The sequence below is a fragment of the Labrus mixtus genome, chromosome 1 (assembly GCF_963584025.1).
Source record: "Labrus mixtus chromosome 1, fLabMix1.1, whole genome shotgun sequence".
Taxonomy (NCBI): domain Eukaryota; kingdom Metazoa; phylum Chordata; class Actinopteri; order Labriformes; family Labridae; genus Labrus; species Labrus mixtus.
The window spans coordinates 29922870-30044765 of NC_083612.1; the positions used below are offsets into that span (position 1 = coordinate 29922870).

At 39.2% G+C, this 121896-nt stretch overlaps 2 protein-coding genes and 1 long non-coding RNA gene across 8 annotated transcripts; 1 reads left to right on the forward strand and 2 right to left on the reverse strand.

The window, feature by feature from the left end:
• Window positions 1–46046: 46046 nt before the first annotated feature.
• ppfibp2a (PPFIA binding protein 2a) lies at window positions 46047–67037 on the reverse strand. 6 transcript variants are annotated; one of them, XM_061041477.1, is made up of 23 exons: window positions 66876–67037; window positions 65632–65879; window positions 62110–62196; window positions 60944–61057; window positions 59189–59320; window positions 57079–57366; window positions 55329–55421; window positions 54288–54399; window positions 53418–53479; window positions 52620–52698; window positions 52342–52466; window positions 51942–52009; window positions 51799–51859; window positions 51484–51622; window positions 48979–49120; window positions 48740–48868; window positions 48483–48633; window positions 48196–48307; window positions 48009–48097; window positions 47737–47859; window positions 47309–47434; window positions 46983–47171; window positions 46047–46880 (listed from the first exon to the last, which is right to left on the reverse strand). In XM_061041477.1, exons 1-23 carry the CDS (start codon window positions 67018–67020, stop codon window positions 46623–46625), a joined length of 3072 nt encoding a protein of 1023 aa, XP_060897460.1. In that variant the 5' UTR covers window positions 67021–67037; the 3' UTR covers window positions 46047–46622. The 6 variants fall into 6 exon arrangements, with proteins under 6 accessions (XP_060897460.1, XP_060897469.1, XP_060897478.1 ...); XM_061041486.1 differs by lacking the exon at window positions 57079–57366; XM_061041495.1 differs by lacking the exons at window positions 65632–65879; window positions 66876–67037 and adding an exon at window positions 64021–64555.
• A 9810-nt stretch (window positions 67038–76847) lies between these two features.
• On the reverse strand, window positions 76848–98552 carry syt9a (synaptotagmin IXa). The gene is made up of 7 exons (XM_061041531.1): window positions 97899–98552; window positions 89098–89593; window positions 87731–88286; window positions 80065–80185; window positions 79791–79962; window positions 79425–79554; window positions 76848–77464 (listed from the first exon to the last, which is right to left on the reverse strand). Exons 1-7 carry the CDS (start codon window positions 98044–98046, stop codon window positions 77396–77398), a joined length of 1692 nt encoding a protein of 563 aa, XP_060897514.1. The 5' UTR covers window positions 98047–98552; the 3' UTR covers window positions 76848–77395.
• Window positions 84194–118839, forward strand: LOC132977128 (uncharacterized). Its single transcript, XR_009673766.1, has 2 exons — window positions 84194–84464; window positions 118594–118839. It is a non-coding gene; the product is annotated as an uncharacterized LOC132977128 (long non-coding RNA).
• The last annotated feature ends 3057 nt before the right edge of the window (window positions 118840–121896 follow it).

Below are 121896 nucleotides of genomic sequence, written 5' to 3' on the forward strand. Positions count from 1 at the left end.
TTCTTGGGCGTCTTCAGGCCATATCAAATTCTTCGGTGTAAATTCAGCCTTTGGCCTGACACAAGCATTCACGCAGCGTCATGTAAGCTTTACTCCAAACAGGCATGCAGAGTAAAAGAAGCGTGAAAGTCTGCTGAAAACGTGACATATTACTGTCATTACCATTATTATCGTGCTGGACTACAGTTATAATGCCGTTACACTGGCTGACAAGCGGAGGATTTAAAGAGAGCTGTATTTCTCTGCCAGACTCTTAAACATCTCATTTTCCATTAACATGAGACCTAGAGCAGCATGTGTCACAGAGGGACATAAATCTCCTGTTTCCCTTCCCCCCCTGGCCCAGCTCAGTGTGCAGGAAGAGAATACAATCCAGTAGTAGCAGCTCACTGCCTCAAACTATAGTGTGCTGGACTAGTCATTTTAACCCTTGATTAATACACTTTCTCAACCTGCTCTCTCCGTTCCTTTTGATCCAAAATTACTTGCACCAAGCCACGCAAAAGCTTTTATACGACCAAAATCTCTGTCTGAAGGCCCAGCTGAATCCCAACCTTCCATCCAGAGCCGTAGCAAAGCAGTCATTAGTGACCATCCTTTGAAGAAGCATCACAAAAAACAGTGATAGATGACTCCTCTCAGTCGTCTCTCCAGTGGCAGAAAGTAGCATGCTGCTCCACCAAAGACCTCGCTGCCCGTCGTCAGATCTGCTCAAGAGATGACGTGCAATCAGCTAGGAAAGAGCCCATTTAAAGCACTATCCTGTGCTCTTAAGTGGAATCATGGACTGACAAATGGTCATCCAGGGCCTCTTTAATGGGTGTCTAGTTCTGTGCTCTCATGGGAACACCAAAGGGTAGGAGAAGAGATTTCTTGTGGTCTATTTAAGTTCTGGTCAAAGACCGACTTCCATGTTTCCAATTTTAAACGTGTCTAAAGAGACTCTCTGGAGAAGAGATAAAGACTGCTGAAGGAAAAAGATGGAGTCTGAGATCAGAGAGTTAGGCTAGACTTGAAGTCCTTTTATTTGAGCATCACCTGTTCCTTTCCTAGATGCTTTTGATGTACCATGTAAAGCCAGTAAACAGTTTGTTAACAGATAGAACTATCAAACTCACATGAGCTATCTTGCATTAGTTTATTTTTACAGGCGTCTTGTCCCGATCAAGCTTACTGACACACTAACCTATGAACACACACACACACATTATTTGGTCATTAAGCGTATTCTCATTAGTTGTGAATGGGTCTTGATTAGGGGCAAGTTCACACAATCCATCTGATGGCTATCCACAGGGACCAGGGGTGGATGGAGGGAGGCAGGAGAGCACCAGCCAGTCAATTAGATCGCCTTTAGAGTTGGATGGTTCTGCTGAGGGGGTCACATTTGGACACTTCTGCCTCCCATTGCACATTTCTTCCCTCCCACAGGCGCACATATCCTTAACTCTCAGAGCATAAGCACCTACACTTCAACAATCCACTGTGGCACATTCTGTACTGTGGCAGAAAACACACAGTGCACAAGGTCAGAGAAGTCAGGGCGTCATTAGCTGGCCTTGACAGTTGAATGTTCATATAAAGTGTACTTGTACAGGTAAGGCTAGAATGTACTGAAATGTTACAACATAACACCGTCTCAAAATGTGTTCTCTAAATTTGTTTGAGCTTGATCAGGAAAATATGCATCGAGCGGGATTAACAGACAAATAATTGTAAAGTTTTGATTATTTAAATGTTGGCCCTCTTTAAAATGTATACAAACAGTCATGAGTGTTTTGGGAGCTGCAAATAAAGTAATATTCAACATAAATCAGTTCTCCTTAAATACTCAAGTCTACACTCCCTCACAGTAATAACTGGCTGCTCAGAAACTATTGAGATGCTTTAAAGGAAAATGTTTTAAGTTTCATCAGTGTGTAACAAATACTTCATTTTTCTAAAGGAAGAAATCCATTTATGAATTCTACAGTCGTATTTTCCCACATGAATTAACTGCAAGAAAAAAGTGGGAAAACATTAATTCAGCATACAAAATAAACATTTAAATCTGCTGTAAATAGAAACCAGAGGCCAAACTTATATGAAGTGTTGGTTGAATGGAAACAAGACGGCGATTTAGCACAGTAGTCGAAAAAAAGAGTAAAAGGTTTGGAAAATGTGCATCTGACTCCGGCTTATCCTGAGGTGACACCAGACTCAAACTGCATTCTCATATGTCTGGACTGGACGTGAGGCTTGGGGCCCAGCCAGTACCCATCACCAGACACCGCCGCTGGGCATGGAGCTAAAGGCTCCACTCTCCACTCTGAGCGTCACAGACAGTCGTTAGCTGGGTACTCGTGGTGGCTGCCAATATCTGTGTGTCCAATGAAACCAATGGCATGGATTGGGTGAAAGAAAAATAGAGGGGTTAACAGAGAAGCAGTTTGGAATAAAGCAACTGAATTATTACAACTGCAGATGAACTACAGCTGTTGTAGTTGTTTGCTGTCAAGTCAGCTAACTGGGAAAAAAACTAAGATAACATGAAATACTGGTGAGTTATTTTTCAATTAGCAAGAAGATGTAAGATTGACAATTAACGGTGATTTACTTGCTATTTGGAGAAAAGCAATAAAAAGAAACTCACAATTCTTTTAGTTAGCGACATCATTGTATTGTAAGTAATCTAAAGTATATTTTGTGGAATCTGAATCTCAACAATTTGTTAAATAACACCTCTGTGAAATACTGAGCCTGCTTTTACAATACTCTTTGCTATATCTCTAATGTTTAATACAGCACTTTTTTAATGTATTTTTTTTTCTTTAGTGATCTACACTTTTTGTACTTATTGCTGTATTTTGTATTTATATTTCTTATTTTATTCATATTTAGATTTTCATTTCTATATTTCTCATGGCTATTTTTTGTCCGAGAGCAACTGTAATGTCTGAATGTCCCCCAAGGGATAAAAAAATATTTCAGTTTCTGGTTCTGAAGAGTGTGCATTCAGGCTGCTGTTAGTATGAATGGCAAGTGACCCTACCGGTTTTCTGACAGTTGACCAGTGTTCGGACTTAAATACATAGAGGAAAGGCAAAGTTGGAATGAGCAGAAAGTGAGACATGACAAGCATTGGACAGCTAAAATGAAATGAAGAAAGACAGAGTGGGTGAGTGTACTGAAAAATAGATGTAGACATAGCAGAGAAATGGAAGCAGAGAACGTCAGGGCGCTGGCTCGGCCATGTCCCGCTGAGAAATCTCCAAACCGCTGCGTCTCTAGAGGAAAATGTTTTCACCATTCTCTAAGTGCCCATTAACTGTCTATTCCCATTCCAGCCGTGCTCTGCACCGTGCTCCGGCACAGTGGGGAGCTGTGGCCGGAGCCGCCCACGGTATTCCATGGAGGCTTCGGCGGGCCGGGATGAGAGCTGAGGGAAACGGAGAGGGGTAGAAAGCTGTGCAGGCTTCCTGGTGTGTGAAGACATGTAGGTCAGTCTTTATGCACACAATGCACTGAGTGAAACTTTGAGATCTAGTAAACAGATGGTGTACCCAAGCTAATATTCCCCTCTGCTTTTGTGCTTTAAAAGTAGGATGTTAAAGCATTCATCATGAGTTTCTTACTTTTCCTTTTTCTTTCTCTCTCCCTTTACAAAGATAAAGGCAATAAAAGTCGCGTATTTGTGGGTGTTGGGGCAAGTTGCCCAAACTATTTACAAGTATTAGAGGCCTATTTACTTTCTGCCATTTCCATCAGAGATTTAAGCATCTGAGGATGAGACATTCAAACCAATTAGGGTGTGATAACTAATCAATGGCTGCATATTCTGTTAGCAGGAAGTAAACGATTGTGCCCATGGGAAAACAGTTCAAATTACACTGTTGTCAATGTTGACGGTGGATAGAGAAAGACAGAAGAAGCCAGCACAGGGATAGGCAGGATACAGAGATCCTTGCATGGCTGCTGTTATTCTGCTTTTTAAAAGACAATATTCCACTTATGTTGGATACAACTCAGAGCTTCATGAACACCAAGACTTTTCGATCAAAAATAAAGAAAAGAAAGACTGGAGAACATCTTTTTCAGTAGTTTGCTGGAAGGGTTGATTTGTACCTCCCAGGCTGAATTATGTGGTGCTTTGAGTGAATAACTGGTAGAAAGAGGCTGTTACTACAACAACCAGCGCAGCCAGAAGCAAACCACGAACAAGCACACCACAAGTGGAAACAGGAAGAACCACTGCAAACCCTGTGCCTTTATTTATGTATTTACTGTACCAAGCTCAAACCACAAGTATGGAGGAAAGTATGCAAACTGGTGCCAGTATAGGTCTATTTTTAAGTGCTATCCTTTACCATTAGTGTTGGCTCTCTTAGATTTATTCACATCTTGATATTTGCAAAACTAAGTACAATTTTTCAACTTATTTGGAAAGTCCTCTTGGTGCTTGATGAACACAAAAAAATTATAATTAAAATAAAACACTTATATATTTGAAAAGGAAACATTTATATATTCACATCTATAAACCTTTCCTTGAAAGCATAATAAGAGGTTATCCCACTGACGCCTCCTCCCTTTTGTCTTTTTTCTTCTCCTGTCGAATGTCATCTCTGAGTCAATCAATAGTTCAAGGAATCATTCAAAGCCATTCCTTATCAAAGCCTGCTGCTCTGGAGCACGGGCCAGGCCATCCTCGATGTGTAGATAGATTAGTGCTGTCTTCTTGGGCTCTCAATCAAACTGCTGAGACGGGGCAAGTCCAGTGTCAAACCAAATGGATCAAAGGGAGACATTTTGAAAAGAGAATGTTCAGGAAATTGGGAAATTAGCATTTGAAAGATTTAATTTGTAATCAACCGTTCTTCTTTATTGCAAGATTTTTATGTGAAATATACAAAAAGGCTGAAGTTGATAGTTAAATTGCAAGGTATAGCTAAATATAAAGTGTTTGAAAAACAACAAAGTATTAAAAATGTTGTGCCACACTTCGTAATTTTTTTATTTTTAAGCATTTTATACAAGGATGTGAGAGTGAGGAATGACATGCAGTAAAGTGCAGAGATTTTAGAGTCAAACCGCGGCTGCGGGCTTTGTGAACATACTGTATGTTTGTAATTGTTCATATATTCAATAGAATTCAAATTCATTAAGAAAGAAAGAAGTATTTAAAGTTTAACTTTTGTTGGAAGAGCCTAGATAAAAAAGAAAAAGAAAAGAAAAGAAACTGATTGATTACAGTCTTTATCCTTTGATCCAACCTAATCCAAGTCTTAGTGTGAGGATGTCGGGAGGAAAGCATCTGCATATCGAGAAGTTTTGGGCTCTAGGTGCTCCTTTTTGCTCTTAGTGATGCGTTGCATTAATCTCTTTTGCTGTCAGAGTTAATGAAATAGGGAGCTAGACGTGTGTGAGATCCTCAAAGAGCTTGTGTGTGTTTGTATATGTGTGCTTGTGCCTTCTGACTGCGTGTGTGCTTGGCCTTAAACCTCTGGTTCAGTCTCATGGTGGAGTTTGTGTGACGCCTCTGGAGGAACTGAGTGAAAAGGAGCATTGTGCTGAGGGAGTGTTCTCCTGGTGGGTAAAGCTTGTAAGCCCCTCTCCTCCACATGGGGCCTGCAGCCCGGGCTCTGAGCTGTGGTCTGGATGGCACCAGAGACCACTCCCCCTGAGACAACACCGGTTGGAGCCATGCCTGTTGCCCTGAGAGATAATGAGGGATGGAGGAAATATGTGATACAAATATGATGAAAAAGATAACGATATAAAAAGTTAAATAATTAGATGGCGAGAGACCAAAAGACAGACTACCACATGTGCAGGACAAAAAGTAGCGGTCAAAATCCAGGGATGCCGTCATTAATCAAAAATCTTAATATGAAACCAATTTCAAAATATTCCCAATGGCCATCGTCCTCTAATTACCCTTAGGTTAGGAAACTCAAATGTAGTTATAATGTACTACTGCTCTGTGCCATGTTGCAAGTTGCACAAACCTGGGGAGTAAGTAGAAATGATCATTTTACCAACTTTGTATTGATCACTACCAAAAACTATTGATTATGTAGCAGGTTACGCATTATGGATGGATATTTGTTCCAATATCAATAAATGTAGTAAGACTGTATCTGCCTCCGAAGTTTGTCTATAATCCAGGCAGTAATACCAAACAAGTTTGAGCGGGATTTGGTTGCTTTCATTAAATGTCCGTATGAAGTGCATCTCAGAACCATCGGTGATCATGAGAAGACAATGTTGTTTTTTCTTAGTCCCTATTGACACATTTCTGCATACAAGTCCAGATAAGGTCTCAGTCTTGTCTTTCAGCTCTTAATTCATTCTTTAGTCTGAGCCATTATATATGGTATATAATAGTGGAGATTAGCATTCAGTCTCTTCCTAGCTACTATTACAATGTCACACAATAAATGTTTCCATAATGTAGTGATATTCAAGAATTATTTAATGCCTGTCTGCAAACATTAAGCTAACTGATTGGTTTAGTAATTGTATGCCTCACAGTAGCTAACTGGTTAACTAACACATTGTTTTTTCTATGAAATAAGGCTTGATGTCCCTCCAAATGTTCTATGTTCAGTCTTTTTAGTTCCTCATCAATTGGGAAAGCTGGAAAACAAAGCTGGAAACAATTTTCCAGGCAGCACCTTTATACTCCATGTAACCTGGAACACTTGCCTTGCTGTAGCATGACAGCATTTGAGCCTCCCAACCTGAGCTAGTGTCTTGGGATATGACAACCAATTGAATATGGCCATTGCTGATCAATATTAAGGTTAAAGCATGACCCTCGTCTTTTCCATCATACTTTTAAACTACTCACACTGTCACAGCGAGGGGACATCTATTCTGTATGTAAGCTTCTTGTATGTAATGTGGCAATTTCTATTTGTAGCAGAACACCTATATCTGGAAACAATCTTATATAGCCATACATCTCCTTGTCACAACAGCAATCAAAATTGTATCTCATCACATGTCTCCTGCAGATAGCACTGGGACTGTCAGGGATGAGTTGGGGGAGGTAATGCGTTGATATGGCTCCCTGCTAAGGTCTGACATGGTACACATGAATGAGTGTGTATCTGTTTGTTCCTGTGTGAAAGTTTATTTTGCGTCGCTGTGTTTGCCAGGTCTGTGGTTTGTATGATGATAAATTCAGTGCAGGTGTCACCGTGGTTACGGTAGGTGAGGATTGATGGTCTTCAGAGGCTGGCGATCCATCACCATCGCATCGGGATTTCAGGAATCTGTTCCTGATCACACCCCATGGTAGGGGCCGTGTGGTAACGACCCCTCTCAGTGCGACACCACAGGAAATCGATACCAGGCACTCAAGGTCAATGTACTGTTGGAAAACTACTTAAGCCCTGACGGATGGAGGGCCATGAGATGAGCCATTGACAGCTCCACATCCTCCTTTTATACTTAAAAACATACATGCATAAAGAGACGAATACAAACGGTGTCCTTTTATAGTTGGAGTTTCCTCTGCTGTGTCCCTCATGCTGTCTCTGGTTCTCTCTAATATAAAATGATTTTTTGTCATTATAAATACAAAAACAAAGGTATTATCTGATGCCAATTTTGAAAGTGACACAAGGAGACACATACACAATCAAACAATCAGCTGTGCTTCAACAACATACGCCCTCCGCCTTTACTACCCTTGTCGAAAAAACAGCAGCTCTAGATACTTATGGATGCTCCGTTTGGGTCACTACTTTTATAGTCTGAGTTGTTGGTTAACTCATATCTGAACTTGCAACTCAGACTGTAAAATACAACCAATGGAAGTCTCAGCTCTTACCCCTCACTCCTGGTAGATTTTTATTTTGCTCTGCAAAGCTTGGTGTAAAGAAATCTGCGAGTGCTTTTCAATTCCCAACCATATACCCCTACAGTATGTACATGGATATGTCACTGTCTTTCAGTTTGCTTATGTGTTTGACAGCTATCTGTTATAGATACCGTGAATTAACAGACTCAAATTTAGGTGAATTGCTAGGTTCGTCTCTGCATTGGCAGTTGCCGTGAAGCCACAAACCCAGAATTGGTATTACCATCCTTTCTTTTTCCAACCGCCTCTTTAGGTTGGCCTCTTTTGCGTCACTTTTGCATTAGATTTCCAGCCACTGGCATAACACAAATCCTGAGCTATTTTGCACCAGCTTGGGCAATGACAGACCCATATACACTTCGGACATGATATCATTTTTTATGTATAACATTATTTTTACTGCATTATAACTCATAATTGTTTATGATTAAGAAAACAGCATCCAGTTGTTTGTACAAGTCTTGGGGAGTGGATTGGCTTTTTTCATCCAGGGGCCAACTTTATGTGGAGTTCAGTGCGTCAGAAAGCACCTGCCTTATTCAAGTGTCCTTGAGCCATACATCAAAGCTTATACTATCATATTTACTCCCAATGGATTGGATATTTTTTCCAGCCACACCACACTATTGGTTTTATAAACATTTTTCTGCCACACCCCAAATTGTTTCACTTTATCTGTAGATTCAAGACTATAATGAACAAATGATGCTTTGTAAGGTTGACATAGATTTGCAAAGTTTACATTACTTAAACCACAACTGTCTTAAATTAATGAATTGATTGTTTTTAATGTCTCTCAAACTATTGGATTTGGAGCAACACAGGAATAAAGTTTGTCTGAAGTATTTTTGTTAAAACACAGTCGTCTCTTTATTCACTTAGCGAGACATTCCACATGGCCACAAGGTACTTTTGCTGAGGTTACATGTAAGTAAAGACACCAAATTTCCACATCCTGTCTAGCAGTAACAACAAGCCTTCATTGGAAGACCTCAAGAAAAAGTCCGGGTTCATTGAGAAGCTGATAAATGCTCTGTCTTCCTCACACAGGAAAGCCACAAAGAGGCATTTCGGGTAAGAGATAAAATATTTGTCAGAGCACAACTTTGTGTGCTGTGGTACACGTTAGGGTCATATCTGATAAAGAGACTTTTGTGGTTTCAAGAATTAGTAGCGTCATTGCAGCAGTTCATTGTTAAAGAGAGCATACTGCTGATTTCCTGTCTTTCTGAAAGGAAGACCAGATGCTGAAAAGCATTGCATCATCATAATCAAGCAGATTTTATTCACTTCAATTGTCTTAATTTTTGACATGTTACAATGCATGTTACCCCATTCAATGCAAACACAGAAACATATCTTAACAGTTATTTGGGTGGCACTCTAAGTCTGCAGACTACACACACAAACATCACAAAGTGGTGCAAAGGTGATCACTCAAAGTCAAACAGATAGCAGTGAATACGATTTTTCTCAAGGGTGGGGTGGTATACATTGTACTGTTGAGGTGGTGTGTGGGGTAATCAGTCATTGTGGATTTATGTTACACCTTCAGTTATTTTTATAGAACAGTATGCATACACACACAGGAAATTAATGTCGACAGTTGTACTGTGAACTTCCCAAGAAGCCACACAACATAGAGAGTGAGTATTACCTGCATCTACATAATGGATTATGTGGGTCACCATCAAGGTGGTCTATTTTTCTTACTCCAGCTCATCTGTGAGCCTTATTCTTTTTATACCTACAAATAATTAGTGTATCTACACAGCACAACACATTTTTGCTAGCTGCACTCTCCCAGCTAACCTATTTAAAATCTGAAGTCAACCACACCAAGTGTAGCCAAATCAGAGTTTATCAAACAATTAGAATAAACTTCTTCCAGAACAATATTTTGTTGTTTCTGAGACTGCTAATATATAAGGGAAGTTTATTTTTCTTCCTGTTGGAAGCACGATTTGTGAGCAAAACCACACAGAATCCAGCACACAGTAGTGTCCCGGCAGAAGGAGAGTTGAGCTTTAGGCCTGCAGCTGCTCTGTAGGGGACTCAGGTCAGAAGAAAATGTACATAAAACACCCATTGGTGACCTGAAGGGATCAGACCAGGGTTAATGTGACCAGACCAGTGTCAAGGGTAAAAGCCTTCACAGATTGTATTACACATACTAGGGAGAAGTGACCACAACAAGAGAAAGTAGGAGGGTAAACAGTGTAGATTCAAAATGATATTGTATTACCAAAAAGTATGATGTTTGTTGACCCACTCATGTAACTGAAATACAAATTGAAAACGTTTTATTGCACTCTTTGTCGTAATAAACACATGTAGGGCCACATTACAGACTATTTTGTACCACGGCCTGTGTATAACACTTTACACCCCAAAATGCTAATTTCTTATACTTTACTGATAGATTCATAATACTTGACTTAGCATAAATAAGCTGTTTGGAAAATGTGTCTGACATTTCGAATGAGAATTAATTATTTATCACTGCAACAACTAAAGGCTGTCGCACAGTTCTTGGTAAAGATAGTGCAAAAGAGATCAGAGGCTGAGGTTGCCATGTTTTATGACCCCTTGAGGGCCCTGACAAACCTTACATTAGCCTTCATTCTGGGCTTGGGAGTCAGCTGCCTGTTAGAACATGAAAAATTAGCCAAGCCCTCAGACACTGGTCATTATGTGGTCGCCACTCGGCTTTTCCACCATCGCTGGGCCAAATGGGACATGGTGCCACGCCGAAAAGCCAAACTTCAAGGCTGGCTATTCATGATAGTACCTCCCATAGGAATGGTAATAGGAACACAGGGGACCATGCAATTAATGGAGGGAGTGTGGAGGTGAGGGGTATTTGACAAGAATGAAAGGAGAAAGAAAATGGAGAAGTAAAAAAAGCGGACAGAGGTAGACGAGACAGGGGATGTGTAACAGAGTAAAGAGGCATGAAGCAAGTTCATGTCTTATAGCCAGCTCAGTTTCTCACTCTGTGATCCACTGGCATGAGAAAATGAAGCCTCAGAAACTGACTTTGAGCAGTCAAAATAAATTGATTGACAACCAGAATATTTAATAACAATACTCAGATTACTAAGATTCATAAAATAATAATAATAATAATCATAAATGATTAAAGTTCTTAAATCCTCATGAATGGCATCATGTCAATATTAATGCTAACATTTAAATGCACAGTTGCACAGTTTGATACAGATGTAAAAGATTGAAGTCACTTTGATTGGAAATTGATATAAGTATATAGGCCTATGCATTTTTGGCAGTTTTTTTATGTGTCACTTTTGTGGACTATGTGTGCTATGTGTCACATTCATTTAAAATCAGACGCTGCACAAAAAATAGAAGTGCATTCAAACCCATATTGTTGGTAATCAAAGACATGTCCCAGAATGTGATCTCCCCTCTGGCACTTACTGTATAGGAAATAATAAATTTTCACTTTAATCCATTTTTTTTAAATGGTGGTGTTGTGTATACAAAGTTGAATTAATACATATTTTATAGTTATGAGCAGGGCTGAAGCAGGTTAAAAGATTGAAGTCACTAATATATTGAAATATATATGTTCATTTATGGCAGTTTTTTTATGTGTCCACTTTTTGGACTTTGGGTGCTATGTGTCACATTTATTTTAGGGCCTTGGGGGTTAAAGGACATTTGCTCCTATGATATTAACATGTTCTCAGTGCATCTACTTAAGAAAAAAGTCTCTTCAAATGAGTTCACAAGGTGCTAGAAGTAACTTCACTTGTGTTGATAGACCTGTGATATTAAGGGCATGATACAACTGTGTGTTTATGTGGATGTGCCCGGCATTAACCTTGGGAGTAAAAAAAAAAAGGCAAACCCTTAGGCACCAGATATGACAGTTCCTTGGGTAATCGCCTAAGGCTGGCTATGTCTCAGCCACGTTTGTTATGTTGGTGCCTTTAGAGATAAATAGTATGTCTTGCTGTGCTGTTTATTGTTCCAACAGGCTGCCCAAGAAATGTGTCCTTAGGTTTCAATCTTGTATACTATTATTTATCTGCTAACACTTATTCCCAGGTATTTGTGTGCTTTTTCAGTGTTTGTCATGCATACATTTTTGGGTTACCACCAGTGCATGGAAGTGAAAATAGGGTGGAGAAGACAGCAGGCTTTATTGATTGGAAGACTGTTTATTTTAAGTTACCTGTTTCTTGTCATTCCAATTTTGTAAGTGATTTCTCCAGTTAACCAACATAGCTAAGTGAATGCCAAACTTAAGGCTTCAAAAAGGCAATAATCCAGCCAATGGATGACTTCACTATGGATATGTCCATTTTCTATACAGTCTCTGGTGTGTGCTTATTGATACATTGGCCACTCAAAACACAAGTAATGCACAGAAGGTTACACACAAACACAAGCAAATTGGATTTTAACCTACTTTGAAACATTTCCCCTTCACTCTGATGGAATAAGTACGTACACTGAGGTTATCTAGGGGGAGCTGACCTGCTTTTAAAAGAAGAAATAAAGAAACATACTGTTCTTTCTACAGTGATTTAGAATGGTGTGTCAGTGTAAGAGCGGTCGCTTGTATGAGGCCATTGTTTCAGAGCTACAATAACAGACAGCCTTGTTATAGTTGTTTTGTGTAAAGCTCATCTTTCAATTCAACCTCACATGGCCTCTGATGATAATGTTCATACTACCCAGAAGCCTCAAGGGCTTCAGTGGGTGTTTCAGAAGAAGTAAACACTGAAATACACAAGAGACACAGAGGAAGGGTAGAATATTAAGTGAGTAAGAGGACATATAATGGGAAAAACAATAAGGAGGGTTTGATGGGGAGGCATGGAGACCGAGGGGCGTTGTTTGTTGGCCTGCTCTTGTTACTTTAACCACAATGCTCAAATTCCTCATCATTGTGGCTTTCCTGTCATGAGAGTGGTCAGAGGACATGGAAGAGACCTCCCACTCCATGGTGCCCATGCCAACCATAGCCAACACAGTATCACAACTTTACATGACAAAGTTATCAATGGTCATTTAGGTTGACCCAAACAGCCCATATATATCATATAATTAATACATGTATCCTGTGTTGGACTTTTTGGAAATGAATGTAACTGAAGCTTTCTGAAAGAATTCAAGTTTCATATTTGCATATTGATTTTAAGTAATTAATTACTTTTTAATATTAATTAATTAATTATCAACATTACTGTTATATGCTCTCTTGTTTATGCCATCATGGCCACTTTGAAGACACACCCAAATCAAAGTTTTAGTTAACGCTAGTCATTAAGCAATATTCAGAGAATTTAATGCATGCTGATTTTGAAAGTCACCTGACTAAATGTCCGGCTGTTCAACACTCCCACCTCGAATCCAGCTTTTGGAAGGTTAACTGTTGATCATATTTGTCCCATAGCTGTTTTTTTTTATAATATATCTCATGGACATTGTCTTTTTTTTTTTACAGGAGCTCTAGGTAACCAGATTTCTAGCCATGTAGAACTTATTTTTTTGAAGTAATTGATAGCTTGCCAAAAGCTAGCTAGCAACTTGCAAGCAGTTCAAAGTCGACTGGTGTCATGTATAGAAAAACATCTAAAAAGGGGGTACTATTTTCAACTGAATGGTAAGTCAACTTTGCTAGTTTCTGAGACAACTAAAGCTTTTCATATACTTTAATTTCATATTTAGTAACAAAGCAACTATGATAAATGCTTTCCTTCAGCTTATTGATGTCAAAAGGTATAGCAATGGGATGGAATATTCTAGAAGTATCTTAATACATAACCTCCCCACTTCCCCAGAAGACTAGAAAAGCTCAGGTCCATGTACCATTTACCAATGTATAGAGATTAACATCAACTCTCAAATAGAGAGAATATAAACTGAAGCTTCAGGTAAGATTTGAAGTCAGCTTGTCTGATCTGTCAAACTGCCCATACACACCCACATATTAAAACATTAAGCTCCCTATGAAGTTCTCCGGGTTGCAGTCATGCAGCAAGCAGTCCTCACCACCACCGTAATCTTTGTGGCTTGAGGCAGTGAGAGCTGGCAGAATACCACAGCACAGAAGCTCCTTCCTTAATGCTGTGCGACCCCACAGCTTCACACATCAGGGCCAATTTTATATCATTAAATAAAACCCTTTAAAGCCAACTTTTACTGCTCCACGTGACCTCACTACATGAAGGATCTCCTTTGTTTTTTTGTGTCTAATCACAGCCTCTTAAAGTTTTTAATGGCAGCCAGTAAAATATCGATAACTAATATCAGCTGGAGGCTGGGCTGGGCTCCTGGCAGGTAGCAGGAGCCTCCCTCTGAGCTGTGTCCGCCCTTGCTGGCATGTGTCCTATATTTGAAGGTGTACAGATGTGTGCAGGAACCAAATAATCTTGAAGAGATTAAACAGTGTGTGGTGGCCTTGTGTAACACACGTATTGTGAAAACCTCTGAAAACCCAAATCCAGAATGCAGTGTGGAGTCTGAGATGCATTGTGTTTAGTATTTCAAAGTATACGAAATTAATTTCAATCCAAAGCAGAATAGAACAAGCAAACTTTCTGTAAACGTTCCTGATAGTGGGTTTGAAGTGGGTATTGTAATACGTAGAAATATTTGACAAGAATGAATCAACAAAATTGAAAAAATAAATTTACACCATACAACTTTTTACACCCACTGTTAGCCTCGTCCGCAGGTCAGAGATTGGGTTCCGCAGGTAGAGTAAAGTGTAGACTGCAGCTGTCTTTCAGCTGCAAGAGTTAAGTTCAGGCCTCTAATGATCCTCTTTGTTGGCTGGTGTGGAGCTTTAAACAGGGGATCACAGCCCTGTAATCATATAGCAATAGCCAATGCTACATGGCATTCATAGCTTTGAGAACAAAAAGGGGGATAGCTGAAGGTGCATGCTTACTGTCCATTACTTACCTTTGAAGGACTTACAGAAATAGATTTTGATATGTTGGGGCTTTTTTGCTTCTTCACCTGGTTCTGAATCATTTGATTAATATACAATGTATGTGCTACACTGATTGTCACATGCAACACTGTTGGGCACTGTTTTGAGAAAAGGCAAATCAACAAATTGAGTGAGAAGTGAGAATGTGATCTAGGTTTTCTGATAGATCTTAATATTTATTTTCACAAATATTCTGTGGATGCTTAATGAGACAAAAGTCATATATACATTTTTACTATTTAAAGTCATTTTTGGGGGTGGGTGGGGGCGCTTTAGAGCTGATCTTTGTTTGAGAGTGTTTATTGGTGTTGACTGACAGATAAGGTAAACAGAAGTAAAGTCCATAGATCAGCAGTCTGCTCCTTGTCCTGCAGGGTCACTACCTGACAAAGTCTCTGTGCTGATTCTGGCAGCCCTGAGGCAGAATCTACCTCTGTACACTATACACGACACTGTCATGACAGCCATACACAGCATCTTTGTTGGCATTTAGCCCAAAGGCATACAAACAAGCACAGGTCAGTCCTCAGATAGAGTTACCCTCATTAAGTGTCAAAACTGCAATGAGCTGCAAAATGCAACCATGAGTGAATTCAATACAAGCATTAGCGTGGATGCAAATATGTGAAAACTGTCTGGTCAATATTTGCATTCTGGTTTCTGCAGAGTAAAACAAAAAAAATAGCTAACTGACACTCAAGTTAACTATACAAAGCAGTTCAACAAGAAAAAAAAGGATGGGAAAGAAGGGTGGTTGTGACATCAAAATGTGTTAAAAAGAAGAGACCTTGTACGGTGCAAAGAAAAGATAAAAAGACTATGTTTACTCTCTTTGTAGATTCCAGGGAGATCTCTCATTTATCTCTCTCCTTAAACACAGTGGTTCACCCTGCTGCTAAAAGCCCACCTCAGCAGTTTCTCTCCCTCTCCTTACCCTTTAATATTGATGATTCTCACAGGATAAAATAAGTTAAGTGGAGATATGGTAATCCCCCCTCTGCTTGCTGAACTCGTTTGTTTACTCTGGGGTGACTCCGGTGATGTAGCTTCGCCTTTCTAGTCACATATAATTTCACGTTTAGCAAATGCTCCCCTCTTTAATGTGCCCACTATCAAGGTCATGAATAGCTAAATTTTCAGCCTCTGGAATTAATTATTCAAAGATAAAAAAGCGAACGAGGGTTCTCCCTGAAACATGTTGGCAGCACTTATCTCTTTGTTGAGAATATATTTGGACCACTTTAGCCAAATACCAAATTATTTGGTTATACACATATACTCATGGATACTCATGACTTTTTATCATTTAATAAGAATTATAAAACAAAACAAAACAGGGCACATGCTGGAACCCTAAAAGAGTCAACCAAGGTGATGGAATTGATCACTTTCATGGGGTTTTGCTTCTGGCTGTGTGCATGTGAAAATCTGGAAAAAGGTTATATGGCTCGGAAGTTTGAAATCCAATACTCCTCTCCACTCGGCTGTTCAAATAACTGAACACTGAATATTTTGGGCTCAGTCACTGTCCAACCGAAGAACAAGATAATTCAACATGTTGGAGGAGTCTTCACCTGAGCATGAAATAAGTATAGACCCGATTTATTTCTTGGTAATAAGAGCAATTATTGCGCAGGAAATAGCCTGAGTCCTACTCAAGGTTATAGCAGTGACCGGCCAGGACACCCCTGTGGATCCTCTCTGTCCAAACATTGGAAATAGACTGTGAATTCCCATAGATTAAGGCCCAGCTTCATTGTATAGGCTGTTTGATAAGGGATTAAACTCAGTAAATCCGTTACTTCATATGGGACTCTGTGTGTGAGTTATCCTCTGCAGTTTAGAGCCGTTATTCTCTCCTATTACCACTTTTCTCTTATATTAAAGTTTTGACTCAGGTCTTGTATTTATACTCTTTATATATTGCCCTTGGTAGCAAGACATTGTACCACATAATAGGATTGACAGAGGTGAACATTTCTTGTTCCATGTGTTTGTCAGTACCAATATAAACAGAAATAATAGCCAACATAACATTAACATATTGAACACATTTAGTTGTTCATTAGAATATATTCAGAAATGCTAATATAAAAGCAACAAAGAAACAAAGAAACAAGGAAACACGAAAACACTGTTGACAAATGTTGAGTCATTCTCTATTTACAATGACATCTCCCAACCACTAGTCACAAGATGATGGTTCTCAAGTTGTAAACAGAATGAGCAGTCAAGTTAATGATATTAAGCCATTTAAGATCAAGGTGCAATACATCTTTAATCATTCAGGCATGGACCACGCTGTTGTAGCAATCAGGAAGACATTCCTTCCATTGATTTGTCATCAGTGTGTTAATACAGAACCTCGTGCTTCTGGGCAGTGTCTGCCTTCCCAAAGAAATGTACAAAACCAAGAGAAACTGAGATGGGTTGTTAACCTTTGGACACTGTGCGGGAGCAGATCTGGGCAAAAGAGGACAAACTAAAGAGCCTGTTCATTGATTCAACTGTTTTTAAATATAGTTCCAGTTTACCTGGTCTGTTTTAGGAATATGACTGGAAAGGGGTCATTATTTTATATGGGCTTACATTATCAAATTGGTCGGTAAACAAATTAGATGAATATCAGATAAGTCATTTTTATGTACGAGTTGTTTGACCCACATTGAGGTCAAGAGAAGAAAGAGATTTGTGATGTGCACTGGCAATGGTTTCCTCCCAGAACCATTGGTGCTATAAGAACACGAGGCAAATAATATTGACATATTTTGTATTTATACATGCGAGCACACATAAAGTAAAGACGGCAAAGGCTCTCATAGATAAACTCTTCCTCACAGCACGGCTTCTGCAAAGACAGACACCCCAGTAAGAACAATCCATTTCAGCTACAGCCAGCGTTTGCAATTAAGCTCCATCTTCACTGCTATGTTGTCAGAAGGTAACACACCGCCTTCTCTCTGAATGAATCACCTGTACAGTTTAATTACTGAGTCTCTTTCCCCGAGCCCACCCACCACCATCAGCCTTCCACATTATCAAAGAAGGGCAATTTCCCCCCCAGCAAACCCGTCTCTAATGCACGCTTGCTTTAAACAAGACTGATGATGGCCAATAAAAGTGTTAGAGTGAAGCTGTATAAATGCTCTGCTGCTGTTTTCACATCCAAACAGAAAGTAAGGTGGTGTCTGTGACAGCGTATGTCTTAACGTGTCTCCTCGTGATATAAGGTGAAGCTCTGAAGGCTGAATCAGCCCAGACAGAGGTGGTTATCCCCAACGTACCGGTTATCAAAATCAGATGTTCATCAACTTTGGAGAACTATTAAGTGCTGGATTTAATTTATTAAAGATGGTTCTTAATTTCTTCAAGTAAAACGTCAGAATCAACAGCTCTGCATCGTCTTTCTGAATATGCGTGTATGACTCAGCTTTAAAATCATTGGCTCGATTAGCATGGCACACATTCTGCTGTATTTCATCAAATGAAATGTTTTCGTCTTAATCTAAATTATTTTTCCTATTTGTATACGGACAACTTGCATTTAAATATACAATTCAGATAAATTTAAGATTTATAGTATCTAAGCAGGACATTCTGTATGTGGTAAAGAGAAGGATATAAATTCATTTTCTTTTACCAACCAAGACACATACTTTAAGCACTTTAACTCTGAAGGTCACTTTATCCTGGTTTGTTTTGAACAACATCGCACAGCCACTTTTTATGCTTATATGTGTCTCTGTCAACTAATGTACAGTTTATGTTGTTGTTCGGTCATTATGTTTTTTGTTTTTTACTGGCCATTGTGGTTTTATGTAAATGTGTAACCACCAACCTGCCAAGGGAATACAGATGGAAATTAGCCTATGGCTACAATCTGGCATAGCTACATGTTTATGTTCATTAATGTACACTGACCCTATTTTAAATCAATCAATATTTAGGCAAAACTGATTGATTAATGTCAGTTTTTCGTTTTTCAGGTAATGTAATCTAAGTAACCCTTTATTTGATAGAGATGAAGAATGAAGTAGCAGTTTTCAGTAGTATGTTTGCAGTGCCAAATCAGCAATATACAGAGTAAAGATGACAAATACTTATCGTAGAGTTATACAATGACGACTGAAAACCAAGCTGAGTGTTTTTTTTCCCATGAAGGTTGATTACAGTTGCTGGTTGTTACGCCAATCGTATCTCACTTTTTCAAATTAACTCAACAAAATGAGGTAAAGGATGAGTTTTCTCCGAAATGCAGATTAGCGCAAGCATTCCCTCAAGCTTTAAGTATCAATATGTGTATTGTATGGACCAGACAGCTGTGTATTGTGGCAGGGCATTCTTTAACTCCCTGCAGTGTAAGTGACAGAGCCATAGATTTCTTAAAGGAACCTGCTGCTTTTGTGAAGGATGACAGATACATGTTGTTCAGAGAATATGAGGAAGGGATGGCTAATAAGCTTTTTCCAGATCAATAAATGACTGTATGCTGCAAATTAAACTGTAAATCTCATCAGGGACGGTGAATAATTCTCATGTCATGCACAAGGTCTGACAAATGTGTTTGTCTGCTGGAGATGCACTGAAAGACATCGACTTACATTTGTTTACAATTGGCTAGAAACAATACAAAGGCAGTTAATTCTGAGGGATTTTAATTTGAATGAAAACATATAAAATGCATGGTTATGTGTGGCATCTCATAGCTTGAGCACGGAATTGAGATCCTAGCATGATGCTCAAACAGTGTCTGATGAACTGAAGGTTATCCTCTTTAATAATGGTGACACTAAGAGTCCTGTATCGACTTACATGCAAAGTTGTGTATAAAACTGTCAGAACATGTTTGAACAAGGAGAGAACATTGAGATCACTCTGCAGTGCCTGCAGAGGAGGCTGAAGACAGCACTCACATTGTGGTTTGACTTGTTATGTAAAGACTTAATTGCGGCCTTATGACTGGAAAAGAGACAAAAAGTGTTTTTGTTGGAGGTCCTATGCTGTTAGTAATCTGTATTACCTACAGACATTGTCTCATTGGTGGACATTTACATGCATGATTAGCTGGCCTGAAGGAATCCACACTTTACTCTTCCTAGAAATACAAATTATTTTCCTTTCAAGGATCTGCTGAAAGTGGATCCTCCGTTTACGGAAATTTGGAGTGCGGAGGTTTATTTAAGAAGTAGGTAATGTTCTCCAACCAGCTCTAACCACTGGTGCTCAATGCTGTCCTAGTTGGGAGTATCCCTCAGGGCTGTGGTCATTCGACCTCAGGAGAACTTTGCTGCCCTGTGGCTTTTCTCTGACCATGTATGTGGACCAAACCTGGCACTGATTGTACAAAACTGTTGCCTATTGGCGAGGCTGGACCAAGCTTAGTTAGCACACTTAGATGTGTCCTGTGTTGTCCCATTTTTTTTTTCTGTGGTGCTTGTGATGAAATTTCTTTGCTTTCCGCCTTGCGGTGCAAGTCCTTGGTCCAGAAGCCAAATCTCTGGTGGGTAGCCATAAGTCACGTCTGGGTTTAGCACATTGCTGAGGCTGGCTGAGGTTTGCAGTGGAACCACAGCCTAATTCACCCAGCACTGCAAGGAGACGGTCCGTCTGCAGCCCAGAGCCATGACCAACCAGTGGCTTTACTGTGGGGGCTGCACGCCAGAGATATTATCCTCATTCTCGTCTAACTGTATGACCCCCTCCCTTCTTTTGGCTCAAGTCTGTTTAGCTTTTTTCATGTTTCATGTCTGTTGAGTTTTGGGGCTTTACTTACATGTGTTTTCTGCTTTTTTTGTGTCAGGTTAATAAGTTCTTTCATGTTCCATTTTAAAAGCAATCTTGTACCAATTCTCAGCCCTCAGATCGCCTCCCTTTCCACGCAGACTTGCTAAGTTCTCCGTTATCTACGGCAGTAATAAACACATGTGACAGGGTTTCACTGCCAGATGACAAGAGAGATAAATGTGTGTGCGAACATTTCACTCAAGTGCTTTACAATACTTGAAAAGATAATCCATTTTCAAGGAGAGAGAGAGGAGTGGGCGGGAGAGTTTTGGGTTTAAACAGCACAATAATCTCCCCATATCTCCTCCTCGACACGACACACTCTCTCTCCGCCACTTACTGGAGATGTGTGGACGTGATAACAGAGAGTAAACATACTCGGGCTGCATGTTCGAGCATTCACACATACATACACGCATATACACACACACACACACACACACACACACACACACACACACAGACACACACACACACACACACACACACACACACACACACACACAATCTTTTCAAACCATTCCCTGGTGCCACCGCAGCTACTTTACAAATAATGGCCCCCATGTGTGTTCAGGGCTCCAAAGCTGTGTGAGGCAGGGGGACTGGGCTCTGTGCCCAGTCTGAAACCCTGTCAAGATCACTGTAAATTTCTCCTCGTTTTCGGCAGCTGTAATTTAAGGGCCAGATGTGCAGGAGACTGAGGATGGAGTCAGATAAACAGCTTGTTACCTATATTATTTTCCCGTGTAAACTATGGGACATGAATATCCGTTAAACACTCTTTGTTCAAAGCTAATTCTTTGCAGACTAACATGAGATTAAAGAGTAACTAAAGCCCCAGACCAGCTGAAAACCTATGTATACGGTAATTAAGTAGTGTTGGTAATCAAAATCTGCTCATTTGGATTCAAAATAGCTGTCGCAAAAGTGTCATTTTTGCTTTTCGAGTCGACGCTCATGGCTAAATAACCTAGCTTGACTCGCTAATCAGTTTGTGTGTGTGTGTGTGTGTGTGTGTGTGTGTGTGTGTTGCATAGACTGTATGATGCTACGGCTGATGGTGAAGACATGACAGCACTGTCCATGTTGATACATCAATGTTTTAAAGGCAATTTTCTTGAAATTCCGGGATACCCTTCTGCCCAAACTTTGGGTTTTAGTTACCCTTTAATAAGCAATATATACACCCCATATCCACTCATTTCGATTATCTCTTGCCCAAATGGCTGTTGTCTTTTGCTTTCTTTGTTGTGTATGCCTTTATTGTTTGTGTCAATGCAAATAAAAAAATATACAGCATAGAAAAACTCACTACTAAATACATCTACATGTATTGTATGTATTGTATTAGTGCACACCCTCTTCATTTCAAAAACAGCCAAGCACAGACTCTGACTAACTCTAACAAAGTACCTTGTGTCGTACATAATAGTGCCGAGGCTTCATTACGGCGCAGTAGACAGTGCCTTCCCGTGCCACTAATGGCCCAAGTTTCTCCGTCTTGAGAAATTCACAGTGGCGCCCATAGAGACATTGGCAGTGTAAACAGTGAGCTGTACCAGGGAAAATGATGTTAAATCCTGAAAATCCATGCTAATTGGAAATATAATGGAGGATGAAGGGACACTGCTGGACGAGGTGGGAGGCCTGATGAATGTGTGGGGACTGGATATGTGGAGGAATCTCTCATGTGTTTTGGCAAGGAGGGGCAGCCTACTGCTCCGGCCGCGTGTGAAAAGTCACACTTTGTAAATCAGAGTGATCGAGGCAGGACTGTGGGCAACAGCTGATGGTAGATCTGAGCAAGGAAATGTAGATTATTACCCTGGTCTGTGGGGTGTATTCTTAATCTCATCTTTTTCTATGTGTATTGAAGCGTGACCTACACAATGCCCCACATACACCCCCCACCCTTTCATTTTGTTCCATCCTGTGGTGCTGCCACTTTCAGCTCGCGGTCTGTACATGCTCACAAGATTAATGCTGCTTAATTAAGAGCACAAAGTGACTAATTGGGGGTGTATGTTAGAGGTAGATGTGTAATCTGCACATCAGTTATGATAAGTTTGAGGATATCCCTTGTGTCAAAACATATTTAAGCGAGCAAGGATTTATAGCATTGGTTGTTAATGCCACGGTAATTACAGATGTGGAGAGACGAATGAAAAACCCGACATTAAAACACAATGCACACATGCTTACAGACTTTTAAAAGCAGGTCTTTACCCTTTGAGTATACAATAAATGGTTATTTAACTTGATAAAATGAGCACAAACTGTGAATGAATCTGTAATTTTGTGTTTTGTTTCATGAAATGTTCAGCTTAAGGTTCAATGGAATCAAGTAAGGCAGATTCCCTATTGTCTCGCCTTATAAAACATGAAATTTTGTAGAAATTGATCAATCACTGCGTTTGCATTTGGTTAAAAAAAAATATATATATTGGCTTTGTCGTTGATGCTTATTCTTCTCCTTAACCTCAAATTTCATGAACAGTCCACATTTGAATATGTAGACACAAAGAATGTTTCACAAAGGTTGAAATGTCTATCTGAAACTGAAAACCTCTGGTGGTCCCAGGAATAAGTAAATGGAATATTTTTTTCCAAACCAGATTTATGCAAACAGAATCTTCATGGAAAGAAGAAGAATCAATTCTTTATGTTTTGTCTAGTTTTGTGTGATTGAGTCATGATGATCCGGTCAGAAGTGATAAACTGAGTAAAACCATACAGACTAGAGAAAACATTCTACACACACACACACACACACACACACACACACACACACACACACACACGTACTGTACATGTACTCGAGCTGTGTGTTTTTGCCTGGAGTGTTTGTGCTGTGCATGATATAGTGTACCTTTCTACTGTGTGTGTGTGTGTGTGTGTGTGTGTGTGTGTGTGTGTGTGTGTGTGTGTGTGTGTGTGTGTGTGTGTGTGTGTGTGTGTGTGTGTGTGTGTGTGTGTGTGTGTGTGTGTGTGTGTGTGTGTGTGTGTGTGTGTGTGTGTGTGAGTCCTGTAAAAATGGTAGCTACATTGGCCATGGCCAGACAGTCTGTGACCACACAGAGAGTAGCAGCAGGAGGTCGACACCTCCCTGCTTTACAGCCTCCTGAGGAGGGAGCCTCATTTTCTCCAGCATTGGCTTCACTCTTTATTTTTCTGCTTATAGCACGAGCACTAATATTAGATCAGCCGGGACTGCAGCTCGATAGAAAATGCTTTATGCTTGTTAAAATAATTGCTCTCAGTTTTCCAACTCATAAAATTGCCTTTGTAATTCGGTGGGGAATGTATCTTCTGAGACAATCACTCTCATGCCAGAGCAATGGCAACAGTTTTAATTAGTGGCATCGAATTTCCACAGAAATGAATCCTGGATGCTGCACCGAGCGGTAATTGTTGAGGTAATAGTCTTATTAATTCTGCCACACTTAAGGGGGCAAACATCAACTCCAAACCTCCCTCACACACCTCTTTTGGTACAATTCCGGCTTCGAGCTTAAAGGAATTAAATTCTCTGAATACACGGATAATCATTTTTGTCCTCTCTTGCTGTAGATCTCTCTGTATGGAAACATGTAGTCGGATGCCGGCAGAGACCTACTGTGCTGCTTACAAAGGCCATGGCTCCGTTAGTCCTCCTGAAGAATTCCACCCAGAATTCCTTTGTGCCACGGGACTCCTAGCTATATGCTGGTTGCTACAGAGGGCTTTCACAGGCATGGACCCTACTGGTGTAATCCCATAATCCTCCTGCACAGGGGTCTCAGAGCTAGGGCGGAAAGTGGGTTGGGGTAGTGTGCTTTAATTAAGATCTAAAGGGGGCAATAATGTTGATGAACAGAGGAGAGGAACTGAAGTTATAGTTGAAAACTTGAGAAAAGGGGGCGATACGGCATGCTGGGACATGCTCAGTTTTACAGAACACCTCATAGAAACAGTGTAAATACAGATGTAAAATGCACAGCTGAATACTTAATGACTTAAGTATATTTATTTGGGACGAAAGCAATCAAGAAATAGTGCTGATATGGAAACTGCTTTTTTCCCTTGAGATAAAAAACAGTTAAAAATGACAATTGCAGGTCAACACTGAGCAGGTCTGTTCTTAATGAAAACCCTACTCTTCAATACAAATCACCTTATTTACCTCTCATGTTGTGTTGGATTTCATCTCCTTCTGTTGGTCCACATTATTGCCTCCTCTCCTGTGCTATTGATTTAGGTGAATATGGTTATTACAACATAAAAACCTCTCAGTCTCCATCTATTAATTTATACCGAAGGAAGCAGGCTGGGAAAAAAAGAGTAGAAACCAATCTCATCTCCAATTTACATTCACTTCAGCTGGAAAACATTCATTTATGTGTAGACAATCAATATCACTTATGGAATAATTGGAATGTTATTAATCTAGCAATATTCCTGGGAGGATCTATATGACTCCACTGTGGGTGTAGACTGGCAAACAGGAAGACTTCTCTTTTAAAGGGGTTTCGTTTTCTGTTACAGTTATCCTCATGAAAAACATTCAAATTGTAAAACATTTGCAAAGATATTTGTTTTTTCATTTTGTCCTTAAAACCGTGTAGGTTTTCTTTTAACCCTATATCCAATTGAGAGTGTCTCCGGGCATTTTTGTACAGAGGTAAACAGTAAAAGGCCTCCGAGGCCAGGCAACAGGAAGCACCTGGGGCTCTCTTGGAGCTGGCAGCAATGCCAGAGCAGCTCTAATCCAATCACAGAGAGACAGCAGGGCGGCCTCAGCTCTGCCTGATGGATATTACTCCTGTCAACACCAAACCACAGAGACATAGTTCTTCTGTCTGTATACCATTTTATTTCAAATCCTCTGAACTCCAGTACCTTGTTAGAAAAATAAATTATAACCTCTAAGTAGTTCTTTATCCAAATTTCAATTAATAACCATTTTGAAATGAATTTCATTCATTCATTCATTTATGTATTTACAACATTTTTTTTAATTAAATAAAATATACTTGCAAACAACATTGAGAGCATTATTTCTGTAATGTCTTAATTTTAATGTTTTTGAACTAGTCAATGTTCAAGAAGGGTGTAGGATGAAGTGAAAAAAAACGTATAGTCATACCCCTTGATAAATGAATCCATGGTTAAAGCTTTTAAAATAAAATCAAAGAATACAGATGAAAAGCTGAGTAGCAAAAGTAACAACAAATATAACATATTACACTCATTCATTGGTAGACAGTACAGAGTTTACAACTGATATTGTTCCATTTTTCTCATTGATGCTTCAATTTTATTTGAAAATCTTGAACATGTGTTAGAACCTTCCTAATGTTTTACATGTTTGTATTTCTTGCCTGCAGCTGCTTCATAAATGACCCCTCTTTGTTGTGATACAGTGCAGCTACACATTGGTCCTTACTGCTTGTTATGTGAACATAGATAATCCTCTGGGATTGAGTTTACTTTCCCTCTGCTGAAAAAAACCTTTGGATACTTTTTCGGTAGCTGAGAATGTTTTACTCTGTACATGTTTTGGATGGTTTTAAAGTCGACCTGGTCCTATGAAGTTAAAATGATCAGTTTCCAAGGATTGGAAATTATTAATAGAGATAAAGAAAGATATCTAAACTGAGGGAACTAAACCACATAACGACGCGACTTTTGTCCCCCAATTTGGAAACCGCTCTTTGTGCCACAAAGTCACCATCTTTTAGCCAACTGATTGGGTTGTTTTTTTCTTTCATAACCTCAGATGAACCAGCGTGGAGGTATTATTGGAAAAGAGAGGCTGCAAATCTGTGGGCCGTCTTAAAACAGGCCTGAGGGATATAGTTGCCTACACAAATACCTATGCAGATCTGGTAGTGGAAACATAGTTACCTGCTGAATGAAAACATTACTACACTCGTTTTTTAACTTTTGAGGAAAGTTTTAAATAAAAAACAGAACTACTTTATAGTGTACCTGTAATCTTCATAAAAATAGGGCCATTAAAAATAATGGGGCCATTATTACATTGATAAGATTGTCCTCAGTTGTTGTTGAACTGCATCAGAACATAACAAACATATCTTAGTAGTGTTATGGTAAGATTATTAATATCATCCTCCCTTCAGGTAACCCAAAGCCATTTGTCTCTTCGACTGCTCACAGCAACACTTAATGGGACTCTCATAATGGAAGAATCACAAAAGGCCAAAAGGCACATGTTCATTCATACTGAAATGCCTCCCTTATCAGAGTGCAATGTTGTAATCACATGACATGCACAGTTGACCCCGGCAAGAGTTTTTATTTTACTGACTGATAAAATCAAATTACATCTCAAAGGTTCCCAAAGCAGCAGCAGCACGAGGAAACACCCCGCTTACAACCAAGATATGACAGCGTGTTGCTGTCTTCTTCTAAACGGCATTTAGCAGTTGCAGCTTCTGACTAAAAGGCCACCAAAGGATTGGTTTCTCATACGCTATGTGTGCTGTAATCCAATATTGATATTTGCAGTTTATTTATTTTGAATGATGCCATGTCTATATATTTCCCACATGGACCTGAACACGAGGAAATTGGTAATCCATACACTCAGGAAAGCTGATAGGGGGCCAAAATATACAAAACAACGTCATCTGCATAGTGTGAACATGGCCTCAAATTTGATATATGAAGCCTCGCTGAAATGGTTTGGCTTTGGTCTTGCTATATTAGTGCCTGATGGGTCTATTGGGGTATAAAAAACCTTTGAGTCAGCCAGGAAGACTTGTAATTAGGTGTAGTGCTGGGAAGGCCTAGTGTAATACAAAACTACATGACTACTTATTCTAAAGTCTCACAAACCCACAGCTAAAAGGATAATAGCTCAGGCCTTAGAATAAAACATAGCTGAGCCACGGAATAAGAGATATTTAGTCCGATTGCTCTGCTGAATACAGAAACTAAATCAAAAAGGTGTAAATTAAGAGATTGGTTAATTACACCAACTGCGAGTGCGAGTCAGTTAATAAGAGCAAGTTGAAGAGTAGATGGTTCCCTGGGGAGCAGGCAGGATTACCTCTGTAATCTCTTCTGTCACATATAGTGATGCCCCAAATCTCCCCTCGCTCTGAGGAGCATTCAAGCCGTCAGTTGGAATGAAAGCGGCCTTAACGAACACCACTCTCCCACTCATGAAGAACTCCGCTCTGCTGTGGAGCGCCTGCTGATGGTATGTACGCTAAAGCTGGGAGATCAGGGGCTATTGAGGTGCAGGATGAGCATGATTCTCTTATTCCTTTAAAGATAGGAATAACTTGCACTCCTTTAGCTTTGTGTGTGTGTGTGTGTGTGTGTGTGTGTGTGTGTGTGTGTGTGTGTGTGTGTGTGTGTGTGTGTGTGTGTGTGTGTGTGTGTGTGTGTGTGTGTGTGTGTGTGTGTGTGTGTGTGTGTGTGTGTGTGTGTGTGTGTGTGTGTGTGTGTGTGTGTGTGTGTATGTGTGTGTGTGTTTGTGTGTGTGAGAGAGAAAGAAAAGTCTCATCTTATGGTCAAATTCTCCTTTCTCAAAATTTCCGTCTCACATGGCTGCATAAAAAGCTACTGTTAAAAAAAAAAAAAAGAAATGAACACAAGATACTTGCGTCCTACCACAAACATTATTTAAAGTATGGAAGATAATTTGAATAATGAACAATAACTAAATTGAAGTATTTGAATGGAAGAACTGTAATTCTACTGGAAATATGCTAATATTCCAATCTGCAGTAAGGTACTGAGGGTAGGAGTCCTGTTTCTCTTATGTATTATCATAAATCATAGTAGGCCTATTTAGTCATTCAATACCACACTGTCCCCTAGGACCATAATCTGTTTACAGGAGCACTGCAGCTTTGCATAGTACTTTCAAATCCATACCAAATGCATTTTTAATTGGTAAATAAATGCAAAATGCATGCTAACAGGCAATTGTAGCAGTGCTCCTGAATGCTTAAATATGGTTCTAAGCATGATGTTCACATTATGGATTTTGCATCACCGTGTGTTTCCAAGGTGATTTATAATCAGCCAAGCATCCAGACTCTGTTGTAGCATAATGGAAGGTCCTGAACCTAGCTATGACTTCATCACATTTCAGCATGAATGTTGAAGATCTCACAGACTCTCTGATAGAAGCACTCATAAAATGTGAGGAAGAATATGTATCACACTTCCAACTCCTTTTCCTCATTCTGTTTTAAACCAGTTGTGCTCAGCAGGGCCACAGAGGATACAGTAGATATTATGTATGATATATAGTGCACAATACTGGAAGCCAGCTGATATGTAATCAAAGACAATGTTTACACTTTGATTTGATTGTTATTTAACTGCAATCAAACCTCTGAACGTATAAGGAGTTTATGTCGCAGTGTTTTTATAGTTTAAATCAAAATAAATTGATAATCGGTTAGAACAAATATATCATGACATTATGTTTTCATACGACTTTGTTTTGTTCATTTTCTGTCTAGCACTGCCCTGTCATTCAGCCCTTTTTTTATACAGTGATTTGGTTAATTATTTTACAGCAGGACCAAAAGCATGCTTGAAAATGTGACTTCTGTTCACCACCCAAAGATCAAAGATCAAGGCACAGCACCATGTGCATGAGTGCATGATTCTGTCGCAGGTTAGGGCGTTAACATCTGTTTGATTGCCCAACGTTTATCACAGATGATGGTGGGGTGGTGTTCATGGAAAAAAAAAAAACTGAGGTACTGACTAAAAAAAACTTTAAATTTCATTGAAATAAACCCTCCTCTGAATGTTTTTACTTAGAAGTATTTGGAAAAAGTTTACAATTTTAACTTCAGATACCTTCATTTTCTATTTCAACAAAAGACAATGTGACCATTTTAATGTGACCAGTTTGACCTATAATGACTTTACAACAGCCTGTTACTATTATGGCACTATAACATTATCCTGTCAATAACCCTGGCAGTACTCCAAGAGGTTACAGTCTTTCTAAATTAGGTCCAAAGTCGAAGCATTTCCTTTTATTACTTTAATTGAAGGAAAACGAAGACATTTACAGGGATGAATGGATAGCCAGTAGTTATCCTGAGTTAATGGTTTAACAGCTTGTTTTATATCCAGTGACACTTCTCATGTTTACACTGAAAGACATGCTGTAAGTTACTATGAAAATGTGAGATATTGTACATATATACAGTAGTTACCCTGGCTTAAAGAATATATACGTTTGGCAACACTCTATGAAAATGTTTGTTTTAGGTGTTAATCGTAAAGCCTTTCTACAGAAATTCCTGAATACTTAATTTCAATTAAAACCAAAAAGTACTGCAACAGGATGTCACTTTTCTGTGGTAGGTTTTGTTCATATGTTTAATGTTTTAGATGAGTGACGTTTAATTTTTTTCTGGGCCTATTCTTCAATAGCATATTGCATCCAGATAGCATACTGGACATATTCAGTAAATGTATACATTGCACAGGAAAAAACATCACAGTATTGTACTATATATAATGAAACTTGACTACCGCTAAATTTATCCCAGAAATGGTTTAATAAGGAATGGGGTGGTTGTGGTATTCTATTTGTACGCAAACTGGCAGTAAATCAATAAAGCCAAAGATTTAAGATACTATCCTTATCATGCTCTTATCACATCCTTATCAAAATATGAGGTCATACAGCCTCATGGCTGATCAATGAACATTCCTACTGCTACTGAAAGAAACACAAGGGCATCCTGCGTATCCTTATCTAAACAAGTGATTGTATGCTTTAATCCATAATTTCATCAGTGGCACAAAACAAATAGTAAAAACTCTGGCTGTGGATTCAAATGTTTTTGTCTAATATATGAAATACCATGTTTAGTAAAGGAAATAATTTTATGATTAAACACAGCCCTCATGTACTGATAAGAGCATGTGGGAACACTGGAGGGCATGTTATTATAGTATAAACATGACTGTGCTCTATGACTCTGTTCTACGAAGAGTCTTATCTCAAGCTGTGTAAAGATGGTGTCAAACATGAGGTGCTGGTAAATGATCCACCACAGGTTATGACTGTATGGTTTACCTGGTAAACAACCAATAATATTCAATTATATAGTTTGAAAGTGTACTTTGTTATGTAACATTTTGTGTTGTATTTAAGATGTATGTATTGATATTTAAAACCATGTGTACTGTGAATTCCTCTCCACCAGCAGATTTTTAAAATTAAGAAATTTGTGGGGGGAAAAATTGCAGGCTACTGATTTGGTAAAAGATAAATACATATGTTCTATTACACCAATGCAATCCTTGTGTTTTGTGTTTACTGGTGTCATATAATTACATTTTTTTCAAATAAAGTTTTGGTTGATCTTAGGGGACATGATATTTCATCCACTGAGGCACTTTCCGTGGTGTTGAAAAGTGCACTGATGGAAAATCCAATTGTACCATGAGCTCATAAATGGGAATTTGGTTAAATTTAAAGTTTCCCTATTTGGAGGTTTGAAAATAAGGTCACCCTGGTATATGGGTCACAAGTGCCCAAAACTTGCAATTTTTTTGCTAAATACCTCAGTTTTTCTGTTATTGTGTTCAAAAGTGGTCGCTACTTTTTTATGCTCCTTTAACCCTCTAGGCTTCTGCTTCAGTCATGTGACTGAATAGTTGTAGATAAAAAAATTTTTTTTCCCCAAACCCTTTCCAACTTCTGCTGCCCAAATGTGTAAATAACCACTCAATTGTGTGATGAACTCTGTCATCCACTTTAATGGAAAAAATTATTGTGTATCATTACAACTAATCACTGGTTTCCTGTAGTAAAAAGAAACATGGCCTGGACTAATAAAAGTGATTGTGTGAGTAATTTGTTCCACAATCTTTTAGGGGCTTCATTTGTCTATTATTTAATTTTCAACATAAACAAGAGAATAATAAAAAAATACACAAAAACAGCACGTACAGCTTTGTACATGCATTTGATACTTGCTATCAATTATAACACTGTGAAAGCTTTAAAGTCACATTAACCAACCAAGAGCAAGTGTGTGTGTGTGTGTGTGTGTGTGTGTGTGTGTGTGTGTGTGTGTGTGTGTGTGTGTGTGTGTGTGTGTGTGTGTGTGTGTGTGTGTGTGTGTGTGTGTGTGTGTGTGTGTGTGTGTGTGTGTGTGTGTGTTTGTGGCAGAAAAGGGTGGTAGACAGTTTACACCAACCCAACAGCATATCACCTCGTCTGTCAATCAAACCACAGGGGAGGTGAAGGGTAAGGAGGAGACAGGCACGCTGGCTAATCATTTTGTAATCAGGCGTCAAAACAAAACAAAAAATGTTTATCTGATCAGTGCAGGCGGCTGCCAGAGTTGACATGGATGTTTTTTCCTCTTGTGTCATCATGTCAGGGCTAATGGACAGTAGTAAGGAGGGGAGTTAATTACTTTTGACGACGCTCCCTGCTAATTTCTCATTTATATGTGGTCCCCTTTCTTCTCTGCCATTGGCCAGGCAGGCTATTTTTGTTTCAGAGACATCACAATATCTACGCCATGTCTTTGCATGCCAAGCATTTTGGATGCTATTGTCACCTTTTCTTAATCGTTTTTTCCCTTTAAAGTTAGGCAGAAAAGAAGAAAGAACACATTTACGTAAATATACATTTAAAATAAATTCATTTTGATGTGACAGCTGACGTCCTCCAGCCTTGGCTATTGGTTGTGTCTTGTAGGTTTTGAAGCAATTTATAATCACATTTTTCATATTTATTTGATAAGCTGGAAATCATTAGGTGTTCTGTTCATTGGATGTTTATCAGCAAGTTTGAGGAAACTGAACCCTGGTGAAAGTGGAATCAGATCTGACTCACATACAAGAAATATAAGTTATTTTGACAAAAATTTAAAATCTGAATTAATGACGTGTTAAGTCAAAGGCTGGACATCCGCACATCTTTCCACCACAGTTCTAGTGATTTGTCCGAAAAAAGTCGATAAGACATGAATACAATAGTTCAAGGTAAAGACAGAATAATAATTCATAGAAAGGAATCATTTACATCAAAGCAGTGATCCACACATCCATCTATTTATGAGTTGTATCACTGGCTCTGGTAGGATGACTTCGAAGTCTCATTCTTGTTTCTTCTTTGAATACACCCAAAACTCACAAACACACTGGGCAACAAATCCTAAACATGGCTTCTCAAAAGGCAAAAGTTTATGGTTCTAGGTTATTTTTGACCATGGATTCCTTCCAGACCAACACTGGTCTTCAGTTGTGACACCAGCTGTCTCACACCTAAGAAAAGCTCTTTGACTGGCAGACTGACATTGGAGAGGTTGCTTCTCTGAAGGGAGGACGAATTTCTCTCTCTGTATGTGTGACACATTGTCATCTTTGACAAAGTCACAACCTCTGTCACTCTCCTTTGCTCCAGCTTGTCGTCACATCTTGAAAGGCCTGTTCCATTTATTTCCATTTCATGTAATCCACAACATTTTCATATGCTTATCCCTTATTGTCCCACTTATTATTTCAGACTCTTGAACTCCTCACTTTGTCCTCACCCTGACCTTTGTTAAATATTATATATTATATATATATCATATTGCTATGCTCAAAACTTGTAAATAGATTAAAAAGCTAACTGTTAATTTGTCATGTGAAACAGGGTTACCTAGGGTCAGTATATGTACTAATTACATGTATGCATAATGAGTAGAGCTGTTTGTCCATCGTAGTTTGATCTCCATCATTCCTATACTTGTGTAAAAGAGTCCTGAACTACAAATGACTTCTAATCATGATAAACTCAGAAAGACGTCGTCTCTTGTTTTGATCAGATGCTTTATAAACTGTGACTGACACAAATTGGATTGCACACCAAGCAACATTTACCAATACGTTTCAACACCTTTGTCTGTGATGCACAATGTCATTTACTGAATTTCCCTCTGGGATTAATAAAGTATTTCTGATTTGTTATAATAAGTGCATGTCAAACAACAAAATTACTGCACATTACCATTTTTGTTAGTTCCGGTAACCTTTAACAGATTATGCACAATTGCACTAGCTGCCTGAAATTCATCATCTTTGTGGGTTCTCAAGACTTTGTTATCAGAAATGTCCTGGTTTCTGTTTGTAGTACGAGTATTATTGTCTACTAGCATTGCAGTGGGCTATTGTTATACGCAAGAATACAGTCTGTGTGAAGAACAAAAGGGGTGGAACGCAATCCGCCATGATGAAATCTTTACTTGCTTCCTGAGTCGCTAATTGGACAGCAAACAATGGCAATGGCGAGAAGTCCTTCATCACTATCTGCTGAATAGTCCAGGAGGCGGTGTGCATAGCCAGTCTCAGGAAGCTACAATATATTTAAGTCTAAATTTGAATGAAATTGTCATCATACCAACACCAATGTGGGCAGTTGATATCATCCCGTACAGATGTTCCTCAACTAGGTCTCAATGTATATCCCTAACAACTGTCTCTGAGACCCAGAGAACCTCTCCTCAAACCCTTTTACATTATTGTATCTTATCTAAATGGTAACATTCATACTTAACACTAGTATTGAGCCTGATAAACGATGGGCCTCCTGGCTGATATATGTAGAAGGGCCAAAAGTGAAGAGGGACATTTTATTCCCGGCCATCAATCTGACCAGGATGTGTGGGCACTGGTGGAGACGGTGGTAATTCATTTTAAAAGGGGCTCAGTGGGCTACGAGGGGCCGTCAGGGGTGGTGATGGGTCTTCACCCTATGATTGAGATTGTGTAAGTGGAGCTGTTTTATGGGATTCTTAATTTAGAGAGACATGCATTACCACACATGTCCTGTCAGGGAGTGAAAGGGGTAAAGGGGGCATTGGGGTTGACCTCTAAGGGGGGGGGGGGGAATTTATTAAGCACATGAAGAAAAAAATCATCACTCTATGTTTGCATGTGTGGATATCTTCAGGGAAATAAGGACTAAAAGATGCATTCAATATACATCATAGGACTTTCTAGACAAAGGGAAATAATGTATTTCCAGGTTGAGGCACTGTGAGTGGTGTAGGTGTATTCAGAGTCTTAAATGATTTATATCGGCCATCTATCTTTGATTGAATAGGAAGTAGTGACATCCATATACCTTGTAGGTCATAGATATAAATGATGATACACAGACAAGCGTGTCCCAAGTGTCTCCTCTCAGTCCATACGGGGAATAATAATCAATCTTTCTGTCACAGACGCTCTGGAAAAGTAGCTGTTGTTGGAGTTAACAGGACTACCTTGATGCTCCAAACTGTGGCTCTATGAGGGGTTGATTCTTCCCGGGGTGGCTCTAAAGAATCAAGAGATTGATAAGCATTTAAGCATGACACCAATCAATCAGAAAGACAAATCCTGCATGTCGGTGTGCGCTGTTTGCTATTCTATGGGTGACAGGCATTCTCCTTGCATGCAAACAATGTCCCCAATTTGTCAGGGACACAATAACAGCGATGGCAGACCCCATTTGCATCACTGTGTGAACAACAAATGTCATTGATCACACCATTGATTATTGTATTTTGGAGAAAAGAGATGTCCCAGGAGAGAGTATTTGAGACAGTTGAACAATCAGCTGCTTAGATGTTTCTTCTTTGACCTTTCTCAAGATATCTAACTTTCTTTAGGTAGATGAAACTCATTTTGAAATGTCAACTGCTTTCGACTCCTTACAAAAGATACATAGGAAGGAGAGAAAATAAAAATATAGGATCAAGGTAATGTTTATTAAAACTTGCAGGGGAATCGTCAAGACAATCTCACTGGTTGTCCTCAATGTGACATAATCTTATCATAAAAGTTCTAATAAAGAAATGAGGAAATTGGAAACAGTCCGTATTAGGTAACATGGTAAACATTAACTACCATTTAATGCTGCAATCGAAAACAAGACAGTTAACAGATAGTTAGCTAGAGGCAAAAATAAGAGGAAGTTCACACTTCTGTGCTGTCCATGAACGTACAAATTTAAAGTGCATTCTTACAGGTGAATGACTACCTAATGACTTTATAATTGACTTTAGACTCTTGGTGAACCAAAAGATGAAGAGAGTACAAGAATGTTATGAAACATATTTGTCTTTAAACGCACAGTTTGTAAATTCCGCCACCAGGGGGCTGTCATTCAAAACTGTAACAAAAGATGGCGTTGAGGCTAGCGGGGAATCATGGGAGTGATTCTCTCTGCTTCTCCCCCACCACCCCGGATGAAAACAAACTCCAAGTTGACCGTAGTCAAGACGACCGGGCGAAATAGACCTGAGGAAGAGAATAGTTTTTGTAAAAAGTACAGTTTGTTGCATGTTTGAATAGTTAGATTGAAGCACACAATAGCAATTGGTTTCATGAAACCTCTGGATAGGATGGATGGCTGTCTGTGCAGGGCAGACCTTTACTGTTCCCCTATATCCTTAATGAATTTCTTAAAAGGCTTACAAACAAGAGGAGTAGAACTATGTCAAGACAAAATAACACACCCACTGCTTGACTTAATTTTTAGAGCTAAAGTTACACCTCTTATCCAGGAGTCGTCCTCAGTGTTGCAGGCAGTCTGCAGAACAGATGCTGCAGTCACACCACTTGTTTGAGTCAGCTGGCAGACAGGGCAACTCTCTAATTGAAGATGTACATCACACTGCAACAGTTGCATAGTATTAACACACAAAACAAGGGCCAATTGATCATTAGTGCATCAATATGTAGTTTGCATAAAATTATTCCCTTTAAATAGTCTGTGTTTGAGGTGACACAGGGTTGGCTCATCAATAATGTAAATGAGCCATTAGGGCATTAAGAGGCTGTCTGTGGGAATGACAGACCGCCAGGCGTCAGTGAGTTAATATCCAATACAGCACTCCCTGTCACACAGGCCAATGGCTGGGCTGATTATATACACAAATTACACCTACATAAAGCCTGACTCTTGTTAACAGTCAGTGTTAAGAATAGGTTTTTATTTTAAAGAAGTATATTGTTATGCTGGAGCTAAACAAAAATCTAAAATAAAACCTTCATTCACAGAAGTTGTTGAAGTATTTAATGCATTTTCTACATTTCAAATCCCAATTTATTTAAGTTGCATGGCAGATGTTGTTGGTGACACTGTTCCAAATAAAATAGAGATTATTACAAATGCGATATACTCCTGATGAGAATTCCCAATGAAGCAGTCAGAGCTCATCTCAGACCGTGCCCTTTGCCTCAATCCATAAGTGCTCCTGCCTGCCACCTGCAACCTTGAGACTCCCCCGTCTCCCTCCACTCCTTTCCATGTCTGCCAATAATAAGGAGCCAGATGAAGTGGCGGTGAGAGGAAATGTTTACCATGAAATTGGTTGTGTCATCTTTAGAATCTGTGATGCAAGCCACAGAGAGGGCTATCAATGCAATCCATCACAGCATTGATTCCCGCAGGATACAGGATTCAAACACACAGCCTAAAGGTTATTTAGACAAGAAAAGTCTGTTAGTCCACTGGAAGTTCCTGTGTATATAAAAAAGTACAGTATACTTTTTACCTACAGTTCAAACAAGTAACCCCACCTTGGTCCAGGCAGCTGTGGCTTAGTAAGTTTGTGTTCTCATTGGATCGTTGGTTCAATCCCAACTCCTGCAGGATGTAGAAGTGTCCTTGGGCAAGTAATTTAACCATGTGTGTGAGAGTGTGAATGTGACATGCATTGTGTATCTCTTTGAGTAGTCAGAATACTAGAAAAGTGCCCTACATGTTCGGTCCGTGTATCATTTAAACACTTAGATTGAGCTTTTAAACCTGTCAACGAACAACTGACTGGCCTAACTTTTTCCTTCAAAGACTTACAGGGTTCCCTGTGTGGGTTGGACACTGTCTGCAAATGAACTGCTCTTGGTTTGTTTGAATGTGTAGTGTCTGCGTATTAGCAGTCACAAACTGATAGGCATATATGGCACACGTAGTGATGAAACGTCCAGATGAGCTTCTCTCAGACAGCTTTAGGGCTTAAGTGGACAGTGGGTTAGGGCAATGACGTGCCTGTTATTGACCAGCATACAATATCTAACAGTTGTTTTTATTGGCAGACAATGAAATATGACATGCCATATTCCCCCACACAGTCTATACCAGTCAATGTCAGACTAGTAAAATGCATCCTATATTTGGGGTGTTAGGATGATACAGTAATAGCTAGAATTATATGATCATATGTGTGTCAGTATGTCTGGGTCAATTCTCTACCTGCCCTGCCACTCAGGGCTCATGCTCTGCCATCATCCCTGAAAGCTAGCACACGAGGGGGCTCGTTAGCCTTCCATTACTGATGTGACAAGCACACCATAATAGCCCAATTATCCCAAAATGCCAAATTTCACTCCAAAGGAAAAGGAGTGTGTAGTGATTAATGGTGAACACTTAAGGGGAAGAGTTAGACAACGCTGCTGGATAGGAGGAAATATGTATCAGGCTGCCACCACTACAGATGCTTCCTCCCTCCTGACAACTGCAATTCATTTGAGATGCTATTAACATGCATAATTATGCTAATCAAGCAGTAATTAAGTGCCAATTCATCAGAGACCATTTTTTGTCTGTAATTTCATCAAGCATGGCTGTTGGGGTTTGTTTTTTCATGCATATTTCTTTATACAATATTGCACAAACGAGACTCTCATTTCATCTACCCGGCCTTCGCTTTATGGTTTTGAGACTTGTAAACAGGATGTGTTTGAGATAGGATGTAATGCTTCCCCTCTGTAACAGATGCATTGCGTTTATACAAAAGGTTCATAAAAACACACAACAGACTGCATCCATGAATAAATACAATGAAATCAAAAATATCACTAGTATTCATGAGCATGATTGAAAAAGGGCCATGTTAGTTCTATCACGCAAACCACTCTTAAGACTGTTTCCCCTCAAGCTTGAAATTTCAGGAAAATAATCCTCATACTGTCTTGGAGAAAGTGTCACGAGACGATTGATACCACTCATGTATATAAACAAAATCTGAAGTTTAATCCAGCAACAGGCAAAACTCTACTTAGTCAATTGACTGGAAACGGGAATCATGTATCATGGGTGTGTCCAAAGATTATCAATCTTTATTTGTATAGTGCCAATTTATAACAAATGTTATCTTAAGACACTCTACAAAAGAGCAGGTATAGACTGTACTCTTACACAATTTACAAAGACCCCACATTAGTCCAGCATAAGCACAGCACTGAGCAACATTAAGCAAAGTTAAAGTGGCAAGAACAACAATTCACCTCCTTTAAATGCTCGCAGGATTAATAAAGGATATCTTCTTCTCCTTCTTAAACTTTGACTTAAATAAGATTCATAAAAGTATTGTTCATTTTAACAATAAATGATGATTATTTGCCTTGTGATTTATAATAAAAAAGTTAGCCATGTCCAAGAACATAAATAACAAAACACAATGCAGCACATAAACGGCAATTACATCCACCTTCATGCTTTAGACTGGGTGTGGCCTGGTTCGAGACGACCCATTACCAGTTTCAAGTTAAATCTTGAAAAGTACATGTACCATGGTAGATACCTCCCCCCGTTAACTTGATGAGGAACCCCATTTCATTACTGCTCACCTTGAATGAGACTAGGGGTCAATTGCTCTCAAGTGGTTCTGCCATCGCTGGATTTTGGCCAGCTTTAAAAACACTAAATACACTTTATGATGCTTTCTTAATTGTGGTATGATAATCCTATAAAAAAGTATTAATTTTTTTTAATAACCCAGGCAGAAAGTTCTGTTCTGTTAGCTGCGTCTGATCGATCCCTGAAAACAATGGGAGGCAATTATCTCTAATAAGTGTGATAAATCTGCAGTGAAGCAGGTACCGTAGCTGATGGTTGAAAATGCACAACATACATTATGGTATACGGTATAAATTCTCTCTCTCTCTCTCTCTCTCTCTCACACACACACACACACACACACACACACACACACACACACACACACACACACACACACACACACACACACACACACAGGCACGCCATGTCACTGGCCTGACACTTTTACTTAGCAGCACTTCAAGAGTGTTTTGCATTCATTGTCTGTCCTCTTTAAAGATTGTCTACATTAACCTCTACTGATTGACTTTCTCTTTGTGTCCCTGTAATGGGCCCTGAAGAATAAGAATAAACCAACCTGCATTAAGAACTGCAGCCAGTGTGCATCTTCTACAAGCTGTTTAAAACAAAGTACCCATCAGGATTTTCCTGATTTTTTTTGATTATGGGTAATTTTGTGATGCCCAAATTTTTATTTCCCGTATTCAACAAAACCTCTATTCTCCAACATCATTTTCCATATCACTGCCCCTGCTTTGGTGCATTATTCCACCATGTCTTCCTCTGTAGTGTGGCACATGTGGAATGTTATTTGCAATGGCATTCCTCTGTCCGGTTTCACCCAGAGAGTCAGACAGGTGTTCTCATTGGACATGAAAGCCTCTGGTGATGCGTGTCAGTCTTGATCACCCATGATGATGGCCTGAGGTAAGGAAACTGCATCATACATTCCTTTGACATAGGAACTCTTTGGAGTTTCAGCACTTTTTTGATAGTTTCAGCAACCAGAATAACAGTTCAGCAATTGAGGTGGACAGTTGCAGCTTGCTTTTCATTGACCGTTTTTGCTTCAATTTTCCAGATCCTTTTCTTCTTGACTTTGATTACATTTGTCATATTGCTCTCTGCGTCCTCTGTGTGTCTCAGAATACTCGCTTAATGTGCCATTATCTGTGTTGGTGTGACGCAAGTGTTTCACTTGACCCTCAAGTTTGATTTTTTTTTTGGTCACATGGTTCTCCAAATGGGCCGGTTTGGTAAGCTGTCTATTTTTCCAGAGTCCTTTGCCAATAGGTTCTGCTGTTAGACCTCTGAATACTATTTATTAGGAAAAAAAATATTTGAAGGGTTTTATGATCCTGCAATACTTCTTTCCAAAGTCAAATCTTTAATGTATATTTCCCCAGGTTAATTTGTTGAAATCCTTCACATACAGTCTATCATCGTCTATCATTTTGAGACCATTATATTTTCCTCATGGCAACTGGTTATTTTAGTGTGGCTAGCGTTAAACAACTTTCAGCCAAGACTCCCTTTCCTGTGCGGCGTTCACATTGTAGATTTAACAGCGTAATTTCTTGGTCCAGTACATCTCCAGAGAACATATCTGTCCCCAAGAGGAGAAAAAACAACTTTTAAATTCCTTGTTTGTTGAATTGGTTGGATTGATCATTTCTGATGCGTTTGGGGCTTTTTTTTGTATCCCATAAGGTAGATCAATATATCTTAAGAGACTGTCTGGATCCAATCCCTTCCAAAACAAAGATAATCCATGATGATTTGTGTGTGTGTACATTTTAGTGAAATGGTGTCATTTCTGTTGTTTGCTCACTATAGGCTGTCGCCCAATCAGAGGCTGTATCTGTGTTCAGCTGACATGTAAGGGTCTATGTCCAAATATTGTTTATGAAATGGCAGTTTTTCCAAGTCTTTAATTTTCTATTAAAAAATATCACAATAAATATCGTACCGTGGACTTGGTATCGTGATATTATTGTATCACACCATCGTATTTGCAGGCAGGACAGTTTTCTTGACAATTTGACTACATAACATCATCAACAATCGACAGCTATTCTTGAGAGTTCTTATCAGCAATAAAACCATCCTAAATATCATGGTTATCATCTTGACTTTAGACTTTATATATGTGAAATAGCTAAAAATGTTTGTCCTCATTTAAAGTTATTCATTTGCTATTTGAATTGTCAACACAGTCTTTACAAACTCTTACAATTTCAATGTACAGACAATTCTGGGGACATAGAAATAGTCCCCACCTTTGTGTGATATTTCCATGGAAATAAAAATTATATTATGTCTTAAGCTGCCAAAAATAAAACAACAGTTTTACACTTAATGTATTTAAAATAGCCAAATGTGTGACACTTATACCTATCTTTAGTGAGTTGGAAGAGCCGCTATATGTCTCTATAATTGTTTTATCTCACAGTAACTCATCTTGCTTCTGTCTTTCAATGAACTGGCCACATTTCAGGCTGTAAAAGAGCGAGTCCAGAAACCAAGCATGACAGGGAGCGGGTTTCCTTGGCTTCCAATAAAAAGGCCCCTTGGCGCCAAGGAGGCTGATCATAACCAAGCTCTTTACTCCACTTCCCCAAATCACGTCCCTTCATGCTTGTTTTGGACTGCCACTGTCGCAATTTCTTTGTGGCGACTTCAAATCATCTGCAGATGATTTGAGTGGATTTGTAGCCACTGAATTCAGGAGTAAACATTACAAAACAAGACCTTAGCCAGAAAAGGCTGTTATATGGGCTGTAGTCTACATGGAGAGCAAACAGAGAGAAGCAGCCGGGGTTGACGGTGGCTGGATGTACAGGATGAGATTGTTTCTGAGGTTTGATGGAGCAGAATGAGGCTCATGCAGACGGCTGGCTGCTCCTTTTGACGGCGTGTCAGGGTTGGCTCGCAAGCTGCTCCGCCGCATCTGGGTGATGCAGTCATCATTGTGGCAGGCCTGTCAGAACAAACTGGTGTGCCAGAGACAGATACAGCGTTAGTAGCTGGATGGGGAGTACGCAACACATGCACCACCCTAACATGGAATATGTTCCCCAAACTGGCAAGCTGGTGGCAAGTTAATGACAGGAACGACCAGTGACATCATATAAAAACATGATTACGCTCCACTAAAGACGTGTGAGTGAGTCCATAGATCAAACAGACAGGGTGATGACTTAAAGCGCCAACACACTGGCTACTGGCATTACTTTAAACTAGAGGATTGGTAACAGAGTTGAAGTCTGCAGCTATAATTCAACTGGAAATCTCACAAATGTGGTTCAGAATGAATAAACATGACGCTCTCCCACACAGGAAGGTGATGAGACAAAGAGAAGAAGCCGAGAGCTCAGGCATTGCCATGAGCAGGGTTACATTGCATCACCAATGAAGTGTTTTTATTTGTGACGTATTCAAATGAATTGACAATCACACTGCTAGAATAATGTGTAATCATTAGCAAAGGGTTTGCAAATTATTTATCTAATGTAAACCATAATAATTTATTTCCACCTCTTTTCTTTCTTCTCTTACCGCCATTAAGAAGTAAGTTGGAATGCAATAAATGTCACAATCGCTTTCACTTAATTAAAACAATAGATATCATATTACAAGGTAAGATGTCAGTCATACTGCAAGCTCCTGCATGCAGCAATTTACTGCTAAAGCATTATGAGAGAGGGTGACACAAATAATGGCTATTAAACTGTCAGCAAGTGGAGGCTGGATCACATTACCGAAATTAGCTAAGATGCACTATTATAAACAATGCCAGCCTTGCCTTGCACATGCAAACATATATACACATACACACACACAGTTAAACCCACATGAACACACATGCAGAGACACACACAACGTAATCAAGAAACAGTGTGGAGTGAATTTGAACACATTTACAAGCATATAAAATCTGTTTTTTAGTTTTTATAAAAGTATCAACACAGTACAGAATAAGCAATTCAGACATGTCTGTCTGTATTCTTAAGGTTGATCATTTGTAGACTGAATCTTTTTTTTGATCTAAAATGGGATATCCTTGGATTCTGTCTGTAATCCTGGAAAGACCACTATCCACCAAGCCAACACACAAAGTCCAGAAGTCAAACACATGAGACTGAGGCCAGTTTTAGATCAATGATGTGACATCCTGTCATGTCCACTTCTTGCCAGTGTAATACTTCTGATCACATCTGTGCAGCAGAAAGGGAAGTTATTTCAAATGTAGAATTGCAGACAAGCCACAGACTCTTAGGGTTAACTAAGGGTCAAGAATAGATATAAAGGTCTGCCCTACAAATCACATACAAATACCTATGAAGAGAGACAATTAGATAAATATCACCAACTAGTATGAAGAATGAACATTTTTATATAGGTTTCGGTAGAAGTATACTTACAGAAACAACTGTAAAGGTTCAGCGCTGGTTGGCTTCATGGGACATGACACATCCACAGGCAACACTGACATCTGCTGGTTCAATAGAAGGATCTATTTTTAATTTACATATCATGCCTCTCTCCTGCAGCCCTTTAATTTCCATTTAACTTGGATCAATTGAAGAGTGTGACACACCATACCAGCAGGACTAATTTATTTATGAACCTGTCATGTGTAATCATTGATCAGGATCTTGTCCATTAGATAACTAATGATATGCAGAGGTAAGAGATTCCCTAACTATTGTGTTTGGTCTAATTGAGGACGTTTGCTCCTGAATGAGGGTTCAGAGGGGAGCCGAGTGCCGTCCTGTGAGCCACTCTGCCAGACACGCCGGCAGAATTCTAGTAGATTCACTCAAGACCAGTTACAGTATTTTTATCAATACAGTTCAGTCTCATTTGACAAATACAGACGATGCATAACATTACAAGCGATAAAATTAAGCAGGCATTCATTACAGAAAATAGGCACACACCAAGGCAACCATGTCTTTATTTTATTTGGTCTCTTAGCAGCATTATGTTAGAAACGCCAAATCAAACCACTCTCACTTTAAATTCACTTGAAGGCCTTGAGCCAAATGAATGTTTCATTGTTAAAGAATGCAACACATTCTGTGGATCCTCTATTTGACTTGACTTACATAAAACTTCATTTAATCTAAGTTACAGATGCACCAATCCCCTTTTTAGGTTCCAGTGTGATTCCGATACATATGGACCGTTACTGATTCCTATATTATTTTAATCACAATTCATTTGACTAAGTCATTGTAGGTATTCAGGTTAGGCTACACAAAGCTGTCATAAACCCAACATTGCATTTTTTATTGAAAGAGCAAAAGAAATTATAAGAAATGTTTCTGAACTTTTTGCTGGCATCACATACAAACAGGAAGCAGCAACAACTGTCAGGTTTTCAAATTAAATATTTTAAACTGAAGTGCAAGAGTTGTATTATCATATAGATAGGATCATATAGAAGGAGCTGTTCCATCTCGTCTGAACGTCTGGATGGAGATGATTGTGAGCACTTCTTACAGTTCAGTCTCAACGTCTTCAAAGTGAGACTGTCTGAGTACAGAGTGCCCAACCATATCATTGTTGATCTTTGGATAGGCCCAGTCATTCCAATATCCGATATGTAGATAATATGTAAATCATTTTAATATTTGACCCGATAACTATGTAAGATCAGATCACTCTCGTCTCTAATTTGAAAACTAATAATACTAATCTAACCCAATGAGACCCTTAGTTGTATCTTATGGTCAATGTTTTCCTTTTCTTGTTAAACTGAAATATCAGAACATTTCAAAGACTGACAAATATGCTGCTGACTTCATGAGCTTTTGTTCTGTTTTTGCTCATCAACATTTACTTGACATCTTAACCACACAGGAAATGTTCCTACAATCATCATAGATTGTTTGATTAATTTATTTCAAATCATCCCAGAATTCATTTCAATCTCATCAGCTACAGTTCAGGCTTTTCCACTTTAACCTTACTGGGATACATATAACAACCTAACTCCAGGGTTTCCTTAACATCATGTCTCACTTTATTATTCCAGGTTTGTAGTACTTTGGCAACTACTTTGCTCTGGATGACTACATATTCATTTTCTTTCTCTGTTTTAAAATGTACCATTAGAAGAAAACAAAAGCAATTTGAAGCATTCGTTTCGGGATTTTGCTTTTGCTCGGTTCAGGAGTGCCAGCATCAGAGAGGTCTGTAAGTTATTGTGAGGGGGACACAAACAGACGCAGCAGTTACAATTCCCACAAGCTTTTTATCCAATTGAGTTTTTTAAAGGACATGTAAATGATTTTCCTTAAATATGACCTTTTTCAGATTCATAATTTTATTACATGTTTTGACAATAAACTAACACTTCACCATGGTGAATGTTTCTTACATTCCTTTCTTGTTCGTTAATTATATTTTTATTTATATTATGAGGGTAAAAGACCCTGGGCCAGACCATACCAAACCTCCTGTCCGTTAATGAGGTGCTAAGAGCTTCTTTCATTTTTTATTCTTTGACCAGTAGAGGGCATAATTAAACCAAAAGCCCATTCAAGATCCCATCACCTGTCCTATGAAGAAATCACCCCCCCCCCCCCCCCCCACACACACACACAAAAAAAGATGTGTACTCTGACTATGATGTAAATATTTCAACAATGCTCTTAATTATTTGCTATAAAAACCTTAACTTTTTTACTCTCACATAAATAGGCCTTTATGTCTGTCATATGTAAGCTTAATGTTTCATTACGCTGTAGGTAGACAACACATGATGGATTTAAATACTTTGTTCAGGTCTTTTGTACTTTGTTTTCACAAATAATTTCAACAACACAAACCCTTCATTCAATATTTATTACACAATGCATATTCATTATGATATTATGAAACAAGGCAACGTGTGGTTTAGAGAATCCTAAGGTGTACCAATAAGACTGACATTAAGGTGCAGAAGAAGAAAAAGTGTATCATGAAAACAATGATTCATTTAGATTTTTTTTTTGTCATTCATAAAGAAAATAAATGAGAAGCCTTTCAAACAATCTGGTGTTCATAAAGGCACTGCATAGAAATACAATAGAAGAAAAGCTATTTTTTTATTCCACATCTACTGAAGTTTAGATACAAAAGACTCTGTGTGTTTGAAAGCTAAAGTATGAGCTTTGGAATATATCTGTGTAAGGAATGCATAGAGCAGCTTTCATTTAACAATTCACACAATATCAGTATTCATCACTGTTTTACACTCGTATATTTAGAGAAAGAATACACTAACAACAATTAACCATGGCTGATTAACAAAGCATGTTTGTAGCACATCCAGCAAATCCCCTCTTGGATTCACGAGGTCATCACTTTGGTGTTTCTTCCACTGATTCTAAACGTCACGCATAGGCACTGACATGGGAGTGTTATGGAGAGGTTGACGTTTCACTCTTGTTTTGTAAGCATAGTTTTTGGCCGTTAGCCTGAGGTTTAATCCCAACTGGCTCCCTCCTCTCTGTCTGTCGCTCCAAACTTGGGCTGAGGCCCCTGAGAGCGGCAGAGGGCAGACGGGAAACCCCGTTCAATGTCAACGCTCCACTGTCTATTGGGCAGATATAGTCGGCGGAGTCATCGGGTTTCCGCTTTCTCAGGTGACTGAATTGGGTAAAGCCCAGTTTCTTTGGCTGAAAATACACAACAAAAGTTAAAGAAGTTAATACATAATTTAGATTTTTTTTATGCTACAAAAATCTCAGAAAATTTTAATTCTTAGAAGATGTTCTCACCTTTACTTTAGCAGTGGTAGTGAGAGGCACATGGCCTGTGGCATTGCCGTACTCTCGCTTCTCCTGTGTTGCCTGAGCCCCAACCAGCGCAGAGAAGGCAGTGGCCAGGTGGCGGCGGAGCAAAGTCTTCTGCGGAGGAATATTTAACAGCAGGGCCAAAGTCTCTGAGCTGAAGCGAGGCTCCAGGATCTGTATGGGAGAGCATATTGGCAGCAGATGGCAGAAACAAATTACAGTCTGCAGGCATGTCATGAAAGCATGTAATACTGGTACAACTTGAAATGTTGCAGACCTGCTCAAAATCAGACAGAGCTGTTACTACTTACAATCAGCCCACCATGAACACCGCTGCCCCGAAGATTAGGAGCGAACTCAGCCAGATCCACGGCTCTCAGCCACTCCATCACACGATGGTTAGACCACTGCACCACCTCTGAGGGCGAGGGTTGTCTCTGAAAAAGTACAAAATATAAATATTGCCTTGAATTTTTCCCTCTTAGCCGCCGTCACAACAGCTTGTTATTCTTCTAAAGGCACTAGAACTAGAAGCTTTCGAGTTGTATGAAAGGTCAAATCTGTGAGTGCGTTTAATAAATGTCTATCGCCATCTTGTGGACAGCTGATATGATGACATCTCAGTAAATGTATGTCACCGTTTTTTAAGCTTTGAGCGTTAACATTTTCAATATGTACAAAAATGTAGCATCACATAAGACAAGCAGTTTGATCATCTCTTCTTCTCATTCTGGCTTACCTCTTCCCCTGGTCTACGTCGTAGACAGTTGGCGTTGAATTTATTGGCATGAAGGACATGGATGGCACATTTAACACTGAGGTGATGAAGCTGGCTGGTGACCTTTAGAGTCAAGAGGTCATTCTATGTAAAAAGCAAAAGGATAAAAGTGAACTTCCTGAAAAGTGTACAAATGCATAGCATAATTTAAGTTTTTTACATCATGTGATGTTGTATTTGTAGGCCTGAAAGTTAAAAGAAAATGTTACAATATAATCAAGGTTAGGTCTTACCACAGTGAGGTATTGAATCATCCGACCATCAACTCGAGCTTCATGGAAATGATCTTTATACTGAGGCAAACCAATATCATCCAACCAGCCTAAATGAATACAGGTATATCATTTCAAATATTCATATGATTGAAAAAAGAACACCAAGCAGGACAAGTTCTAATATTCCATGCAGGACGAGACTTACGAGTGACCCAGATGTGGTCCAGCTCTGATGATTTCTCTATAACTTTCGTAGTGAATGCACTCAGAGCGAGCTGCAGCTTCTTCCTGTGCAGAGGATTCTTCATACCCATCTCCTGAGGTCAGAAAAGACTTTTTGTCACAATAAAATTAAAGATTGGGTAGTAATATGCCATATGGGAGTAATAAGCCATATTATTCTTTTTTAAAAATCTCTGATGTAAAACTTAAATACTACTGGTATGTATCTGACATTTAAAAATGAATACATTTTTCCTTTTGATTTCTGACCTTCTCAAAGTCCTGCGGTGTAGCAGACAGAAGTGTTTGTCCATTTTCAACCCACTGTCTGCTGAGACTGACATACTGGCCCAGTCCATAGTCCTCTAACCAGCCACACACCTGCTCCTTGGTCCATTGGCTGAACGGAATATTCATATCACTGCAAAAAAAAAAAAAAAATAGTGGGTATTTAAAATGTTCATTTTAATACATTACTCGTAGAAAAGCCCCAGAGCCTGTTTTCATGGTAGGGAGCTGAGCTTTACCGTGCAGAGTTATACGATTCAGGGGTCCTGGTCAGTCTGGGTCCTGCTGTAGCCCGCAGCCCCCCCCGACGAAACGGACCCCCATCTGGATCTGCTGCCTGGAGCCCTCCAGACTGTGTTCTTCGTAGTCTGTATACATAAAGGTAAAGAACATGAATAAACAAGCTACCAAATGCTTTCATTCTCAGAGTAAAACATATTTTTTATGAAGCAAAATGTTTTTCCTCCCTCACACTTACTTTCCCCAGAGTTTCTTGAAGCTCCTGTTGTTCTTCAAGTATTCCGGTGAGCCAATAGCTCTCTGGCCCTGCTGTGTATTTGCTCCAGAATTAACAGGGGAGTTATCACTTGAAGTGCTGTCGTCAGCTTTCTCCAGCTTTCCTTTAAGAGGTCACATTAAAATCACAGTCAGTGTTATACTACATAGTAAAAAAAAACATGGTTCTGATACTGACATTGTACTGCAGAGGGCAGCAAAGATGCACCATTCTGTGGTTGCATTTTGATTTGGTAAATGTGAAGGTTATTCTTTGGATCGAATTCACAAAAATATATTTTCACTTCTCACAATATCCAAGACAGTCGATAGAGTCGGACATCAGAGAGAGAGAGTGGAGAATGACAAGTGGGAAAGGAGCCACAGGTAAGATTTTAACCTGGGCCGTCCACTTCAAGGTTACAGCCTCTGTACATAGGGCACGCACACTAACCGCTTGACCACAGGTGCCCCAACTTCTCACATTTTTAAAAGAGACTCTGTACTTATCTTTAAAAAGGTCTGAGGAAATAGCCAATTTTTATATATTTTTTCATTGTTATGTCTGTTTGCCACCTGATTTCAACAGACATGGATGGGACAATGATACAAAAAAACATATGCACTAATACATTATCACACAAGACAAACATCACATGACAAATAAAGTAAAAACAAAAATGAGACAACACAACACATTTTAACTTTATCAGTCTTTCACATTGTAGCAAAGTTGATGTCATCATATTCAGAGTAATGTTTTCTTTATTATATTCAAAGATTTTAGTTTGATTATCTCGAAGATGTGAGGTGAGGTTGAAGTTGCTTTGTACAGAAATAGCAAGTAATACTATCCTCCAGAGAGCTACTTTTGACTTTTATACTGTAAGTTAATTAGAGTCTGTTATTTTCACTATTACTTCGGTAAATAATTCAAATAGTAGCATACTTCTGCTCTTACCAAGTATATTTTATTTTACTTCATTTAACTTTGAACACTTGTAGTTTGACATAGTTGGTTTACTGTGACAGCCAAAATCTTGATCATAGTACAGACTGAGAAGAAAGCAGTAAAAGCCTTGTTCTCTATCTGCATACCACATAGAACATTATGTGGTAATGTTGGGGAACTCCACATCTATGGCTTGTGGAGTTCCCCAAGGTTCTGTCCTAGGCCCAATCCTTTTCACCTTGTACCTGCCTCCACTTGGTCACATAATAAACAGCTTTAAAGATATTTCATACCACTGTTATGCAGATGACATTCAATTGCATATTTCATTTACTCCTCAAAATAATGCTAAACTGTCAACTCTACTGAACTAGCTTAAAGATTGGATGGCAGACAATTGCTTACAACTCAACTCTGACAAAACAGAAGTCCTTACATGCGCTTCTGTGGCTATTGTCCTAGTGTTACTGAAAAACTTGGTTCCCTATCTATGTTTGTAAAGCCTGTTCTGCGCAATTTAGGAGTTTATTTTGGTCAGTCACTCTGCCTTCCCATCAATTTTAGAATACAATTCTTTGTTCTTACTTTTAAAGCCCTGCAGGGACAGACAGCGGCCTATATTACTGAACTTTTACGACCTTAAACTCCCAGCAGATCTCTTAGGTCTTCTGATCAGGGCTTGCTGTTAGTCCCTCACACCAGACTGAAGACCAAGGGAGACTGTGCTTTCGAGGTTGTAGCCCCAACATTTTGGAATGCTCTGCCTTTGGGTTTAAGATTTGTGGGCACTGTGGACTCTTTTAAAAAGCAACTTAAGACCCATTGGTTTAGACTTGCTTTTGATTAATCTGTTTTGTATATTGTTGAGGTTGTTGCTTTTTCTGTATGTATTCATCCTTTTGTAAAGCACTTGACTCTGTTCTTGAAAGGTGCTCTATAAATACAGTTTTTATTATTATTATTAACATTAACAGCTAAGAAGCACACATGGTGGTGGAGTTTTCTACAGAGCTCCATTCAGGAGAGGGGGAGCACAGGTCACAGACCATTGAGACCAGCAAATAACTTGGTTAATGCCCCATAAAAATGACGGGGTTCAAGCTAAATCTTACAAGGTGTGATCTTTATGATATGAGCTGCACTCAGTCACTATTATTAAACAGAAAGCAGCAGAGATAAATCAGGGTGGGGCCTGAGCTAAAAGTGGACGGTAAAAACTGAGGAGGGTGGAGCTGGGATGAGTGTGGTCAATCAGAGCAGGAGAAGTGGGTGTGTTTGGTAAGAAATCCCATGATCCATCTGCTCTGTCAGGGGCCTCTGAAATTAGCTGTGATCAAAGGCCCCGTGGTCGTCTGGTCAAAGGGGAGTGGTTCACTCCGAATAAGAACGCTGCTTTGGGGCTCATGGGAATTACTGGCCTCAAGGCTATCCCAAAGAAAAACAAAGTTGGACTCTATGCATGGATTATTACTGCTCACTATCTATCCTACCATTAATAACATCCTGTGCAGCTTGACTGAATGTGAATGGGTTTACTTTGGCTGGAGTCGCCATCTTCACTCCCATCTGGAGACCTCTGACTCTGGATTTCACCGCTGCTTTCTAAGGTCCCGTTCTGCTCCGACAGTGAGGCATTCACAGGCAGTGTCTGACTCCTGGTGTCACCTGAAGCACTCTGGGTATATCACACAAATGACAGAAACAGAAAACGATGTAGATCTTAAAAATAACTGTGAACTATAAGTACAAAACTGTTAAACTTTCATATGAATAAGAATTCTTATTTATTAACCAGCAGTAGCTTGTATATTTTGTGGTAAAATAGGTTGGATATATACTTAAGTAAAGTACCTTTGGTGAAAGTCCATTTGTCAAGTCATTCATGCTGCTTGATAAAGTCTGTGATTCTGTTCTGAAAAGTAAAATAAAAACATCTCAGAAAATTAAATAAAAAGATTTAAAAGAAATCTGAAAACAAAAAGCTGCGTCACTACCTTGAATCACTGTCCTTCTGGCCTGATGACACAGATGTTTGACGGGAAGAAGAACTGTTTGTGGAAACCTGTGACAGGAAAAACAACAGTAAAATAAAGGTGTTTATTCCAACAAAACACTGAAACAACCATCTTAATACAGATTTAAAACTAAAATCATCGTGAATGTAGTCGAAAAGGAAGCTCACCTTTATGAATATGAGACACCGAGATAATCACGTTAATACAGACAAACAAACTAAAACATTTTGCAGATAACAACTTGAATGCTCACTTTAATGGAGAGAAGAACTTAATCTATCATATTCACGCGGACAAAAAACCCTGAAGGTCATGTGAATAAAGATAAATAACAGAAATTATCATTTTTATGCATATACAAACGATTGTTTGGACCCACTTCAGATTTCACATCCTCAGATTTCGCACTGGCAGAGTCAGCGTTCTGCATGATTCCATGCTCTTCTTCCTCACTGCTGCTTGATGGAGTCCGTCCATTCGACAATGACCGGACAGCAGGTGGAGCTAAAGTAACAAGAACAATGTTATTTTCCTTAACTAAAGCATCCTGACATACGTTTGTGTTATAGTGTGGGAGCATGCATGTTGCTCAAACACGGTTTCTAACATGAAACAAACTGCCCAAGGGAATGATAAGGGAGCAAATAAGCTGATTACCTTGCTTTGTGCTGTGAGTGACCTCTCTGAATTGCCTGCACTGATTCAGGAGCAGAGTGAGCTCCTCAATACGCCGGTCCTAAAGAAAACGGTGCAGGCCAACAAAACTCAATTAAGATGTTTATCTAAGGTTAAGAAACACACATATGGACTCTCTGCTTCGGTTCAGTTACTGACCGATATACCACACACACGTCTCTCTTTCACCATATGGCCTTTACATCAAAGAAGTGGATTGGGAGGGGATTGACACAGGCCTGGCTGGAAATCTTAGTTGTGGTCACCAGCTGTGTTGAGTGTGTGTATGTTTTGAAGTGGTGCCCGTGCCTGGTTTTGCCATGGTTCTCTTAATGCAGCTCGCTCCAAAATTAGGCCTGGCAGGTCGAGGCCTACTTAAGTGTGGCTGTGCCTGAAATGGCTCGCCTTGGGTTGTGTTCGTATGTGTGTGTGTGCGTGTGTGTGTGTGTGTGTGTGTGTGTTTCCTTTTTGGTGTGCCACATGTAGAGTTGCGTCTGCAAGTCTTTAAAGTCCAAACTACTCTGGGAGGGAGAAGACAAAAGCCCCTCTGTACTATAGATGGTCAGAGGGCGGGGCCTCCGAGAAATGACAACATCTAAAACGAGTTAGCTTCTAACCTTTCAAACAGCAGTGATGATAGCAGTTATGTATATATAGGCGGCCAGTAAGACACTTTGCATTGTAGTTAACAGATGACAGCACACACACATGCTGTGTGCTGCTTAACACAGCTGTGCTGACCAGAGAGAGAAAGGATACGTTTACAGAAGGCTAACCTACCTTTTCATCATTGGCCGCTATTAGTGATTTCATTCCGATCCTGAGCCTCTGCAGCTCCTGATCTATAAAGAGAAACCCCACATTTATTAATAACCTTTATACACAGCTGCTGATGTCATAGAAAGTAGTGTTTTGTTCATGAGGACATGGTCATTTGGAAGGAAAGGAAAGGCAAAAATACAACGTAGCACTTGTAATTGAATCCCTGTATTTTTATACCCACTCAAGCCTTTTTTTTTTTTTTTAATCGACCAATCATAGCTTTAACCATGTCAGCTTTATATATCTGGGCCCTCAGTACATACTGTAAGAGACTTTGCTTTTAACAACTGCAGGCATACAGCTGGCAATGCTGTTGAGTGACAGTGAGTATACTTAGCAATTACTCTGGGGAGGGGGGGGGGGCTTTTTATATGATAGACAAAAATGAGAACAAGCAAGATGTTATGCTCTCAGAAATTAAGAAGCCAAAGGGAAGAGAGTTAGAGAACATCTAGTAATTTAGGAAACAAGTTAGTGATTGGCAGAACTGCCCCTAGGAGCGAAAGCATACAAAGGGTAATGAAATAAAGAGACATGTCTGGAGAAGGAGAATTATACAAAGATCGAGAGGGCCCGTGGGTTTAGAATGATTTTTATTAAATACTACTCAGGCTTACATTTGGTGTTTAGCCACTGCCTGTAAAGCTCCTCTGAGAGGGAGAGACACAGACAGTGAATGAAGGGCCAAGACGTCTCCCAAACCTGTTTTTTTTGCGTTGATGAATGCATCAAGGAGTCATTTACTGTGCCACCTATCAGGCTGGGTAACTCTGTCTGTTATTCTGGCAGTTTGGTGGAGGCTTTGATGCTGTTGGGTGATTCACTTACCTCTCTCTGAGCACTCTGCGGAAAGAGAGGGTCTGGCCAGGAGCTGAGTGTGCAAGCTCTCGATCTCGGCGTTCTTACCGAGCAGAAGCTGCTGGAGGCTGCTGATCTCTGCCTGATGGTGCCACACAGAGAGAAATGTTAGCAGAGAGGACATGCAGCTCTGTGATGTACTGCATGTGCCAAATTATGCCTGCTTACACATGCACAGCTAAAAGCTTCTTGACATTCACAAAAACAACACATGTACATGTATCCTAATTAAAGTTCCAGCGCATGTCCTCACTTGTTAGAACGCTAGAACGTTGTGAGATATTAATGTTTTTCTCCCCCTCCATTATATCTTAATTAAAAAACAGCCACAACAGAGCACATCATGGTTCCACACTGAGTCCTTTACACCCTTTATAGTTTTTTTAAAGTAGTTTTAAGGATAAAACAGTTGGCAATAAAGTGACGTTCAGGCTATTATATTAAACAGGCAAATAGGAAGGTGGAAATTACAGTTTTTGCTCCCTTAACCACCTTGAACCCCCACTTTTTAAAACTAAAAATAACAAAAGTTAAACCTACAAAAAACAATTTACAGGTATACTTTGTTGGAAACACATGGAATTAGAAGTGAACTTGTTGAGAGGACAGGTGGAAGAATTGCAGCATAAAGAAACTAATCTAACACACAGACACAGAAGGAGACACACTCAAAGTGAGACAGAGACAGATATCAGAATGATGGAAGAGATAATCTAATCTCTAAGAAGCTAATCCCAGTGGATCATGCCAAAGTACACATGTAGGACATTAAAAAAGGACTAAGCCGTAATCAAATGTCATTCTGTTGGAGGTAAAACGATTCTCAGACTTCTTAAAACAACAGAGGTGTCTGAGAAAGAGAGAGAGCGTGTGCAGAACAGACTGACTCACTGCACTGGCGGGAACATCGGATTGGACGGCATTTTGGAAAGTTGAGTGGACAGTTAGCAGTGGAATTTGGGCACTGATTTTAGAGTCTAGACACGTTGAAAATCAGAACTTTCTTTTTACCATTGTTGCCTTGAGTTTCTTCTCGTACTGTAGCTTCTGATCCTCCAGGTGTTCCACTTTGTCCTTGAGAATCCTGAGCTCCCTAAATAGGCCCTGGAACAGAAGATTAAGGATGAATCATTAAGATAGTTTAAACACTCAGAGGATGCTACTATCTAATGCTAAGTACTCACACTCTTTAGAAATAATCCTTCAACCAATTTTTGCACTAATTCATAATGTACCAAGCAAATGATAAAACCAAGTTAGTTTTAACATTCAGACAATGCTGGTATCTAATCTTAATGCTAAAGCCAGTCATTTTTTAAACAAAGATCATTTAATAATAAAAAGCAAATTTAAATGAATATATTCATAACAAGATAATGCTAGTTATAAATGTTAATTCTAGTAAGTTGTTCTTTTTGAACAAATCCTTGAACAGATTTAATTAATATAGCACAAATTCACAACAGAGGCATAACAATTCATGCTGGTTCAGACATTTAGATGATGCCAGACACAAATGTGAATGCTAATTTACATTATTTTTAGAGGAAGAATATGCAACATTTTACACATAAATACAGCAAAAATCAAGAATATCCTATGTAAATGTCTCTCTTAGTCATGACTGTCTACAATGAGTGAAGAGCGCGAGTCCTGCCAGCTGTATTGTTGTGGGAGCTGTGTTTACATCATGTTTGCATGGACGGGACCGCCTTACGTATAAAAGCTGTTTCAGTCATGTACTAGAAAAGAAGAAGAGCATACTACAAACCTACTGACTGCTTTCTTGGATGTCATTTAAGTGTTTTAGATCTTGTTCATTCAGTGTCAATTAACAGCAGTTTGTTTTGGTTTAATGCTGGTGCTCAAAGGCGACCTCTACTGGATCAATAAGTTGCACATTCTTCCTTTAAACAAATTATCATGAATTAATTCATGTAGCACCAAATCACAACAAATGTTATCTCTGCACTTGTTTAAAGATCAGGTCTAAACCACTCTTTGTTTTATTTTCTCAAGAAACCTAACATTAATCCATCAATGAGGACTTGACAAAAGTGTTGATGAAGAATGTCTTTTTTGGACAGAAATGGCAGAACCAGTCTCATTGCTGAGCAGTCATTTGCCACGACCAGGTTCTTTAAAACTGGATGAAGTGCTACAATTTGTACAAGATTGATGCAGAAAAGAAGCTGTTTTACACATTTTTCAGACAGGCTGCATCTGAAATCTTTCCAAGTTACTTGTTTCCACGTCAATCACAGCAGGAAGTTTTCTGTGGACAGGAGGGGGAGGGGATCTCAGGAGGTAAGGTATAACATTAAACGTTTGTGCAAAGATAACGGACAAGCAACGTATTCTGGTGCTATAAAGGCAGTTTGTGCCTTTTTTTTTACATCAATGCTACCTATAATTGGACATATACACGGTATAAACAAATGACAACATACTGGCAAGAAGAAACGAGAGGCCTATCAGGAGAAAGACCAGGTACAGTTGTGTTGATAATTCTGGCGGTTGAGTTCACACATGCAGCCAATTTGAAAATGTTGGGACATTATTGGAGTTTTGTGTGTGTGTGGATAGGGCTACACACATAACATTAGGTATGAAGACTGACAAATTGGCAAAAACAAAAAAAAACACAAAGGCTGGGGATATTTGGTAATATTAGCATCTGAACCTTAGGATCACACACACTAAAGTGAGTCAACCCATGCCACACGTAACACTACATGTCATGCAGGCAAGCTGTGCCTACACTTTCTCCTCCACATTGGTGCTGCTGCTCTGCATCTGAGCCTACAGCCTCTTCTAGGCTGCTAGGACTCCCATCAGGCCTCTCGGTAGCCTCTTCTACACCTGAGGTTGTGTCATCAGACGGCCCGGGGTCAGAGCCCTGATCATCAGCAAGCTTATTGGGGCACTGGGCTGGAGAGCTGCTGTCAGCGGGGATCTCCAAGGCCTTTTTCTCCTGGATCTTGCTATTGATCTCCTTCTGAAACCTACACATCTCCTCCTGCAGCTCGCTAATGAAATTCACTACAGTCTGACAGAGGCAGTGGGGGAGAAAGAATTGAGAAAAATGTTCAGAAAAAGAGAGTAGATGTATGCTCTTTTTGTGTGTGAAGATATGGTTGTAGGTGGGATATTCCAAATCCTTTTATTTTCCTCTAGAGTCGTTTCGTTATAGTTTTGATATTGACAAACCCTTAGAAAATATAAATTTCCTTTTGAGCCCAATAATACATAAATATCTTACCAAACCTTTACCAAAAAATGTGATTCCTGGCTTTCTGCAGATATAGCACTGCTATTCTCAGCTGGTCTAGGTTAACATTGTTCATAAGCCTTAACTTAAAATGCTACTAGCTATGCCATATTCCAAAATTCATGCATAGTCCGTTTATCAAACGGCTAGTTTGCACCGATAAATTGCTTGAGGGGTGAGCGGGTTTGCAATCTGTGTTTTAAAGGTGATCCGTGCCCCAATGTTCCCTCAGAAAGGGTGTAAACAGCAGAAGAGTTATGCTCGGACTGTGGACAGAGGAAGTCTCACTTGGGGTCCAGTGCAGCGGATATGACAGATGATATGGAGTGCCTCCACAGCTAAATTTAACTGAGTTTACTGGCACCACAGCAAGGAGGCTTTAACATGCTGTGTGTGTGTGTGTGTGCGTGGACATGTTTGTGTAGTAGAGGCAGCACGTGGGAGGCCTATAAAGTGTTCAAAGCTGATTTTTTTCCGATTCTCCTTAAGTCCAAGCAGCTGTTTGAAGTAAACTCGGTTCTGCACACATAATGAAAGCAGGATTATGAAGAGCTGAAACACTGCTGTTTACTAAATCACAATGGCTTGTTCTATTTCTTTCATCTCAAAATTACAAACAAAATCCCTGTTAACACACGGAAAACACATTTAAACACAACTTTATTTTTTCTGTTTACTTTATAGATATCTTTGGGAACATGCATCCAGTAAGGAAAAGGGTCCTTTTCTTTAACTTTTACCACACCGCCAAGAACAAAATCCTCTGGGCTGAAGCCTACACACACTCATATTTGACCTGCCATCCATCATGCCAGCTCTACTACGCCCGAACTCCTTTAACCGAGGACACAAAGGCTCTTTGACCAGCACTGTTTTGACAGTAACTACATACATTACAGTATCCTGTCTGCTTTGCCTGTGTCCCCTTTCTCCTATTCATTCGGTCACTTAATGCCAAGGATGTCAGCTGGTAACCAGATACATCCACATCTTAAGTAAATATATGATTCACTTTAAACTGACCAAAAAATTAAAACCCCCTGGAGACGTTTATTCCTGTAGACTTTGCCCAGGAACAACGGAGCCGGGGTTCGAGTGAATGTTTCCCTCCATCAGTCCAGAAAGTGTTTATGGTCGTCCATAAACTCAGCAGCTGACTTCAAGGTTAAATCCATCAGCACAAGGCAGATTTTTGTGTGTTCCCTTGTCATTCCTGGCAGAGTTGGTGCAAATTTCCAAAGAATGAAGAAAGAAAACGAAGGTTTTTGCTCGACTAAATCCTCACTGACGAAAGTCAAAAATACTGTGCACTCACTTGGATATGAGGCACTCACATTAACTGACCAAACCATTTAAAGATTAAAAGTGTAACTTCAAAATGTAAGCCTGAGTGGAGTGATTGATGGTTTAATCTTTAGTAACTGTGCTGCTAATTAGTGTAAAGCTACTCAATCCATTCCGACTGATGCAGCTCAACAAGGAAAGCTTTTTTGGATGGATACATATTTGCTTAAAATAAGTTCTGACAGCCATGCTATCTTAGAATAAAACTTTTTTAAAGTAAAGGAACAGGCATATTTGTATCTATGAGAAGCCCTACCTCTGCCTTGTGCTGCCGTTCAGCCCCGTGGTTCTGTTTTCCCTCCATGTCTGCCAACTTTATTTTCAGGTAGGACACCTCCCCCATAAGACTCAGCTTCTGGTTCTCCAGTGACGTCCTATGCAGGAGCTCCTGTCATTAACAACACACAGCACGAGCATGGAGAAACACAAACAGACACACAGGTTAACACATTATCCCCTTTAATGATAGTCCATACTTACTGAACAAAGGCGACATGAAGTGTGAGGCACAGTGAGCCTCCAGCTCCGTAATGACAGTCCCCTTAGACAAACCCTCTGGTTTCAGACGCTGTTTGAGTGGCTAAATATACACAACCCATGACAACTATTTATAATGCCTATTTCACAGCTCCCTCAAAGTACTCAGCAGAAGGGGGGGGGGGGAGCTAGAGTGTGTGAGGGAGAGAGATTTAACCAAAGTATGCAAAACATCCACAGAAAGAACATTAAAATAACTTTGACAGGTGTATTTTCCTGTCAATGTGAACGACAGTCAATCACACCTATGACCAAACATCTACTGTACTGTCTGGGACTATCTGTCCTGAACGGCTGTCAGCCTTGAGAGTTGAACGGCTAAGCAGGCACATGTATAACTAATTTGCCTGATGTCATGCAGGTGCTAAATCACTCAGAATCCAGAAATGAGCATCAGTGGCAGGCAAAAACAGTATGGATACGTCCTTTTAAAACTCTGGCTTAGGAAAAATATCTGGGCTTCTTCTACAGTGCACATGGAAAATATTAGAGCTTTGTCACCAGGAAGAGATTTACGGCTCAGGTCCAAAAGCCTCATAATGACCACGTCTCTGAGAAACCAGCCCTGACTGCCCTTTGATACACTGCACACACACACAGCACCGCATATAGAAGTAAGACACTGAGCAGCTCGTGAAATTAGTCAGAAAACATGGAAATGGTCAATTTTAAATGTGATAAATAACAAGAGAAGCATTATCAAAATAAGAAACATATATTTTGTGTAATACCTGCTCCATTTCACTCCAGCGTCTGCCAGCAGCAAAGCGAGAGTAAGCGTATGTCCTTCATGTATGCAATGTCTCCTGTAGATTTTAGTTTCACACAGCTATTCCACTAGAGTTCCTTTTAGCGTTTAGCAGAGACTTTGGTCTAGAAAAGCAAACAACTGAAAGTAGCAGACATGCACTTCTAACTCTTCAAGTAGCACCACCCATATTCTTTCTCCCGCCCATCTCTCCACCTTTTTCAGATTTACTCCCTTACTCATTTGTCTCTCTCTCCTTTCCTCTGTTAGTGTATGTGTGTGTGTTTTGTGCACATGCATAGGCTCATTCGGGTTTGTTATAGGTTGGGGGCGTGGCTAATGGGATTATGATCACCTGCCCAGACGGACTAGTTTGGCCCTGCATAAACCAGAAAAATGTACGCTGTAAGACACTGTCCTGGAATGAGTCTGAACTTCCTAAATATTTTTGGTTGTCAAGGACGTGTGTAGCCAAATACACTGAAATTCCTACCTAGGAAGCAGAACTTATCCATGATCACATACTGCAACTTATGAGAAGAAGATGGATGGACAGTCTCGGGCATTGACACATTGCAATAAAAGGAAGATCAGTTTTTATATAAAAGCCCTGACTGTCTCCAGGGGAAAGTCAGAGTTTCCTGATTTGTATCTAGTATTATACAAGACATTTTGTACTTGGAAAGTACACTAATGTGTTTATTTGAGGTCTTTGAATCTGTGTACCTGCTGCAGCATCTCCTCAGTGGAGTCGAGTTTGTGCTGATGCTCCACAAGAGAGTTCTCCAGATCGCTGATCTTTGCCCCTTGAGCCTCCACCTGGTCTGTCAGCACACTCACCTTTGTGGTGTTTTAGTGTGTGGAGAGAGATATTGACGTTAAGAAGTTATCTAATACAACAAAATGTACAGACTTACAACAAAACACATGAACGCAGCACAGGCCTGGCATCATTTCTGCAACCTCAGATTGTATTTATTTTTAAAAACCAGGTTCTTTCAAATATCAGATTTTTCCACATAATTGCTGATCTCAATCCTGATGAAATTTCGTTGTAAGGGCCAGATCAAACATGTCCTTTAAGGAGAAATGAATGGTCCTTTTGTGGCTCACTAACTCACCAGTAGCCTGCAACAGACCAGTGGCTCCAGCAAAGTCAGCAAAATGCAGGTTCAATGTTATTCCGCTGAGAAACCATTAAGGCCACATCGTAGCTAATGACATGCTAAGAGGCAGCTCCAGTCGGCCAACTGGAGCGGATTTTTCTAAGGAATGTTTTATGTGAGGCCTGAAGAAGAAAACAGGGCACCTGCTCACACACACACACACACACACACACACACACACACACACACACACACACACACACACACACACACATGCTACAGCATAGCAGGGTGGTGCTAGACTCAACCTGCCTGAGATAAGCACTTATTCATCAGGGCTGATAACCGTACACACCTACATGCTTATATATACTTTACAGACTCATCACACAAAACCAGACATTCTAGTGTCGTGACAGCACCAGACCCACCTTCGTTACTGTTGCTTCACCCATGCAAAAAAACAAGATGGCTATTATGCAACATTTACAACACAGCACTCTGCTCTACCTTTGCCCTTTCTCACCTCTCTCATTTAACACTCTCATGCGATATGGGAACTGTTTAGAGTCAGTTCCCACAGACAGTGTGGTGTCAAATGTCCTCTTGTATTTGAGCAGGCTCAGATCCAATTCAGTTGATTCACCATTTTTTTTTAAATGGATGCCCACGCTTGCCTTAGGTTAAATGTGCTTCTGCAACAACCATTTTTATTATTTATCCTTTAAAAAAAGAGAGAGACAATTTGTTTTTGTGTTTTTGTATGCAAGGATTGACTCATCTCACCTGTAGAACAAGTGACTCTTTGTCTCCCTCCAGACGTGATAACCGCTCCTGGTAGGACTCTCTGCTGCTGGATGAATGGAGGTTTACCTTCAGAGTAAAGTTTCAGCCGTTAAGTTCAAAAAGTTCACTGTTGATGCAGAACAGTTGCCCAGTGGGTCGAATTTGCTTTTCGTCATCGGGTTTGCAGGCTCAGACACATACACACCTAGCTATTGTGTCAGACGTTAGTTTGAGGTAAAGCCTGTAAGAAGTTTGCAAATCCTAATCCAGCATTAAAAGTTTTGTACAGGCTGATTAGTGGGGGAAAAATGTTGAAGGCTGAGCTCAGGGCTGACAGTGTAATAAGGGATATTTCAGAGCCATCAGTGTGCAAAGGAAGTAAAGTACAACCAAATTGGTTCAGATTTCTCAGAAATCTAGGCTGACAAGCAGAACCATGGAAACATTATTTACAGGCACAGAATATCCATCAGCCTGAGCCACTTCATGAAATGACTTTAGGCAGTGTAGAAAATACCATTAAGCCTTTAATATACCTTTAGCAAAACACAAGTGGTTACTTTGATTTCTAAATAATATTCGATGTACAATATGCATACATTTGAGGTGTTTAAGTGTTATTATAGGCAGCCTTCAGGTAACTAAAACTCAAATAAACCAGACAAAACTGTTTCCCGCTCCTCCTTCTGAGGACTGCGAGCTATGAGTAGCATTCAGAGTAACCTTTGACAGTTTCACAAAAAAAATCATGTTTTTTTACTTATATCTACTTACCGGTACTTATATCTATTTCTTCAAAATTAAAAGCACACACTTCTTGTTGGAAACGTCACAGTTGTTGTTGATGCTGAGAGGTTATGCATTGACTCAACATTATATGTCCTTCCTTTTTTTGAGCCTGTCGTTTTTTAAGTTGTTGAGCTGAGATGAATAAGGAGATATTGTATTGCCATTGTATCATATAAAATCTATGCATAGCTTAAATTCCTTTTTCTTTTTTACATTTATATATCTTCAGTTCGTGCAGGATGGCATGACTTTGACTTGAAAATACTAACTCACTTCACTTCAAAATTACCAAAAGATTTGTGCACTTGCATCACCATACAACTGCTTGAAGAGTGATAACAGAAGGTGAAATTAACTAGTTTACCCATGCAGATTATCACATATAGTAATAGCTACTAGTCCTCTAGTCATCCATACATTATAAACACTGCGCTCCTTCCTCTCCCTTCAGGAAGAATTCTACCTTAATGGAGGCAGTCCGGACTAATGACTTCTTAATGGTAGAAAGATGCTATGTGGTGTCCAAAGACTCCATGCAGGTTCAAGTGGCAGGAAATGATCTCAGCTGACATGCACATACATTTATCCTTCTCTTCACACACTTTAAGAACAGTTTGATGGGCTGGTCCAGTATTTCACAAGTCCCCCATTTGCACCTCAGTGAACCATTTTATAAAGGCATTTTAATTGTATTTCATTTTTCTGCATAAATAAAGAGAAAGACTTGGAAACATATTTGAAGGATTAACTAAACTCCATGTAATTCACTGTTAAGTCAAACTTTGGAAGGTTGTCCTAAAAGACTATGATGTGTTTAAGTACGCAATCATCTCTGTGATGAAATAATGGCTGACATATCCCTCAACACATTTTGTTTTATTTCAGTTTCTTCCTTGGTCCACGTATGAGGGTGCACATATTGCATATTCTGCAGCACACCTCCTCTGCTCAAAAACAAAGCACTTACTTCTTCCTCTCAAATTGTCTATCATGGCAACCATAATTGTGTTGGAAAAGTAACAGCACTGCAGGAGCAAAACAAACCACCAAAATACTTGCAGCAAATGTTTGCTGCAGTCCAAAATTGTAAAGAGAAAAACATGCAAGTGGAGAAAGTCTTACCTTTCTAAGCCAGGCAAAATGTTTGTAGAAATCAATATCATACTCCATTGTGCAGGCCCATTGTACTTTAGGTCTGGCTTTTATTGTTCCTACCAGAATTTAGCCAGTGCTCGGAAGCATCAAGCAGGATGAACAGATAAATCCCAAAACGAACAAACAAACAAAAAACCTCTTGCTCAAAGCACTAAACTGTGCTGCACTCTGGATCTCCCAGAACTTAACTTTCCTCCTTTTACTGACTCTCCATATTGCAGCTGAAGGGGAAGCAGAGAGGACTTTGGTCCGTGTGGTTTGGAGTCTGGGCAGCCTGAAACTTTTAGAGCTCAGCCGAATAACTCAAACTCTGCCAGCTGGCTGTACTCCCTTTCTTTCTTCTCTCCACTTTCTTTTTTTCTACCTCTTTCTAACTCCCCTCTTTTCATGTCTCCTGCTTTCTCCCTCAAACTATCTCAAACTGCTTCGGTATCTCCCACATTTCTCTGCACCTCCTGATTTCTCATCATTTCCTGTCCTCCCTTTCTATCTCCTGTGCCTCTCTCTGGACGTCTGCAGCTCGTTCTCTTGTTCTCTCTGAAGTGCCTCTTGAGTCGGTCGAGCTAATTTTGCGGGGCTTCCTAAAGGGGCACAGGGGAGAGGAAACTTTCTGCAGCACATGCTTGTCAGATGTGGTGCACAAGTCAGGAGGAAAGACGCAGAAGGAGGAGGCAGTGGGGGGGGGGTGAATGTGAGTGCAAAGCTGAAAATATCAATTTAAAGTAGAGGGCAAAGGGGCAAATGATGAGGTGAATTACCTGACTAACAAACATTTGTTGCAGAAAGGGGAGGACAGAGGTACCCAGGGGTTAAAGAAAGGAGACAATGGAGGATTGGACGGTGAAAATGGGGGCTGCAACTGCTTTTACTTTTAACAGGAGCTCTGGATCTCATTAACAGTACAGCATGCAATGTATCCTGCTTCTAGCTCACTTCTTCTTAGCAGACAGGAAAAAGCCATCCAGATGTTGATGACCTGGATCAAAGACCCCTTTACCCACTAATAAAACCCACAGAGTCTGTAGTAGAAAGCCTTAGCCAACGCCTGTACTGAAGAATTGGTCATAGCCCCCCATTTTGTTTAAAGTTTTGTGTTTGGTCGTAGCCCTCTTTGTTTTTGTGGATTTTTTTTTTTTAAAGAACTATTTGGATTCACATTTCCGTGCTCTATGCTGGTTGATAGGCCTGATGGAAGTGACTTGTCAGTCACAAATAGCCAGACCCAAACATAGTATCTATGTAACTCCAACTGGGAACATCATTTAGATAAATTAAGCTGAACTGAAAAGTTGGTTCATTTTCCCACCTAGCTTCATATAAACATCCAATAGAGTCTTTCCACACTGGTTTAAGGCTCTTCTGCTTTTTCTTCACATTTGAAACAAGAGGCTACATCGCCTTCTACATTCTCTGAACAGAACCTTATGAGGACGGGTTCTGTTCTCCTCATAAAGTGGATTTTCGATGCTTCTGAAATGGATTTGCATTCTTTTTGTTATATACGTTTTTTTAAGAGTATATCATACACCCTCGTCCTAAGGCTCGAGGACATTCGGGTGTGAGTGACACAGCACTCACCTCACTTTTATCCAGCCATTTCAGTATGACGTGAGCTGTATCGGTGGAGACTTGTTTCCTGAGTGAGTCCTGTTGTTCGTCACTCCCCTGATCCTCCAGCACGGCTCTGAGGGCCTCGGTCAGCTGGAGAGCCTTGAGGGCAGGGTCTACAGGAGGCGGGAGGCTCAGCTGTGAGGTACACTCTGATGATTGGTAGTCCTGGCCTTCTAGACGCATGAGAGCACTGAACAGCCCTTCACCAATCTTGCCTGGGGGAATTCAGAAGAACAGGAAATCAACTGCAGACTAAACAGACAAATAGATGAGAGATCTTTATTACACCAGCGTTTTCTTCCTTTGGCATCTGCACTGAATGTTCAGCTCACTAAGAGGTCTCTTGCAGCCTGCAGTGCAATATAAATCAGTCCTTGTACGACCTCTTGAGGGCACTATTGTGCACTAATGTGGCTTTCTGGCTGTAAATAGCATCAAATGGCTGAATACAGTGCACAGTGTGGGTTCTGAAATCCACAAATTAGAGGTTCAGCTCTGAAGGTCACTGTAATCATCTTGTCTAAGTTGCAGAGAGTAGTAGAAAGTTTTCATATAAGCTTTGTGAAGTGAAATAAAAAGGCAGAGCAATGCAGCCAGGACACATTCTGCACAAACACAAAGCTTCATCATGTCAAACAGTTTGTGGTTATTAGTTTTTTGGCCATGGTTACATTTCTCGCCACTGTGCTAATGGTTTCCCTGTCACCTCTTTTTATAGAACTTTGTTTTCTGACCCTGTGCCAAAACACGAGCAGACTGCTGAGGCTGTGACAAACAGCAATGACTAAAATGTATCACCTGTGCATGAAAATACAGACGGGATAACACTGGGAAGTTACTTTGAATTTTTGACAAAATCAAGGCTAATGGAGAAATAATGAGAGTACAAAAGCATCTAATTATGAAGGTTCACAATAGAGTGGATAATACGAGGAAGAAACATTTTAGAAGGAACAAAATACCAACAAAAATTCATAAACTCATCCTCAATGCTGGTTCCTAAATAAAAAAAAAACAAATAGGTTGCCAACTCTTCTCTTTCCTAGCTTTTGTGTGTTACATAATCATCACAGTTTAAAGAAAAGCTTCACATGTTTTTACTCCCAACCATACTATATATGTATATGAAGATCACATGGTTCGTATTGGTTCAAGGGGGCCTGTAATTACAAGTTGGCCCGTCTGTTGATAATAAAAAGAAAAACTCTTACCAGCAATAATGTCGTCCATTTGCTCCAAAGCAGCCTCCAACATGTGGCTGGCGTTGGACGCCATGCTCACGCACTGCTTACAGAGCAGCACCAGCAGCTTCTCGTTCACCGGTCTGAAGACGAAAAAAGTGTTAGCTGGTGGCATGAGCGTGAGGCAGCTCTTTGCAGACTACTCCCTCTCTGTGTCACACACTCTGTATCTTTTCACAGCGAAGTCTCAGCAGCTGTCCTCACATCTGAGGGAAGTCAAGAACCTCCTGAATGTGGATTTTGGCTTTAGACTCTCCTTTCATTTTGTGGCCGGGGACTTACCCATTGTCAGTGCTGCTTTCCTGATGAGGTCGAAACTCATATTCAGAATAGTTTGTTTCTTGAAGTTTACCATTGTTTGTTGTTATATGTTTTCACTTAACACTACATTTTTAATTGATTTTGACCATTTAAAGTAACATTTGAGGTGGTGAAATTCTTTATTTAGCTCCAAACCAACAGTTTTGGTGGAGGCACAGGGGTCACACCAGTACATCGGACCATGGTAACCAGAATATGATTGATGCTGATGACAGAGAACAAACTGTGTTATGATAAGCACTGCAAAATAACGCCGTAAAAAGCTGCAAGTCACACCCAGAGGAGCGTGGGGCTTGGTTTCAGTAAATCAAATTCTGACACACAGAAGTCAATTAGGAAATATAAACACTAAGCATACAGGCACGTTTAATTGCTACATTATTTAAACAAAATAAAAGCTGAAGGATAAGCCTCTGAAACAATGATGAGTAAAACTTTCATATGTCAACTGTCATGCAAAAATAGCAGAAATAGTTTAGAAAATCAGAATCGATTGCTTATGCTTGCATGTGATCTGATAAAAACATCAATTTCCCTCAGGATAATTGAAGTACTTTATCATCTTGACTACAGAAATTTTTTTTTTTTTCTATTCATATTTAAGGCTCTTATCCTCTTTACATTCCACTTCTTTCTCCTATGAAAACATTTATTTTAGATTTAAATGACTAACTCTAACTAACTCTAATTTCCTCATGAACTACAGAAGATCATTCAAAATGTGAAACTTGTCCATGTTCTTCTGTCCAATTTATTGCATCTCATGATAAAAAGGAATGGAAATGAAATTAGATTAAACAACTAAAAAAATGACAAACAAAAACAAAAATTAAAAAGAGAATAATATCCATAAATTAGGTAGAAAGAAAGAAAAGTTGATGTTAGAAATTCATGCTCTGAACTTTATTAACAGAAGATTAAAAGATTAAGAAAGCTCACCACACTTGAACGAATCTGCTACTGTATTAGACCCATGAATCCAATCATTTCTGAATTAAGAAACTTAAAGAAACACAGTAAACATGAACTTATTGTTCATGTTTACATTTCTAAGAGGTCAGTTATCATTTCACTTCTAGTCCTCCATTCACTTTATGAGGTTCACTGCACATAATGAACTGCCATGCTGTCATTTACAGGATGGCCAACAGGGTGCATCACTGCTCAAGAAAGTGGACAAATCTTCATTCAGAGCACTCTTTCATTCTTCATAAAGAACAAATGTATATAAGAAAACACAGTTTGATGAATACACTAGGTCTCCAGCACAGATGGTTCCATATCTGTGGTGCTCTGTCTAAGTAATTACTAGTGTAGGAAAACCCGATGCTGTTCATTATCTTCCTTTCTCATGTTAATGAAAATCTGCCTGCTATGATCAGCATACTGTGGGGGTGAACCTTTCAACATGCTATGCAAAATGTGGTATACATTTTTAGGAACATGTGTTACATATCCATCTCACCACAAACATGGTCAATCTGTCCACTAACATTTTGGCAAAAGACGACGTGTGATTACACAGAGAACAGGAATCTGTTGCTTTGCTATTAATCACACTGTTGTACTACTTTGTCTGTGAAGTCTCAGAGCACGTAGAGATGCTACAGTAGATTCTAGGATATCAGAGTCTTGCAAAGCTGAACAAATGCAAATATCTCTATTTAAAAATGAAAGGGGAGACAAAAGGAAAAACGATACCATGGAAAAAATTATTTAAATCCACGTAGACTGTGAAACAAACATGTGAAATATATACCTCATGAACCTGTTTTGAATTCAAAGACTTCAATATAATTCCTTTTGAAAAAGCCCCATGACTTTCCCAAATAATGAAAAGCTTGTTTTCTATTGAAGCTGGATAAAAGCTTCATTGGGACACCTTTGAAGTGAATCCATTCCTGCCACAATACAGGACAACAATACATTCAAAGCAGTCAGATTTTGTCTTCTTTTATTTCTGACACTCCACATTTGTCAGATCAACTTTAGCCAAGAAAAAGTTTTAGTTTTTTTTCTTTACATTGTTTATGTTTCTTCTACATGTACCTTATATTCTGGTGACGTATCTTAGTGTTATCTGTAGCTTCTTAGTCATCCAGGTCATGGTAAATCAAAGCTTGATCCAAAGGGGGCTGGACTTGGTTGAAGATTTTGAAGACGCTTCACCTCTCCTCCGAAAGGCTTCTTCAGTTCTAAACCAACTAGTGGCCAAAGCTAGAAAGATAAGGCTCTAAAAAGAGGTGTAGAAGATCCTCATCGTGGAGCTCTTTGGCAGTGCAATCAGCCTGTTTGGTGTCATTGCTGCAATTCTGCAAGCGTCAACAGTATAGATGGGCGACTAGAAGATGCATCCACACTCTGAGAAGATGAAAAGACACTAAGGGAAAAATAAGATGGATTATTGTGTCAATACATCGTAAATTATTTAAATTTTAAATGTCTCTATTTGCCTGGGATTTAAAGATTCTTATCTTCTGAGATTTTAAATAGGTTAATAACTTCCAAAAATCTATTTTTTTGGCTAAACAGTCACACCCTGCTAAGTGCTGAGGCTAACTATTTAACTCAGTAGAATGTCAATTGGAGCAACAAGAAATTCAGCCAGTCTCACAGATGACTGGAGTACATCCTGAAGTATGTAAAAATAGGCAACATTTGTCCCTGCCTTCTGGACTAGTTGTTTCAAGGGAGTTGGATTTAAGTAGGAAGAAGAATCAAAACAAAAAAAAAGTCTCTTACAAAATCTCCTAAAAGTTGTATTATGGGGCGCAGGATAGCCTAGCGGTTAGTGGAGCGCCCCATGTACAGAAGCTATAGTCCTCATTGAATTCGAGCTCAGCCTTTGCTGCATGTCATTCCTCTCTCTCTCCTCCCAGCATTTCCTATCTATCTTCAGCTCTCATATCCAATAAAAGCAACAATACTCCTACAAAAATGTGTATTATGGCAGTGCAAAAGTCTTTAGGGCATCTTTGGTTGGCCTATATGAGTCACACAAAGACTTTTCTATGATAAAGGCTTTCCTTAAAGACCAAGCTATCGTTGGTTAATTGTTCTTTCCTTGCCTTAAATCTAGAAGCTCTCCTACGTGTCGCTGAAATTCAAATGTATTCAGGTCCTGCCAATAAAGCAGAGAAAAAAAATCTGCCAGTGAATGCCAGAGAATGAGAGAGAGAGACGGTGGGAAAGATAGCTACCTGATGCAAAGTGATCAGGTGTGTTTGTTCTTGATTTTGTAAATGCTAATACTTTTGGATGAGTGCTCAATGTTTGTCCCAGTTCTCAACAAAACAGTGATTTGTTTCAAAAGCTCTGCGCTTGAATAACCACAGGGTATGTAATAGTAACTCATTTCATTTCCCCAAAAGAAACATATATCAAGTGTTCTCACTGTTACAACACAAGTATTGAGATGTGTACGAAGTAAAATGTACACCAAAGCAAGGTTTCATAAATTCTCATTATGTAAGCAATAACACACTTACTGTGCATGTTTTTTGAGTTGTTGACTTGACACCCACCCGCAGAGCAACACTGACCTCAGCCTCACCAGTGTGTTCAGGATGATGTAGTTTCAGCAGAGTGGAGAATCGATTGCTCTGAAGATGAGCTACAAAGCCATGGTCAGTGGAGAGATTGCTGTGAGCCGATCCTGTCCCTACTGATGGGAGCAATTATTGCACTCAGGGTGGGGGGGGGGGGGGGGGGGCATGCAAGGTTACACCAGTGCTGGTTTGTGTCCGTCACAATCATCACTTTAAGATGCTAGAAAATGGAAAGACAGCACTTCCTGTGGCTGAGTTCAAGACACTCACTATCAGTTTTCCCAATCACCCTCTGCTAGCTTTAGTCCCCTCACTTCTTGTTCCTTTAATTAAATTACTGTGCAGCTATACAGTTGTGATTAAGTACAAGCATTAGGGACCGAAACTCTGATTAAACAGTGATGCTTTGCTAATTGCCGTTTTCCTTTATGCATGACCTTTGAGTACAAAAAAATGGATTTTAATTGAAGGTTCAGCCTACTGATTCAAATTACTGTAGTATATTTGATTTAAGTGGATCAAAAAACTGAAAGCTCTTTTGTGTGTGTTTTAAAGTATACCTTCCTATATATATTATGAATTATTAAGGATAACTCGATTGGATCAAGCGTACCAGTATGGTAAGCGGGGTGTGAGATTTAAAAAAAATCAATGTAATTCAGCTTTAGTATTCAGTGCATGTTTGAACCACAAATGGCCTAAGAGACTACATATTTAGAGGGAAAGCAAAGCTGACACTTTACAGTTATCAATGCCAGATAGCACCATATGTTGTTCTGTCAGTGCTGCAATGAAATGAAATGTGCATATGTCAAAGTACAGTAAAAAATAATTGAAGGAATCTTTGATGGTTTATATGCGTGCATAGACACTTAAATATTATGTAGCCCAAAGGGCCACACTCTTAAGATGACCACCCCTCTTCTGCAAATTGACAGATTGAAAGATTTTTTTTTTCTATTCTGGGAAATAGTCCCTGCAGACTGCCTCGTAAATCTAAAGAAAAATGCATTCTGAAAGGATTTGTGATATTAAATATGGATTACGGTTCTGCTACTTTATTATGAATGCCAAATCAGAAATCTGTGTCCAATTCACCAAAGTAATAAGAGAGCAAAATAGGATGAGGCAACACAGAATTGCATTGCTAAAAGCTTTACGTATGGATAACAAGATACACAAAACCTCATGAGACTAAAAGAGAATGAGCATAAGAGGCCACAGAAGCATTCATAGCCCCTTTTTACAGATGTTACCGACAGTTAACAGTGAGAAACATAATTAGAAAAAGTTGACCTTAAACCTTTGTTCTCCTCGTCTCAATTGGAGATAATAGCCAATCTATATAATTGGATTTGAAAAGGGCTGAGATTTGAATATAAGCTTTCCTTGTGATGTTCTGCATTATTTAATCAGCAATGCAATTGAAATATGTAGAGTATCTTTGCTTCCCTTAACAATCCTCTGTTTTATTCATGTGCTACCCATATTGTTGAAGTATACATTACAGAGCAATTACAGAATGTACGACAGAGTAGGTACAATGTTTTAAACATGCAGAGAAAGCATTACTGAATCTTTTTTTCGTGCCGTAAGAGCATAAATAATAACATTTTAAACCAATGAAATTTTGTTTTCAGTTAGGGTCAAGGACTCATTCTGCAGGTTCAAAACAAATGAGTTTAGAATTTGGGGTTAAGGTAAAGCTATACTCAAGAAACTGAATTAAAACGTTTCTTTGTAAATTAATTAATTAATCAAACCTGTTATTCAGGGGTCAACACACACTAGAGTGTTTCATGCAGAACAGTGCAAAGGTACCTGTCCCATCTAAAGACATGGGACAAGGATAAGACCAATAATAATACAATAATGCAGAATAAATATAAATGCGGTGGCATGATATAAACACCTGTTAACAAGGCAGTTAAAAGGTCACTGGTCATGTTGCTTCCTCTACCAACCTTCAGAACACAGTTCAGGGAGGCTGTATTCAATATACCACTACCATTACAGTATGAGACAAGTTACTCTCATTATCCACTGGGGTTACATTAATTGGATAAGAGAGGCATTGCTGTCTACTGAGTTGCTTGATTTGTATCCTCATCTCCTGATAATAACTGGAGGGTATTCACAAACTATCAGTGTTATAATTGTTTAGTCAGTTGAGCCCTTTGGACAGCTTATAGAATTTGAGTTATTCAAAAATTCCGGTGTAGCCAGCGGTTTGCCATAAAGAACATTTAACAAAGGCTTCCTGCTGAGGGTGTTGCCATTGTTTACAATCCGACCAGCATCTTGGAATTGAGAATGGAGTGGATTATGAGCTACACTTGCTTACAGATATTTGTTTATAGAGACTAGATGGGAGCTGGAATTGCAATTGTGAATGGGTTGGCTACTTGTGGTCTCTGTTTTCCTGCATACAGCCAAGGCCGGCAAAAATACTTGTGGACAATACACAAGGCTACTCAGACTACAAACAGGCACCAGAACAAAAACGACTTGCCTACAGATTCTGCATTATATGCAATATAAAGGCAATCCAGAATAAGCAAAATAGGCAATGGCTAAACGTTGTTGCACACGAGAAGCCTTACTGACTTCTCAACCAACATGTTCTTTACCTATATAGAGTAAATGTCAGACAGATAATTATATCACAAAATAGAATGAGTGTGTAAATGTAAGAATGTGTGAAAAGAGCACTTCTACCCTTTTGTGTTTCCATCAGCCTGGCAGGATCACAGTTGTACAGCCTACCAGAAATGTGTCATACACAGCACCCACTAACAAGCTACCCACACACCTCTGTCTCTGCAATGACAACCCACTCCCACCCTCTTCTTTAAGCTCTCTCTATCGCTCTTAGATGATATTATATCATGATGCAGACACAGGGTGAGGTGTAATCAGGGAAAGAGCAAGTGGACAAGGTCATCGTGATTAACCAGATTTCAACAGATGAAGGCCTGCTGTCATGAAGGCACTATGGGAGACCCGTGACACTCATACCAAGGAGAACTGCATTATTCATCTGCTATCCAACAACATCAAACCAGCCTTAACAGTCTTGATAAAAACCTTTGTGAGAAGAGACAGATGGAACATTGCAGTGTCCAGAGAGACATTTAAAGTGGCAAAGAAGTAGCATTGTGTTTGTGTAATTTCTATGACATACAGTACGTCTTGAATACAACCATGAAATCCACAGAAAAGAAACATGGTGTTTAGTGTGTGTCAATCATATTTCCCATGTTAAATAAGAAGACACATTTGTGGTGTTGAAGAATTTTCAAGTTGACCTGGACATTCCTCTCCCCAGCACATTTCAAGCTCCGTCCCTTGGTATCTTCCTAGTCAAATCAGATGCCTAAACTCTGGTACCCAGGCATTACTGCTGATGCTGCACACACACACACACGTGTCAATCTCACGATCCATTTTGCCCTCACTCGTGAATGAGACCCTGAGATACAACTGGATCACTTCTGATGATTCACAGAGGATGTGGACATAGCTATGAATTTCATCCTACAGGGACCAGATGGACTGTAGCAACGGGCTTGGAACTCCATATCCCTGCGGTGCCTTAAATGACCGTCAAGGGACACACCTCTACAAGTCCACAAAACACATATACACTAGAAGAGAAAACTCCCATGTCATACTTCTTGTTTTTTTCTTAAATAAGCAATTACAAACCTACTTATGCGAAAAGGTAAACCAGTGGAAAGGTGACCTATAAAGGGAAACACGAGATGTAGATACTGGTGTTACAGTTTAGGAACTTGGTCCAAAAACCCTTTGACAGCCCAACTGATTATTGACTTTTATTGACTGTTTAGATTCTGTATGCTCCTGTGCAAAAAGCAAGGTCCATCAATGTGTTTTGTGATGTGGAGGAACTTCACTGACCGGCCGATATCTCTGATCTCAAGCCTGCTCATCACCTTTGGGAGGAATTAAAAACCTCTGTTTGCAAGCGAGGTCCGCTCATCGAATATCAGTGCCTGACCTTCCAAAAGGTCTTTGGGTTGAATGGACGCTCATTTCCCCCAGTCCCAGTCGGAATTCCTGTGAAAAGCTTTCTCAGTATTGATGCTTGCTCTAGAAAGGGCATCATTAAAGCTTATAGTGCGATGGTTTGATCATATACTGATCATGTGATATCAAGAATAGCCTAAACAGCTCAAATAAAAAAAATGGTTTTAACCAGATATTTATAATTGAAATAAATTACTTTTGCTTTTAAATATGACATATTTTCAAGATCCTCATTCAGGGAAATATTTATGGAACTGAGGAAACAGGCATGTCAGGTTTCTTTTAAATGTCTTAGAGCAGTCCTCCTGGATTTCTTAATTATGCTATACGATGTGTTATACTGTTTCTGTTCAAGCTAATACATAAATGATAGAGCATGTGATGGAATTAGCAATCACATGGATTTAATATTTATGGAGTGTTTATTAGTTTCACCTTAGGGATATACATTATTTGACATAATAGCTAATGAATCTAGACAAGACCTATAGATCTTTTTATTCCCCCTCTGATGTGTCTCTTCTTGGTTCTCCCCTGTTCATCTTTTAAATATTTAATAGTTCTTTTGTGATTATCTTGCCCTTGTTCTGTGTGTCTTCACATTTCTATGCTAATTCAACAATACAAATGATATAAGGAACAGGGAAAACCTTGTCTCAATTCTTACAGTAGTTAGTTAAACCTATATTCAACACATTAAATATAAAATGTCTCCCACAGTGTAAAATGATAGGCTATAGTTGTTTATATATAGCTGTAATATTTTGATGAGAGGCTATGTTAAAGGTGCATTATGGAATTTTGGTAGAGAAATGCGAAAGTTGGAGAAATGTACAGATTATGTGGTGTTATGTTCATAACTCTATACACAAACTGTCCTGAGAGGAAAATGTGGTCCCTGTAACACTGTTTGAAGATAAATGCTTCATGAGAAGTTATGGTGGGGGGCCCGCAACAGTGAAAGTGTAACTCTCCTGGTACAGTAGCTTTTTAGCTCCAAAACAATGTTCCAAATACCCATTTTTTCCTTTGAATAAATTTTGTGTATTTAGTTCAGAAAATATAGCATAGAATTGTTTCACTCTTCCAACTTTCAAATGTCACCACCAAATCTACATAGTGCACCTTTTATGGAAAATATCTTCATGTATTTTAAGGTCTTTTGCTTCTGGTTGTTTGGACAATAAAATTGCTCTTAGGATTATGCTCACTGGAGCGTACAAATATCCATTAACACAGCAAACACTTTACTGTATATAGCCTGAAGCACCTGTGCCTGTAATTGTAAATGAGATACACTTTATTGCAGTTGCAAAATGTAAATGTCCCTGTCACTCACTACCAGGGCTGTGTCTTCAAACAGCACAAAAAGCAACCGGAACAAAAAAAAATATTTTAAATGTAACACAACACAGGCAGAGAGAAGTGGTTGGATGCAAATCACATGAAAACACATAGGTATGAGGGGAACTGACTGTTCTTAATTGGATGAAAATTAGTCCCATCTATGTATTACAGTACAGTTCACTGCTCACCAACAACTTGCCAAATTATGAGCAACATATTTTAAATGTTTCCAATCCAGTGCATGTTATGACATTTAATAGCTATTTTACCTTAAGGGAACTTTTGCAAAATGGCCATGATAAATGTTCTTTTATAATTTCCAAGTTGTCTTTTTCCATAACAGCTTTACTGTAGTTGCAAAATTGGCAAAGTCGTATCACTGAGCCGTGCCTGCAGTCATTCTTAATCTTCTTAGAAGCAGCCTTTGTAGCCATTTTCCGAAACTAACTTGGCAGCCTTATGCACTAATCTTTAGTAATAGAAGCGCCATGCTACATAATAAATAACAACTTCCTCACAATGTAATTGTTTTCAAACTGTTTATAGAGCACATTTGTTCCATTGTTGAACAGATTTTCTAGTTGCCCTCGATGTAGAACTAGGAAAGTTAGGCTGTGTTTCTTTTAGTTCTTTCCTAAAAATAAGTAAAAATTGAACTGACACAAATAAACAGTGGTTGTTTTTATGGGATAATATTTATTGATAACATTCAACATATCTTACTTACAGATATTTTGCCTAGAAGTTAACCGTCACTTCACATCAACTGACAGAACAACACGTCGTTTTCCCGAAAATAGAATCAGAAACAAACAAATGAGGAGAAGAAATCCCATCGAACCATGACCTCATGCACCAATTCACCACCAAATTCAAAACAGTATGGCAGTTCAACTGGTTGTTAAGTACATTGTGCAAATACAGTCACCTCATTAAAACAAGGAACAAGACGATGTAAAAAACAGTTACTACTGTAGAAACCCCAGGGATAGCACAGACTTAAAATGTCTGTATATGCCTGTTGTTTTTCTTATGGAACATCATAAAAAAAGAAAACATCCATCTTTGCGGTCATTCAACATGCAGCTGATCCAGTTTGTGTCTCTGTTTATCAGTTTAGGTTACCCATGTTCTATGTTGTGCAGCGCTTAGCAGCACAGCTATCCAAAGGTACAGCCGAGGCTTCAGGTTGATTGATGTCCTTATGTGAATTGTTGCTCAAGGCTACGGAGAAGGAGGCGTCTTCAGAGAATTACAGGATCCTCCCTGGCTACTTCCTGTGTTCCCTTGGTACTGTAGAGAAACGTCAAGCAATAACAACTGTTAAGTCTGTGCATACGTAAATATCTAATGTGTATTAGTAATTTGAGTGTATTGCATGGCTTTGCGGAACAGTCTTTACATTTCACTGCACATCTGTATGAGCATGTGACAAATAAAAATCTTGAATCTAATACAGACATTAACAGATACACATTCATTTAAAAAAAGCCAGAGCCAAATTTCTCAGAACGCCAGCCTATCATCTAGAAACCTCTGAACAAATGTACTTACCACCCACAGAGTTTTTAATCAGGCACTGAATCAAACAGTTCGTTGCGTATATTTAATTTTTTGATCTGTGTGACGTCAGCTTATCAATGTATTCTCTCAGTTTTTTTTCTATATATTTCCAACTGCAAGTAATAAGTGGCTAACTTGGCAAACAAACATGTAAATAGACCTACTAGCATGTTAAGGCAACAGTTTTAGGGGAAGAATAAAGGGTGTATGAATACAGGAAAACTTTGAAATTAATTGAGAGGAAGTGAATAATAAATGTGGATTCTTAAATCTCTGATGAAGATTTTTAGGTGTTGTAAACTATAATAGCCCCAAGAAAAAACATAACCAGCTCCAATTTCAGTGTCCTTGTACTCTCATTGTCTCTTTGTATTTTTCAGGCACAGTCCTTTGATGTGCTCACAAAGACGTCAAATGAAGCTATTTTTCAAGGCTGAGTGAACAGGTCGGAGCGACCATCCTTCAACTTCTCGGTGGGACTTCCACTTCTTTGCAGTCAGAATCTTAGTTCTATAGTCATTATTTGTACTCTGCCTCATCCACTCTTCTGAAAATGACAGTGAATCTTAAGATCTTCCAGAGTTAGAATTTTATTATCACGTTGTTGTATTTATTTGGTAAGCCAAAAAAATGTAAAAAGGTGAACTTCCCACAGAGAGCTGAGTAGCTTCTGTCTGGAACAACATGTACCCACACATGCTTTGGGCTGAATCACTTGTAAGACTGGCAGGTTTATTTCCCATCATCAGATCCAAAATTGTACTTTTGGAAAAAAAAAAAAAAAAACAGCATCACCCTCTTCCAACTTTTTGTTCTCTCTAGGGAACCACTTTTCCTCCACTGAAGATAACTCTCCAATGAAAAGGAAAGTATCCTGATAGGGAAGTATCCATCATGTTTGGCTGTACAGACTCAAATGTCTAAAATGTCTTCCATCAAGAGAAGGCTCACAACCATTTCTCTATTAGCAATGACCAAAAATCATTTCACACTCTCATTGTAACAACACACTGTTATCAGTGAATACTGATGAGCCCACTGTGCAGTAATGACTAGGCAGTGATAAGCTTGATCACTAATTTATTCACACACTTTTTTTTAAACAGCCTTGGCATTATTATTTTATTAGCTGTAAAATATCTTGATTGTCTTCTATTTTTCTAAATGGGTTTTCATGTATGCCAGCAATTTATTTCGCTTGATCTTTTTAAACCGTTTTACTTCACATTCTATCACACTTCTTTCATTAATTGTGGGCGCTACTACATTATACGATCAGATATTTTTATTTTTTTCAAACGTGTGTTTTGTTTCCTTAAATGAATTTCCATACTCAAAGTGCTAAAATCCCCTTACCTTAACACATAGTTGCCGAAATCCTATCGTACATAATACCTGGCTGCCTACATTTCAGGTTGTTGTGGCATCTTCTGCTTTAAAAGGCATTGAAGCCATGTCTCAGGGCCTTTTAATCAAAGATAATGACAATCTAACTATTTATACTTCGTTCTATGCTGTTCGCTTGGTTAACTGCCAGAGGACCTTACCTGCATGTGGTTGGACCTACATAACAGTTCGACAGCCTTGGAGACAATTCTGCTTTGCACAGGCAAAAATGAGCATTCTTGTTTGGAATCGGGTCAGTTGTCATGCCTGCATGAAAACACATGTCACAGTAGAGTCATCTCACCTCAACAAGAGGATGCCAGTGGGCGACAGGTTTTCGAGGATATGTGAGCATTTCACTCCAGTGGTCTCGGCCGAGGTTGTCCGCATCGTTGCCAACTCGACACACACCAATGACCTCATTATGGCCTACACTGTGGGCGCAAGGAGGGAGAGAGGGAAATGATATGAGCAGGACTGACTGACTAGAAAATGATACAACACATAAACCCATCTATTTATGTGACAGAAGAGGAATTCAATTACTACATTGCCCTTTTAAAATGTCAGACTTTTTTGTCATGCAGTAAAATAATGTTTGGAAATGAAATGTGCCAAAAGAGCTGCAACATTCTGAATGACTCCTTTAAAGTCTTGTAAAGCTTCTAACCGGTCATAGTCCATCACTGCAATCAGCAGGCTGATCTGCTCTATATTTTCTGGGGGGACATCAAAGACAATGGCCTCATTATAGATGGGGTTCAAAGTGTTCCGCTTAGTTGACGTCTTCCTCTTCTTCAGTCTGCGCCCGTCACACATTAGTGAAACCTTCACATAAGGATCTATGAAAGTGTGAGAAACCAAATGGCAATTATACATTTATTTTCCATCAGTATACGAGCGAGTGTATACGATTATATATATTATGTGCATTTTTTAATTACCAGAAGCACCAGTGATATCCATGGCTTTCAGATTGCGAGCCTTAATCAGGGTGATGGTCAATCTGCCTGCAGTGGGCAGGTAACAGAGCGAAAACATAAGATCCCCGAGGTCCACATTATCCTGCAAGACAACACAAAACATAGCATGAGCAATCAGAAGCAGCGACCAGCCTATCTTAACAACATGTTCTTTTTTTGTCATGCAAGTTTCTGCTTTTTCATACAGTGGCAATGAGATTATTTATAGTACTACATGTCACTGCTGCAGCTGATGGTACAAAAAAGAATGGCATGGCCAGCTGACATTTGGTTACTGAGTACAACAATGTTTCTGCTAGGGAAAAAGTCTCTTCTGTCACATTGCACAGATAAAAGCCTCCCACAATTCAGCCAACGAGGCGACTTCTGTTCAGCTGCAGAGAGGCAGAAGCTCTCTTATCACTTGCTCCTAAAATAACTCAGCTAAACATGTGAGAACCAGGAGAGCACACAAACGTGTCTGCTGAAGACAACAACTCCTACAGTAGAGTCGTTTGCCGATCCGATGGTACGTCAGAAGGTTGTGTTGGTGTTTTGAGTCAGGTGCCATCTGCTTTTAACTTTTAGTGCAATCATTTGTCAACAGAAGGCTGGTGAGTCTTATCAGTGTGTGAAAAAAAGACGACTGGTTCATCTTGAAAGGGCTTCTCCATAAACAGTGACACAGACAGCCTGATAACCATATATACTTTCTTCCATTTTTTGAAGAATTAAAATGAGCCTCAATTGTGAACATGGTTTACTTTTGCATAATTATGTCATTGGTATGCAATCAGAAGTACATTTTGAAGTAAAACCTTAAGTCAATTTAGTCTGCTTGAGCTGCACTGTATAGTCAAGTGTTTGTTCAACAGGGAACAATGTGTGCTTTTTGCTGACAGTGGTTGAAGTCTTAGTACACCTGTAGAGAGGAAGGCGACAGATAAGTAACTTTCCTCTTATAACAGGACTGAAGACAGACAGATGTATTGGCTGTCTGCCAGCAGGAGAGATCAATGGCCTATGACATTTAATTTTTGCTGCAGGCCTTAAGTGTCTCACACACTTTGACACTATTGAGTGTTTTGCGCAAAGCCTACACCAAGAAATCTGCAGCAGACCTAGACACTTAGAGTGTACTGTACTATGGGGTCATTTATCTTGGTGAATTGAGCTTTATTGTGTAAAAAACTTAATTTAATTTTGCATAGTAGGATTTACTTTGTGATGATATGCATACGATATCAGTACATGGTCTTAGAGTCTGAAGAAGTCGTAATTTTATTGTAGTTTCATTATGGAAGTATGTCTGCATGACAATGATAATATTCATGCTCTCTCGCTTCCTCTTTTTTCTTTATTTCAGTTTAAAATAAATCAGCTTTTACTACCAGATGTCTGAATATCTAGCATGTCCTCTTCTGGGATACAGCACAGTTTAATCTGTAATCTCTCTGTGTGTGTGTGTGTGTGTGTGTGTGTGTGTGTGTGTGTGTGTGTGTGTGTGTGTGTGTGTGTGTGTGTGTGTGACAGAGAGAGAGAGAGAGAGAGAGAGAGAGAGAGAAAAGGAAAAGGAGAGGGACACTTTGCAACACTCTGAAAGCTATAGACAGAGACAGAGAGAAAGAAAGAGATTTCACATCCTAAGACATAAATCCCCTTGTATCTCGTCGTGGCTTTTAAAAAAATATCAGAATGGTATATGGCTTAACAGTCAGGCCCTCCGGAAAATGCTTTCAACACCCTCTATCATGCTGGCCTAACATGCTTCATGGTCCGTAGTCAAGATACCGAAGGGAGGCGATAGATTTGTTCTGTGCTTTAGAATCCCTGACAAGCAACTAACAGTATTTAATGCCTGGAGGTCAAAAGCTACACTCCAGGTCTCTGATTATAGATGTATACATAGGAAAATGTGGACTAAAAGCAAAGGAACCAAATACCACATTCCAGAATAATATGTTTTAACAATGTTTTTTTATGATTTTGTGAAAAAAAAGGAATACCATTTTGTCTTTGTCTTTCTGTAATTGCAGTTTAACAAGTCAAATCTGACAAACCATATGGTCAGCCCACCAGGCAATCATGGCTTAATGATAAGCCTTTCACTCTAATAAATGGATAAATTCACTGATTATGTCTCTGTTGGAAACAAAATGTCCTTCCTGGTGTCAAAAGACAGTAAGCTTGACGGTATAATATTTGGGGGCATATGTGCAAATATATGAGAATAAGCATTTGTGCAAGTGAGAGAGAGAGAGAGAGAGAGAGAGAGAGAGAGATGAGCAATGTGGAAAAAGTGAACAGTGTGAGAATGGAGCACACCAGATACTGTAATTCTCTGGTTCCCATCACCACCTGTCAACCTGTCGCATTACATTCTATTCTAACTGGGTGATATTGATTGCCGATAAATAACAGACAGGTTAGCCCCCCCCCCTTAAAAAAACAACATGAATGTTAAAGTTGACAAGACAAATATTGATACTTTTGTCAATATTAATATTCCTCTCAATTCTTTCTCTTACATAATGACCAAACCATTATTTCAAGTCATTTCTCAGCATATCTTCCCCACACATTAGCTGTCAATGTGTCTTTTTCTGAAATTTTGCCTATTTTCTATAAATCAAGAACCAAAATCAGCTTGTGTGAATACATGAAGGCCTATTAATAACGATTGTTGATTTCTTATCAGGTTTATTTAAACTAACAACACCAAATTTGATGCCTAAACTCTTTTATTTTCCCTATTGAACTTCATGTTGGTTTTTAATCATTTTCTGCAACGGATAAAGGCATTAGCCACCAAGATTAGAGTCAATGTTTGTGTACTGTATATTCCAGTGGTCTGCTTCATACAGTACAGTGTTTGTCTTCTTACAACTCTGGTTTGGCCACTCTAACGGCAGAGATGCACTGAATTATGCATGTGCTTGTCCGGCCATTTCCCATGGTACTGAATGCACACAGTGGAAGGTCATGACTTACTAGCAGTCAAATATTAACACAAAAGAGCAGGAGCTTTACCCCTCTTATGTGTAGAGAATATTGGTGCTCTAATCTTGTGTTATTATGCTGTGTTTAAAGCCTGGTAAAAATCAAAGCCCAGATGAGCTTAGTTGAGTTGAGCCAAGGAATTAAAACAAGATATCTGTCAATGAACATCAGTTACACTTCAAAAGCTGCGCTAGTTAACTTTAAGAGATAGTTCATGCTTTTTAAATTGGGGTTGTATGAAGTTAGCTACTTATCAATAGTGAGTGTACTACCCACTTGAAATAACAGTCAGAAAAACCCCTGTTAGGAGAAGCCTGCTCGAGTTCCTAACTAAGCTTGTACAGCTGTGCATGGCCTCACAAGAAACATGTACTTTAGCCCATTACAAAAGTCCTACATAAAAAAAACAACTAAGTTTTATTCCATATATTTGAATATATTCACCACCTCACCCTGGCGTCAGAAAGAGAGAGAGAGAGAGAGAGAGAGAGAGAGAGAGAGAGAGAGAGAGAGACAGAGAGAGACAGAAATAGAAATATTCATGCCCTCAATATTTTCGAGCCCATGAGTAGGAAGCTGTTAATGGTCTACAGAACATTGTTTGAGGCGATCTGCATTTAAAATGTTGGCAAGCTGATATTTGTTACATCAGCACCCTTCAGAATACACAGACACTTAACATACCACTGACTTTGAGCTCAACACTGAAGTCAAATATTAGAAAAAAAGCAAAGAAAGAATACAAATTCATTCACATGTCTGCTTTGTGGTAATCAGCATAAATATGCTGTTGAACCCTCAAAAGCATGAGAAATACTGATTAGAATTCAAATTGAATCATTTCAAATTTTTTCAACTTTTTGTGAAGGAGGCTCCACAAAAGTGGCAATCATTTTTTATGTTTTTTTATGTTAATTTGAAAAACCACAATCGAAAAATGTAACTTAACTGAGTAAATTTGGTTTCTCATTTTTGTTACTTGACTTTACTCTCGCCACTCAAGTCGGTTGACCACATTCCCTCCTGACTCTACGGAGATACAAGACGAGCAAACCCTGTTATGATCCCTTTTTTCAACTGACATAACTGTATCATTTGTGAGGCTGGAAATGGATGAGAGAGAAAGAAAATCTGTGAAAGATGTTAAAACTTCTCAATTGCCTGTTTCTACTAAGGCCCTCATTGGCTATAGTGTATGTACAGTGAATGGAAGGTCCCAATTGGTCAGATGAGGCGTCAATAGAAGGGTCAGAGTGGATGACTCGGTACATAGAATACAGCTGAAATTTGGGAACAGTGTCGGAAATTTTAAAGATAATTGTTAAATTCGGTGGCAGTAGCTCAGTCTGTAGGGACTTGGGTTGGGAACCAGAGGGTCACCGGTTCAAGTCCAGGCACGGACCAAGTCCAGAAATTGGTCTGGTAACTGTAGAGGTGCCAGTCCACTTCCTGAGCACTGTTGAGGTGCCCTTGAGCAAGGCACACAACTCCAAAACTGCTCTGGAGCGCTCACTGTGGGCAGCCCCCGCACTCTCAATTAATGCATGTACATAGGATTCTGTGCATGTGTTTATTTCGGTGTGTGTAGCATGTTCATTAACACACAGTGTAAAACCAAATTTCCCCTCATGGGATTAATAAAGTATAGATTATAATTATTATGTTATAACATAGTTAATTAATTAACTGATATCTAGTTACATTTTTGATGAACGTTGTCCTCCTTTGTAGATTTGAATGATAATGGATCATTAAAGGATATTATTATTCATCAGAATTAAGGCACTGATGTTATTGGGTAATCCTCAAAGCAAAAAATGCACACAAGCACAAATATCATCATTCCTTAAAGCTTTCTGGTTCTTTTCTTAGTTGTCTGTGTCATCAAGACCATCTGCTTTTAGTTTGCTTTGTTCCTTGTCGAGCTTCTGCAAATATCTGTCGTTGCCTTGCAGGTCCCTTTGTTGGCTTCCTTAGACTTTTATGATTTAGATTTCTCTTCACAGTTGGCCAGAGACACAAGAGAATATCCACCTTTATTACTTTTCTGTAAAGTGTATTATGCCTTAAAGCTAATTCTTGGGGGGTTTCAAAACAAAAGAATGTCAGTAACATCCTATTCTGTATTTTCTGTTGGTGTTGCCAGAAGCATTTTGCATGTCCTGCACAATGAACAATCGCAAGGTGTGTGATCAGGTTAAACCCTATGGATTTATTTTTCCCCCATAAGAAAAAGATGCACATGACACCTATTATCAGAAGTGGATATACTTTGTAGGCTAGCTACCATAACCAGTGTAGTTTTGAAATCACTTGCTCCTGACTCATAGCAGGATAATGTGTGCTAGTGATTTACAGTCATGCAGAAGACAGATACCTGATAGAAACAAATAAAGGAATATGTCCGTGGGCTAGTAATATCTAAAATGTTCCTGGTTTTCAAGGGCTAGATTTGATTTCAGATTTATCCAAGGTTTAGTCCTTGTTGGGCAAATGGCCTTGCATAGAATTTTATCACTATAAAGATATGTTCAGCAGCTGCCATGACGTTAACTTCCGCTCTATAGTAAAAAAAATACCACTATCTGTCAAAGAAACTACAAGGGCAGTCATTCTGAAAAAAAGGATGAATTGCTAAGAAAGTGATTATGAAAATCAAATCATCTCTCTTACACAGACCAAAGTAATAGAATGTGTTTATCAGTTTAAAGTTAAACAGGTTTGTTTCTCAGGCTAAATTGGAAGTACAGAATTACTCCAGTGCATGCCTATATTTATCTGAGATTGACAGGTGGACAAGTCATGCACACATTTTCATGTTACTAAGGGACAAAGCTCATTACACTGAAATGGCGGCTTACAGACAAGTCATTTGCATAAGCGGTAAGAAACAGAGCTGCAGGAGACAGACCTGGACACCAGCTGAGTTAGAAAATCCTTTGCTTATAAGATGCACACAAGAGATGGAAATCATTAGCTTAGCATTTTGCTAAAAGGCTTCAGGTAGTTGCCATAACAGTCCTTCATTCTGTAAGTGCTTTTTCAAAGAAAAACAACTGTACATGGTTAAGGACATCTGTTCTGCTGGTTACGATATCATTTTACCCTTAAAGGAAACTTCGGTGAACAACAATCAGAAAAATAACATGAATAGGTTTAACAGTGAAAATGGAGGTTATTTTAAATCCAAAGTATATATTGTCTAAATCCATTACAGTTTGTTGACTGTTTGATATCTAGCTCAACCGATTTTAAGCCATATTATTATGTTCAAACCAAGACCTGGCAGGTATAACGTTATCACTGCTGATATAAACAATGGTTGGAGTTATTGGATTTTAACCGATGTTGTAAAAACCAATTTTTTATAGCCATGATTTATTGATCTTTTTACTGACCACTCAGGGATAAAAAGGCATTGACAGCCAAAATCAATGGCAAGAAGTATAATGAACGCAACTTAAGCAATTCACGGTGAATAAGATCATTACAGCTAATTAAGCTGACACACTGAGATTCCTATCAATAAAGCAATCACTTGAAGAATGTATATTTATGTTAACACATTACACAATATATTTATTAGATTAGATTTATTAGATATCTGTGAATCACTGTAAAAGAAAAGTCCAAAGAAGCGTTTTGACTTATATGGCCTGCATAAAGTAAATGTGTAGGCCTCTACACTTGTGAGGAACCCCATTCTATCATAATATATGATCTGACACTATATATGTTCTCTCTTTGTAAGATGCCATCATACCCTGGAAGAAAAGCGCACAATGGTCCTCACAAGGATATATGTACAAGAGTACACACACACACACATGCACACACAATGACAACAAGATAACATGTGAGGACCCTCATAATGACAGCATAATATATGATCTAACCATAAATATGCCCTTACTTTGCAAGATGTCCCCACTACTTTGATGTAACAATCATAATGGTCTTCACAAAGGTAGGTAAAAAAGAGCATCTACACATGCACACACACACAGTCAATAAAGCAACAGGGCAATGAGATTAAAATACTGTTGACCTTTAGTCAGTCTTACCATGGATTTAATTTACATATGATAAAAATGGTGGTCCCAGTAGGAGGAACTGAATTTAGATAAGTAGTGTTAGATTCTGAAATGTGTTTCTTAATCAAAAATTATTCTCGCCTCTGTCAGCCTGCAGTTACAGTAAAAATAGTTGTTACCAAGGGAGGGAATTTCGTGAAACACTGTTTTCATCTAAATGAATTAGCTTCTACCCTTAGCCTGCATCTGCAGTGTTTCATTTAGTTAATTTCAACTATAGTTCCTAAAGAGAGAACACATTTAAAATACTAAAAGAAATACGATCTACAAACCATTTAAAAGAAATAAATTAATCCAGTTAAAAATAAATCCCCCCCCCCCCCCCCATATATTCAGCGTTGACAGGTCAATGTGTTTAAAAAAGCAGTAACAATATTCTGTCACTCAGAGATAGTGTGAAGTAATGAATGAACAACGAATTTGTCAGACTTGATGTAACTTTTATCTTTACTACTTTATAATAAACGGGCCTTTCTTGGTCATATTGAAAAGGTAATGAGGAATATTCTTATCCATGTGAACATGACATAATTTGATAAGAAGTGCTGACTCACCGTGGACATGTACTGAATTTCCCGACAAAGCCTGGTCTCCCTAGGGAAATCTGCCAAATCCAGGAAGTTGTCCACAACCACTTGGCCGATAATGTCATGGCGAGAAAACCGGTCAAAGTCATAGACACTGAAGTGCAGCTTACGTGTGGGAAGCTCAGAGTACGCCACAGGAAACAGGAAGACCTCATCAAACACAGGGTTCAGTGTCTTGCGGTGCACCTTGGTCTGGTGCTTGGTCATACGATCAGGTAACAGGTAGATCTTGACATAAGGGTCAGAGGTTCCAGAAAAGTCCTTGGCTGGGAGGTCCTCTGCTTTGTGGATCTTAACTATTAACTGTTCCAGGTCACAATCAAATTTGAGGATAAAGTGTAGGCGCCCACAGCCCCCACCTCTGCGACTTCCATCCTCTCCTTCAAGTGAGCGCTGTTTGTAGAGCTCAGGTTTCAGGCGACCCAGGCCCAGCCCCATTCCAGTGAGGGAGTCCTGCCTTTGGAACTGGGCCACGTTGAAGTCTGGATTAGACAGGTTCATATGTCTGCGGATGGTCCCTTGTCTGTGTGCAGGAGAAATCAACACAAAACATCTTTAAAAAAATCTGCATGTTGAATTAGAAAAGTCATCTAGGTATTTACATCCATGCTGGACGAGTCTTCCACACAATTTATGCCCTTTGTCAGCATTATGGGCCATCGGAAGAAGAGAAAGTAAGGAAGGGATATTGTAGTTGAATGTCGAATTAGTGTGACAAGCACTTGTGCATTAGGTCAGGGTTCATACGTGCAATTTGAGTTTGCAGTTTAAAGACCTTAACTAAGTTACTCTTACTTGACCTTACTTGAGTTACTCTACCTTGTCTATACCTTGATTGTACTTCATCAATCAATCATGAGGTGCCCTTTTGAGAGGACTTCTCAATTACTGTTTGATTTGTATGAAAGGATAGTGGCTGGGTGGAGTGTGTAGTGGGAAGACTCTTCAATTATGGTGACTGTTTCTGAAATGATATCACTACAACAAGGACTCAATGCAATGTTAATAGTGTTTTCAAACCAGCCACTTGCTCATTATGAATGGCACTGACAGTTGTATTGTGTGGTCAGACATTGGCTCATTTGGACATTGAACAGATTTTGTCCTAGGGGGCTGGCATGTGAAAGTGTGATTGTCTGGATGTTTTCAGGATGGCAGTGTTTTTGTTAAGGGGACTATAACCATAGTCTTTCTTTAATCTTATAATGATCACATCTGCTTTGTAAAAAGGTGGCATTTGCAAGACATTTGCATAATTGCCAATGATAACTTTGTCAAGGAAAGGTCAAGTTGTCCAGACTAAGAAAAATATTGATTAGAAATCTTGTACTTACCCAATTTCAGAAATGCAGTGACCAGAGGGTGGAGGTTCAGTGGTCTGTCTCTGCATCCGAGGGTTGGTGTGAACCCCATTTTCCCGGGTTTTGCTCTGGGCATCCAATGGGATGTCTGGAGATGTGTGACTGATCTTCATAGCTGCCTCTGGTGTGGCCATGACCACAGGTGGTGGTGATAAAGGAGTCACAGGGCCCTCCACAGATACTTCAGATGCCACAAGAGTGGGTTCTCTGGTGATGGAGCATTGGGATGACTCACGGCGGTTGTGCGGCGGGGGGTCCACGGCTGTGTAAACTGGCTGCCTGGGGGCTGGCAGCGAGGGTAAAAGGCTCATGGTAGGGTTGAGGTGCCCATGGGGCTCCTTGGTGGTGGGAGAGAGCCCACGTTCCCTCCATGGTATCCAACAGAGCTTCCAGGAGACAAAGAGGGAGACCCCAAACAGGGCAAGGCCACAGGCAGTCACTACCAGTGACAACAGACTCACCGAGATATCTGGTAGGACGACAATAGAAGGCAAATCAGGTACTGACAGGAATTTCAATTTAGTTTTGGCTTTGTGGATTAGTATATATTTTCTGCAATTATCTTATTTTAACCTATGTTAAGCAGTACATGTGAAAACCCCAGCTACAAACATTTAATCACTGGTAATTGGAAATCTTATATACATGTATATATTTTTTAATCGATGAATCAGAAAGAAAAGATAATTTTTTTTCATCCCTTTATTCAAAAAAAGAATTATTATTTCAAAATGAAAATAATGCAAAAAACTGCACAAACAACATTTTAACAACCAAAAGCATTTTAACAACTATTAAAGTAATAGTAAATATATATTTAACATAGTCTTAAAGCAGAAAATTATTACCGCACAGTACCTTGACTACTTTTACTTCAACTCATGAGAATGCTGACATACTTTGAATGAAGGACCGTAACTTTCACTGGAGTAGTCTGTGTCTTAAGAGTGTGGTACTACTACTTTTGGCATACTTTTTAAGACGAAATAGCTACAGATTAAACCCACCTTACAGCTTAATATAGATCTTTATAAAGAGAGGCCTTAGTCTTCTAAGGTCTGTGATATTGTGATACTATACAGACTGTAGTCACACCCTCCTTGGTTGGGCTATTAGAACGATAACGCTCATTATCACGTTCTCTGTCTAAGTTTATTTAAACACAGCTCAAGCTGACCAGGCACAAAACAATACAAATGGAAAATAATAAACTTCACAAGCTTTTCAAGCTGACTCATGAGTAAACACCAACACCAGACAAACTACCAGAGACATACTGATTCAACGAGAAGTGCAACACTTTTGACATGTTTGGCCGAACTGTTTTCTCTGTCTTTGCCAGATTGCAAATGTTTCATTATTTTAGTCAAAACTTCAACACACTCTGCTCAACTATCTGCATGTGTAGTAAACTTGAATTAACTTTGTGCCAACAAAGAATTTTAATTTTGTAGAACATCAGCCTACTAACAGAAAGCAAGAGGAAATGTTTATTTTGAGAATACTATATACGTAAAGGGCAGGATTGGCAAAGAGGTAAAAAAGACAACAACAGAGAATTGGCAGCACTGATTGTTGGTCTTTCTATTGAACTACTGTATGTCTTGCCATTGACTTTTCATCTAGACATAACACTTCAACTGAATGCAACCACATTTGGAAGTTGTAGTCCAACTTAAAGTAAGTGTATCATGACCAGTACCGAAGCAAAGTTTACACTGTTATGCTGTCGTCACATTGTTTATCTTTTTAATTTACTTCCAAAACAAATACTCCTCATGTGAGAAACTGAAAAAAGCTAACAAATGAACAATTAAAAGCAATAAAAAAAACTTGCCAACAACTCCCTTTTCCCCAAAGAGCTGATTTAAGCTTTACATACTTGATGAAAAGATTGTCTAAATTAGATTACTTTTTGTTTTCAATAGCCATGTTACCAAACCCAACGAGGCCTATCGCAAATTATAGCGGTTTCTATCTCGAGAAAAATATGTTTATTTTAATGCACATGGGTGATAGCAGAAGCACAGGCTGCTACATATACATATAAAAATACATATTTTTATTGGATTATCCCAGCAGACCTTAAGTCTGTCAGATAAGAGTTTATGGTTTGAAAACATGACACTGAATATTCCTGCAGTGCATCTGTTTACGCAAGCACAGGGTGTGCGAGTCGCCATGGAAAGGGAGGGAAGGTGTGAACCAACAGATTCATCAAGGGCTTTCTGAATCATCTCTGTTCTCAGTAAGTGGGTGAATAGATTCTTTTTTTTTAAGATAATTGTAGAAGCTGCTGTAACACAACTGGGCTGAGGTTAAATTTGAATACTAGTCAAACAATGTTATTCATCCGCAGAAAGTAGAGGGAGTATCTATGATAAGCAATTAAACCTTTGTAAGGGTTTCAATAATGATGAAAATCCCAATTTTTTGAAAAGTAGTGAGGTGATGAGCCCTCCCTTTGCCTCATTACTAAGTGTGCATGTTTAATAAGAGGGATATTAATTGTGTTAATTAGTCTCCTTAACCTTCTACTAATTCCTAATAATCTCCATCCAATGAAGAAATCGTACATTAAAGTCTAATAAAATAAATCCCAAAAGACCTATTAAGGATCAGAGCAGGGTCCTGATGTGTAAAACTTACAGTTAAATATCAATCATAGCTTTTCTGACTTCGGAAACATGTTATCAGTTTAAAATTGTTTTATGAGATATGAGAATATTTCAACAACAAGCTGAAGTACTGCTCTATGAATCTGATGAATAAATGTTTGGTTTATTAGTTGATGGGTAAGACAGCCTCTGGAATAATAAGTACCACAGAGTTTTAAAAAGTCATAAAAGTGTGTTTGGCTGTTAAACTTTGCTTAAAGGGGTCATATTATGCTTTTTCTGGTTTTATATGCTCTTTAGTGTGTTTTCCAAGTGTCCTGTGCATGTTTAGGCACATCTATGTGCAAAAATTCAAAGTCCACGGAAACGCAGCTTCTCCTACGTCCTCCTGTTAGCTGCAGCATTAGCTGCATGTAACGCTCGGTTCTAGCCCCCCTCGAAAAAAAATTGCCAGTGTGACGTCTTGTCAGTGTGAGATCACTGATCTAAGCCCATTGGCTCGTTGTGGCAAGCCCAGCAGCTCATGTTGCATGCCCATTAACTTCTGTAGCACGGCCACAATATGCCGTAGCCTGCGGTAGCACAGTAGAGCTAAGGCGCTAATGTTTTTGCAAAAGTGGCTGCATTCCCAATATGGTTAAAGGGGCGTGACATTTCCGAGAACCGTGCTGATCAACTGACCAATTACGGCAGAGCCGACAGGCCGACCAATCAGATCAGACTTGGCACACGTGGGGACTCTGAACGTGGGCACTTCAGAGCCTTAGAGAGAGAGTCAGAAGCGAGCCGGTGCATGGAGCGGCAGTACATGAAAACAGACACTTTTTTAGAACTTTAGCTATTGTAAACATACTTTAGTAGGTACATAGAAATGCAAATGTGCTATACAAATGAATTGAATTGACTTGACTTATTCCCCAACTTCATTTGAAGTTTGAGTTCGATCGTTATCATCTTTAACTAAACATATTAGTGTCTCTCTTTATCTGTGGAGTTGAATTAATATAGCCAACTTTACACTGAGGACTAAGTGCATTTCTTGATTAGAGTTTACAACTCGTGTGCAATTATTAAAGGCATGCTATACCTACAAAGTCTGCACATGAGCAAAGCTGTCCTCTGCATGTTAATAAAATTAAAACTCGACCACTACCTTACACAAACATGTACCTGAGGGTTACATCATCAGACACAAGATACATTTATTCTCATGCGTTGCAATTTCAAGCACAACATGTCATAAATATCCATTTTTTCTTTATTTAGTTTCTCACCTACTTTTCCCCTCTCCTGTCTAAATAGAGAGGTCCAGATTTTTCAATTCTGCCTTAACGCACATGTTCAAGAGGAATGTAATCATTCCTCCTCTTCAAATTTTCCTCACAAAAAAAGGAAAGCTTTTTAAGTTCCGCCAAAGCTAACATGAGGCTTCAGCAGTCTGAGTCAGACAAATTAAATGGGTCCCTTCCAAAAATTATGGACAGTGTTTCCTCACTGAGCTGTTAGCCGAGGGATACTAACACAAAGACGGCATATTGTTCTAAAAAAAGACAACAGCCACTTGATTTGGCGGACTCAGCATCGTATCAGCTTTGTCTGAACTATGTATGTGATGCATTCATGGAGGAGGATCGCACAGTTGCTATCACAACACAAGCAGGGGACGGATGATAGCACTGAATCCTTCTTTCAAAATGAAGAGAGGCATGTTGGTACCGTATTAATGACACACTTAAAACATTAAATCTTACCCAATCAGTCCCCTCTTCCCTTTATTGATTTAGGATGCTGAATGAATTGCCTTATTGCTTCTATGTAGCAAATTGACACAAATAGTTCTGCAGCTTGAGGTTAATGTTCACATGATAATCTTTATGTATGTGATCATTTCCCACTTTAGAGTTTCACATTGCTTGGTTATGCTAATGGTGTGAAAACACCTTATATTTAATGTTTGCACTGCCTGTTATTTAATGTCTGTTTTTTGATAATCTTGCACAATCTGCTTTTTAAACATTTCTGTACATATATAAACAACACTACTTCAGAAGGTCAACACTTTTTTATTCTTACTTTTTATATTCAGGTCTAATTACAGATGTTTCCCTCAACTGTTTATAGGTTCTTGTTTAAATTACACATATATTTTTATCCCTGCACGGGTTATGTACATTTCTTGTATAAATCTATTTTAATTGCACAGTTTAAGTTTGATTCATCTAGGGGTATTCTTTAAATCTTTTTTCGGGTTAATATATATGTATGGGAGGGGGGGGGGGGGGTCGGTTTAATTTGTAACAAATGTTTCATGTCATGTACATCTTTGTAACCTGCTACTGGATGCTTTGAATTTCCCTCGGGATCAATAAAGTATCTATCAATCTATCTATCTTATATTGAATGTTCCTCTCTATTAAGAGGTTATCCATGTTATCTATGTTATCCATCAACAACTGTTGTCCGAGGAGATGGTTTGGAGCTGGAAGGACAGAATTTGAAGATGAAGGCCTAGTGCTGAAACGAGTCGGTTGTTGTTTTGTACGCTGCTCTTGCCCAGATAAAAAGTAACTTGAAGAACATTTAGTGTGCTAACTTTTTTGTGTCTGTTTGAAGATGAAGGTCCCATCCTATTTGTGATTTGCAAAGGAACCTGACCAGCTGACAGTTGTCATTGTTCATTCGTCAAACTTTTAATATAGCACGTCTGTTTAATCAGTATGTACAAATGTCTTTTTTTTTTCTCTGTGCCTAATCCTACAGTTTTTGAACTTCATAGTATGGCAGATTTATGATTTTCATGAAACATATTCAAATTGTGTGTCTCAAATTTCCCCTTGTAAATCTCTTTTTGAATGTCCAGGCTGCTGCACAGTGTGTTGCATCAATCTGCTCTATCATCCTGATCATGTCCATTATTGGCTGAGCCTCTTTCTCTGTGAGGGCAGTGATACAGACTTATGTGCTGACTGTGCAACAGGCTATTAGTTGCCTTCAGTAATAGATCAAAGGAATTATGAGTCCTTCTGTCAGTACTAATGACAATTTTTTTGGTAGATTTAGTAAAGAATAGATTAATTCAAGGAAAGCTAATTAGTATATAATCAGCATAATTACATTAATCATAGGAATGAGTCAAATTATGCCATTTGAGTTGAGAGACACTAATGCCTCCTGAGTAACTACCATTTTGCTGAGTCACTTTTTTTTTACCACAAGCTGCCAGATTTCGAAAGAAATGCCACCAGTATAGCATGGATAGTATCAACATCTATGTAATTCTTGTTGAAGCTGAGGAGTTTCAGTGACTAGCTGACTTTAAAGTTCAATAAGTCAAATTTGTGTTCACTTTAAATAGCTTAGATAATTAAGCAAAATAATCAGTACTTTTATGGTACAAAGACGTGGCCTTCCTTTTTAAAAACATTTAGTGCTCATGCTGCTTTTGGTTGCTCACAAGGTTGGAATTTGTTCCCACATTTTGGTTAATTCATCAGCACGTTGTATTGGTAAATGCAGAAGGCAGACACCTCAGACCAACCTTTCTGTGAAGCACTAAGTGCAGAGCGCCTGCCTAAACGTCTTATAAAATGTAAATCATTCTGAACGAGGACTCTGTTTGCAAACACTCATTATGTGCACGATGGCAAACTGACAATGAGGAGCAAAGAGAATTTACCGGACCTGCAATTCATTACATGGACAGTTATTTGTTGGGCTTGGGTTGGGTTTCATGGGCACCTGTTTTCAGGTAGAATTCAAGAACATTGTTTGAAAAAATTAATTTTGGTTCATTTTAGCCCAGATCCTCTATTTCTGTGGACAACTGGCTTGGTGTTCTCAGCAGCAGGATCAACACCCTGGAGGGGCTCAGCATCTCGGTTTGCAGTTTGCGAGTCAGGTTTGGTTCGGGTGGTTGATTAACACATACTGTATACTTGTGGATGAGGCAATGTGGATTGGCTCTTATCATGTGACAGATGTGTGCGGCTTTAGCAAGACCTGAACCGCAGAGCGTCAGGGTATCTGACAATTATAGTTTGACAAAAATGATTCTGCATTTTGGACCTTATCTCCCAAATCTGCAAGCACTGATACAGAACGGGCTCTATGTGTGTGGGCGCTGTCAGAAGACCTCACACAGGAACTCAGACAAACTGTCCTCTCTGTGCTCTGAGATTCTGTGAATGCCAGAGGACGTGTGATTTGGGAGAGCGATGCGCAGAAAGTTTGGGAGTTGCCATCTGAGGACACTGAGCCCACAGTTGGCTTGGCAGGCCGCCTGAGTGCCTGTCAGAGTGAATCTATAGACATCTGGAAGATTCAGAGACTGCATCACAACAAAGAGAGTGAACCAATTTTAGAGCACAAGACCTTAAAAGGTGGAATAGTGTAGGAGGCAAAAAGCAATATCTGGAACTTCTACCTCTGCGATGTTGTGTTTCGCTTGAATATTGTTTTTCTGTGAGTGAGAACTGGATCAAACATTTATTGGAACGCGCTAAATTGTTCTGTTGTAGTCAAACTAATATCAAAAGAGATCAAACAATGTGGTATACATGTGAATAGTTCTGATAAGAACCGTGCTTGATCCCCTTAAGCTCCTAATGTAAACATTAAATGCAGTTTGTGCAAACCAAAGTGTAAAACTTAAACTTCTAATCATAAGAAATGGTTGTAGAGATGGCTTGGAGGCTTAAAAATACTGCATAATGTCAACAAACAGTAGCAATTTTGTTAAATTATGATCTCTCTACCTTTAACCACTGAATGTTATGTACCTGAGGCTGCCTTCTCTGTTTGTTTTTAAGGCAGTTTCACATTATTGAGCTGCAACCTGAGAGTATGGTAGATTAAAGAAAATTGTCTTCCCTTCTAATTGTCAAAAATCACAATAATCTGCATGAACACAACGTAAATCACGGCCAGGTGCAGGGATTTTTACTGCGGCATTGTCATCACCATGACGCTTCTGAGCAGACTCCAGACAATCCTGTGATGAAGAAGTCAAACATCGAGCTTTCATATCATCCACTTTTTGAGATTTTTACAATTTGGATAGAGCCAGGTGAGCCATTTCCAACCGTTTCTAGCAGGGCAAGACTACAGCTTTCTTCAATTTAATACGTAAGTCATGAGACTGGTATGAATCTTTCTTAATCATTTGATTCACACATTTACCTACATTTCTAACTTAACCTCTAAAGGTTATAGAGCTACATAAAGAAAGGGAGCAAAGCATTGATAGTCTTTATGACTACAATGACTTACTCTAAGTTTATCCCCTGATAATGAACAGCCATAGCGGAAAAGTTAAACCAATTTACATCAATGTTTTAAGTTTGAGTTTAATAAGTTTAAAATCACAAACATGATCCAAGTTTACCCTGAACTATCAGTCAAAGGTTGTTGACCTTAGATCGTTCATCTTCTTCTATCTACTCCCGTTGTCATTCTATTATGGCTGCAGCCATCATGTGGGGTGACACATGTCAACGGTAACTGGAATTAAACCTTGTAGGCAAGACATCCAGATAGATAACTCCACTACAACACCAGCTATTGCAATTCCACTTTTCAAATTGTCAGACAAGACAGGAATGGTATGATGATGAATGAGAGAGAGAGAGAGAGAGAGAGGAGAGGGCTGGGAGAGGGGATTGTGAAATATGAAGAAAGACTGAGAATTGGGAGAGAGTGGCAATAAAAGAAAGGAGTGGGGATCTTGAAATGGCTTTCATGTGGTGCAGATTAAATTGTATTATAATGGAAACCAATGGAAACTTCATGAATGGTGTAAGTATGTGGAGAACTGTTACTGTGCATCCTTCACATTATTTCACGCTTTTCCCATTCACTGCACACACACACACACACACTTCTAGCACACAAATTAAATCACAGTCATGCACGTGTACACATGCCACTCCAATGTTGGTCGTTAGCCTAGGTGATGATAATGATGAAACGTGCCTCTGAGGCTGCAGTCATGCAGCTGCATTTTCGTTGCAGATACATTACATGGCTACTTATTAGACTGGATAATTAGTGAACTATAGAAAATGGTGCAATTCAAACAAAGCACTGTTTGTGCAAGCACTTTCAATAATTCTTGGATGCAATCAAATGCATCCACCCAGCGTGCACATGATGCCTCACCTGAATCCGTATAGCGTGGTCGGGCGAGATCTCGGAAATAGTAGATAAAATCCAGGCAGTGTTCGTTCTGCACTTCTCCCTTCGAACAAAGATCTGACAGGAGTTCAAGTGCCTTTTGACAAATCTCGTCATCTCTGTCTCCAGGCATTTCCCACCAGCATCCTTAGAAATAAAGGGTCTCTTAGGCACCAGCACCAGCACCAGCACACCGGACCACTCCGCCTTCCTGACAGTCACCTATTCCACGCTGCTCGGCACTGCTTCTGGAGTCGACCACGCATCCAGCGGCACGCCTACCTACACGATAGAATCGAAAAAGACGCCCCGTGTGAGAAAGAATGAAAAGGGAAAGGAGTCCAGGCGATGCAGAAAGCAGGGGACGTCTGCCACATGTGGGAAGAAAGTGATTTGTATGTCACTTAATAGCCAAACGCTCCCTTTTACACTGCTGCTCTGGTTGAAAGCCACCGGTTGAATCCACTGCGGCGCCGTGCGCTGTCCAAGGTGCTGAAACGTGTGCGCGCTTCAGAGCCGGACTCTCGCTACAGCAAGTCTTTTAGTCTTTAAGTCGACAGTCCGTTTTCGTCCAAATATCTATCTGTTTCCGTTTTTTAAGGGTTCAAATTAAAGTTAAGAAGAAATGTACGTAGGAATATAAATGTATAAGAGAGCAGTACTACCTGTAGCAAACGCCGATCAGTTATCCTCTCCCACGAACTTGGTATGGTCTCATATGCCTGCAAGTGGCCAATCAGAGAACGACATGGTGTGTCCCTTGTTTCATTCTGTAAATGTTGAATGTTTTAGAAAAAAACCAATATATTATTCAGAACCCACACATACAATGCTGCAAATGTAAGTTAAGTATGGAATTATATTAACTTAAATGAACCACTTCCACCTGTTTTTCCTGATACTCCTCAGTTGAGATTTAAAACTAATAATTCAGGGAGCATTTCATGACGTGTTCCTGCAGGGACAACCGCTGCTATGTATTCATCTGCAGTGACATCCATGATTTGTCTTTCCATACACTGAAATAATGAGAAATTAACACAGCCCATGCCCAGAGAGAAAGGGAGTGAGGACATTTATTTATCTTCCTGTCTATATTTTCATTGTTCCTAATCGCTTGTGAGGAACTCAGGGCATAATTATAATGAACAGCTTCAGATATTTCTCAGGGGACAATCAATGCCAATATCTCAGCGTGTGGGCTTTGTTTTGCTGCAATTCTTGTTGTGCATTAACTGAACCGATCAGTAAGTAGGCTGTCTAAAGGCACACAGTCAATTACACTTTCATTTCAGTGATTGACATGTCGATAATAATGCAGAGACTCTGTGTGGTTGCAGGGTGCAGTGTGTAACAAAACACAATAATAAAAAAAGCAGTTTGTGACATGCACTAAACAATGTCATAGTTAATCTAGAGTGAGATTTAATCCTTTGTATGATATAAATTTGTCCTTTCGTGTTGAAGAGAAAATCCTTATTGAGGTTGCCGCGAAAAGGTGGTTCAAAGATACAGCCTTTAAAAGTAACCATGAAGAAGACTATACTTGTGTAAATACTTCTTATTAATGTGTCAGGGGTTCAGTATCACCAACTGGTAAATTCAAAAGGCACAAACAGAAAAGTAAATAATGGGAGAAAGGGAGGAGGCGATGAAAATACGACAGATAAATGGGTTTGTTGGCGATTTGCATGCTTTTTCCACCAAGAACAAAGAGCCCAGCAGTCATCTCCCTTCAAAGATAAACACAACTTCTAATGAGCTGTGCCCTGTGTGCCTTAATCTTGTTTTTCTGCTGTCTTGCAAATGATGTGTTCTGTTTTTCTACCTTGTGATAATGAGAGCTTAGCAGGCATCCAAAAAGATATAATCTTCACACAAGAGAACATGTAAATGTGGTTAGCAGGCTTTTCATGAAAAAAGAGCATTTGTTGTCTTTGAATAGATAAGGAGGTGGGAGTTTTGTAAGTGGAAAGACAAGCTGGAGATGAGGGTTACGATGGCACTATTGAGTGGTAATCATGTGTATGTGCATGTTTCCCATTCAAAAAAAAAATCTTCACACAGCAGTAAGTCAGCTTTCTTGGTGTCCATGGCAACTGTAAAATACTGAAGGCACTCTTCACCCATTTACTTTGCTCAACTCTCATTCTGTCACCAGCTCTCCTCCACATCGTCCATTATAATGCTCAAGCATTTCTCTTACACCTACCCACCTCCATCTCTATTTTTATTTTCATTTTCATCTTCTCTCCTTGCTGCCTTGTTTTATTGTTAACTACATTATTTTCCGTATCATAACTCTCACTGTATCTCTTACTAATTTTCTTTTGGTTGAAGATATATTTTTCAGCTGGTATTGTAACAGATCAACAACTTGGGCAAGCACACTCAGGAGTATTAAAGGCCAAAATGAAGAATGACTTCAAACACTACAATGGACCGATGTCTTCATCACAAGTGCTTTCTAGGCTGATGTGACGTTCAACTCAGCTGTGGTAAAGTAGACTGAGGATATTGGTCCAATGGAGATGGAAAAGAAAGAAGGTTTGTTCTGGATTTCCATCAGCCATTGGATCTTTTATGCAAAGTGTGCACAGGGTTAAAAGACTCTACTCCCAGTCTGATACCTTATGAGCATGATTTGGATCAACCAATCAATCCAGTCAAGAGGTTGATCAATAATTACTTCTGATCCCATGCATGATATGGTAGTTATACTTTCCTCTTTGAAAACTTCAAAGATTAAAAGTCTTTCTTGGAACAACATGAGATGTAACATGAGGTAATCAACATGTTGTGATGCCACCTGAGTTTCAGAGAGAGAGAGTAAGTGCAGTGTCATCAGCATATGGACTGCAAATCATGTAACAATTACGTCAACATTCCTGGGGGAGAAAAGAAGGGAGCCAACGACTGAACCCTGTGGGATGCCATTGTGTGAGCCACTGATTGTTTTTTTCTTCTTTCCACATTGGTAGTTATAAGCAACAGATTGCTGAGGGTTGAAAGCACTCCCATGCTGATTCCCATTTTTGCCAGAACAGATCAAACAATATGATTGTTCTGTTTTCCAGAGGCAGCAGTGAAATCAGTCAGCATCAGGACTGAAAACGACCCAGCCTTTCCTTGGAGAGTATATTACCTGTGACTGATGGTGTTTTTGGAAATGTGCTGTCTTGAACTATGATTTATCTGGACCTATGAGTCTGTTTGGAATTTTAAGTTTCAGGACTCAGTGGTGTAATCTCATAATGATGTTCACAAGTAAGCAAGGAGTTTGGTTTCTGCAATTGATGGTGTTTGGTTAATTCTTTTTGTGTTTGTCTAAATGCAAACATTGGTTCCCCTGGATTAAGCACACCTTAGATTCAAAGTTGTTTAGTTGAAATGGACCTACTTTTTATAGTTTGAGGGCTTTTTTTCAATTTCTTCTGTGATTCTAGAAATGGTCAGAATTTGTGCTTCTGGTTTTGCAGCGATTATTGCAGATTATCTCCATTAAATGAGAATGTGCCTCTGCTTCATTCATTATGTGGCTTGTGGTCAATGATCTGTTGGGTTGGAGATTTTGTAAGATGTTTCCATTTCTACGTTGAACACAGGATCACTATGATAAATGGAATTTCTTTTGCATAGAATTAATGTTGTTAACGAGAAGAAAATTGGATTACAATAGAAAAGGGCATCTTTTTTTTCATTTGCAGAGAGTGCAATCATGAGAGGGAAAAAAAAGAGGCATTGCTGTTATAAATGTATCCATCAGCCACAGACTGGGGAGAAGAGCACTGAAGTGACTAGATGGGTGTTGAAGAGATTCATTACTTGTTATTTTCCACAAAATCTCACATCTGCTGCCCAAGCCTCTCAGCATTCTTTGAATCAAACAAATTGTGGTTCGTAGAGGAGCTGGGCTAGGAGGAGGAGGTGGAAGAAGATAGAATGGAATTCTCTCTCATCTCAGCTGCTCTTTCTCTGCCTCTATTTTTCTCTATGGCTGAAAGAGGGGCCTTTAGCGTTTGAGCAACGGGTCTCAAAAAAACAAAAGGCACAAAGGCAAAGCCAAATCAAGATATTGTGGTGTGTGTGTCTGTGAGAGAGAGAGAGAGAGAGAGAGAGAGAGAGAGAGAGAGAGAGAGAGAATGTGTGATCACGCTGTGTGTATGAAGAACAGAATAATGTTGGGTGTTTGTGCGTGGGGGGAGGGGAGGGGAATAAGAAGGAAAGACTGTAACTAAGAGGGAAAAAATACACTCAGGCTATACACAGAGACATGTAACATAAAGACAGCAGAGGTTCCTCAGACTGGGATTTGTGTGCTGAACATTTATCATCCATGGCTGTCAGCAGCGCTCCAAGTTGACATTTAACAACAACAAAATGGACGAGAAAAAAAAGTGAAAATATTTTTTGTTTTACAGATTGCAGGCCTGAATCATTAAGTCATATTGCTCTGAAATTACAGCACTGAATATCAGTAGCACAAAGGAGCATTAAATATAAAGGTGACAAATATCAAACACACTTACGTGTGTGTGTAGTAAGATAAAAGCGTATATGAGGGTTAAGCAAAGAAACAGTGCCTCAAATAGACTAGAAATAAAGCTGAGTAACAAAATTAACATAAGTAGAAGAATTATGGCCTTTAAGATATTTTCATATTTGAAATGCGTTATATTTGGCGGTACAGATACTCATCTGTTTCTCATACAGTATGTGCGTATGTTGATTAGTAATCTGACATCTGAAATTTTTGGGTTTCAAATTGAAGTTACAAATATTATTAAAATTCATTTAAGAAGAAGATATACTTTATTAATCCAAAAGGGGAAATTCTATTTCAACATTTTGTTATTCAACATGCTACACACACATTTTAAATACACACACATGCACAAACAGCTCTGTGCATCACAAATGTCCAAAAAGTGATTCAGCTGAATTCGGGGACTGGAACATGACTCTCTCCTCTGTTTTTTTGCGGTATGCTGAGAAAAGCCCAGACCGACTCTCTGGCTGTGCCATTGTCATTTGGTCCCGAACGTCCTGCTGATCTGTGGTTGGAGGGCTGGTCTTGCACACCGCTTAGAGAAACAAGTCTGATTAACACAAGCAAAAACAAGAGTCACAAAATGCACTTAGGTGTTAAATACTGAATATCAACAATTATAACACATAACTGGGTTATTAGCATAAACAAGTGACCATGTTATGACAATCTATATTAATAAGAGAGTAGGTGAACACACACCACAGTCTTTATGAGGTGCTGGAACTGACAGACGATTCAAATGAGAAGAAATACTGCACACTCAATGTATAAGCTCCAGTTATTTTAATTACCAAAAATATTTTTTTCTTATTTCTTATTTGTATGACAATCTATATCAACATCTGGAAAATGTATTCTATAGCATATTTCTTCTATGGCTTCACATTAAAATACTACCCAAAACATAACATAGCCTACTTTATATCATCACAACATGCACGTAACTATCTTTCTGGGTTTTGTAGTGGGGGATGAGGTTAAGTGCCGTGGTGGTCGTGTCACTGATCTTCGAAGTGCGAACCTTGCACACAGCTGTTCTCTTCTTACTAACATCATCAACGACATAATCCTTGAATCCAAATGTTATTATTTTTGGAGCACCCTCCATAGTGTAGCTCTGCCTCAGTGGCTCTTGCATTGGCCTGGCCTCTGCTGCGTCCACACTCCACATGGAACTTTATCACCCAATCATGCCCCCCCCCCACCAAAAAGAAAAGAAAAAAGAACCCTCCTCGCTTCTCGATAAATGCAAAATAAAAGTATTTTCAAGTCATCTGTCTCAAGTCCAAGTCAAGGCTCAAGTCAACAAGGCAAAGTCTAAGTCAAGTCAAGTCTTTTATCACTGTCAGTCAAGCAAGTCTCAAGTCCTCAAATTTGCGACTCGAGTCTGACTTAAGTCCCCCACCTCTGTTGATTACACGTGCTCTCTTGTTATTATTGACCAAAAGATGTTCGAATGGAATGTGGACAAAGAGGGTTAATCACGGCCCTCTTTAAAACCTCAGGATTGTGGTATTGGTACATTATACTTCCGCTACTCAGTCAGTAGAGTCACGTTAGAGTCCATCTCTGACATAGCACGGTTGTGTTCTATGCATCTGAGGCAGACTATGCATGTGTGAAAGCAGCTTCAGTTCAACACTTAATGTGGGGAGGGGCAGGACCAGAATACATAACTCAGTAAAAGCAGAAAGAAAGAAAAAACAGAACACAGGCGACATTTGATCACATAAGCAGATAACATGAAAGGTAATTAGAAAGTCTCAACCACAAAAACAGCTTAGATAATGTGACAAGTCCCCGTGGAAAGAGTATCCTGTATGCTGAACAGTTACAGGTATTATAATGAGCCGATTGGGAACAGCTGCACAGGAAGGAAGAGGAGTCACAAGGGGAATCAGTCAAAGGGAAGCAGGTGTGCAGGAACAGGACATGCACTAGTGGGGCCTGGTGGGCAGGTGAGGTAAAGGTAAGCTAATTCAAAATAACGTATGACACAGATGAAAACAAACAGGTACATATGCAGGTGTCATCATTGCAGTATTATGAAGCAGAATTAGATTCACTAGCCAAGTATTTGAAAACATAAAATGCTATTAGACTCCAGTATAAGAAGTGGATTTATTCTCCATATTCAAAAGTTAAGCCAATACAAGAATGCCTTTAACCTGTATTATATTCTGTCTCATAGCCAGTAAGAGTAAAAAGAACAGTAGAACAAGGAATGATTTAGGGCATGGCTAGCTGCAATTGAAAAATTGCAACCAAAATGCTGAATCAACAGGGATAGAAAATAACAAGATGCTGTTGGACAAAGATACCGATTTCTTAACTTAAAACAGAGGGTAAAAAAGAGTCCTAGTCGCCGAATCCAATTCTAGTTTAAAATCTATAGCATCTACAGACTGTACCATAGACCTTTCATTAAATGTTTCTTGATTCATTTAATCATTTTTATTTCAAAGATAGTGAGGAGGTTAAAGCACTTTTTTATTGATAAGTGCTATACAAAGAAAGTATAATTATTATGTAAAAGTGAAGTGAAGATGGGTTAATTAAAACATTGAGTTTCATATACAATATACACGGAACAGGATTAGGGCCACTGAAAAAAAACAATTGGGTTCTGATTTTTATTTTTCTTATTCTGATTTATATCTCAGAATTTGGACCTTAATCTCAAAATGTTGACTTTTTCTTAGAATTCAGACTTTGATCTCAGAATTTTAACTTTTTCTGGGTCAGAACCGAATTTTTTTTTGTCAGTGGCCCTAATCCTCTGCCATAAATATATAGCATACTTTTGAAACCTAAACTGGATTGGATGTCAAAACATTTCTATTTCTCACAGTTTGAACCACATCATTGTCTCTTTCCCAACAGCTCACACAAGATGTTCTGCAAAAGCTCAAACATTAATTTAGTCACATTTCAGCAAAAGCCGGCATATAGCCCCAATTGTTCTATGTTAGCGAGCAACTCTAATTATTTCACTGATAAACTCAATGATTTGATCTATTACTTTAAAGCTCCCGTGGGGAAGTTTTGGTTTGTGTCTATGTTGGCATTCCCTGTGGATTAAGCCATTCCTCTTATCTCACTGCTGATCTTGTCTTGTAATGTACGTGTATGTGTAGGTCGTGTTTTCTGATGGAAAATCTCATCCTGATGTCTTTCAACATTATTCAGGAATGTTTGACTTGAAAAACAAATACAAAGACTTCTTCGACAGCATGCACCTACCCCAGCTGTTTTAGGCATTAATAATAACTATACAGAAACAATCAATCTTGTTGCAGATGCTCTCGTGTGCTTTATAGGTCGTACAGAGGCATCAGAATCAATTTCAGTCTGAATCATAACAAGCTATAAACTCCTCACAGGAGCTTTAAGCCTTAGAGAGAAAAGAAAGATTCTTTCAGGATCTTAAATGATTTTTAATTTAATTCATATTTATTAATAATTAAATAAAGTGTGACACAGTTTTTATTTATTGCTTCTTGTTGAGGAAATTTGTAGAAACTTGACTTCACACAAGAAAGATTCAGAAGACTCAGATGGCTTAAGTTAAAGAAGTTTATATAAGACTCCTGAGAAGAAATGACATGAACAGCACAAGTGTGATTCAATGTCTTGCCAAGCCAAGTTCTGTCAGACTGTCCCATATATAGGCTTTGTATTTATCCTAAAGATAATGTTAAAGTCAGGGCCATGTTACTCGATCTATTCTACGTAAAACTTGAATGTGGAGTCCAAGACAATTGGGAGCAGACACTCCGCGACCTTGGTTCGCCTAGTCACAGCTCAACCCTATCAGCTCTGACATCTAAAGAGATACAGAAATTCCATCACACTTCTGATTTGACATAAATCATTCTTTGCATGATTCTATTCCCATGTGAGTTTGACAAAGAGGTCATTCTGGGCTTGATTTGAACAGCTTTGGAGCTGAAGTATCTTGCTTAAAACAAGCTGGTCAGTGTGAAGCAATCACTGTCTTTTAGAATAGAAGCCTTGCACCATCAATGTTGAAATATAAAGTTGCACTTCGCCCACAGGTATGACCTAAGTATACAGTGACTTTGTTGCTGAGCTAAGGTAAAAACTCTGTGCTTTGCTGGTCCATCTTACTGTACTAGGCCTGCAGACATAAAAAGACAGAAATATTTTGCTGAGCTCAGCTTCTTCCAGCAGGCAGCCAACTGTTATTTACTAATTATCCAACTATCTTGTAAAGGCAAGAACACAATGTTAGAGGATCATTTTAGCACCCTGTGGCCACCAGGAACATTTTTATTTACAAATGCAATAGTGTCTGTACGTCCCAGGGTCCTTTCTCTTACCTTGCTAATCTTAATGGCAAAAATGGGCATTCTTTCAAATTGACAACATCCATCAAATTAGCAGATATCATCTTTTAGCCTCTGAAATCAGAAACAGGCCTCGCTTTAACCTCTACTGTCTGCATAGACAAACTACTGTGGGTCAGCATTTAAGCATTCGTCCCGTTTATGCCTCATTTCTTATTGAATGTATTGGCTTTGGCTTTTTTAGGTTAACATTTCCTGTTAGTTTAAGTTCTTATAAAGGACTTAAAAGGTCGGCATTCTTTATTAATATTACGCTTAATGCTTTTTGGCAATTCTTTGTTGTTTTCTGCTCCAGAGGTCGAGGGATTGAACTGTCCTCTAGCTGAGCCCATAGAGTCGAATTTTCAGGTGTTAAGATTTATACTGGTACTAGTATAGTGAATGAGTATGTGGAAACAATTCGCAAGTATTTCAAGTACAGTGTTAAGAAAATAAAGGGGAGAAAAGTAAACAGCTATTAGCAGTCAGACTGGTCTGATGTTTTTACAATATCGTCTCATAGTGCTGCTTGTCAACAGGCAAGGGAGGCAACTGCTTGGGGCCCCCCAAGGCTGACAAACTTAAAACTCAAAATGTGCAAATGTTGCAATGACAGTAGGAAACCTCCCTAACTGGGCACCATTTGACAGCACTCACTCTTGTTGCCCTGTTTAGAATATCATGTATTATCCCTTCATTACAATTAAACCACTGAAGGAAAATGAAGCGAAATTATCTCTGTGTGTGAAAAAAGAAAGATGAAAAGCATCAAAACACTGGCAGACATAGTTGTGGTTGGAGGGCCCCCAATTTATTTTGCCTAGGGTACCAATCGACTCTAGAATTGCCACTGCATGCGTTCAGTTTTTCTGAATCTGAATCACGACACCAAGGTGTAAATGATAATTATATTGATCAGAAAAAATAGAAAAGTGTAAGACCATTTAATGTTTTCAGATATATTAAAAACTTTCACCACAAGACACGAGGGTACAGATTAATGATGCAGACAACATAGTATGACACCCGCTGCTATAGAAGCAGCACAGCCCACAGGCCTCTAATGGTACATGGAAAATGCAGAGTTGTCAAACAGGCCAAAAGTTGTCAAAGCAGCAGCTACCACACCAATGAACCATTTTACACAACTTTCACGACTCTTTGCCATTATGCATTCAAATCGCCGACCTATTCCGCAGTGTGCAACAAATTGCAGAAAAAGAAAATCCAATCATCTGATCTGGAGATACTAACAGCACCAAACATCTACTAATTAAAAAATAGCTTGTTAAATCAGCCATGAAAGCATCTACTGTAAAAGGTTCAGTTTTAAGTAAAATGGAAGCTTGGCCACAATCTTCTCTGCACGCCTGAATGCAAAATAAAGTGTGAAAGAAGCTAAAAATAACCAGAGGCACATGCTATGTTCTCTGTAACCACAGAGAATTGGATTAGATAGAATAAGATATTAGATATTACTCTCCTCCCATCCTGCTTTTTATATTCCATTAACTGCAACTGACGCACAAAATTGATGCCCTCTTATATTTTTATCATGGAGTCCTTTTGACTTCAAGTAGGTTGAGTGTGGAGCATCAGGTCATCTGTGTGGGTCTCTCTTCTGCATGGACATGGAGCCCAAGGAATCATAAATATCTGACTGGATCAACAGAGAAGATATACAGGAAGAGAAGAAAATGAAAATGAACTCCCATGGCAGCTGGACTTCTGGTATTTCTTTTTACATATTTCACATTTAATAAGGCCGTGAAATGAGATCCAAACCACATCTGTACGGCTATGCTGTTTTTATTTATTTACAGCATGTAACACACCAGTGGCATCATACTTTATTTGGAATGAGACGTGATTTCAAGCTCCATCTCATGCTCTCAAGCTCCCAAAGCAAATATCATGCCACTTTATTATTGTCGTTGTTTTTCCTGCAAGTTCCAAAAATAGGTGTTCTGTGGCCTGAGGTAAGAATTCTCCTCACACAATCATTAGTTATAGTTACTGCACTTGCCTGAAAAAAATCAATACAGGTAAAAACATGCATTTGAAGTTTAAACTATTACAAACAAACATTGTAAAATGGAAAACCAAACAGCATGAGTATTTTCAAAATAACGCACAGTACACAATAGTCTTCTGAATAAACCATATCCCAGGAGGAGTACAAAATACCAACAGGAATCATGGGAGAGACCATCGAGGTAAATCAAGCTTTTGGTTTGGATAACAAGATCGATACAATCTACAGCTGCAGCACGGTAACAAGAGACCTCCAAGGAAAGTGTTCCCCCAAGAGCCACAAGGAGGCCTATCTTTTGTAGAAATAGCAATTACTGTGCAAGTGCAAAATGTGAATGAAACAACATCCTTGAGGCATGATGACAAACATTATCCTGTTTGAAACTTGGATGGAACTACCACTGAGGACTATTCACATAGTGGTGGTAGAGATTGCAGATGTTTTATTGAATGATTAGCAGAGGTAATCAATAGAGCTGTAGCACACAAGAAAGACAATAAAAACATAACCAGGAGTTAAACAGATAAAAAGTGGTGGAGGAGCCGCCTTAAGAGTTCAATCAGAAGACAGTGCCGTTTTTCTTTTCTTTTTTTTTTCTTGCTGAAAAGAAGCAGAAAGTAATATTACTTTGAGACAGAGGGAGACTCACCCGCCTGTCCATCATCTCCACCTGTGTGTGATTGGCAGAGTGCAAGCTGCTCAGGGAATAAGAAGTGTTGCTCTGCTAGGCTGTGTGTTGCCTCAGGAGGGGGCCTCCCAGAGAGAGGTTAACACCTGCTAAACCTGCCGACGCTCGAGGGAGGCCCGCTCCTATAAAAAGACTTTGGTAAGGCGAAAAAGAAATACACACAGTTTCCAGTGGAGGATCAAACAATGACTTCAGTGGGCAGTGATGAATTAAATTGGCATACTTACGAAATCAGGACTCAGTTTGAATTCAAATTGTTGACCCCTGTGCTGATCAGTCTTTTACCCTAAAAAGTCAACGTATTCAGGGTGTTTGATTTACTACCCTTAAAAGCCCAGAGTACAGAAACATACAATCCTGTAAGCCTCAGAATACAGAAATAAGACTGGGATTGACGCCAGGCAACTCAGTCTTTTAATAGATCTCTTCCTCCAAGTCTACAATATATCTCTGTAATCACCTGCACTATAACTGCTGCATACCAACACTGTGTAAGACCTGTACCTTGGGTTTCATCAAACAGCTGCTGATTATAGAATGTACTTTGCAAAAGTATGTTCATGTATATTAACAAACACATTTGTAATTCCTGATGCTCCTTGATAGCTCCAGAGAAATAGAGTTTCTTTATGTGGAGACGTGAAATGCAATTTACATTTGAAATGATGGCACCATTTGGCAACGCTTGGTCGATCCCCGTTTCATCCTGCTAGAGGCACTTGGGAATTTTTGTTGCTTTGCTAATCGTTATTGCTATCTGAGTCATTCGCAAATAACAAAATTAGTGCAACATAATCTGTTGCAGACTCCCAGGTGCTCCATATTTGTAAAATACAAATTATATCAAAAATAATTAGCAATAACATGAGAACGATTGGGCGGTTATCAGAAGATTATTCTTTGTTGAATCAATCAAGGAATGATGCAAGCTTCCTTAACAATACTATCTAAGGAAACACATTTTTTGTTGAATGTTATTCCATCTTGTTAACATCCAATAATATGATTAATCTGATTTGTCCGACATAAAACTGCCAAAGCACAAAAACGTACATACATAAACACATGATGTGGGTAGCACTGGTTACTCTTGAGCATGGCTACTTGTGAAAAAACATAATCATGTTGAAATGTTTTGCATGCCTCCGATTGATTATCTTTGAGTGATTTCCTCATCCTGGGTGCAGTTCCTCTCTGTGAGTCTGCATTCTGGTGATGGGCTCTGTAAGGAGGCTCATGGGAGCAGAGCAGGTTCACTGTTGTGTGTTTGCGTGTGCACAACCCTCATTCATCTATTTGTGTTAATGTGTGTATTATGTGTTCTGCATTATGTATGTTTTCTGGACTCATGTTATATTGAACATACCTAGGGACAGTCAGCTATACTAAATCAGTTGTGCTTTAATGGATGGAATCTGTAAGGATGATGTGTGTGTGTGTGTGTGTGTGTGTGTGTGTGTGTGTGTGTGTGTGTGTGTGTGTGTGTGTGTGTGTGTGTGTGTGTGTGTGTGTGTGTGTGTGTGTGTGTGTGTGTGTGTGTGTGTGTGTGCTGCACTTATGTCCCATGGGGTCAGAATGTTGAGGGCCACAACACAAGCTTTATGGCTGAATACTCCAGACATGACAACTGACAATGCAATTAGAAAAACGTACAACTACATGCAAGTTATACATATTTTATTGTCTCATCACCGTGTGGTGGATGCAGTAGTGCCAATATAAATATGTTTTCATACATTAAAGGATACATTTAATTATAAATGTTGTTGTGGATTGTGTATTGCAAATCTGTTTTTAACGCCTGCCTTCCACCAAATGTGGGAACAACAGGCACAAGATATGTGAAACAAAAATGAATAATATTGCAATGCTATTGAATTAAGATCCGGGTATTATGTGATTGAATCACACATGTTTTTTTCTTTCTTCAGGCTTCTTCTGATTATCCCAGGCTTCTTTGTCGGATCTACAGTCCAGTAAATCTTCCCAGCCTCCACCAGATTGAGGTAGATTGAAAAACCAGAGAACCACTTCCCATGTGTCTCTAAGGAGCTGAACAACCAACTGAGCTGAACCATTGCACCAAATCACCACCAGCCCCCCCCCCCCCCCCCCCCCTCCACCGCCTGTTGCCGTGGTAACAGTGTGGCAAGTACCTCTACAGCTCTCATGTCTCTGGTTATGACTGTCTGTTTCCATTCTGAGGTGGAGGGATTGATCACTATTCCGCTCACCAAGTGTTGCATTTTAGTGTCCCTGGTGCAGAACCGCAGGGAATGGCCTGGGCTTAGGTGGACTACCTGGTTTTAACTCGAACAAATCCCAAGAGAGCGTGAAAACCTGATGAATCCACAAATTCCATCAGGGTGCAAATCTACTCCATCCACACATAAATACTCCATGTGGACTTGAGCGATACAGTAAATCGGTCTCATTGGGACTGTTATCACCACAATGTTATAAATGGCTTTCCTATTTTAGTCTAAATGTTACAAAGCATTTACAGCAATACATTCCCGAGCAGAGAATAAATGCGTTTTCAGCCTGCATGCTTCAGATAACTTGGAGGAAAAGCTGACATATCCTATAGCAGAAAACAAAAAAAAACATCTATGACTGAAGCAGATTCCTCAATTAAATATGATTATTTTGTGGCTTGTATCTGCTGGTACTGTTGAGATTGCTTAGCAACACAGAAGTCAGCTAATTAAGAAATAGCATGTTTGGAGTGTCGCTGGGAAGCACAATGTTATCAGATGAAAACAGTGTTAGTCATCAGGGCGGTGGAACCTGTTAAGATGCAAATAGCCATGACAAACGATCCAACTGTGTCTCTCCTCCGGGAAGAAAAGGCTCCAACAATCCATCATTTTGACGTCTGGCATCATATAAAGATAATTGAGTCATGTTATTACCTACTTTAATAACATGACTGTAAACACAGTTTGTTTATTATACAGAAAATAAGTATTTCATTCATTCCTCAAATTTCAACAGCTGCAAACCAGAGAGGAAGAATTCTAAATACATTTCATGGCAAAATAAAATCTTGTTTTATGCTAATGATATACAAAGACCTCTTGTCTCCTTGTTGTTCACAATTCAAAAGGCATCTTTTTCACAGCAACAAAATATTTCTCATCAGATAGAACAATCTGATGTCTCAGTTGAGGCTCATGCCTTCAGTGTGCTTAGAAGATGCTTCATGTCTGAATAATTCATTCCACCATCTCTATTGAAACCTTCTAGATCTGACACCACGGCTTGCCATTCCATTAAGTTCTCCTCATGCTTCATTTACATCTGCACACTCTCATTATCATCATGGAATACTTGTACGGCATGGAAATATTCAACGAAAAGATAATAATACAGCAGTAGGTGCATTCTTTTTTTCCATGTTCAGCTGCATCATCTGAACTCTCCTGTGCAAATCAGTGAAACATTCAGTAGGAATGGCATAATCATCATGGCACATACCCCTTTATTTCAAGATGGAGCAAATTACGTCTGTATAAGAGCCAGATTTATAGAGGCTTGTTTATCCATGACTCTTCTGCACCCAGTTTTTTTGTCTAATAGATTATTCTGCATATGATGTAGCCAAAAACGCACACTTACAAATTGATTTGCAGGCCTACACTGTCAAATGAAACCAATGACAATAGCCTTGCCTTAAACACCAGTGTGTTCAATTTTGTGCATCATCCATGAGATTGCAGACTGCCACAAAAGTCAGAAAAAAACATGAACAAACTTCTGCAGAGTTTAGTTTTTCCATTCTGGGCAAAATGGAGGAACATGGCATGCTACATGGTAGACTCTCTGGAGACCTGCTCCCCCTAAGAATAAAAAAGCTCATTCTGAGGTTACCAAAAATGATTCTAATTTCAAGTGAATATGAGCTGATAAAAACAGACTTATAAATATTCCATTTCTGCAAATTACACTGACTCTAGATCCTAAGATCGTACACACTGCACCTTTAAGGCAATAATACCAGGGCCAGTAAACAGGACTTAGAGAAGCAATGGTGATAATGCCTGAGATAAAAGATTCCTTTGAGAGAGAACGTGTGTAAGAGGCTGCCAAAAGGAGGGAGAAAGGGAGTTTAAACGATGTGAGAAAACATTAGGAGGAACCATTACATGCTTTGCCACAGCTCAGGGAGTCATTAACTTGTATAAACAGGTCATTCCTCCACTGAGCCCTTCTCATTGATTCACAGATAATCTGTCTTCACTCCTCCTGCTCGCACAAACTGAGCACAGTCTGGTCGGAACCCTAGTACACCATAGTGCTGCCAAAAACATTGTGGCAGACCTGTAAGCTCTGTCTTCTGCAGAGAATCAATTTAGGCACCAGTATCCCCTGTTGATGGAGATTTGAGAGAAAGTCTCCTCTGCCACTAAACCCATAATGACATCACGTCTCTGGTGGCTGATAATTTTGTGCTGCTAAACCCATTAACAATGATACAATCTGCCAGAGGCCATGCTTTTATCTACCTATCTCAAACTAATCAGTCCAGACCAACAGAACGGTAAACAGAGGCTTGTTGGCTTCATGAGATGATCTGTGTCATTCTCCTGGCCATAGGGATGGTCGTGATCTCTTCCCTTCACACTAATAAGCTTGTTCCTATTCCCTACCTTCAATGGCTGACAAGTTCTGAAGCAATATGATGCCCAATTTCCATTAAGAGAAACAGTTTTTCTTTTTCTTTTGTTTTTGAATTTAGCATTGTTTATGTATTTGCACTGTTTGCTGTAAATGTACAGTATGTGTTTGTTTGTTTTTTTCAGAACATTTTGCTGCACTTTTCCGGCATTGCTTTTGTTTCTGGACTTTCCATGTGATTTTCTATTTTCCATGCTTTTTAAATTTGACACTATTTGGGCATTTGCACCTGTAGACCGCTGAAGCTAGCTGGCACAAACTATTTTTTTAATTGCAAAAGAACTTGGCCTTTTATTTTAATGTGTTTGTTTACATTATTTTAGTAGTAGCAAAAGACTCTAATAGACTAAATATTTCCTTTTTTTATATCTTTAAGAGAAACAGGGACTGTCTCTCTCTCTCTCTCTCTCTCTCTCTCTCTCTCGCTCTCTCTCTCTCTCTCTCTCTCCAGTGTGTGGATTAATGCCATTTAGCTGGAGCATGCTTTAACTTGTCCATGTAACCAAGTTAATAGAATGCACACATAGCACGCAAACAGGATGTAAGAAGCAGCTTCACATGTGTTTCAGAATTAGTTTTCAAAGCGTGCAAAGGTTCCTAATAACCAAAAATGGATTGCACAATAGAAGGAACAGATGAATAATGGCATTGCCTCAACTAGCATGGATTAGATCCATTCTAGCAGCCTATTGGACCTGTGTGTACCATTTAGTGCATAGTCGATGAGGTTGCAGCCTGCCCCTCCAAGCGTGAAGAAGAGCCTATAGTGGCCACAAAGAAAAAAAAAACACCTGAAAGAACTGCTTTAGAGTCAGTGTTTGGGTTATCCATTCTGGGTTACCGTAGGAACAAGGCTTTCTTACAGGGCAGATGTAAAAGGCTCATAAGGTGACCAACACAGTGATTCTTATTTTAGGTGACTGTATGCTGGGCTCCAAACAGACAATTACATTGACAAGTTCGTCCACATTTTGGTTTCAAACAGTTTTCTAATCTGTGTTGATATTTGGTCAGCGTGAACTTTGGTAGAAGGCTAAGACAGTAATTTTGACATTTAAACAACATTTAAACTGCCATCTAATGCACATAAACCCAATGTAATTATATTTTAGAAACTGAAGACCGCAGACTCTACAGACAAACGCTGCTAAACCAATGTTGCTTGGTAACAATATTAATATTCTATGTGAATATTACAGGACTAAAAGTATTAGAGGGCTACATTTAGAGGTAATACAGGCATGTGCCAACACCTATAAGTGAGGAAACAGAAATGTTTCATAATTGTCAGGTCTCAAAAATGTATCGAGTTTGAAACAAGCGGCAACCTCCAGTGTTGAAAAATGAAGGAAATGTGGCCAAGTGCAAAATGCTGCATTTCATCCTGTGTCTGCTTGAGACTGACTCCAAGAGCCCCGAAAGTCACATACACACCACATTCAAAAACAGCAGAAAACAACATGTTTACAGACTGGTATGAAAAACGATATTGGTCTGATCAGTTACTGTCCTCATGGATACACACTGTATGGGGGGGGGGTTATAACGCGTAGCTGACATGATTGACAGCTGGGCACATTGTAACTGTTTCTCAAGAGGCTTTAAACCCGCCTCAGCTCCAGCTCTCAGCCTGTCATTATGTTGACTGAAAGTTAGACTGAGACAGGATTTCCATCGGTTGCTGCCGATGAGCCTCCAGAGCTCCCTGGCGTAACAGATTGAAGAGGTCACTCACTTCGACCATTACTGTAATATTTAGGATAGGATAGGATAGGATAATACTTTATTGATCCCCAGAGGGGAAATTCGGGCGTTACAGCAGCACAGACAAGAAAGCTCGAAAATACACATTAAACAGAATAGATAAGATAAATAAAAATAAAAACAGGGGTTATATGATAAGTACAAAATGAATGATGAAGTTAACTGGGGGGAATTGAGACAGTATTTGCAGAGAATGACAAGATAAAGTGACAAGTGATTAAAGTGACTTGGTATGATAAATAGAAGCAAGTAATTTAAAACAGCAGAGAAGAGAGGCAGTGTTGTACCACAGTAATGCAGAGTGCAGTTATATAATATAATGTAGTATAATATGTATTATATATATAATATAATAATTACAATCTATGGTTTAAATCATTGGATGGATTCAGAACTACAGGTTTATTTTCCATGGAGCAAAATAGCCTACAGTCAACTTGACAACTTTTCAAACTGTTTGAAAGACCCACAACACAAAGTAACTGAAGGAGGAGGTCAAGTTTTTTGTAAGTCTAATTTGTTATTTAATAATTAGATTGATAGTCCTCTGGCTGTGCAATAATTAATTCTGTTTTGGCAGCGATCTGATTATCCTGTGATAATTAGCCAATGGATAGGGGTATCTTTCCAGATTGATAAAACTATGTTACATTGAATTTAATCATGCTTCTGTTGATGCACTTTCAGCTTAGAGACTTGCCTAGCGTCTGCTGATAACCTGATTTTATTTTCTTAAACTACTCCCTTCCAACAGTAAGGACAAAGACAAAAACACATGCATGGATCTGTTTCTTTCTGCAACTCCTACGGATTCATTGTGATCAAGACCAATCTGGAGACAGGGAATGGATAAGCAGATCTTGTGAGTGCGATGTGGTTCAAGTTGTGTCTGGATGTAGCCACAGAAAAATACTGTGTACACACACCCACACATGGACCCACTAACAAGCAACGGCCTGATCTCTTTTCTAAAAAACAAAACAAATGAGGTTGGTTTAATGAGACATTAGGGAGGATTATAGAATCAACATTAAAGATAACAATACATACTTAATTACTAATGTGAAACATCCTGACATTAATTAGAATAAATAAAGGACTGTGATATAAGGCTAATAGAACGTCCAATTTAATTACCATAAAACAACCTGCAATATCAGTCAGAGTCTTACACTTTCAACATTTAAATGCGGTTTGAAGCAAGGTGTAAATACTTAATACTGGAATATTCACTTGAACCTCTAGAGTTGGACGGCAGTTGTTCATTATTTAACAGCTGTCTAATGGTAAGCAAAACTGAACAGTAAACTGCCGTTGGCTTGAAGTTGTCTGTGACCCTACAGACAAAATTATAAAGGAGAATTATTGATTAACGGCTGAGCTTTCCCTCTAGAGTTTGTCTGGTAATTAGGGTCCAACTCCTTTCCTTCTCAGTTGTGTTGTGGTTTGTTTTACAGGACATGTTGTATGAACACTTGTGTTGTTGATACAAATCAACAAGTTGGTCCTGAATTTTTGACATGCATCTAACATTTACTTCGCGTTTGCTGTTGTTGCCATGGTAAAGTTTTTTGTGCTTCCTGCTTCAGTCAGCTTGCTTCCCTATTGGCCATTGTTGAAAACGTCCTAATAATGACACAAAACCAGCTGTGGTCTTCAGAAATCAGGTTTATTACTAAGAACAGTCTCAACAAACAAGAGATTTGACTTGGTGTTTGGTGCAAAAACAATTAACATAGAAGAAGAATAAAGAGGAAAAAGGCTATAAAAAAAGCAGTACTCCTACATGTCAAGAACTTATAGAGAATAAGATAATGGCTATAACACAATATAAAACACAAAAATTGTTGTATAGTTGTTCAGACATGTGCATGTTTGAGGTCTTGCAGTATAAAAGTGGACACACAGTTTGCAGTGTAACAGTAAATCATAAAAACCATCATCGCCTTTGACAGGTTTTTTCAATTTCTCCAGCTGCTGCAGGATGTACATTCTCTCCTGAGCCTTCTTGATGAGGGAGCTGATGTTATGCTCCCACTTGAGGACATGTGCCCTATTGCACCAGCTATGCTTTATCTTGTTCTGTGCTAAATGATGGTGTAGTTCACACTAAATGTTACAACTAGATATGCTCTAACTTAAGTTGTGTCATTGTTTGGTTGTACCAGGGAGACGTAATATTCATCTTTACTGGTAGAAACGTCCAAACTAACCAAAATATTATTTACGCTTTCTAACATTTTTCACTTCTTGAGATCAATCAGTGAAAAGCATTTTTTATGCAGTGTTTATTACAGTGCTCCACATCCGCCTTAAAATCTCTCAGAATACTGGCTGCAAATATCAGCCGTTAACTGACAAACAGCAACAAAAATGTAGAAAAAAAGTGACATTGAGTGTTGAAATACAAGGTTATTTAATATTCGGCTACTATATTGTTGGACTAATGGAATTATATTTGCTCATGGAAAATGACCGCGGCAGTACAAGTCATAGTCATGGTGCATTTCTGAGGGATGTAATCTATGGGCGGCAGTAGCTCAGTCTGTAGGGACTTGGGACTTGGATTGGGAACCGGAGGGTTGCCGGTTCAAGTCCCGGTGCGGACCAAGTATTGAAGTTGGTCTGGTAGCTGGAGAGGTGCCAGATCACCTTCTGAGCACTGCCGAGGTGCCCTTGAGCAAGGCACCAAACCCCCTCCCTCACCACCAGCTCAATAGCGCCCACTGTGGGTGGCTCCGTCACTCTGACATCTCTCCATTAGTGCATGTCCATAGGATCCTGTTTGTGTGCATGTGTGTATATACTTCAGCCTACGTGTGTGTTGCATGACTACAGAGTGTAAAAACAGAAATTTCCCCTTGCAGGGATCAATAAAAATAAATCTTTCTCTTAATCTTAATCTTAATCATGGAGAACACACTGCCGATGTTTACCACTAAACAGCCATTTCACACCTACTCAGAGCGAGGTGTAACATTTAAGTTATAACATATGCCTAGTTGGAACTTTCTCAGCTGGTGCAACCCCTCAACTGTAAGGAGAGTGTAAACTCTGCCGTAAGGTAGAACTTACATTCAAACTATAGGCTACGTTTGAACTCATGCATATCTGGAGTCATCCCCACCAGACTTAAGTCCAATAAGGATGGCGTCGTCCACAAACTTCAGTTTAAGTTCAGTGACTAAATTAAATGTGTTGATGTCTTGCAGAAAGCCAGCAGGATTGAGCTGGCCCCAAATCTTTATGGCTTGTGAGTGATAAAATGCATCTACCATAAAGTTGTCATGGATAAAGAAATGAGCCCCAGAGACCAAACTTCTTTTGGTACCAGCCTGGATTATCTCTACTGTTAAAATATTATTTTAGCATGAGGCCTGCTTGGGGTTTTTTGGCACCAGACAAGTGGACACTCGCAGATTTTTACTGGAGTTTACCGCTTACTTTACAGTATAGGCAAACCATGTGCATGCACATGTGACATGATAAAGCACAAGGGACACTTACAATCTATCACAGGCATGAGTTAATAAAGATTCTGTCACGAAGTGGGTGGAAAATCATCCACCTACCTGAGTTTCTAGCCTGTCCCATGAGACATTAAACTCTTCTTAAAAACAATACAAGAACTTCTTCTTGTTGGGATTGTGTGTCATAAAGATCAGGTTAGACAAATATATGAAAAATATGTACTTAAGGAGGGACAAAAATGTTGCTATTATTTGGTACTATTACATCTCATGCATTTAACATATCTGATGATAATGTAATATCATAGAGTTCTCTTTTTTCCATTAGTGTTATTACCCACTCAAGTTTTAATTTACAATGACGATCAGGCTGTGCAGAAGCCTTACAGTGTGTCTTTATAGCATTACTGTGGTCACTGTGGATCCCAGTCAATTCAAATGAGTACTCTGTGAACCCGTGCCAAATGCATTTCCTTAGCAACAGGAAGATTACATGACAGGGAAATAATCATGTGCTATCACTGCAGAATAGGTTTCAAAATCTTTGCTAGCACTAGAGAGAAGTGACATTAGACGGAAAAGAGGGAAAACATGAGGGCAGCAATAAACAGAATAGCCATTTCGGTTTAGAAATGAAACATGCATAACAGTGAAGCCAGATAATGAGCCGTGCCCTCAGGGAGGCTCTCTGTAGCCTGGAGCCACAAACTTCACACAGAAATACCCCGGCTCTGCCTGAGATACGCTAATTGTTAATTTAACTAAATATTCGGAGCATGCTCTAATGCTAACTGACATTTCACAGATCCCTTCTGTTCAAAGTCTTTACAGGTTATAAACTCGGGACATTGATTGTTGCTGTGGTCTATAAATTTGTGGAAGGAGCCTTTGCAGGGCGAGCCACCATATTGATTTTCCCTCTGAGGTTTATTAGTTTATGAAATCTTGTATTTCCTCTTGTCTCTCTCTGGGCTGAGGAAGTGCCTGCCTGGACAATGAAGAGGAGAGCTGTACTGTACCTGTATGTCTTTCTTTGTTTATAGAACTGAAAGGCTGCTGTATTTGTTCCAGCCCTTTGTCTTTATGTTCTGTCAATGCATGTGTCGACCCTGTCACATTTCAAAAAGCTCAAAGGCAAATCAAACCAAAGCAGGCTAAAATTGTCGACTCAGACACCCACTGTCCTAGTTCCTTGCAGCTTTTCTCTCTCATGCCACACTGCCTCTACAAAGCAGAGCAAAATGTCTGCTGTCAAAAAAAAGGAAAACAATAATAATCCACTTTACATAACCAAACTCCATTCAGAATAGATTTCTGCTGCCAATCCATAGAATTTAACGGGAGGTCATTGAACTGCTCTGGTTGTCAAATCATGAGACATATGTCATAGCAGTGTGACACATGAATGGGCTGTCATACATCAGTTTCAATACTGACTTTGTATTTATGTAATGTTGTTAATAAGATTGATAAACATGAAAAGATTGCTAATTTTATGTCTTCGTAATCATATTTATTAACATTTTAATTTGCAGGATGGGAAAGAGGGCAATGTGTGTTATTATTGAGAGCGTAAGTTCTTAAATTGCTTGATGGAAAAATTAGATGAAAGCTGCAGTAATCATGTCTGTAGGTGGACAGCTACATTCTTAAGACTATAGTGCTTTCATACAACAACTTTGTTTTGTCAGATTTATTCATGGTGACACACACAATAGCAAATATAAAAGCTTGAGTAATAGGTTTTGTAACAACTTCACCCAAACATTGGAAAAAATATTGCTATGAAACAATGAGGCTGTTTTGTTGGAGATGTCTCTGTTTAACAGTTTTTAAAATTGATGTACATTGAACTCCATCACTCTCTCTTCTGTCTGTTAGACTCAGATGAGGACTGTGCAGTTGGTTTTATGATGAGGAGCTGTGGTTTGATAAAGATTAAAAAAAAACCTGAAATGACTCTATACCAAAGAATAAAAGCCAAAAGACTAAATAGAGTGGTTATCCACGTTCAATGAGTTGAATAGACTCTGTAATTCTTATAATGGCACAATTCACGGTGAAATGCTTTCAGCACACAGTTTTGTGCCTGAGGCAGTTTTAAATCAGGATGCTGCAATAACCTGAAGTACAAGAAACAGGACTTAAAGGATGTTGAACGCTGAAAATACAAAACCTAAGCACAGTAAGAAACTGGCCAAACAAGAACGAGGTTTGAGGAGTCTGGTTTGATGTCAGCTGTGTGGCCTGCACCCAAAATACCGTATAAATATTCATCAAGTATTCAAAGACAGAGCAGACTCATTATAATATCAGAGAGGCATGGCAGGTCTAATGACATAACTGAATCTTTGAGATGATTTCCAGTCTGATCTCTAAACTGCAGCTGGGCTACATAACAACAAGCTAGCACTACAGACCAGATCACATGCAGATTAAAAAAAA

Bases quoted from the DNA above. Each gene is read 5' to 3' on its own strand.
- ppfibp2a (XM_061041477.1), bottom strand. From the start codon at position 67,020: ATGCCACCAGCTAACACTTTTTTCGTCTTCAGACCGGTGAACGAGAAG. The intron at 51,623-51,798 runs GTACTTTACTTA...TGATATACCCAG, and splicing joins CAAATGGACTTTCACCAAAG to AGTGCTTCAGGTGACACCAG. The intron at 48,098-48,195 runs GTAAGTCTCGTC...GTATTCATTTAG, and splicing joins GGACCACATCTGGGTCACTC to GCTGGTTGGATGATATTGGT.
- syt9a (XM_061041531.1), bottom strand. From the start codon at position 98,046: ATGCCTGGAGACAGAGATGACGAGATTTGTCAAAAGGCACTTGAACTC. The intron at 80,186-87,730 runs GTGAGTCAGCAC...GTTGTCTTGCAG, and splicing joins AAATTCAGTACATGTCCACG to GATAATGTGGACCTCGGGGA. The intron at 79,963-80,064 runs GTAATTAAAAAA...ACACTTTCATAG, and splicing joins GGATATCACTGGTGCTTCTG to ATCCTTATGTGAAGGTTTCA.